Source organism: Dromaius novaehollandiae, chromosome 2 (assembly GCF_036370855.1).
Source record: "Dromaius novaehollandiae isolate bDroNov1 chromosome 2, bDroNov1.hap1, whole genome shotgun sequence".
Classification (NCBI taxonomy): Eukaryota; Metazoa; Chordata; class Aves; order Casuariiformes; family Dromaiidae; genus Dromaius; species Dromaius novaehollandiae.
Genome location: NC_088099.1, coordinates 109,429,632 through 109,573,810, shown reverse-complemented (window position 1 = coordinate 109,573,810; position 144,179 = coordinate 109,429,632). Strand labels below are relative to the sequence as shown.

At 37.5% G+C, this 144,179-nt stretch overlaps 1 protein-coding gene and 1 long non-coding RNA gene across 3 annotated transcripts; both read left to right on the top strand.

Moving 5' to 3' along the window:
* Positions 1 to 19,008: 19,008 nt before the first annotated feature.
* SOCS6 (suppressor of cytokine signaling 6) lies at positions 19,009 to 48,277 on the top strand. Of its 2 annotated transcripts, none has more exons than XM_064507142.1 (2): positions 19,009 to 19,623; positions 42,304 to 48,277. In XM_064507142.1, exon 2 carries the CDS (start codon positions 42,429 to 42,431, stop codon positions 44,031 to 44,033), a length of 1,605 nt encoding a protein of 534 aa, XP_064363212.1. In that variant the 5' UTR covers positions 19,009 to 19,623; positions 42,304 to 42,428; the 3' UTR covers positions 44,034 to 48,277. The 2 variants fall into 2 exon arrangements, with proteins under 2 accessions (XP_064363212.1, XP_064363213.1); XM_064507143.1 differs by lacking the exon at positions 19,009 to 19,623 and adding an exon at positions 19,630 to 19,735.
* A 36,003-nt stretch (positions 48,278 to 84,280) lies between these two features.
* On the top strand, positions 84,281 to 119,047 carry LOC135327343 (uncharacterized). Its single transcript, XR_010387455.1, has 6 exons — positions 84,281 to 84,422; positions 87,825 to 87,894; positions 100,235 to 100,388; positions 101,380 to 101,427; positions 117,847 to 117,896; positions 118,933 to 119,047. It is a non-coding gene; the product is annotated as an uncharacterized LOC135327343 (long non-coding RNA).
* The last annotated feature ends 25,132 nt before the right edge of the window (positions 119,048 to 144,179 follow it).

Here is a 144,179-nt window from a genome sequence, read left to right as displayed (position 1 = left end):
ACTTTATTTGTACTTTATCTGTACATTACTAATACAGAGATTTTCCCATGTCTTTGACTTAGCTTTTCATATTATCCATATTAGAGTAGGTAGGTGTTCCTTTCCAGTATAGATGGCTATACTGAAACAATTGCGTTAGTATATTTTCTGCAGGGAATACAGTTTGGACAAATATAGAGAAAACTGTCATTTCTGTCTAAAATTTGAATCTCTTAAAATGAGAACTCCTTTTTTCCAAGAACCTTTTAAATTTACTTTATATCAATGGAGGATAACAATAGGGAAGTCCTACCCTAGCCTAATGTGCTAAATTTGATTGGCAATCACAAGCCTACTTGATACTGACATAAAATAAATCAGTGTTTGATAATAGAAATAATACTTGGACCGTAGATAATGATTTTCTTGGAGAAAGTTCCTTACAGATGCTAGACCAGTTGGATAATAGTCAACGAAATTACACACAGGATGAATTTGCTGCCATTTCTAATTAAGTTTCACAACAGCCCTGAGAGGTAGGTGAGGGATATGAATTATGTTACGTATGTGGAATGGCAAGCAGGCTGGTTAAAGGCAAAAGCAGATTAAGACTCAGCCTGGAAGAGGAGGATGGCACAGTCTCCTGGCTGCTTCTCCGCGACAAGAAGTGGGCATGCATTCAGCATGGCAGATGGGGACATTAGAGCTACAGCCTCCCTTGTGTTGCTCTTTTGTACCTCTCTAAAAACAACATTTTAAAAAGTACCTTCAAAGAGTATTTGAGTGATAATCCTTGCTTTTCCCCCATCTGATTTTCAGATGTTGAACACCTGTATTTCCTCTTGTCTTCAGCTGACATTGGAAATGCTCAGGGATCTCTCAAGATCAGTTCACAAGTATTTAAATCCAAAGACATTAATACCTAAAGTGAGAGGTCATTTATCAAAGAATATACTTTAGTTACTTGTTTAAGATTATCTGTAAAGTTGACACTAGCAAGCTCGTGATTATCTGTAAAGTTGACACCAGCAAGCTGCATCCGTTGGCTTTCATGCTCAGGTTTTTAGTCACGCCGTTAAACTATTTACCTGGGTGCATTTTCACACACCAAGGATTCCTTTTTGCATTGGGTCCCAGCTTATGCTCAGCTTCCTTCATGTTAATGGACCTGTGATACAGTAAAAGAAGGTTGTGTCAATAGTAGCTCGTTCGATTAACTTCTATTTAAGAATATTTCTTGCATGAGTGCTAGTTATTATTTTGCCATTGTAGGCTTCTGGAAATGCCACAGTGGTTGAATTCTCAGGAAGGTCTTACATAATCAGCTCCCATAGATACATGAATGGATTAGGATTTCCAGGCATAAGGTACCTTCTGCACTGTGTCTTCCAAGGAAATTTACAATTTTTTAGCTGCACGTATTTCTGATTTTTTTTTAGAATTCCATGAAAATCATATTTATTTACAAAATATGAACTTTATTTCAATAACTTGCTACATTCATAATGTTTCAGAGTGTCTTAACATAATCCTAAAATGCCAGCTAAAATAGCATGCAGAGCTCAGCTGGGATTTCAGATATCCAAAAATGCAGAAAACTCTTTTGACTAACTTTCAAACATCAGTGCCATTATCACAAGAACACTTGGATGTAATTATAGGCTTTCTGAATGCGGAGAGTTGCAAATATTCTTTTGTTAAAGACCTATCTTCCATGCACACACGAGCTGAAAAAAAACAATGAAGAGAATCGCTATATTTAGTGAGATTTCGCTTCAGTGTTTATTCTCACCCAATTTAGATAAAGAGAAGCATGGCTGAAGGACATTTAACATATCAGCTTGTGGCAGTAATTTTCAATAAAATGTATGATGATTTGAGTAAAAACATTAAACATTTGGATAGTATCTCTGATAAAGGATAAACATAGATAAATATGGTCAATACCAATCTTTACAAGAAAAAAACATGGTATTATATTCCAAATACAGTTCAGAGCTACAGGATCTCTCCTGATGGCTTTACTGCTCCTCTGTTAGGATTGTTCCAAAACTCTATCCTCAGTTTTTGTCTCAGGCACCTCATCAGTGTGGTAAACAAGAACTTAAGAAAGCTTTTGAAAGCTGAATATCCTGACAGAGATAATTTTTCAAGTGTTTTTCAATGACAGAGGAGAAAAATAGATATCTAAGACTGTCTGAAGCTTCTGGTAACTTTCTGGTAACAATCAGCCACCAAAACCCCCTGACCTGGTGGCCAAACATCAGACTGTACCAGATGACCATTAAATACCCCACCAAATGATACACTTTCACAAGATAAGGCTAGTACAAGATGTGATAGCGTCTCACTCACAACTGGAATTCACCAGAGTGATGACATGTAGTTTCATTTTGCAAGCTCGTAGACACCTATCTTATATTACATTAGGTGATATGACTAGAAGAACGCTACAGTTCGTGCCTTTGAAAATATGGAGGCAAACATTTCCGCCATTCTCTGTATCTTGCAAAAGCTTTTAGATAGCCAAAAGACTTTACTAAGTTCTTTAAATATTGACTGCCAGATAATATGTCAGTTTAACAGAAGAACAATTTTGTCCGGCTATTTGAAGACGCCATGAGAAGTTGTGTTAAGAAAACAAAGTTAAGAAAAGTCCTGCTGATGGGAAGAGACGGCAGCCTGGATAACTGAAAATTTTCAACTCAGGATTTCTTTCCTGTCCTTTGATATTGCCAATTTTATCCAAATGCCTATGAATATCTGAATATTATTTCTAGTGTTCCTCCTGACTCTCCTCTTCACACGGATGTGCTTACTCCAAATGCCACTCCTCACAGTGTTTAATGCAAAGGGATCGTTTCTGAAGTGAAAGGCTCTATGGTGATCATTGCCATGCAATGAGAAAATACTGTAACAAACTCCACAGTGACTGAACCAAGCAACTTGCTCTATAACATTGTGTCATCTAACAGAAAGTGACCTCTGGCAGAAAGCAGGTTGAGGATCTTGGTTTCTCTTCTTATTATGACTACCTTGACAGCAAGTGGAAGAGAGGATATGTATGATTTGAACTACAAACATGATCGTGAACCAAAGGCCTACAGAGATAACAAAGCACTTATTTCCTAATATTAACAGTTTAGCAATGCAATCAGCATGCTTTTCAAAAGCATAGCAAAATTGCACAATTTTGCAAAAAGTTTTCTGCCTACAAAATTTTGCAATAATATTCTTCACGATTTTGCACAATCTGCTTTCTTTTGCTGTACATTTCCCCAGGATGGATGATATAAACTAACTGGGAACACAAAGTAGACCTACTGTGAGCTTTAAGACTTCCTTGCCCCCCAAAAACCCAACTGCTTACTTTCTCTGCCTGAATCAGACCTAACTGCAACTCTTGAAAGAATCTGTTGTGAGGAAGGCAGATTTACCTATTTAGAGACTAAAAAGCTGAGTAGCTTGTATCTATATTTGATTCTGTGCTTCTAGACAGTTATAAAAAATCCAAACCTGATGCTTACGCTGTTAAACTTTTCCCACAGCTTTACAAGAATTGACAAGGTCACAGCCTGAGGTAGTATGGTTGCCAGATGTCACACCGTTAGTTACAGTCTTAGACAGAATAGGATAAGGTGTAAGTAGGGAGAAGCAAGACTTAAAATAACTGTTCATGTAACACTGTTCCTGATAATGTTCTTCTAACAATGTAAATACTGTTTCTTATTTCATAGTAATATTAGGAGGATCTTACTGACACTATTTTTATTTCACAGAAGTTAAATATTTAGCTCAAATTAAAATGAAGTAGAAATAGCTGTAACTATTTCTCCTGTACAAGTTATGCTTTTAATTATCAAGCTTTTCATAGGAAAAATATCCTGGAACACATCAGATCCTATCAGTGACCTGTGATTTCTTTGAACTGAACATTCGTGCAATCAGATATATTTGTTATCCATTTCACTTTAATATATTGTGTTCAACAGAAAGCATTTTTTTTCAAGCAGAGGCAATATTTTTTCAAAACACCTCTCTTAGCTTTGAAAGTCACTTTCTCATTCTGGGATGCACATAAATAAATCATTGCCTCACTTCATTGGCTTTTGATGCTAGTTTTCTGCACTCCATTCTTCACTGAATGAAAGCTATATATCTTCAGTAGCAAGCTTGGTAATGCCAAGCTGATAGTGGTTAGTTGTTCTGAAACTTCCAGACAGAAGCTGGAAAATTGCAAGTCATTTTCTATACTTTTGCTTTTGTCCAGCCTGTCACTCCTGGACTGTGCATTCTTATTTCTCAAATAAGATTTAGTATGGAGAACTATGTTACCTGCTGAAGATTTTCTACAAGTTACTCTTCATCATAACACAAAATTACACTTCTTAAAACCAGTAGATTAGATTTTCTTACTTCTATAAGAAAATTAGTGATTTAGAAAGAATAACTGATTAGCAGTTGTAGAAAAAAAAGAATATACATGGAAAATATATGTGCCTGTACCTGTATTCTGTTTGCAAAAGTGCTTGTCACCATAGCACTGTACAGACCACTGTAGGCACCTTCATAGATGTGTAAAGTGTAAAGGGATAAAATAACATTTAACAATATCCTACCATGCAGCTATGATTTCCCTCCATTTTGCAGCAGGATGGTCGAGGCCACAGCCTGACACATTTCACAACATGGCTAGTGCTGTTATGCCAGTAGGCTCCAGAAGGAATATTCTGTGTGGTATGGATCAGACACAGCTGGGAACGCAAGACTGGAAAGTAAGTCTACATGTCACTGAATCCATTCTCCAAATCCACATCCAAACATACAATAGATGTTTAATCCAAGGAGGGTCTATAAGAATATGTATCCCCCTTCCAATGTGCTCTCCAAATCATACCTAAGCAGGCAAATGAGAAACTTCAAACACAGGGAGCAATAAAAACTGCGGTATTGTTGAACAGTAGATCTGAACTTTGAAATGAGGAACTGAACAAGACTGACTTAGTAATATTTAAACCTATTAAATATTATTGCTCTTTGATGTGTTTAAGTCTGGTAAACTATATATAACAGTATCTTTCACCCTCACACAGAGCACCATCATTAAAAGTTCAGCTCAAAATAATATATAAATTATTCCATTGCAAAAATAAATAAATAAATAAATACATAAAAACATCCTATAAATAGAGTGGCCAATGTAATATCATCAGCATATGTTCATTGGCATGGCAAAAGAAGTGGCTCATGTATGAAAATCTAGTAGATCATTGCATGTGAGTAAATAGTTGTTCTATGGCTGTTTTCATATGGTGTTCATTAGAAACACAAAAGAAGTGCCTCCAGCAGTTTTTCCTTAGAAGCAGACAATGCAGCTTTTGTCTTTTGAATCTGTATGAGAGAGTCACAGACTAAAGTATAACGTCTAAGTTTCCCCTGAGAATTAATGATATCAAAAAATAACATGAGTGAAATATGTTTTGATTATCAGATGAATGTTAAAGTGTAAGTAATGCTCTATTAAATTTCATTCTTAGAGAAAAATGACCCTTCAGAAGCATTGTCTGTTTGCTTAGGGCAATCTTACAAAGACATGTAACAGCAAATTATCATATACAAATTAAGCTTTGATATGAAGGGATCCTTAGAGAGTTGGAGAGAACTACTTGCATATAAATAGTCACAATATGGTGTGATGAATCTAGGGACTTAGAGGGCAGTGATAGGTAAAACAGTATAAATAACTATAAAGAAACAAAGTCACCATAGTGATTATCTTATGTACTAGCAACCTGAAAGTTTTCACTGCAAGGCTCACATTCGCTTTCTACTGTGCCAATGAATGATGGGCTTTATAAAAACAGTCTCGCCAGCAGTGTGCACTAGTATAATTTCACTGAAATAAATCAATTTTCATCAGACAGAGATCACTCCCTTAGCATACATCTGCAAAGCAGACTGGAAAACCTGAAATCACTGAGATTCTCAGAACAGGCCTCCTCTGGCACAAAGTGAGTAGTCAAAGTTATTTGGATGTGTGAGATTCCTTCCCCTAGAACCTTTTTAATAAAACCAGGATTTTTCTATAAATGCTTTTATTTATTTTGATCATCCCATGCTGTATTCCTGAAGTCTTGGCACTTAGAGCTCTTACCTGTTAAGAAAGATAGCTTCATGAACCAGAACCAGTAGCCAGATGAAAAACCAAATACTTGGGAAGGTCTATGCTTGTTGCTGCGGAAGCGCTCTTTAACCCTGGTCAAAACACATCGCTTTCCACACACCCTTTAGCTGTCTTACTATTTGCAGTGTAATGTCTTTAAATCAGGGCTTGTCACTTCCTGTGTGCAAGGCCCAAGAGGGTGAGATCTTAATGGCCGTTAGAGCCTCTAGAAGCTATTAACAGCACAGGAATGACCCGGCGCAGGTACAAGAACAGAAATGCTCTGATCTGGTAGAGTCACTCACTTCAGTCACCCTCCGCAGGCGTGCCGTGCCTATGACTCACTTACTCTGTCCTTACCGTAACAGTATAATCCTCCCGAACTGTTGTCTCGAAAAAGCAGCACTATGCACATGGCTTAGTCCGGTGCTAAATGTAGACAAAATACGGTGAATTTATGGGTTGATCAAAAGTACGTTCCTGTTTTATGAAGAATCTAGTGAAAATAAGGATGTTTAGTTTACGTCAATGTGCTTCATTAAAAGTATATTTTCGCATTTTTGTGGGTGTGCTTCTGGGAAAGGAAATCCCACTTCAAAGACCTGCAGAACAAGTGGGATCTTTTTCCCGATGTATAAAGTGATATTTTATTAAGCGATTTATAAAGTGATTAAAAAGTGCCAACATTTACATATTCTTCTGTAAAAATCATTTAAAATGAAAGAATTCTTTACAAAATTGTTGCTGTCAAAAACCCATTTTTAAGATGTGTTTGACTCGTTCTAGTTTCGATGTCAGAAAAATCCCACAATGGTGCGCCTAGACAAAATGGTGCAGTTCACAGCTCATGACCTGGATTTCATCATTCGAAGCAGCAGCTGCTCTTACCTCTGCCTCTTCTCCACAGCAGATACGAGCAGCAATAGCCCAGCTCTCTGTCTATCATGCCTTGGCTTTGCCAGTCCCCATCCTCTTCTTCTTCCTCTGCAGCTGGAATGTGGCTTTCTGGGACAGACTTGGAAGAATGAATCTGATAATGCTTGCTGGAGTAACCAGGAGAGGACAGGCAGGAAAGACAGACGCTTGTGCATAAATCTGGGATAAGCTGCAGCCCCTGCGAAAGGTGGGGAAGGGCAAAGTAATGGGAAACAGCTCTCCAGGTGGGGAGGACTTTTACTGCTGGAGTGGGAAGGAAGTGGGAGGCAGACTCCTAGAGGGAAGGTGGTAAGGGGAAGTGGCTATTTCCAAGGGACAGCAGGCTCAGAGGTCCCCAAACCCCAGTTCTTATTGTGGTAGAGATAGGACCACCCACAATACATGTAGGACTGTGGTTTAAGGAGCAGCTGCCTCTTCTCTTGCTTGTCCCCCATGCCACTGCCTATGCTGTGAGCAGTACAGCTGCACTGGGAGAAAGTGATCTGGAGGGGAAAGGACTTCTGCACAAAATAGTGTGTGTCTTAATTTCATTTTTTTCACCTAGATCCTGGTTCCTTGTGCAGCCACATAACCCTTGTCCTGGCACAGGTGAGGGGTTGTGCAGAAGTGGGAAGAGCAGCCGGCGGAGGAGGTATGGGGTTGCTAAGGCAGTACAGCCTCACAGTTGTCAACTGTGAAACCACAGCCAAAGGATGCGGTTTCAGGTTACACCTAATCTGGTCTAACTGTGGGCTGCTGATAAAAGGACAATTCTCCTCTTCTCTTTTCCTTCCCCGACCTTGTATCAGATCTAGCAATCACGTAACAACTGGAGTCAGACCAGCTTGTTGATCTGTCAGGAACCCACGACCTTCCCTGGAAGCCCCTGGATTGGGTTCAGGGATTCAGGTGACTCTCACCTGCAGCCGCACAATCTCTAGACTCAATTCAAGGGAAGCATCAGAGACACTTTGCTAGAGGTGGAGAAGAAAATAGGATCTTTTTTTTTTTTTTGAGACGAAATCTGCAGATTAGACCAGCTTAAGTGTAATATGGCATATCAGATCACGCACAGTATTGTAACTGGTTTCAAAATCACCATCCTGCTTATGGATCTCGGTTTTGTATTACACAGAGTTCAGATTGGGCAGGAAGTTAAATTAACCACATCTCCTGAAAGGTGCCATCCTCCCAGGCTCACATGCAGAGGCAAGAGGCAGCTGCACACCCTGCCTCAGAGGTCATACGGGCACAACTAGGCAACAAACTAGTATTCTTGTTAAATACATACATATAGTTTACTTAAATGGATAATCTGAAAAAGATGCCATAATCACTACTAAAACTCTAAAAAACATTCCCTCCTCCCCCCATCAGCCACACACACACATAACTCCCATGTACATGTTAACTGTAATCAGCCACAAAGTATTTCTTGGTGTTCAGGAACGTTGGAGAAATTCTATAGGAATGAGGGAAAAGCTAATAATGTGCTATCCTTTAGAAAAGGAAAAAGGGAAATTTGGGTAACTACAAGCCTATTATGGGTTTCAATGATGCAAGACTTGAAGGAGAGAAATCTAAATAATTGCCAAACATAGTAAGTTTATGAAAAATAGGTCTGATCAAACTAAGCTAAGTTCTTGTGAAAGTAAAGTTTATTTCCTAAAGGAAAGAGTATTAACTGACATTTAACTTGATTTAACTCAATTGAGTAAGAGTTTGATTAAGAAATTAGAAACCCTCAAAATAAAAGCTTGCTAATAGATCTGAAGATATAAAAGCAAATGCAGAACTGCCATGGAATATCTGTGTTTCTAATGGAATTTCACTGGATTCATCTTTGACCCAGTATAACATTTTATTAATGAGCTGAAAAATAACTGTAAATTCTGCGCATGACGTAAAGACCACGGGAGTAGTAAGCAATAAAGAGGACAGGACAGATACAGGGCAATTTGAACCACTAAATAAACCAGGCACAGGAAAGCAATAGATGTTTTAATATAGCTAAAAAACCTTGTGATAATGAGTAGGCTAAATCTCATTGAATTGATACAGATAAGTACAGTTTTTCACTTATGATACAGTTTTTTTTTCCCAGAGCACAGGGAAATGAAAGATTTCTTAGGGATCTGGATGCTCTGGAAAAATGAGCTGAATTGTACAGTATTTATTGATACTGATTCACTAACTAAGAATGAAGAACAGTCCCAGCAATACTTTGGTGTAATAATCAGTAATAATAAAATATATTTCAAAAAAATTTACAGCACTAAGTAGAGCACTACTAGTGCTATTTACAGCACTAAATAGAGCATTTTTACAAGAACAGTGGCCTCTTCTAAAACAATTAAAAAACCCTGTTTCTGTTTACATTAATTCTGCTTTAGATGTTCCATTTAGATAATGTTGATGTTTTTAATAAAAAGGAGTTCAATTTCCTCCAAATATGAAACAGGAAGATTTTAAAATGATGTTCTCTTAGTTTTGCCTTTTGATTATTACTGTAAGTGTTTAATACTCAGAAGTATACATAAGACTGGACACTCCAGTTAATATTTAGGCAATGATGAGGAAATCACAGTCCTCCTGAAGTGAATAGCAATTTTGCCAAGGATTTAAATGGAATAAAGACTTTGTTTGTAACCGCCAACTATAGAATACTACATGCTGATTGATACTTAAACATCTACCTTAAGTATCCAGGTATAAAAATTACTCCTGGAGGTATATATTTATATATTATAAGCTTTTAAAACTTTTCTTCTTTTTATCTAACATGGCTATCATTATGAAAAAAAGTAGCATTTTATTTTTGTTAATGTGTTCCATCACTGCTTAAAAATAGTCTTGTATAATATGCTTCTGAATAATTTTGTTTCATTATCTTTTCATCTCAGATTAGACAGAGATTTTATTCTTTTTGTGCACGATAAAATAACCTCTCTGGTCTAATCATAGTGAGAGTGCATAGCATTTTTTGTAGCTCTTGAATACTATTTAAATCAATTTTCCTCAATTCATTCTGTTCACTTTTGCTAAGTATCCTTCAACTTTACAGCGATGAATGTTTTCCACATTGCTTATCAACATATTTATAAAACCAAGATAATGTTTTATTTACAGGGAAGAGATGATAGAGATGAGTCATAAAAGAAAAGAAATTTCAGTTCAGAAAACCCTAACACAGCAAGGAAGAATATTTTTTCAAAGGCCTGAAGATCCATGCGGTACCTAACTGATGTCTTTGAAAATCTGCCCTGAATGCATGCTACTTAGTAGATTGACATTTCTTCCATCAAAGGAAGCATTTTCTTTTCTGAAATTTTAAATACAGCTAAAGACTGATTTTTTACCCACAAAAAAGACTGTGGTTGTGTACTGACTTTGTGAGCACACTTTGCAAACATATCAACTGCCTTTTTCTGAAAGAATAGCCATCTCTATCAATTTCTGCTGAAAGCCCTCAGTCCTGGAGGTTATATCATCTTTATGTTGCCTTTTCAGACGCAGATGTTAGTGTGTACTGAGAAGCAGATTCAAATCCACTGTATTTACAGTGGGAAGAGGATGCTGCAATGTTATTTTGCATCAGTAATAATTTACAGCTTTGGAACAGCACATTACATCTTCTGTGCTGCCCTTTTCTTTGTCAAAGTTCCTGGATGAGATCAATGGGAGCTGGAACACGATCTTCAGCATGTCCAGGTTGCAGCCATTGAGGCTATTTTTCCTCCAAAAGAGGCCGTCAGTCACTTGCATCTTTCCATACCAGAGCTGAGTAGAATTATTAAAAGGGTTTTGATACCCTATAATCACAGTGAAAAATAATCACTGTTTCATAAATATAAAGCAGAGAAATTTTTTAGAGATCCGCAACTCTTCTGGGAAAGAAGTAGGCTTGTACAAAAGATCATTCATTTATTACTAGAACTCTGTCTTTGGTCATTGAATAGCAGCCAGGGAAGCTGGTAGAATATTTCCTGGCTGTTTTGCATACTAAGAATGACATAATAAACTAGTCATAATCTGAAGATTTTTCACGTTTTTGCTTCTGAAGCTGTAAAACGTCATCTTGCCCTCTTCTGTATTATTTAAAAAAATGAAGATTTTTTTGTGATAATTTTGACAAACAGTATTATTTCTGAAGAACAACCCAAATTTCATTAACTGATTGTATAAAACATCCTCACACATATGAATGTAAATGTGAGTGCCTTGTCTATACTTGCACAGATTTCTTCATAAATGGCATCAGGATGTTTTTGAAAATAATATGCAGAGGCACAGTAGAATATTTTCTAATGAATTTAATGCCATTTAAGGATTTTATGGTGATTTGACTTGAGACCAGGGCTTATAAAAAAGTGTAGTGTGAGCAACAGAGGCTTTTCCACTCTGCCTTACCAGATGGCCTCACCTTTAGTGAAAAATCAACAATATATATGAAAGGACCTGTAATTGAAAGCTACAATTGCAATAAAAAAGGTAGGTTTCAGGTACCACAAAGCTTTTAGTAGTAATATTTTATTACTTGTTGGAACAGCGTTAATAAATGGTGTTTTGGAAAATTGTAGAAGTCTGTGATGTTGACTTTTTTTTGAGAGAGGTTTCATTTTTAAGAGAACCATATTTAGGCATGCATATTAAGAGCACATTTAGACTTTTCTCTGCTGAAAAAACTTCAGTTACAATGGCTTCACTTTCCACTTCAGGAAAGGAGAGCATCAACTCATTTTAAATTGGCTATGTAACAGACGCCAGTTATTGATAGTTTTAATTTGCAGCTAATGAAAACTGTTCAGATTCGTGACTTAAATGAAAAGTTCCACAGTCAACCTCTGTGAGCCACCTAGATTTAAATATTATTTCTTCAATGACAGGGAATTTTATTCCAGAAGTCTGTGAAGCATATTGCGTGACTGATGTAGCCTGAAGTAATTCCAATTAGTTTTTGAATTTGAGCTTTATAAGCATGACAAATATGAGTTAAAGTTATTTATAAACTATGTTCAGTTAAAACTAGCAGCTGCAGGTACATTCTGTAATGATAAGCTCTTGAGAAACAAGAGTATTGGGGCAACTCTTGGTCTAGCTGAAAGTACATTATGTAATGATAAGCCCGTGAGGAAGAAGAATACTGGAGAAACTCTTGATCTAACAGAAGTCAGTGGGAGTTCTGGAATCAAGAGAAATTGCTCGTGGCACTAGAGGCACAGTCCTACACTGTTAAAGCAAATGTGAGTCTTTTCTACGAACTGGAAGAAAAAGGATGATCAAGGTCAACCCAAACCACTCAGCTGCAGATTTACTGCAACAATAAATGCACTTTAGGGGGCAGAAGCTTTTTGTTTGTTTTTAATACACTGTTGCCTATGAATTGAGCATTTTCTATGGTTTGAAGAATTTTTAAAGAGGCATACTTCAGAAGAAGACTAAGAAGAACCCATCTGACCTTCTTTTTCATAGCTAGGGAAATGGTTGCAACACTCAGAGCCAAGAGGGACAGTTAGTTATTACACAGAAAGCAGAACAACATTAATTTCTAAGCACACCTGCTACTACTGTTTTTAGACACTTTTTAATTTAATATAATCCTTTGTAGTGAACATTCTGATTTGATATTTACACTTTACATTGCTCTCTTTTATGCGGTCTAGTGAACTGGGTATGATTTTTGATGTCTAACCAACTTTTATTTTTAGTTAGTTTAATAAAAATATTCTAGCTACAACTGCGTGCTTAGTCCTTACAAAGTCCGAACAGGAGCTGCCTGAAGAAAAAATGCAAAAACAATATTACCTCTTAGGTTTTCAAAAAGATTTTTCCCCATGAAAAAAGGAAGAGTAAATCATTTTTGTAACACCTTTCCACTTTTTTATTCTGTCCTCTATTCCCCCTCAAAGATGAGAAAATAAGCTACTGCTTCTTTTCCTTTTAAGCAACCTGTTTAAGAACAATAAGCTTCTAGGGAAAAAAAAGAATTGTTTATTTTTAAATAACTATTTTCATATTTTAAAAGTTGTAGGCACACATTTTTGATAAGCTCTACCCTGCAGAAACAGTTAGACTGCAACATTTTCTTGATTGGTTTCACCCTCCAGACATGGAAACTTGGAAGCAGAGACATTAAGAAACGCATTCCCTTGTCACAATCTCAGTCAAATCACATAAATTTCTTTTGATCCTCCCAAACCTATGACAACCACATAACCAAAAGTTCAGAACATTTATGCATTATAAGGTGACATCTGGAGTTGTTTTGTTTTGTTTTTGACCCTTGCTTCAAAAATTATTGTCTTGTGGTTAGCTCTATAATCCTCAGGCCAGTTAGTCCACTGTGAATACTTATGCAAAGGCTACAAAGCTAAGCTACATTGTAAAGACGGATAAAGAATTTAAATAGAATGAATTTGGCTACAGGGATAAAAATAATGTTATATGTATTTCTTTAAAGAGGGTCTGACACTAATACCCATAAAAATTCTGCATGAGTATATACTTTCACCTTTTAAAGGAGTAAGCTTTACAAGTTGAAGAGGTTATGAGGTTTCTGCTTTTCTTCTATGGTATAGAAAAATATGCTACAGTAGCCTTCTGTATAGTATTTTGATGGGGAAATGGATGAGACGAGCCTGTAGGTACTGCAGTTCAGTAGCCTTGAGTGTACAGGCTTCACATATACCATCTTTGTTAGCTGCGTCCTGATCCAGGTTAGAACTCACTGCGCCAAGAAATTCGGACAGGTTGTGTCAACAGTGCTTGCACAGATGAGCTGTGAGTGGGGCCACTTCCCCACCCTGCCCACCTTTCTGCATCCATACATCTGCAGGACTCACTGCAGACCTGAGCTAGTCCACAAGCAAAGGTATAGGCAATACAGGCAATCCCAGCATAAGATCCATGGGCTAACCTAACAGTACAGAGCTACTCACAGTGAATTTCCATGTTGCTTATCCGATGGGCTGTAGCAACTGTTCTCATAACTTATTGTGTGTCTTCGAAGAAGAGAAAAGTAACCTATTATTTGCCTGACTTTAAAAGAAACCCCATTTGTGAGGCCCAGTTTTACCCTGAATTTATTCACCTTTTGGTCTATAGACAGAAGCAACTCCTCCCTTTCCCTCTCCTCAACAGAGCGGACTTTAGTCTTCCTGTGCAGTTATCAGAAGTGTCATTGTGCTGCTCTAACTCTGCTGACTGCCATAATAAAATTGTTAGAGAACTTTGATCTTCAAAAATATTGAGCTGTGCTCATGCTAGAAACAAACAACACTATCAATCATCAACAGAAAATTTTGTAATGCATTTAAGCATACTTAATTTCAGAAAAGCTCATCAATCATTTTAAAGTACATTTCCTCTTGAAATGAAATAAAGAGATGAGAGTGGCACTCAAAAATAGGTGAAAATTAGAAACAGGAATCTGTTTTGAAGGAGGTTATTTCTAAATTTTCTGTAAACAATCTTAATGAAAGCTATTTTTCCCAAGTTTCCTTAATTTCCCCTGAGATATTAGGAAATAATTTTTCAAAACAGTCATTTTCTGCAGAATTATTTTACAGAGTATCATCAGACAAACCATTTATTTTTCTCTTTTATTTTATTAACACTTGTTTGCTATTTAATACATTAGCAAATAATTTGGTTTAGATAGATTGATCATTGATGACCCAAACTATATATATATATGTTGCATCAAAAAAATCAATTTTGTTGTTGAGTTTCTATACTCACTGAACAGTACAGTAGAAAAAAATAAGTCTTTGTAATAGATACTGTGAGCAAATTAGAACCTTACTAATGCAATTCTTTAAAAAAATTGCAAGACAATTTTAAATAAACAAGCATTGGGTTTTTTTTTTTGACATACGCGTAACAAATAAAGATATAGAATATCAGAACATAACCAAAGGAGGAAGTAGGAGCAGTAGCACTTCTCTGATTAAAATATGGTGCCTGATTTATACGTATGGTATGGATACTTTATTTTCAGTAGTTATAATGAGATCTTAACTGCATTTATACCTCCAGCTGATTTCAGCAGTGCCAGTAACCACTGCAAATTTAACCCCAATATGAGACAAAAGGGGAAGGAACTTCCTGTATACTTCACATTTGCTCTTTCTTTTTTTACAGTAAGATTAAGCTGGGGTGGCGGGAGGTCCTTCCAAAAGAAGAAAAAATAATACTTTGAAAAAACTTACATACATTAACTGCTGTAATGGAAATGGAATTTATTTACAGAAAATCTACCGGAATAAATGAGAAAATAAAGTAGAACGCTCACCCTACTGTGATACCCAAAAATTATATTCGATGATGTTATATATAAAAGTTCTTAATAAATATTATAATGTAGGAATATACATAAATGATATTATACAGAAATAAAAACAATATGATATATAAAGTATTTATAATAATATAATACAAGAACTAGGAAACCAGAAAATTCAGGCCACAGTTATCAAAATGACCAACAGTCTACAATGATTTTGCATATATCGCTTTCTTTGAAAGGCTATTATTTTCCCAAACTGCTTGAATATTTACCATCTAAAACAACGGGTTCCTGTAAACAGTTACAATAAATTGTAGATTACAATAAGATGATGACAAATGCACTTTCTGAATTATACTTAATGGAAGTGGAAAAGAAGGCAATCAGTACATTGATCATTAAGCAAATGATCTTCCCTATATTTTTAATTTTCCCTTTTTCTTTGAATAAACATCTTAAATTCACATAAAACTAAAGTTATTGTTGAAGTTGTTAGTTTTTAAAATACCTTAAAGATACTGGGTCAAAAACACAACATACAGCCTGTCTGAATGGCAGAAGCATTGCACAACAGCGTGTTCCCTTAGAATGCAATCATATCCAATTACATGCCTGTAAAGAGCAATAAAAAGACACAGGCATTAACCTCCAACTGCCATTCAGGTCAATGAGCTAAAAGAAGAATAGTTGTCAGAAACCATAGTAACCTATGCCACGCAGGTAAATAGCAGTAAGAAGATAAAACATGGATACAGTGGCTATAACTTTGGCTTTATTGTCAATGAACACTCATAATTTGGTCTCTGACCTGTGTCTCTGAGCAACGGGTTTGTATAGACACAAACTGGACTCAAAGTTATGAAATCATGTGCAATCATACTTTTCAGTATAAGAAAAGGGAGACAAATATATCAAAATAAGGAACTCATCAGCAGGCAGACCTTAGTCAAAGTAATTAGAACTAACCAGTGTTCCAGATTTTAGGATTTTATGGGTATGAGGACACATGATTGGAAAGATTTGCATTACTAAAACCAAATTTCTAGTCTTCATCATTTTGAACAAAAGATAGCAGCTGTGATGCAAATCTAGGAAGGTGATATAAGTAGAGAACATTACAAGAAGATGGTCTGAAGATATGAACTGTCCAGCTTATCTCAGTATGTGTTTTTAAGCCAGGAACCAATTTACTTGAGCAATCCTGCTGGTGTCCGCCTGCGCTGCCACCTACATTGCAAGGCCAGTAGCACACCTAAGTGAGTTCAATCTCGGCAATAAATTGTTGCTCTGATTGGGATATAGCTGTTTGCTGACATGCTTGGGTACAAAACAGTCTGCTCCAAGTACGAAGTTGTATGTTATGGCAGAGACAAACTAACAGTGTACTGGTACCATATAGAGAAGACTGCAGTCCCTAATCCTCCTCCCTCTTTCTCTCTACCACTGCTGCAAATGCAGAAACCACCTCTTTTATTTGTGCAGGTTGTGATACCCATCTGATCACATGTTGACTACATCAGCCTATTAATCTAGTTGAAAAGTATTGTTTGCTTTTTGCTCATTTAATTTGGGTGTCTCCCCTGCCTTGAAAGATCCTGATTTTTCATAAACTGCTTAATGCAGATGTCCATCTGAAAATGTTGTTCCTGTAAAATGTTACAGCGACAGATGACAAAATAGTCTCTAAATTACAGGAGTGAAAAGAAAGCACCTATTCTAACTTGAACTAACATGATTTATTGTTAGGACTTCAAGAGGTTTAGCTAACTGAGCTGGCTTAGAGAGGTTTGATGAGCGCTGGAGCCACCATAAAGAAAACAAAAGGGGTGCAGTGGCAAGAGAAAGCAGGGAGATGGGAGACAGAAAGAAAATGAGAAAGGTCACTTTTGGTAGCTATGCTAATTTGAGCCACATTCAGCTTCATCCCTAATGTATGGAGGATGAACTGTGAGAAAGCAGCTACAAAGTTTTTTGGATTACTTTTCTTCAGCACTGTAAGGTTGTCTGTCAGTGCCATTTCTACAAAAAGCTAAGCCTTTAGATTCACATAGGAGCACAAGCGGACAGTTTCAGACATGTGAAACCCTTCTAGTTGACACGCAGACTGGACAACTTTATTACCCAGAATCAACATTTTTAAAATAAGAAGTCTACAACTCTACGTTGAATAGTGTAGGAAGCTGTAAAACAACATTCCTAAGGCCAAATTTTTATTTTCTTTCACATGCAAGATATTCTACTGCAGGTGTTACCTAAGGCAAGATGGCTGAAAGCAGAGAGAACATTTTTAGCCCAACCAGCTTCTTCGGTTATGGCAAGAACTTTGAAGCTATGCTTTCTATTACTGCTGCTATTGGCCTGCAGCTGAAGACATTGGTTATATTAATACTACGTGCAGGTACCAGCTGGATCCTGAAAATAATTACTCATTCGAATGCTTGTATCCAGAAAAAATGGGGGCATGAGCAGAATATAAGAATAGAAAGAAAAAACATTTGAAAATCTGACAGAACTGTATTACAATTAAACTGAATCTTCACTAGTCAAAGCCCTCCTTTCTTGTACGGGTCTCTTCCTCTTTTAATCCCCTTTTGGATTAGTCATCAAACTCCCAACAGTTTATCTAAGAAAGAAGGAGTCTATTACGTTGAAAAAAATAGTCTTTATTATTTATTGTATTTTATTTTTTTCTTTGAATACCAATGCCAACCTAGGAAGTTACTCATATTCAAACTGGCAGTACTGGTTTTACGAACACCAGCTACTTACTCCATAAGCTTTCCCAAATGATTCACTTGGAGCTATTCTTCTTAGTCTAACTCTGTCTTTGAACAAAATACTCAGCTTAATATTGTTTTTAAAATATTTGCTTATCTGTGACCAAAGATTTGAATTATTTGAATACAAGCTCTTAGTTTTGTTTGTTATACTACTGATAACATTTAATCATGATTATAAAGCAGTTGTAATACAAAACATGTAACAAAAAAAATAATTCTAGGCACTTTGTACCTGAAAATAATCAACAAATATCACCTTTAAAAAATCACTTCCTTTTGCAACTCTGTGAGAGTCACAGTTTCCTGAAATGGATTTGGCCTGCTAGCACTGAGCTGGAGTGAAGAACTATACGACCCTTGGATAAAACTCAAGAAAAACCTTTAATTTGAATGGCTGGGTTATAAAAATGTAAACACTATCAGGGCACATTCTGACCTCAAATAATGTGGGCAATTAAACATTTCACAGGACCCATGAATACACTGATTCAGTATTCAGGCAAGAACGTGCTTGAATATTCTCACAGCCCTGTGAGTTTGATTTCTTCTTAACCCTGAAATCAGTTCAGCACGTGCGCAACTGGTCATATGAATAATCTCACTGGCTCTCAGGCGATCGCTTGGGTAACCAAAATTATGTGTATCTTTGCAAAACCGGGTTCTTGATCTGCATCAGCTGTGTACCGCAAGCAGGAAATGCAGGATGCAATCACTTCGGCAGGTAGTATTTTGCCGGCTCAACATCAATCAGCAAACGCGACTTTCGAAAACTTTTAAAACCCCTATTGCCCACAGATTTGAATTTTTCGCCCCCTGCTAGTCACTTCCGTCACTCCTGCACACCCTAAATTAGGAACCGTTCGGTCGCTCTTGATTGAGCGCTTTATTTTGCGAAGCGGGGCGCGGCCAGCCCAGGGACAGCGCGGCCGCATCCGCCCTGCGCGCAGCCCACGCCAGCCGCACTGAGAGCGCCGCTCCCGGGCCCGGCAGGGGGGACGCGGCAGGCAGAGGAGGCGACACCGAGTTGCCGCCCCCTGCCCCGGCGAGCGCTGCGCGGCCGCGGCGTGGCGCGCAGGGGGAGGCCGCGGCTGATCGACCCGCGCCGCCCGCCGCCAGCGGCGGCCGCGGCCGCTGCGGGCCCGCAGCGCCCGTTCGCCGCGGAGGCGGCGTGGAGGGTCTGGCCGCGGGCGGCGAGGCCGCCGGGCGCAGGGGGCGGCGGCGGAGGCAGGCGAGGGAGGAGGGCGGGCGGCCGGGCCCCGCCGCCGCCGGGCTGTACGGGGGCGCCGCGGCGGAGCCGTCCCTGCGGCAGGCGGCGGCCATCGCGGGCTCGCCGCCCCCTTGCGCCCCTCCGAGGACGGCGGGGTGGGGGCAGAGGAGGCGGAGGAAGCGGCGGCGGCGCCAGGAACAGGGAGGCGGCGGCGGCGGCACGGCGAGGGAGGGAGCCGGAGCCGGGCCGGGCCCGCGGGAGCGCCAGCAGCGCCAGCTCCTCCTCCTGCTCGGTGAGTCCCGCTCCGCGGCCCAGCGGCCGCCGCCCGGCCCGCAGGCCGCCGCCGCAGGCCGCTCCGCGCCTCCCGGGGAGAGGCCCGCGCGGGACGCCGCGGCCTCCGCCGGGTGAGCGGCCGCGGAGCGGCCCCGCTCTGTCGCCGGGGGAGGGCTGGCGGGGTCGAGGGGGCGCCGGCGGTGGGGCCGGCGCGGCCGGCGCCTTGCCCGCCCGCCTCCCGGCGGGCCGCGGCCCTGCTCCCGGCCTCGCTCCCTTTGTCTGCGCGGCGCCCCGAGCCAGCGGCGGCGCCAGGCCCTGCGGAGGCACCGCGGCTGCGGCGCGGCCTGCGCCGAGGCGGGGAGAGGCGGCGGGCTGCGCGGCCCGCTCCGTGACAGGAGGGGGCCGGGGCCGCCCTCTGCCGCCCCCGGGCCCCACCCGCGGCGGGGCCCCCGGGCCGCTGCCCAAATTCACCCCGCTGTTGCCAGCCCCGCCGTCGGAGGCGGCTGAAGCAGTCCCCCCCCTCCCCCCCATTTTAGGTACGAGGGGGTGGCGGGTCGCCGCGCAGGCAGCCAGGGGCTGTTGCGCACCGCCGCGGGGCTCCTGCCCCCGGGGAAGGTGAAGAGCTGGACGTGGAGACACTGCTAGGGAGCCTGTGCGCCCCTGCCGTCCCGGGGGTGCTTTCTGTGACAGGGGGCACGCAAAAACTTGCCTTAAAAACAAGAAAAACTTTTAAAAATACTGCTTTTCATTGTCCTCCCAACTGCTCCTTTTAATGTTCTCTTTCCCTAACGGTGCCATTTCCAGCAGAAACCACTGGTTCTGGCCTCTTACTTACAAAAAAAGTCCTTCCAAAACATTTTTAGTTTTAAGTGATGGAGAAAATGCTTCTCGCTGAGATGTTTTGACTTTGTTTTTCATTTATGATTCAGGCTTTTCTCCCCATATTTTCAAAATCATGTTAACTTTGAACACAGTTCTCTGCAGAGCAGGTTACTCTGTCAAAGAGAAGATACTGATGGTAGCATACCCGTCAGTCAGGAAGAGCCTCTTTTCCAGCTAAGTTCTTCTGTGTGCTTTCACAGATATGTCTCAACCCCTCTTTCCTGTTTGCCAAAAATGTTTACACCAAGTCCAATGACTTAAAATACATCTTCAATTTAAAAAAAAAAAAAAAAAAAAGCCTGCTGCAGGCCTCATTTCTTAGAGAGCTGCTGTCTACAGAAGTACTTGAGGGATAATGTTTCTACATTGCTGCTGTGGGTGGAAAAAATAGCACTATTTTTGTTTCATGTTAATAAACCCATTCTCAGATTGTAGAAAATATGGAAGCTTCAGTGTAGTTATGAAATAAATTATTTTGCTTGGCTGGAAGACTTAAACTAGTGGAGAATGTCTAGGCATTTTTGGAGTCTTCTACAGTAAGACAGTAATTGTAGCTCACACTTTTCTGTGTCACTTATCATGGGCAAATTTCAGCTTTTTCAGAATACTTTCATGAAGTGTTCAAGAAATTATCTAATGTATTCCTCATTTCCTATCATGTATTTCATGCAGTTGTGGCATTGCACTGTGCTTGGAACTGAGTTTTTACCTAAAGCAGGTTCACCTGCTATGTATGCTTAATCAAGTACTTCTTCCCTATATACTGAGTTTTCTGAGATCTAAGTAGAGTTTGTTACAGTTAAAATTCAATGGAATTAAACCTCAGTACTTGAAGTATGAGTTGTCACAGCATGGTGGTATATAGAGATAGCTGCATTTGCTAACTTCCTGAGAAGTTTCAAGGCTATGAATGCTAAGGAAGCAGCCCTGTATTGTTTCCAGAGCTTTTGTAAGTGTGTCTTCATGTCACCGCATACATGCAGCATCAGAACTGTTCTCGCAGTTTCAGAAAAATAACGCGTAATCTTCAAACTTTCCTGAAAGTTGTCCTATTAAAATCTGTAGAAGATGTGTATTAATTAAGACCATGTTGTTAATTTCTTTGATCATAGACTATGAACTAAGTCAGGCAAACCGCTTGGATCACTCTTCAAAAGGAACATTTTTGAAGAAAGGATAACTCGGTCCATGTCCTTCTGCAAGTACTTTACACATCCTAATTCTGCTCAGCGCAGTGAAGTGGTGGAATGAGAGTGAACTCATTAAAAGTTCTTTTTGGGGAAGCAAGTTAATTTTGTCTGCCACTTCTTAGGAAAAGCTTTGTAGCCATACAGTAACTTGAACATCAACTTTAGAAAGATTTCTTTTTACCTTGAGCTGACTGCATGTTTGTTGCATTATTGCTGGCAGAACTGAGGCCACAGTTCAGGGTAATTCCTTACTCAAGTGCCTTATTTGCTGTAGCTTTACTTCCTTCCCGGGCCTACACAGCGCTATTTTGGTAGCGTTTGAATAGTACAAAGTGTCGTAGGGAGGTAAGTGATAGCATAAGATAGTTAGAAAGGCAGCCAGTCTTTGCTGGTGTGTGGCTCAGCTTTTTGTTGGTCATGCTTTAATTTATGTTAGCGACAGTGCCAGGGAGAGTATCTCAAGCAGTTGTCATGCTCCAAGGGAGAAGAATAAGAAATAAGTAGTATGAAAGTAAATATAGTCTGACTTGGGACTGTGAATACTAAAATGTGTTAAGGATAAATTGTATAGGATTGGAACTGAAAGACTGAAAAGCTGTGTAGAGATTTCTTTGCCAACTTAAGTATGTATTTATGTAGCGTAAAGTATTAAACTGAAAAGAAATACAGAACTTTGAGTTTCTTCCCCTTTTTTCTTTTTTTTGTTTAAGAGAAATAATATCTTGGTAATGTTCCTTTTCCTTATGTTTGTGCCAAAAACTAATTTCATTCTATTTTAATGTACACTTATTTTTCTGAGAATACATACCAAGCTTCAAAAGACAATAAATGTACTTGACACAAAGCTCCCAAGTTTTATCAGCCTCTGTCCCTGTGCCTCCCAATAAATTTGCAGTACCAATAGGCAAGTAAATATGCCTCAGCAAACCTGTCCTGAAAATTTTCCTTGACAGTTTCAGGTGGCAAGTACACATGACATACGTGCAGCAGTATGCTTTTTAGAAAATAATAAGATTATGAGTGCTTGTAATGGAATATCCATTATTCACGTTTAAAAAGCCGCTTTATACCACTCAAATACATATGCTTCTGATAAAACAGCAGGTAAAGATTATCAATACAAAATACATTCTGTCATTATTTTTGCATTTTCTTCTAGAAATAATTGAATTCTGGACCCTTTACTGTCTAAGTTGGATAAACTTCTGTGCTAATTATTTTAGATTAATTTTGAAACATCCAAAAGCTCATTATGACTCTTAGAGTTTGTTTGTTTTGTTTCCCCCTCTCCTCCTGTAGCTTAGTAACTTTTATATATTAAAATAGAAATGTGTCACCTACTTCAGCATCTCCTGGCAGTTAAAACCAAAACCTCAACAAAAGTTCCTTGCCTTATGGCTCTGGATGAAAATGGAAAACTGACTGCATGTGAAGTGTTGTTTAATGTATCGAATACATAAAGAAGGTTGTACAAACCTTGCCAGAGTTTACATGGACTGATTCTAAAAAGGCAACATGATGCAGAATATGGCTTAGTCTGCTTATCATGAGACATAAAACTTTGAGATCAAAGTGTCAGAAATTAAGACTTCTTAAACTCACCTAAGTAAAAGTTTCTCCATTTTTTTCTTCTGCTTGGTTCTTATGGTCTTCAACTTGTACTTGTCATGTGCGGGCATGCAAACAACAAGCATCTGCAGCTCCAGATAATTTCAGCTAATTTTGAGGTGTATGGCTTTGCAAATCTGACCAGTCGTCTTTAGAGGCTGTAATACATATTTAAAGACATAGATATACAGTTAAAGCTTTTACATATATATATATATTTATATATCTGTATGTTATGAAACTTTATTCTGGAAAATATTAAGATAAAATACTGTGGAAATTATTGGCTCTTTTCCCTATCCTTAATCATTCACATAACACTTTGGACTCTCAGGAACTCAGTTGGCTTCATTTATGACAAGGATGTAAGCCACATGTTACCGAAGAAATTGTTTCTTGGTTGCTGTATTGCAAAGAAAACTATACAAGTTAAACCCCAGTCTATTTGTTTAGCGAGGATGCTGATAGATTAGCTAACTCTGTCTCCCTCTGGCTTCAAAACTGCACTGAACAAATATCTTCTTGCCTGCCGGTCATCCCAACCTAAGGATGCCATATATAGGCATTTCTATCCAGGTGCTTCTCTCCAAGCATTGCTTCCTATTGTGTATACATAGGCTACATAGAGCAGATGCAGCTTCCTGTCTTTTGATGAAATATTCTGTTCTTTTTTAATCTGCCAAATATAGTAGGTTGGCAGTTACAGAAAAAATTAGGTTTGTAAAGTATGTGTTTTTTTTGTTATAAACACCAAATAATTCTGCTGTAAACTGCTGTAAAACAATTTTGGATGAGAACTATTTTCTCTGGCAGTGAAGGTGTAAATAGTAGATGTTACAGTGTTTTTACAGAGCTTGTTAAGTGGTCTCTAGTTTAAAAAAAAGAAAATTAAACAATGAAAATGAATTTACTAAATATATTGTTAGGTAAACCATACTGATCTCTGGTATTTTTCTCTGCTTCCCGAAGCAGTATATAATAAGCAGTTGTATTTGCATTATTTAACTTGCATGCTACAAGATACTGATCTGTAAGAAGACTTGTGTAAGATTTTGATGGTCTTAAGATAACGTGATGAATTTGACTATCAGATAAATTGATTTGAGACCACAACGTTAATACCTTTGTTATAGTACCTCTAGTATATTTTGTACTATTTAAAACAATACATAAGTTGCTACTCTTGATGACATTGTTGGAAATGAGGCTGTAATCAAGCCTGGTTTTACAACACGTGATCTCTGTTTTATTCTTAATTCATCTAGAAGTACTGTGGTAAATGTGTTGGAACAACAGTTTGTTGGTGTCTGAATAGGGGTCCGATCCTCTCAACCCCCCTGCTCTAAAGCAGTCTGCATTCCTCAGATAGGTTGGGAAGAAATAAGTAGGCTATTCCAAGCGTTTCCCTAAGCAAGTTTGTTTGATCCCAAGATCTCTCTGAGGCAGTGGTCAAGCTTGCTGTTTTTTGTTGCTTCTGATTTAGAGAATCCTATCTCACCAGACTTTGTCTTGGTAAGTGCCACAAGACTGGGCAGTTAAAATTTATAATATTAACTGAGTCTCTGGCTTTGGTAGTAGGTTTTAGTATCCTTTAGAATCCCTTATGTACTCTTTTGGTTGGTAATCAGATAGCAGAATAGGAGGTTTAATGAAGTAGAGAAACAGAGACCAGTGGCATCGGGGAGAAGTTTTGAACTACAGAAAGAGGGAAGCTGTCAGTGTGTGCCTTGTAGGATGAGATTTGTGGAAGCCGTACTCCCAGAACAGGGTAGGATTTCTATTAGGGTGAAGCTTTTCTTGCTAGAGCTGGTGAGAACTCGCTGACTGCAGAATTCTCACTGGGTTCGCTGAACAGAAGCTGTTTGTGCAGGCACATTGGTTTTGATGAAACTCGTGCTGGGAAAGTTTTCCAGGTTGGAATTTTGGTCAGCTCAGAGAGATACCGATTCCAGAATAGTTGGTTTGTGCATTCAGACGTGCAAGTCCCTTGGTTACGTGCAAGTTCTTAAGTCTGCGTCTTTGCAAGGTAGGTGTTTGGGTTTTTTGGAGGGTTTTTCTTTTTTTCCTTGCTCTAGTGGAAAACAGAGGCAAAAACCATGCTGATCCATCATTCTGTGAAACTCTTAATTTTTCTCTTCTTCTTGGCTTTTGAAAGGAAGAGAGCTGTTGATTAGCAGTAAGCATGCCTAAGAAAGCACTTTCTCCCCTTACCAGAATTTTGTTGGTTGAAGAAAGGTTACAAGAGTCCATAAACATTCTTCAATAGCATGCTGCAGAGATTGTAAAGAAGATGAATACAGGCTATAGGAGCTTATGTCAGTGCAACTGACATAACTCAAGATTCTGTTTTTAAAACAGATCATTTGAACATATCTTTACTTACTACTTTGACACAGTATCTGTCTGGTTGTAATACTAAAGTTTTTGCAGGTGCTTACTCTGAGCACATACACTGACTGCCTTGGGACTAGTCATAGGCCTTTGGGATGATTTTTTGCAAAAAATCTAGTTACTCGGGGAAAAAACTAAAATTCAAGTGTGTATATCTACTTCTTCAGCCTGTTACTGAAGGGATAGAAAGGGGTCTGTACTGAGCAATGCAGTAGTTCTATTTGCAATCTAATCTGGTGTTGGCCAAAAAAAAAGGGGAGGGGGATGTTACATCAGTACTGACTTAAATATCTTGTCTGTAACAAATATAGGTGCATTTTGAAATCTGCAAGATTTTGAGTGATGTCTAACATGGAAAAGAGGAACAGAAATTCTGTGTATGAGCATTGAAAAGTATGGGTATATTTTCTCTTTTAATTGGGTTAACACAGTTTTTTTCATCTTATTTATAGTGTGTGTGAGTTTAAATGTATGTCAGAACAAGAGAAAAAACAGAATAGTCTGTGTGGATGTATGTGTGTATATAAATTTTTACATGCTGGAACCTTAGAGCTCTGCTAGTTTTCGCAGCAGAGCTTCTATACTGTTGGCTCTGCAGATGTTTGACCTGACTCTGGAGATAGCTCTCCTAAGGGTTTTGAATTTGTGTAAATCTCATACAGTATATTACTTCATTTAGACAGTGAAAACTTTAATCTTTTATCTTGCATATGAGAATTTATACACCAGTGCAAAGTTGCTCAATGTAAGACCCCAATTCTTCATGGGCAAGCTAAACATAACATACATTGAGCAGTCCCATTGATTTAAATGTCTGCTTTATGTTAAATTCATTTTTGCTGGTTGGGACTCAATATTAACAAAAACAGATTGGGCTGTGTGGAAAATGATTTTTTGTGTCTGGGGAGTGTTATTTCAAAAAAAAAAAAAAAAAAAAAAGCTTTCCAGTGTGCATCAGGACAAAATGATGTCTGTCTGAAAACTTTAACTGCAATGTTATTTCTCCAGCCGATGGGCCAGCTGGGGTAGTTGGATGTTTCTGTCTCCAGGTGACTGGAGTGTGGGTATAGGAGAAAAAGTAGAACTGCCTGATCTTAATCATGAATAATTAAGTGTCTCTCTAATTTTGATGCAAAATTAGAAAATTTGCATGTAGCCTAAGCTTTGCCAGAATGGGTATAGTCCTGTAAAAAGGTTTGATTCTGATAAATCAGGATTTAATAAAAAAGATTCCTATGCGGTTTTGCCAATGCAGTCAAGATTCTGTTCCTACTAGTTCCGACTAGTGCAGGTCACTGCACTACTTGTGGAGTATTAATGCATGTGCTTTTTTAAAAGCACCCCCCAGACTTAAAAGGACTGTCAATTTAGAAAACAAATTTAATGTTTCGCCTCCTGTTGTAAGGGAAACAAAATAGTAAAGTAATTTTATGAGATTAGATGGAGATAATAGTTTCTGTGCAGGTATGTTTACCATGTATATTTGACAGTAGTTTGAGCACAGCCATGTCTGCTGTTTGCCATATGTGACTGGGCTCTAAACCATCAGGAAGATAATTAGTTTACTCTTTGTTCTTATTAGGCCTTCTGCCAATGAAAATGGGAAGGAAAATATTTTAAATAAATTGTGTTTTACATTCTCATTTTCAAAATGTAGAGCTTGGGTTAGTATCTGTCATAGAGCACAGTGGTCCTAAAAACTTGGAAAAGGAGTCAGTCCTTAAGCATGAGAGGCCAGCACACACCCGTTAGGTGTGATTTCTGGTTGACAGATACGAGTTTTGCTGGGAGAGCGTGTTCCAAGAGCAGCTGCTCATGAGAGGCACTTGGTGAGGAAGAAGCCTTGTCCTGGTGGGCCCCAAACTGACTGAAGGTCTCTCATCTTTAAACAGAAGGAAGGAAGTGATTTCTTTTTTTCTGGTTCTGTTCTGGTGATTTGCCTTTAAAATAAACTCTGCTCTATAGAGGTCTTTTTAGGGTTTTATTAACTGAATCTGTTTTATTGAGAGCAAGAGACTGATCTTCAGTATCTGACACTGTTGAATGTTCTTTATTATAAAACTGGTTAGATTTCAGGTTGACAGTGATCCTAACAATTTTTCTGTATGTATTTTAATACAGATACTGTTTTTTCTTCTTTTTTAAATGAGGAATATGCACTTAATATAAGAATCATGACAGTTTAGAAGGATCACTTTCAAATGTCTCGTTCTTAAGGATTTTTTCCTCATGCAAAGGTTTAAAAATGTCTTAACTTTGTTTGGCAGTTGACAGCGTAACCTACCAATCACGCACAGTCCAAGACAGGATATAAAATGCTGGAGGTGCTGGAGACATATATTGGGATGAGCCTTACAAATAGTTTTGAATCTTAATAGTGCAAAAGAGAACTGTATTACAAGTGCTCTTCAGTCTTGTTTTTGCATGTTACACCCTAAAAACCTGATAGTACATGAACCTTCCCTAGTTGTCTTGTATGAAACTTACTTCAGTACTGAAGCCTTAAATATTAAGCTTACTTATATTACTTGGGTGTTGGTTCTTCAAAGCACGACATGGAGAAAGCGAATAGCTCTTCAGATATTTTTAATCTCTTGTTGCTTTGAATTTTGGAAGAGTGAGACACTTCTCTCGATTGTGTTATAAGATAAGTATTTATGCTATATAAGTACAAATAATGAAGGAAAAGTCTTTTCATGCAAAAGAAATACATGGATTTATTTTCAGAACAACTGTTGAAAGGTAATTTAACTTTTGTCCTGTTCATCCCCCTGAAGTGATTTTTTTTTCCGCTTGCAAGTATACGAAGTAAGTTCAGCCCAATGGATCACTTTCCATGTATTAGTTTCCCAGAAAAATTGGATTAAAATTAAATTTGTTTTCAACGTTGTGGATTGAGTTGCTTCTCTATCATACTAACTTGTGACTAACACTGTAAGTCAGTTTCAGTGTTTACTTCTTTCTTTGCCCCTTTAAAAAGGAATAGTTTTATTTAATAGTAATGGGAAATGAAAGCTGTGTTGATCTGTATAAGGTATTAAGTCACTTGAACTTCTGGTGACAGTAGATGAGCGCTTTTATTTCAGCAAAAAATATTTGGACTTTGGTTTAAAAAGACTTTAAAAAAGTATCATTGAAACCTCCTTTCATAATATTAACTGGTAATGTTATGTTTTGTATATAATTAGTGAGGTTATGTAAGATCCTTATACAGTGTTGAACATATTGGTTCTCTGAGCCTTAAACTATAGGCGCTTATAGGCATGATGAAGATAGATTTAAGAAACAATTTGATAACTATTACGTATGGATAAGGTCTCACTAACAATACAGCTGAAATCACTTGGAGAGAAGTTATTAATAACATTTTTTTCAGTAATGTTGTTCACTAAAAGTTTTCATCTTGGATTAAGTTGTTTTCCTTTCACTGAGTACAATGAAAGCCTAGACCGAACCAGTATTAATCTCTGCTGAATTGCGTGTCATTGAATAGCATAGGTGTTCCAGAATAAAAAAGATAAAAAATATAACTGTGCATAAGATTGGGTTCTTTACATTTGATGTATTAACTTCTTTGCCTTTAATATGGAATCCCAAGTGTGTGAGTGAAGTATGTTGTTGTTACTGTTCTTTAATGGGGAGCCACATAATAGGCAGACATTGAGCTTAGGGCCCACATGAGAAAATTCATCTGCAATACAATGTAAAACTAAGCATAAAAGTATATAGCTAAAAATTCCCTTTGTGGTTTGCACATGCAGGTTTCACAGGCTGCAAGCACCATCGGCTGCATGTACCGGTGATTTAAAATACATGTTGTGGTAGCCTGGTGGCTAAAGCCCTCATTCAGAACATAAGATAGTCAAGTTCATTCTCTCCTTTGCCTGTCCTGTCTGCAGAGTGCCTGAACACCAGGCTTTTGGCTGCTCTGAAGCAGGGAATGCTTTCTGTTCCTTCCTAAAGCTGTTCTGTTCTGCAGAAGATCAATGGAGTCAAAAAAGAAAGCGCTAGAGATGGTATGTTTTCTCATCCCAGAGGATTAAGCAGCTGCCTTGGAGAGGGAAAACCTGGGACCTTCTCCCTGGCCCAATTCATCTTGCATCTTAAACTATCTCTGCACAGTAGAATATATTAATCAAGAACTGGGAGTTTCCCTTCCACAATGGACTACTGTCCAGGTTGCTCGAATCTGTAGTTTGAATTCCCTCAGGTAGTGCAAGGTCCTTATGTGTTGCAGAGGGGTGCAATGATCATTCATCCATGACTTACGATGTAGTTGCCAATGTATTTTATTCAGCATGGTTCTGTGAAGGGATGATTGACAGGTTCACACTTCATTTTCAGAACATGCTGAAGGAGATAGCTGAAAGCTTAGCCATGAGGTAGGCATTGGTTCAATTCTGTTAAGATTAAATACTTGTGCTTGTATATGCAAAAATAAGGCTAAGGGCTACTGAGGAATTTTTAATTAAAAAAAAAAATCCCTCTGCAGTTGGGTACTTCCTATATTAAGCAGCTCTGTGCATGTGAAGGATAGGGGTTTTGATTATGAGGTCCTTATTTCTGTGGCCCTTTAGGAGCCTGACTCACCTGTGCCCTGACTACTCGTAGTTCCTGTTGATTTTTGGAGGAGTTGCTTGTGCCTAGGCACTGAAAAAAAATCTTAGACAAAAATGAGATGTTTTACCTCAATTTTAGATAAGATTGGTTGTGCTTCTGACCTTTGCAGTTTTTCAGAATGCACTTTGCTTTGAATTGCGTTTTTGGAAAGCAGGCCATTGGCCTCGGATCTGCTGTGTCACTGGCAGAATGTGGTAGGAACTGTGAGAATACACTGTGCTTAGTTGGAGACACCAGCTTAGCAGACTCAGAGTTCGTGTCTCATAAAAGTGGAGAGAAATATTGCTGGCCTATTTGTTAGTCTGAATTTAACTTTCTTTGCATGTTACCTTTTCGCTAACAATTTAAACTAACTTTGAACGTTCTTTGTTTTTTTCCTGTGTCTTCTGTATCTTGTTCTTTGTTTTTCGGTCTTTTTAACTCCTTTAGATAAATGCTGTTGATGGAGTTTCTGCTCGCCTTAAGGTTACTTGGTGCTTCTTTGTGTTATAAGATGGGTGATTAATTTGCTTACTGCTTTGATGATCTTTAAGCAGTTGGGCTGAAAAGCCTTTGTAAAATATCTGCTGAATTTTAAAATTTTAAAGAATGTTGGGAAGTTGGGTCATCACTGAGTAGAGCACAGGTATCATGAAAAGTTATTCATCCACAGAACGATAGGTTCTGTGTTTTCTTATTCCTACATTGTCAGAAAATGCCTGAAAGGGACCACAGGCTTTAACTGATCTCCTGCTAACCATCCACAGTGGGTGGCAATTTGCTGCTACAGTCGTGTACTCCATTAAGTCATGTTCCTTTGGTTCTGTTGCCTTCTTATGCTTCTGTGGAGAGATGGGGAGGTTTCAGTTGTATTTTTAAGCAGGTAATTATTCAAAAGCTCTAGAGGTCAAAATTTCAATCTCAGTATCTCCGTCCTTCCCTCCCTCTCTCTCCCTCTCCCTCCCTCTCTCTCTCTCTCTCTCTCTCTAAATTGTAAAAATTTAGAATTGAGTTTTCCAAGTTAATGGCCTTAATTTGGCCTGATAGCGCACATGTTATTCTAAATTAAAAGACAGTTGGTCTTCAGCTTATAATTCCATTTTAAAAAAAGGTGGAAATTGAGCTCTCGTGTTCTGTCTCATGAAGTGTTGAGCATTGAAAACATATGCATTAACATTTAAGTGTCAGATACAGAGACAGGAAAAACTTCCTTAATGAGGCTAATAATTCTGTCTGTAGGCTCTGGAATTTGGAGTTTAATTAGTATCCTATAAATAAATGACAGGACTATGCATTTTAAATTGTGATGGAGAGTGGAATTAATGTAAACATTTTTGTCCTGTACAGGCAACCCTTCTGTCTTTTCTCAACTTCTGAGTTCTTGATCTTTTAACCTTAATGTAATTATCTAATACTTTTTCTGTATACATGGTTCAGATAAAGGTTATGACTTTCTCAGTATACTGTTGCTTAAAAGGGAAAACAGAAAGGATATTACTGACTTGCTATAGGAGTAGTCTTTGGTTATTTAACTGATTATATTCAAAAATTTTCAGAAAAATAAAATTGCTAGTGAAACTTACTGATCTTTTCAGAAGTAAAAACTCTCAGGAAACTTTGAAATAACATGATATGTAGAGAACACTTTCAATTTTTAATATTTTTGGTAATGATTTCTCATAGTGATATAAAAAGTATTGTATAAGCCTTTTTCTTTCTTTAGAAATGCTGCTACTTGGAAATTACAAAACAAATCACAATAGCAAGTCACTTTTGCTTCTTATGAACATACACAATATATTCATGTTGTAGATAAAAATATTTTTTGTGCGTTACAGTGAAGCAGCTTTGTGAAACGCATGGATCTGTGACGAATGAAACTGTTTAACCCTAGTTTCCTCCCTGGTTTTGGAGATGTACGTGAGCTCCAGAAAAGGCTTTTCCTGTATTTAGAAATGCCCCTGCTTTGGACTCTTTATACACTTGAGAATATATGAATTTTTGCTATGGCTCTTCCCTGAGTTGAGATCCTACCTATCTGCTTATTTGTAAAACTTTGATCGATGGCCCTGAGGGGGGTGGAATGCACACAGACACAGAGAGCCTTGTTTGTTAAGCTTTGTTTCTATAGGAAATAAGGCTACAACAAACTATATTCAGTGAATATGAGTTTAACTCTGAATCTTTGAGAAGTGGCCAGGGAACTAAGTTTCTTGAGTAGTAACCTCTAGTTTATGTGAGTTATAATGGTATATAGAAACGTATTTTATTTGGTTACTATTTCAAGGGTTGGGAAGTCCTTCTTTGACTAAAAGTGATTATTATTTAAATGTAGCCAATGCCTTTCAACTCCAGTTACTCTGTATATTTGTATTTCACTTAAAGTGTATTTAATTTTGAACAGGTGCATATTTTTTCATGTTATACTTCTACTGTATTTATGTTAATGATGTGCAGTTGTAGTAAAGCAATTGGCTATTACTGTGGAAAAATGTCATTGTAATAAATGAATAAATAAAACACATCTGTGTGCATTTCACTAAAGGAGATTCCTTTTACTTTGCACACCAGGGAATGACTAGAGTATCCCTTGTCATTGTTTGTATTCTGTCAGAATTTTCCACTATTAGAAATCATAGATTCCAACTGATTTTTACATGCACAAAAAAAGCAAATCTACAGAAGCAGGATTCTTTATGTGAGTTTAAAATTTCTTAAATCTTTGATTTTTATGGAAACTGAATGACTTGATATATGAGACAAGTATTATGCCATATTGGTCTTAAACTTTTTGTACGGTCTGGAGGAGAACGGTGGGGGGGGCTCTTTGTCGTGTCCTTGTAGCAAGTATGTTGTCTTTCTATCTAATAATTCAATAAAGAAAATCACAAAACAGAGGTTAATTCCTTCCTTTCTGTGAATCTAAGGCATGTTATTAACTCCCTCTTCCTCCTCTGCACACTTGAAGATTTCTTGTCTGTGTGAATGTTGTGCAGATGGGATATGAAAGATCTTTCCACTTTTGTTTCTCTTTATTCGAGGCAGTGTGCTCACTTTCTCCTTAGCCCATAAATGGGTCCACTTAATCTTTCCATTTACTTAGGGTTAACTGGATTAAAATAATAAAGGGTTGCTGCACCTTAGCTTAAATTGAGAGGATAGAGTGATATCTTCTAATGAAAGGAAGCTTTTATTATTATTGAAAGTGAAATGGTAGAGGTGGTGGGGGTGACAGCTAGAAAGAACTGAGAGATCTCACCTGATTACATGGAATTAAAAGGTAATTCAGCTCCTTGTCAGAAACTCACCCAGCTGAGGTTAATTTGAAGCCCCAGTTGCAGCCATAATTAATCACAAGATCCACGGCCATGTGGTAGGTACAGAAGCTGTACAGAATAGTATATTGCCATGCATTCATGCAGGCCTTCTTGAGAAGTCTGAAATAGGAAAATGAATCTTACGTCAAGCGCTGATACTCTAGCTGTAGAATATGAATGTGCTCGGTATGGTGGAAAAGCAGAATCCTTTCTTTTTTCTTTCTTCGTGGTGAATTTTCCTACTAATTACCACTTGCTTTAAAAGCCTGTTTCAGCTTCTTGTGTTTCAACTCTTGCAATGTAAGTATTAGTGAACTCTGTGTGGAATAAATTTCTCTTTTAGATTTTGACAATGTTTCTTTTGTTACTAGTGGGATAGATTTCAGATATCTAAATTTGGGTTATGGCTTGAAGAAGAGCTTGTTCCTTCCCAGTTTGTTTTAATTAAAAAGTTCTTGGTATATTCTTACAAAAGTGACTTTTTTCCCCCTGACACTTTGAAAGTAACTGCACTACTTTGAAGGAGTTTGTGCAGAATTTCGTTTCTCTTTTTGCAAATCTTTGATCCCAGGTGAATGTTATTTGTAGGAGCAAAGGCCAAGTTACTGACATATGTTTCAGGTGAGGGTTTCTTGTCATCTGTCAGATGGGCATAAATGGTGGTGGGAAAGTTAGCAGTTTACAACTTGCTGGTCGGGTACTAGTTTTGCGAGTATGATATGAAGCCACTAGTTGGCTAGAGAGTGTACCTAATGAGGTTTTTAAAATGAAAGTTACTTTTAGCTTTGATTTTATATTTTATTTTTTTAATGGAAATGACTTTAGCTCTGCTGAGATGTTGCTTAGATTTTTTCATCTCTACTCCTCAAGAAGGGAGTATTCCTTATTGCGCTTTAGGAAGGAATAATTATCATCGCTTATACTTTTTGTTTTCTGTTATGTTGTGTAAGTGCTATTTATTCCTCCAATTTTGAAACTGTAACTAATTGTAATTTTCATGTCAAATAAATTAGACGCAAAGCAAACTTTATTACAAATTAGCTTTTAATTTAGGGAGAATGGCAACGTAAAGTTTTTACAATAGCAAGTAATGGAGAGGACTGTCATAAAGTATATGGTGATCCTGTGTAAACCTTTACAGTCTTCAGCAGAGAAATGGCATGAGGCTTCTGTTTCTATTACTTTTCCTGTTCCCCACCACCCCCAGCTGTTGTCTCCTCTTTTCTAGCATTGTTTTCTGAGGTGCAGACTAGCGCGCACATGCATTGACTAGGTGCTGTGTTTCTGTGTTGTCCATTCAGTAGCTGTGAGGTGTGCTGTGGAGTTGATTGGGGGTGGAGACAATCATGTTATTTAGTCAATAATATTAAAAGAATGGTCAGATTAATGCTGACCAGAAAATCGCTTTGAGAAAATATTCTGGTTTATTATTTTTGTCTTTCTGGGGTATGCTTTAAAAATAAATGGACAGCATTTTTAAAATTACTTTTGGAAATGCATGAGGATTCAAAAACAAGCTCCATTTAGAATTAGTTTGTGTTTGCATCCATAGAACTGGGCAGGTCATGTTTTTTTCAACACACATTCCAGGTTTCACGCATTTGTGCCTACTACTCTATAAAAAGAAACACAGAAGTGCAAATTTTTATAGTTTTACTGATTGTCTTTCCCCTTCTTCCTTTCCTTTTCACTGTATACATTTCAAATACTCTGTCATCTGTTCTCAAATAAGTAGGCACAGAATCTGTTCCTTGCCTAAGGCATTTTATTATTGTAGGAAATTGTATACTGGCTTCTGGAGGTAGCTTTATAAAATTTTATAGCAAAATTGTTTTAAAAATTACTCCTTTTTATAGAATGTGATTTTGTTCCTGACTGCTAATGTCGAGAAGCTGTTTTGGAGAGCACTGCAGTCTTGGACTTCTGTAAGCAGTTTCTCTGACTCCTAACATCACTGCATAAAGGTTTAAGAGGATTGCATAACTGTAACATATATATGTATATCTACATAGATATGCACATGTAGGTATATGTATGTTATATATACATATGTGCATACTTTTAAAATATATATATTGTTATCTATGTGTTTTTTGTGTATATATATGTTTTATATATATATATATATATATATATATATATATATGTAGAGAGAGAGAGAGATAAAAATAAAAGCCTTAGATAAGTCTCCCTGTCATCATGCTGAGGGTACTCCCATACCTTACAAAAGAGGAAAAACGTTTTGGTGTATCTGTCTTCTGTCAGGATGGAGAAGTGAGCTAAAGCCTTACCTGGAAAAGGAATTCTCATTCATCATCTCCCAATAAATCTAACCTTTGCTTGTGAAGATAAACTTAATTTTTGCTGGCAGCCAGCCTGCTGCAAGACAGGCTGCTGCAGTCTTGTAAAATAACAAGAAATAAAGACAGAGCCTGATCGAGCATTATTCCCATTCTTAGCCTGCTTCTGCACAGCTGTATGAAAAAGAAAAAAAGATTTGCTTGGATTCTCTAGAAGTGATTTTCTACAGTCAAACACATATATGCATACTACACACATCAGGTTTCTGTGGTGATTTTTCTTATTTGATTCAGTAAACATGTTTCACTTTTTTCTTTTTCAATGACATGGAATAAATTGGTTTGCTGGACTTTTTTTCTTTTTTTTTTTATTCTTATTGTCAGTTCATCAGGGTTTTAGCCAAGATGTATCTTGATTTACCCTGTTTTTTTTTTCTCATGTTTTTGGCCCCTGAAAAGCTGTTAGCAGTGTACATTGTTAACAGACATCTACTTTAAAAAAAAAAAAAAAAAAAAAGGTAGGATGGTACTAGGGTCATTCGTAGTAAATGTGTAAAAAGTAGAATCTACCTCATGCCTTGTTTGCATGTTGATTCCCCATTGATGAGAGATTTAACAGGAGTGACCGAAACAGTGACTGTTCTAGCTGTCCTCCTCACATGGTCCCCAGAGGTTCCTGCTCCAGGAGCGGTAACGCGCTGATGAGATTGTGTTTGTGCTTGAGCTGGTCCAGTTTCAGTCCATTGTGCTTGTCTCAGCCAGCACTGACTTCAGTTTAACATACCAGGTTAACGTGCCCGTGATAGCTCTGGAGCAGATGGGCATCCCAAACAGTCCTCCCTGTGCAAGGGTGATATAACCTCTGGCAAGGACTGTTAATGTTAGTAACTGTTTTTTGCTGTTGTAGTTATGCGATTATTGTAGTCACAAGACTGAATATACACAGATGAACTGTAATACAAAGATGCCATTTAACACTCCTGGGTTACTCCCCAGAGGAAAACTACCAATCAGCTAGAAATAGTCTGTCCTGCAACCAAATATGGGAAAGAAGAACAGGACTTGCTGCAGACAGTCATCGATGAAGTAAAAAAGGTCAGGGCAGTCCAGATGTCAAGGGACATCTTTTTTTAACTGGAGGCCAGAGGCAAGCAATCAAGGTATTCAGACTTTTTAGATGGTTCTGTTATTGGTTTTGCATACAGTTATTTGCACGAATGGTGGCAAAGAAAAACCCTTTGTATATCAAGTTTTCATTTTTATTTTACCATACTATTATTCTTATTATTAAAGGCATACCTTGCTTATTCTGCACTAAAGTTTGTTAATAGTTACTAGGATTACTCTATAAGTTGTTGGAACATTAGTGCCTGTGGACTGTTTTCACTTTAACCTTTGTAAAAAGAAAGAAAAAATAGCAAAACTGATATGACTTACTGTTTTTTTTTTTATTTGTTTGCTTGAAATTTGAATCTGTATAATGCCTACTGAATTATACTGGCCTTTAGAGAAAGGAACAATACTTTCCTTAGCTGTTCAAATCTTAGAAGCTGGAAGTTTAAGTATGGAGTGAATAATATCTGCTTAGTGTTCAGGTTTTTTAACTTAAAAACAGGAGGCTCTAAGTACTCCTGAATGGTGAAAGAATACAAAGTACTATCAGATGGGCTTCTCATCTGCTTTCTTTTTTTTGTTAACCTTGTTCCAGTTTTATATGAAATTATGTGAGCTTCTTTATACTCAGTAGCAAAGAAGCTCTGCGGAAGGGGATAGGATGGGCTTTTATAAAATTTGCACTCTTACTTTAAAACAGTGCTCATCCGTTACCAGACAAGCCACTGCTAAAACCACTAATCTGTTTTGTTGTTTTCGAGGTAGCATGGGCCATCAACATAGGAGTATGCAGTGAAATTTAAATTGCTTTATTTAAAATCTCTCCATATTAAAGAATAACATGATGTAGGAATTTACTTGAAATTCAGGGAAGGGAAAAACCTCATCATTTTCAATATGCTAGTGGTATGTAGTGAGAAAGCTGAAAGCTGCCATGTAGTTTGTATGTTCCATGAGAAACTGCTAGTATTTGAAATAATAGGTATTTAATCTCTTTTTATTTAATGAATATTTTATGTATAACATCTATGCTCATGTGGACTGAAACTGTAAGTAGATGGAAGAAAATGTCTTCAGCCAACATTTTCTGTTGCTAGTTTTGAAGAGGAAAATTTCAGTAATGTAATAACTTTAGTAATAAAGTAAAATCAATGAGAACACATAGCTAGAACAATTTCTTAGCAATTGACATCGATAGATTTAGGAATTCTGGAATAAATTTAGAGATTTCAGATTTTCCAAAATACAGCACTTAATCTGTGTTACCTTAAGATGCTGTTGTTGATACACCTTCCAAATAATGGATAGATATATTTTATTGAGAGTTTAATGGGGAAAAAGCCCCTTTTCTGCGGATAATTACATAAGAAATATGTTCCGAGTATTTTTACTTAGATAGTTGCCAAGCTTTGGGAGTACTGTAACATGGTTCAAAGTCTGTTTATAGTTGCAAATACCTACCAAAAGACTTCCTAGAGGTATCTGTAGTTAGCCTTTTTAAATTCACTGTACAGCAGATGGCACTGGAAGAGCACATCTGTGGGAGACCTCAGTGATATCATAATTCTTACAGAATACTAGTGAAGCTGTTGCAGCGGTGAGAGTTGCGATGAAATTCAGCAGCTAAATTTAATATATTCCAGGAAGGAATGCATGCTTAGCTGTTTTGTTTCAGCTCTTCTAGATGTAGACAGTGAATAATTTTACTTCTGCAAGTGTATGAATAAATCTTGTACTGAGGCTTGTTTATAAAGGGCTTTTAAAATGCATGAATATGTAATGCAGCATTATTGGTGTTTCTTAAAGATGTGTGAAGAAACCTATTTGGGTCAAGTGGGGTATTTGACTTCAGGATATTTGTGCTTTCTCTTGTCTTGGATAACAAAATCCTAAAGGGTATCGCAACGTTGAGTAGTTCTTATATAGAGGGCTTGGTTTCAGTCTTGCTGTAATCTATTGGTGTCTTCAGTTTACTTCAGTGGGCTTTGACCAGGACTGTATTCACGAGATTTTATTGTTTTTTCCTGGATGAATGAACTGGGCTCCTGGGTATATGCAGGTTCTTTCTGTGACAGATGCAGTTTATTTGAACTTCAAGTCTTTATTCTTTATATGAAATATAATAAGAACACAAGTAGTGATTTATGGATTTGGATAGCTTTTTGCTTGATAAAGATATTGGCTACCAAGGTGGGCTGACAGATATATAACACTTGTGCTCAAGCATGCTCAGTGATTGCTCTCAAAGTACAAAATGTCAGCTTTTCTCTGTGCTGCCGTAGAGATTTATCTCTTGAGATTATTTTTAAATACTTGATTTTCAATTGTAAAAACACATTTTGATACAGAAAAGCTAGTATGTGATAAAAATCTGTTCTTTAGAATGATTCGCTTAGTTCTATTAGTTATGGAGAAGCTAAAGAAATGTAGCTCCTTCAGCCAAATTTTAGCTAATTCTAATTCTTGTTAAGCACACCAATTAAAAAAATTAGTGAATCAGACAGTTTGGGGATTTATGCATGCAGTTATATGATTGTGTTCTGTTTTAATTACTCTCTAGTTCATAAGGCACATTTTGCTTTGTTTTGTGCTTGTTTTTATAGGGTTAGGAACTGCAAGCAGTATGATGTACATCTTGTAAGGATGAGGGGAATGTATTTGGTAAGATGGAAATAATATCAGCTCATGGACATTAGTCAAAACCAGTTTGAGAACATTGTGGGTTTCGCAAGTGAGGTTTCACAAGTGAGGCTCCTGGTGTTAAATACACGGGCACAGTTAAGTTTACCAAATGAGCAAATGCTCTGATTTACTCTGGTTAAGAACCACATAAAATGCTGAAGTTACCTTTTTCACTCATTTCATAGGTTCATTTTCTAACATATGATGAAAAGAGGGCTGTCAAGCTGTGAAAATCCAAATGATTTAGGAATGGAATGCCAATGAGGCATTTTGAGTCTACTTCTAATTGACATGTAGCTCTCCCATTTTCTGTATTTGTGGCTTTTTCCTAATTTCTGTACTTTGTCAGTTGTTCCGATACCCCACACCTCAAAGATATAAAACCCTTAAAATGTTTAGTGTATTCTACTCATGGGTTTTTTTCAGCATTTCCATAATTCCTAATTCTTTCAAAACATACAAAGCTCCTATTAAGCATAAGTATTTTAAAAAACGAAATTTGATGGCTCTGCATATATCTGTCTTACCAAACAAATAAAAAAGTAGGGTCTTGGTCTTTGAAAAAACATACGCATGTCTCAGTATTCTCTTCAAATTTTTTAAGGGAAATGAATTTTTCTAAGGTGTCAGACTTGTTAAAACTCAGCAATACCAAAAATAAGCAGAGAACTTCTAATAAAATATTAGGGCTGTTTTTTAAGGTTTTAATACTTGTTTATAGCAAGGGGTTATTCTGAGGTTTTGTTTTGTTTTTTAAGGTAACAAGGTTTTTTGGTCATGTTTGTTTGAAAATGCTGTGAAAGATGCAAAGCTTTTGCTGATGTTGTGAGAATCAGTTTATAGGCAGAGGACAAACCTGTAAGTCTCCCCCACTGAGAGAAAGGAAAGCAGAGACTTAGTGCTATTTAGTTTGTTAATCAAGAAAAGGAAGTGGGAAGAACTGAAGATATTCTAAGGATGGGTTTGGGGAACGTTGGAGGGTATGGCAAAGGCAGAACAGGTCCTCGAGGTATTGTGATGTGGATAGTGTGGGGAATTGGAGAAAAAGAGAGAGAACTAGGAAACAAATCCATAGTAAATGTAGCTTTGGGATTCTGCTGCTTATGAGAATAATAATTCCCCTGCTCCCCAGCAGCAGGGCTTCACTTAAAAATTTTTAAGGTATTTTGAAGTTCAAAATCCTTAGATTTTGAACAGTTCCTTGCACTGTTTTTTAGGTAGCTTTGGATATGATGCTTTAGCCTTTGTGTTCTTGAGGAAGTTCTGCTTAGTGTTTATACCGTGAAAGTAGGGCTGGATCAAAATAATGATCAATGAACTGCTGTTTGAATATAGTAATGATTATCCTTTCATTCTTTTACACTATTTTTGTGCAGATATTTAAGAAAATCATATTGTTTAGTTGATGCAACTAATTTCTGTTCACTGTTTGTTTTTCTCAGTTGCAAGTATTGTGATCTAATGGGAGAAAAGTGGGAAGAGCATGTATAAAGGTTGTTCTGCCTCTCCCACAGTCCTCTAAACTAGAAAGACTTTTCAAAAGGGTGATCTTAGTCTCCTCCAGCTTGCCATATTTGGTGCAAAGCCAGGCTTTCTTTGCAGTTTGTCCTGCTAACACACTATGTAATTGGAAGTATATGGAATAATGGCTACTCCTTGGCAGCAACAAAAATAGGTGAATCTGACTCCTTTTTTCTTCCTATTCTTGTTTATCCCCTTCTCTGCAGAGCTGCCTTGCTTTGGAAGCTTTGACTGACGTCAAAGAAAAACAAGCTGAAAAGTCAGATTTGGGAGGGGAGAACAGGGAACGTGGCTCTGGAGGATGCCAGATGGGAACAGTCAACTGGGACTTGAGTAGATGTATCCAGCAGAAGTGCTGCAGGAAGAAAGGCACTAGCATTAGGCAAGGAGTGCCTGTGATCTGACCTCCTTCATGCCTAAAACAGAGTTTAGAAATCTTTCATCTCTTCTTTCATAGAAGTTTGGGAAGGGATTCCTATGATTTGCTCTAAATAAATGTTATTTTGCATTAACTCACCTGATCTGACTCAACTGAGGACCTGGCTCAACTCAATTTATTGGACTACACTTAATTTCCCTATAATTATGTGATTACTGTTCAATTTTCCTGTGCAAACAAAGCGTGACATTGTAAGACCATCTTGTTAAGACTAATCACAGTTTAACCTGTACGTATGAATCCAGTTGGTTGTAATAGCTTCTGTAGTTTTATCTTCTATAGTTTTTTTGTTTCTTTTACGAGATACCTGCTGAAAAAGAGGCTGTTTGTGTTTGAAAACTTATACACGTGCATTTTGTGTGTGTGTGTGTGTGTGTGTATATATATGTGTGTATGTATACACACATGCACACACATATATGTGATATATATTATGTATAAACTAGGATTGTAAATGCAGACAGAGGCTGTTGAAGAACTTCAAACAGATGAGTAGATTCACCTTTTTTTAAGCTTGAATGGTTTTCAAGTATATTTACTTTTATATGATGCCTGTTATTTAAGTACTACAACTTCTGTTTTGTTTGGGGGGGGGGAGCCTATGGATAACTTTTACTATTTCTTTTGTGAAGTTAATTGTTTTTTATTTGTTTCCAGGAAATGGCTCTTGAAGTTAAATGAGGCTGGATAAAACACATAAATGAAGCAGAAGCTGCTCTGCATGTGTTAGGACTCTATCTCCAGAAGCACTGCTGATCAGCCAGACTTGGTAACTTGTCATAATGAAGAAAATTAGTCTCAAAACAATTCGCAAGTCCTTTAACTTAAATAAAAGCAAAGATGAAAGTGACTTTGTAGTGGTTCAGCAGCCATCATTAAGTGAATTTGGAAAAGATGAATCGTTGTTTGGCAGCTGCTATGGTAAAGATTTGGCTAGCTGTGAAGTCAATAGTGAAGATGAAAAAGGAGGCAAAAATAGATCAAAAAGTGAAAGCTTAATGGGTACGTTAAAAAGGAGGCTTTCAGCAAAACAAAAGCAGAAAGGCAAAGGCAGCACACCGTCTGGAAGCTCTGCAGATGATGACACCTTTTCTTCCTCTTCTGCTCCAATAACCTTCAAAGATGTGCGAGCTCAAAGACCTCTAAGATCCACTTCCCTCCGTAATCACCATTATAGTCCAACTCCGTGGCCCCTTCGACCTACAAATTCAGAAGAGACTTGTATCAAAATGGAAGTGAAAGTCAAGGCCTTGGTCCACTCCTCTAATCCAAGCCCAGCACTGAATGGTGTTCGAAAGGACTTCCATGACTTGCAGTCAGATAACGTGTTCCAGGAACAAAATAATGCATTAAAAAATACAGAATCTCAGAATGGGGACTTACACCTTCATATTGATGAACATGTGCCTGTAGTTATTGGATTAATGCCTCAGGACTACATTCAGTATACTGTGCCTTTAGATGAGGGAATGTATCCTTTAGAAGGATCACGTAGTTACTGTCTGGATAGTTCCTCACCCATGGAAGTTTCAACTGTTTCATCTCAAGTAGGGGGAAATGCTTTCCATGAAGAAGAGAGTCAAGTGGATCAGGATGTAGTCGTTGCACCAGATATCTTTGTGGACCAGGCAGTGAATGGTTTGTTGATTGGTACCACAGGAGTCATGTTGCAAAGCCCAAGAGTTAATCACAGTGATGTCCCTCCACTCTCACCTTTGCTACCTCCAATGCAGAATAATCAAATCCAAAGGAACTTTAATGGATTGAATGGCACAGATGGCCACATGGCTGAAAGTATGCGCTGCCATTTGAATTTTGATCCTAACACTGCCCCTGGAGTTGGAAGAGTTTATGATTCTGTACAGAACAGTGGTCCCATGGTTGTGACAAGTCTCACAGAAGAACTGAAAAAACTTGCAAAACAAGGATGGTACTGGGGCCCCATTACACGTTGGGAGGCAGAGGGAAAATTAGCAAATGTGCCTGATGGCTCGTTTCTTGTTCGAGATAGTTCTGATGATCGTTACCTTTTAAGTTTGAGTTTTCGTTCCCATGGAAAAACGCTTCACACTAGAATTGAACATTCAAATGGTAGGTTTAGCTTTTATGAACAACCAGATGTGGAGGGACATACATCTATAGTTGATTTAATTGAACATTCAATCAGGGACTCTGAAAATGGAGCTTTCTGCTATTCGAGATCCCGATTGCCTGGATCTGCAACTTATCCAGTGAGACTGACAAATCCAGTATCTCGATTTATGCAGGTGCGTTCCTTACAGTACCTGTGTCGTTTTGTAATACGTCAGTATACCAGAATAGACCTGATTCAGAAACTGCCTTTGCCAAACAAAATGAAGGATTATTTACAGGAAAAGCACTACTGAGAGCTTATGGGAATCTTGCATCTTGCACTTTGGGAACAACAACAACAAAAGAGATTGAATTACAGTTTACAGACTTTCATTATTATCAAAATCTTTTGCTGCCATAACAATATTTCATTTTTGTGTGTAAAAGAAAAGTAATGCATTTGGGTTTTTGTTTGTTTGGGGTTTTTTGTGTATTTTTGGGCGCTTTTTTTTTTTTTAAAAGAATGATCTCCAGTTTATTTTTAGAAGTGTGAAATAGCTATCTTTCATCAATGTGCAGATTAATCACAATGTGAATGATCAAATTCTCCTTTAATTTCCCCCAAGTCCTTTGCTGCTATCCACTGTGATTTTTATGCATTGAAAGCACATTTCATGTGTATTCAACCATAAGTAAAAGTCAAATGAAACTTGTTGAATGGATTTTTTTAAAAATAGCCTATTGAAAAAGATGATCGTGAACAAAAACATTGGTATTCTGAATTACAGAATTTACGTATATGTTAAAAATGATTTCCTAGCATCTGAATTATAAATTTCTATAGAAATATGCCGTAATATAGAACTTATAGACAGAGCTGTGTGATAAGAACATGGTTATGCAGCATATCTTTGGAAAAAACCTTTCTCATAAACCTTGTATTGTCTGTACACTATTTTGTGTTTGAGGAAGTTGGTTCGGCTTTCTTCTTGTCTCAGTATTTTGTCCTTCTAAAAATGGCCTTTAAAAAAAAAATCTGAAAGTTGATGTATAGTACCTATATGGAAATTGCAGTATTGAGATCGTGAAAAACATTACGTTTTAAAATCATGGCATCAGTTAAATAAATGAACACTTACCAGGGCCTCTCTTTCCTGTCCCTCCCCTTCCTACCTCCCCCTGAATAAAAAATTACCTGGATTTATAGGATGACTCTAGGAATCCTTATTATGGGAACATAAGTTGACAAGCCATTTTAGAGATGTGGTAAAACTTCTAATTGCTTCCCTTCCTCCAGGATGGTTTCTGCAATATGTATTTAAACTATGTGGAATTTTAACATTTCCCCCTTTTCTGCATTTTCACTTCTGAAATTCAGTAATACACTAATTTCCTTTGAATCTTTCTTTCTTTTTTCTTTTTTTGCTATTCTTTGGGGAAGGAGGAACAGGACAGAAGATAATTTGGATGGAAGATGCTTAAAATTTATCTCTAAAGCTCCATTTTCATGGAGCTCCCCTTTGAAATTACAGGCGAAAAGGAGTTTGCATTTTAATATACATTGACCACAGAAAATGTTTGAGTTAACTGTCACGGGGTATGTTTTGACATGTGAAATACTGAATCAATTAAGTAAATGTTTCTGATATCTGTCAAAGATTCTGGCATTTGAAAAGCTTAAAGTTATTCTGACCTTCTTTAGGGAAAAAATGACTTTCAGTTGGGAGTACAGCTTCCACATTGTAACATTTTCTTCATGCAAGGTTAATCCATGGCATTTTCCTGTTTTGTTTTGTTTTCTCGCATGGTCTATCACTTCTGTGAGTTATTCGTTAAAGGGGTCATGGCTAACTTGGGAGGGAGGTCTACTTTATTCCCCTCTTGGCCCTAAGATTTTCTATTTGAGAATGTTATCTTCCCCATCGTTGGTAGGCGTTGCTGGTCAGTAAAGATCAGCTGAGAAGGCGGCTGTTAATCTTTGATACAGCTTTCTTGTTTAGGTCATTTTCTTCTCCTTGTTTAATATAGCCTTTTGTCCCCTGAAATGAGTCTTTAGTAATGAATACAATATTGCTGCAAGGTGGTGCAGTAGCACTACATCTTGGGTTGCCTGAATTGATAGACTGAATTTCTATTTTTTTAATTTATTTTTTGACCATAATGTTTAACAAAAAAAGAAAAAAAATCAAGGGTAGATAAAGGCTGCCTTTGCTTTTAAGGGAGGGAGAATAAGGATTTCTTCTCTAGTCTGATAAAGTTTTAAACTTAAAAATATAGAGCAATCTATATACCTAATTTGTTGGCTCTGCCATCAAGATATATGTATGCAAGTATGAATTCTGTTTCCTTTTTCCCCTCTACTGACTTTTCCCTCCCCCTCTGAATCAGGATCACTAACTTTATTCAAAAAAAGGCACAATAACCTATTGCATGGTACAGTGTTCTGATTCTGTCTGTGGGGAGTGGGGAAAGAAAATCATTTTTATGAATTTCAGACATACTTTTTAGAAGAAAACCTCTGGCATTTTCTTCACTTTAAAAATTCTTTCCCTGTACAAGCTAGAGGGTCTATGCATTCTACAGAATCTTTGAAAGATTATAGTATGTTAAATATTTTCTATGCCATTTAATACCACTATTGAATGCATTAAACATATGTTTATATTACGCCACATGCATTAATCTAGCAGTCATTGCATTGAAACTTAAATATTTGAAGCTATAATATCCCAGTTTTATTGCTGAATTAAAAAGGTGTAAGAACAGGCGTGCTAAATTTCTTGCCCATGCTTTATAAATGTCAGTTTGCTCACTCATACATGTTGATGCTTTTTGAACTTTGGTTCAGCTATCCCATTTTTGAATTGCCTTCCTCGCTGTGTTCTTGATTTGTGAACTTAAGCAGGTCAAGTTATCATTGTTACTTTTTTCCTGCATGAAGCATCCACAAACAAAACACTTCCAAGTAGTTGAGGCCTAGGATGTGAGAACCATGTAGCACTTTCTTTCTAAATAAAACATGGTGGTGATATTTCTACTAAACTCAAAATACTTTAGATCCACTAGTACGTAAACACAAATACTTACTTTTAAAAATTTCATTATTTAAAACCTGTCTCTTTTTTTTTTTCTTTTTTTTTCCCCTGAGATAACTCTCCTACCAGGAGAAGGAACACAGAGTAATGACTTTGAAAACATTAAGGATACTTACAATTTCTTATAGTAAAGATTAATCAAAAAAAAAAAAAAAAAAAAAAGAGACACAGTAACATTAAGTTATGAGACAATTTAGATGTATTCAGAGTAACCACAAAAATTGTGTTGACTTCTGCTTCATAAAAATTAGAGGAACAAAGTGTCCTTGACAAATAGAAGCAAACTGATTGAGCATATTTTGCATACCTTTAGAGGCAGATACACTAAGACTAAAAGCTAACCGATTGTGATCCTTATAGAGTAGAAAAATGCCTATTTTTTCAGCACAACAGTCTAAGGGTTCAAAAGTTATGCTTTTTATGCAACTGAATTGTGGAAAAATGTTTTGGAATATGAAACTTTGAAATAAAACTGGTAGGGTTGAGCTTATCAGTAACTTCAGTCATTTCATAATATTGGCTGTTTTACCAATTACAAGGCGTTGTTTTACTGTTCTATTTAGATTAAAAAAAAATTGCACAATTTGCTCTCTTTTTTTGTAAACCAGTGTTAAAAACAAGTGAAAGTGATTTGTATTCTTTGATCTATTTGAAGGATATAGCACTTATCCTGCTGTTGACACAGTGAATGCCATCTTTTTATCAGAATCTTTTTCTGTCAGAGGATGAGAAATGAAATTATTAATTAAAACTCTGTTCTCAAATGAGCTGACTTTACATCTTGTTAAAGCTGATTTCTTTCTATGACTATTGACTGCTGGGCTAAGTGAAATATGTGCTGTTTTTCTTGTGATGCATTTCATCTATGTGAATACCAGAATTAAAAATTTAAAACAATATACCAGCAATATATGGGCTATGATTCTAATGAGAAATATTTCTCTGTTACTGAACCTTCAAATTCTGAGATAAGCTATGGATAAAAGTGATTGCCTATTTAATTCCTTTTAATCTTTTTACAACTACAAAGAATAAAAATTACAGGCATTCTTTATATTTAAAAAATGGGCTGGGTGGTAGTTCATAAAATGGGAAATGTGGCATTGCTGTAGCTGGGAAGTGTTCTAAATTCTACACAGAGATGAGGAAAAATTCTTAGAGAATTTTGTATGAATACATGTTGGCTTAAAGAATTTTTATAGTGATGATGGAGTGCCATGAAGTTAATACTTGCAATCCAGATTGCTGTAGTTTACACTTTTCTCTGTTTCAGACCTGGTGTGCACTATTTGTACTAAGCACACCACAGAGTGAATTATCCAAAGTCCATTGATTTTAATGTGTTTTGGTTTGTAAACAAAATTATAGTAATTTCTTGCACATTTTTGAAAAATAATTGTAAAAGGATTTATGTATCTGCTTCTGGATACAGTGTGTAAATAAAAAATTCATTCACAAAAAGATTTGTGGAGTATTCTATTACCTTAATGAAAAAAAAAAGACCCAAAAGACTTTGTAGGATTTGGGCATTTGACTTGTACATTTATATTTTATTGGTTATCATTAGAACTGTGTTATATTTTTTTCCACCAAGCTATTTGTATATACTGATTTTTTTCATTCCTGCTTTTCAAAACAAGATGAAAAATTGCCAAGACAGAATACAATTTTTAGAAGGTCTGCACACATAGTGTAAGTTAACTTTTTGGTAAGTTTCCTTGTATTTTTTGTTTGTTTTTAAAAAGGGGAAATTCATACCAGAACAGTCTCTCTTTCCTCATATACCTCAGTGGTAACATACATTCTCCTGGTCTCCAAGCTATCAAGTAGCTCTTACCTAGTTCCAAAATAAAAAAAAGAATATACAGAGTTGATCTTCATATATTCACTTGATGCTACCCTAGATTCATTTTCAAGAGGAATGACATCTTAAACTCTGGGAATTCATGCAAATAGATGATCAAAGATAAACAGCAAATAGATGAGCAAAGGTAAGCAGTTTGTATGTTACAAAACATGTACACAGTTGTTCACATGTCTTCATCTACTCTCGACTTAGTAGACTGAGCATTCAAATTCCAGAGAATACCACTTGTTCCTTAGCTTTTACTTGTAACCATGTGAAAGAAAATCCACAGTAGTAGCAAGTAATTATTGTCCACAGCTGATATGTACTTTGTTATGTATTTTGTAATTTAAGTCCTAAAACAACAACCAAAAATAATTCATAGGTTTTGGCATTTAAGATAAAACTTTTTTTCTCTTTAATTGTCGGACTGATATTAATTTAAATACATGCCAATGCAATTGTTGAGTCAGCTGCTATTTTCATTCCTACTGTTGGGGCTGGTATTAAAAACTCAGTATGATGTGTGATTGTTACTTCAGTATGTAGCTAAAGCTTGCTGGCATTTTGTGCTGTTAAGTCTGCATTTATGCTCTTCAAGTTCTGTAACTCCTGTAAATCTGGTGCAAAAGAAACCTGTCCCCAAATGTTTCATTGATAGATGGTGAAAGTTGGTAAGAGTTGGTTACAGCTGCCTAGCTCCATCCAAAAGGATTTGAAATGTTTGCAGTCAAGATGCCTATAATCCTAATTATTTCTACCTCACACTTCATCTGCTTCATAGCTGTGAGAGTAGAAGAGTAAAGCTAAGGCACTGTCACATGCTGAAAGCTTGCTGTATATCTGATATGTACCAAGATACAAAAGTAGCAGTTATGGGAGGTCAGGGTGGTGAATTAAGTCATTCCTTCTATGAAGACCTCAGAGCTTGCAAAGCTGTAAGATCTAGTAGAAATTCTTAATGTTTAGGAAATGATGTTCTGTTGCTTCCCTCCAACACATACACTTTCCTTTCAGTCTTTGCCTCAAATGTTTTCCTTTTTTCCTGTGTAAAGACTAAGGTTCAGCCAAGCATCTTAGCATCTCTTGTCATATTAATATGTGCATCTTTGTCTTTTCTGATGAGGAAACTTCTGTTTCCTGTCAAAGCCATGTAAAGCAGGAATAGGATACCGTAGAGAGTGGAAAAATTAAAAAAATTCTTTTGGTTTTGAGGAATGACTTGGAAATAGGAAGTGTTCTGCTCCCTGAGCCTGGGGTCCGTGATTCTCTTAGACAACTTGCCAAGTGTTGTCACTGAACTCTACTGAATCACTTGAAATGCAAGCTTTGAATATAGTGCGGCTTCTGAGGGTTTGAGGTGGGCAGGGCACCAGCCCTTACAGAATTGGCTTTAAAAATGTTTCTTATATAGAATGAGGAGGGAAAAGTAAATGAGACCTGTTTCACTCTCAGTAGGTCAGAATATGAATGAGTTCAGATGCACAGGCAGGACAGATATGTTCTAGCTCTACAGCTCCTGACACTGGCGGTTTGAGTGCCATTTGGGCAACTACGTGTTGTGAAGGCAAGAGTTACCATATAGTGAAAGGAAAAGGAGCCGTAGCAAAGGTAATGCAAGTTTTGTAGAACTTGGGAGCAACTATGTCTGACGCTAAATGTATGTTCAGTCTTCATCGTTTCTACAAAGCAAAATTTTTGTCAAATTCTCCCTAATTTTTATTCACAAAACTCTTTAACTGCAGTTCTTCGTACTTTAATTGTTGCATTTAGTGATGGAGGACTTGCTGAATTTTACATCACGAAAACATGAAAAAGTATGTATGTGACTCTCCATGTTGCTAGAGGTTCTAATTTTCATAGCTCTCTGATACTCTGTAGCATTCTTCTTGGCAGAGTCCTCTGTGATAGGGGCAGTAACCAGCCCCATGTTAAAATAACACATGGGTTGGTGGATGAGGGCGATGAAATTATTTGAGCTAACCAGCACGGTGAGCGTGAATAGGGACTAATTATTCATTGTCTTTCCCAAACAAGATCTAAGGTAAATAAAGGGAAAGCAGGAGGGACAGGTTCAAAACAAACAAGAGGAGATGGTTCTTCATAGAGCACATGGTAAGCTGAGAAACAGCTTTTCACAAAATGTTTTATATGCTAAGGATGTGTGTGAGCAAGAACATGATACATTTGTGTATTAGAAATCCTTTAAGTGCTGCTAAATACATAGATATCCCCTTTTCCTCAGGATGGCTTGGACAGCATTTGAAGGAAATGCCATATATGCTTTTCCTACTCTCGTTCCTAGCATCTAGTTCTAACTGGATGAACAAAATTTTGGGTTATAAGGATCTTTGGTCTGACTCTGTGTTTGTTTCTGTGATTTTAAATTGGATGAGAGATTGTAAATCTTGAAGTCCTTTCCTGTCTAACAGCTATTGCTGCTATATTTCAAGGTTGGTAGGAATTTTAAGGATGAGTGCATTCTTCGTCATCGTGGAAAGTGCTACTTTTTAATTTTCTTTAAAGAAACATTAAACAGAACAGTAAGTAATTTGGCATTTGCAAGGAAAAGGATTGCTCCCAGCTGGAGCATCTAAGAGATTTTTCATGAAGCTCTTCTGTACTTTTTTTATTGCAAAGCCAATGTTAAAATTAATTCAAGATCTGCTTCAGATTCATTCTAACACTGAAAGCTTTGAAGAACATCCTATCTGAGAGAGAGATTTGTATTTGAACCAACATAAAATATTGGTGCAGTATCAATATTTCAGAACATAAGAAGAGCAAGAGCAAATCTGAACTAACGTTCTTTCTCCTGTGCTTGCCAGAACACTACTTCCATGAACATACTTACCTGCAGAGAAAATCATTGAAATCTCTATGTATCAGTTTATGTCAGAAAAAAATCCTGCTTGCTCCTCGTGATTAGAAGCGTACTGGCATACTTATTTCACGTTATATGACAGGTTTTCTTTATGTTGCAGAGGTGATGAAATAGCCAGTGGGAAGGGACGAAAAAATTTATCCTTCTGTTTACTGTATGTATATATGTATATAAAATATATATAAAAAGAAGAAATACCATTAGAATGGTTCAAGACATCTTGGATAAAGATGGATACCAACGCTGTTCCAGTTTTGTTTTTTGCTTCAGTGTGGTTGAATTTGTTTCATGACCATATACTACCATGTAAATAATATTTAAACTTCTTAAGTTTGTCTGTATATCTTTTTGTTCTCTTTGAGGCAGTTTGTAGCTTGCTTCTGGAGGTTTTTCAAAGATTATGTTATTTTCAAAGACCCTGTTCCTATCATAAAACAGCTTTTTTTGATTCTTATCTTTCCCTTAAAGATTGGATTGCTGTTGCAGAAAACTACTGATACCCAATTTTTTCTCTCCTGGATAGTCTTGGAAAAGTTAAAATATGCAGCTAAGGAATAGATTAGTGCTTTTGCTCATTTCTTTATGAATCTTGGATATTTCCCAATGGAAATTTATAAATAGTTTTTGATAACGAACAAAAGCAAGATGTATTCTGGTCCAAAAATACTAATGCTGAAGGACAGGTCAAATACTGAAAGTTTCTCTTTAGGAGAAAAACTAAAAACCACCAAGGAGTTTGACCACAAATTTTTTAAAAATGGTGGGAGGTAATTAAAAGTAGTAAATGCCTAATGAGTCATTTAGAAGGATCTAAGTTTACTATATGCAGCATTGCGAGGTAGAAGAAAGTTTGGGCTTCGTGTAGGTCCTTCAATGCTTGTGCACCTGCCAGTTTCCTCTCATGGATGAAATTGGTTGACAATGTCGGATATTTGGAACTGATCCTGGAGGCAGTATTGTACCAAGAAAACCAGGTATCTTTATATAGTAAATGAAAGTTTTGTTTTGTTTTCTAAATCTCAAATTCTAATTTCAGAAGGAGGATACTGTGAAAATATGGCAATAAACTGAAATTCTTCCCTTCCCTAGGGATCCATTTGAAAAAGATGCCTATTCTTTTGATAGGAAGTTTTAGTCAGTGTTTTATTTTAAACACACAAATTATTTTGGGAGGGTCTGGGTGGAGATAAGGAGGAAAAAATATGAACTCAGATTTTTTTTCTCCTCTGCAGACTCTTTACAAAGTTCAAATCTTAGACATAAAAGCATACATAGTTTAAATAATGCTTTACATAATCTTGATAGAACTGGCATGCAGCTGGAAAGATGAGAAGATCTGAAGATATATTTTGCATATAAAACATATATATGGTTTTATATATATTTTACAATACACAAAATATAAAGGTGATATATTATTATAATATCATATATCTTTAATAGTAAGCTGATATATTATTTTATCTTCATATAATATACATCCTTAGTAATGCATGCTTTATTTTGGTACCATACATTAACAATTTTTGAGCCAAACTTAAGCCTTTCCGTTCTCTTAGTGGTGGATCCTGCTTGCCTTTTTTCAAATGTTTCTATTACTTTTTTCTCTGCACACAATAATTTTAATAAGGACAATATTTTATTGCTTCATCAGATCCTCTGTCTTTTTATTCTGTTTCACATTCTGAATTCTCTTAAATGTAGTTATCTGCAGGCATGAAAATATGAGGCTGTTGTTTAAAAATTGGGACCAAAAATGAAGTAATCCTTTTTCCTTCAAAGGACTAGCATCCTATTTTTCTCTCAGCTTCCAAGATGGAAAACAGCAAGTAATGTCCTTCTTGTCTAGCAGAGGGTTTAATATAGCTACCAGCAGCCTCTTAGGCCTTTCCATTTTTTTTAAATCAAATACAACATTGCTCGCTTGTTCCTTCTGTTCCTCAGGGACGATACAAGAGGAGAAAAGCTGCCATGGACCTTGCTTTTTCTGTGTGAAAAGAGTTGAATGGCACAAAGACCTGCTAGGAGGAAGTAAAAGAGAGAACCTCTTCTTGATAGGAAAGAAATCTCAATGTATCTATAGCATAAAAAAGACCCCAAATGATGAGGTTTTACTTTTCTTTCTTTTTTTTCCTATTTTGTATGCATATATATGTCTGTTCTTAATTCTTGGTGTTAATTTTGGCTGAGCCAAGACTTATTAGGTGACCTTGCACAAATTGTTTAATTTCTTTGAGCCTCAATAAACTTGGCAGAAGAACAGGATAAAACCAGAAGATCACTGAATAAAACAGATGGGAAAGCAAAATGAATTCAAGTGCAAAGCATTATGTTTTGAGGTGAGTAATTTGGTGGGGCAGGCAAGCAAACAATAGACTGGATCAGATTCCAAAATGATAACCTACCATACTCAGGTAGTTAACCTACTTGAAGGAGTAATCCCAAAGAGTTATTTGTCTGAACATATAATGCATCTGTCCATTTCTGTGCATGTATATATGTGCACATACATTTGGCTGGGAGAGGAAGGGCACTGAAGATGTTGAGATAGTTTAGATGAGCGTTTAAAGCCTTAAAATCATTTGTACATTACTATTATGCTATTACAAACATATTTTCTGCTTCATGGTAACATGTATACAAGCATTTACTTAGCATGAAAATTTCTGCAACCATGTATGTGTGCGACTAAATAGCTGAAGCTATGCAGTTTTTGAAAGAACAATATGGAGCAGTAAAATAGAGTGCATGCAGTGATTTCTTCAGTGTGTGTCAACAAAGAGTTGTTTGGGATTAAATGAATGGATTTTGTTCCATTTTTGTTTTGTCTTAAGCTCCAAAGGATCTCTCTTCTGCCAAGTTGGCTCAGCGCAAGAGACAAGTCTGACATATCTTCTGGCAGTTGAATGTGGAAATGGAATCCAGGTGGCTTACTACTGGAGTTAAAGTTTTGGCTGCATGATACAAAATGTTTGTGGCTTAAGACATGAATCCTGGAAGTCAGTGAATGGGTGGAACTTTTTAAATTTTTCCTTGTAAACTAAATTAGCCACTAGTATCTTCTGGGCTTACATTTGGCATTTTGACTTTAATAAAAAATTACACTCATTAATTCATGGTCTGTGACCAAAACATACTCTTAGATTCTTTTACATTATATGAATAATACTGAACTTAATTTGAACCATAAGTATAGACAAGCAGGTCCACTTGACCTGTCTGGCTAAAAAATAAGAAACAATTCACCTCATGACAAATGTTCTCACTAAAAACTACGACATTGCTTTAGCAAGCCAATATGAGATGCCAAATGTTGATGAGGCACGGCACAGTTCAGAGACTGTTGTTAGTCAAGATTATGGAGGCAATTCCACTTCTGTAGATGCTGATAGTAGCTTTTTTGTATATTCTAAACAAGGTAGAACTGTCTTCAGAAGTAGACATCAAAACTGTAATGGAAATGTATATAGCAATGAATCAAGCCAAGTGATTTAGGCAACCAAACAGAAGTGCTAATTTATCAGAGAGGGAAGGTATAAGAAACTACTTGTGTCTGTACTGTGAGGGTTCTTGTTTGTTTTTTTGTTTTTATAGCATTAGTAGCTATTGGCTTGTTTTAGGGAATTAAGATTTGCTAAGAATTACAAGTAGCAAGTAACATTTTTCTTCATATTGCTAGACTTACTTGTCTCTTAGGCTCTGTCAGCTCCGATTTCTCTATGCCTAAATAATTTGGTGATTATTCTACTGGTAATCTGGAAGTGAAAAGAAATGAAATGAACAATGCACTCATAGGTATATTATAAGATGTGAAAATTATGTCAATCCTTTTAGCTTTTCCTGAGTGTTGAACAGAAAAATTAAGTAGTAGCCTAAAACCAAATGAGGCTGAGAGTCGTGTCCCTTACCAGAGGTTTCAAAGTTTGTCACAGTACAGACCATAGATGAGACTATGATTTAGAAACTGTCTGATAAAACAGATTATTTTGTAGTTGAATTGATTACTTAAGAATGTCATAAGTTTTGTGTGTGAAAGAAATATGGAGAGAATTCATCTTGGTGTTCTATTTATGCTTGCACTGAAATCGAAAGAATGTTCCCTTTGGAGGTGCTAGAATAGCACTAAGTATTTTTGCAAATTTCACAATACATTTTATTTATTTTTATTATATAATTTAGCAGCTGGGACAGCTCCTAAAAAAGGACAAAGGATAGTAGCATGTGGACAGGAATTATCAGATCATTATTGATCAGTAGATTTGTTGAATCACTCTTCTAATTTAGAATTGGTCCTATTCAGGTAAAGCTATTGCCTTCCCAAGGATGTCAGTCATTTATGTGGCTGTGGGCTGCTCTAATTAACCTTTTGTAGTGTACCAAGAGAAATCTCTGATCAACCATCTGGTATTTGTTTTCCTATGCAACTTAGGCAAAGACAATGTCAGCTAGACATTGCCTCAAACTAGATGCCAGCTCTGTCTTTCGTTTCTTTATGAGGCAAGTACACAACAGGATAATGATCACTTCAATGTTATCTTTGTGTTAAAAAAGTTAAAGTTTGAAAAATCTCATATTTGTCTAGCATTGATATGCATGCCAGTGGGACTCCCTGGTGAAGGTGGTTGGCAGTTAGCCAAATGCTGACTCCATACCTTAGGAAATTAAAGATAACCTCTTTTAAAAGCAAAACCCAACCTAAAGAGAAGGTAGGCACACATTTAAAATCAAATTTAAAAGTATGTTAATCATTAACAGTTGCCAGCTAAGTAAGAGAAACCAGTCGTCTTATGCTTGTTTCTGGTGTAGCTAATATCCCAAGGATTTCACTCAAACCTCCAAAAGGGATTCCGACAGAAGTAGGCACCAGTGAAGCAAAAGTGTTGTTGTGTGATATCCATCTCCTCCTTTAAACTGTGAAACCATTTGTTGGCCCAAAGCCAACTAGTCACTGGGGCTAGTCACTATAAAAAAGTTCTGATCAGGTGGAGGAATATTTGCATCATCATGGTTTTACTGTGGTAACGAATTTATAGGATAATCATTGGAATTTTAGTAATACTGCTGTAATTGTAACACTTAAAAAAAATCTTGATTTAATAATCTTTTTCAGAAATATTGTAGAGTCTGATTGCAGTGTACAATTACCAGTTAGCAGGAAGAATAAAGTGAGAGTATCCATTTAAATATCTTAAGGAAGAGAGATGTATTTATTAACATTATCAGATTTTGCTGATATAAACACAGTAGATTGCCATATGTTATGTTTCCTTGTGAGAATGTGACAACAATACCTTCCCCATTTGACTTACTCACTTTAGCTTTCAAATGAGCGATGTCAGGCATACTTGCTTCTTTACATTAGCGGAGTCTTGAGTTTTCAGAAGGATTAATGTATACTCCTTCAGCTCTTGTGCCTTTATGCTATCCTGAGACTCATAAAGAAAGAGGGATTGATGGATTCAGCATTTCGCTCATGTAACATGGAGAAATCATTTAGCAGAGTGATTTATGGTGTTGCAGTGGAACAGTTCATAAAGGGGTAATGTTTTTCTACTTAGAATTTGCATGCTATTACATATGAAAGGCTTTGGCATTTGAAGGAAAAGTCAACTGTGGTATCATCAATTTATAACAAGATCTTTGAATGTGCAATAGAGGGAAATACCCCATCAACCATTTTATTTCTGGGAATGCAAGCTTCCCTGCTAGTTAAACTTAATTACTCATGAAGGATGCCGTTCGACAATTAGCCATAAATTTGTGATTATGATGAACGATGGTTGGAAGAGAAAATGAGAGAGACATTAACCTATATTGCATTTCTGTATGTATAGATGAGGTAATTTGTTCAAGGATGAGCTGTTAATTCTCCTGTCTTTGACATATTAAGATGCCTCAAAATGTCAAGGTTGAGACAGGCTTACCTAGTTTATTCTCTCTCCAATATTCAGCAAAGATAATGAGATCAGAATATATTTTCTTGTTATCAGCTGACTTGATACGTTTCAATATACACTAGAATGAAAGCTAGTGGTTCCCAGATATGTGAGTCTACTCCTGTCCCCCTTTTCTCTTCCACATTTTTATTACTGTTTTTTTAATCTTGACTCACCATCAGTTTAAAACCAGCTGAAGCAGAGCCTAACCATTAGTCTGATTGTTCGATGACCTGGGGAGCTACTCTGCCTGTGGCTACTGCTCCCGCCCTGGTGACAGGGAAGCAATCAAGGATCTGCCGACCCATTTATAACACAAACAGCGCTCTCTGGGGAAGAAGAATATTTTCTTTTCTTTTGAAAGTTCACAAATGTATCTTCAGAAAAGTTTGAGGTAAGACCTTGGCATGGACTATGGAATGCAGATGAGTGTGCCACATATCACAGGGCACAAGTCAGCTCAAGTGGCAGCTGAGAAGGATTTCTTAAATTATTAATTTAATATATAAATTCTTCATACCCTGTATGCAGAAGTAGAATAACAAGGCTTAGGGGACCCCTCCTAAAGCTTTGTGAAGGGTAATTAGAACCAGTCCTGGTGTTAAGTGGCTGAAAAAATGATGCCTCACTTGTTAAATTAAGTACAATGAGAAATCTTAACAAAACTTTTTTCATACTAAAGACAAGATTAATTCTGCCTCCTTATTTTTACACATTCTCTGGATGCTGGTTGGATGAACTATGTGACTGGTATTCTGACTATGTATTTGCATCACATGGAAAACATTTGGCAAACCTACAATACAAACTTCTCTTTATTCCTGGACTCTCCCTATAAAGTTTAGGGGAAAATGGAGTTCCTAATGTGATTGTATGCAAATACTAGAAATCTGGTAGAAACAAACGGAAACAAGATAAGTTGACCCTAATCTTCCTGACAAAAGAATATCATTACAGTGTAGTAAATAATACAAAAAATGAGAAATTTCAGTAAGATTCACTGCACTAAGATGAGAAAAATAATGAAATAATTGAATTATGATTTAGACAAATATAAAGACAGTCTATAGGGGACAGAGCTAGATCCACAAAAAAAGCTTGGTTCTGCAATATTAAACACTACAATACCTACTAGCTAGTAGTTAGGGCACTTACTGGTGGTGGATGGTTAGACTCGAATGAATTGTACATATTTACCTGAGTAGGCAAATAGAAGCCATGGTCCCCTTCTTCCAGCCAGATGAATGCCTGAGTTTTAGCTTTCAAGTCATGTCTTGTTTGATGCCTTCATACAAATAATCAGTTTTGTATTACAGCTCAGTTAAAGAACCAAAGGGTGAAAATTTAGTTTTGTGACAACTTGGGGGCTCTGAAGTGTTTGCTCCCATGTTGATCAAATGCAAATAAAATATACTACATGCTTTTAAGGCTGCATGCAAGTGTGTTTTCTCTCCTGACATCTAGAATACTGATTTGATCTGCATGAGATATAGGTTAAAGTCTGTAGGAAGATTTTAATCTTTGATTTTTAACCTCAGGAATGTGGATCCTCATGTCTTAGGCCACTGTCCAATAACTAAGCCCTTTAGAAGTCAGTATCTCTTGTATCTAGAATTTTTACTGAAATAAAAATATATATATTTAAAAGGTGTAGAGTCCTTTTACAACATGGCATCTCTGGGTTTAACAATTTAGTTTTGCTGAAACAACATAATTTGTCAATATTTATATTTCAGACAAAATGTTCTGAAAGCTTTGCTGAGATACTTATTGTTTGGTGAACGCTGACAGCGTTCCCAAGGGTGGATATGGGCCACAGAGCATAATGAGCCATGTATAGAAAAGAAAATATCTGAGAAAGTTATCTACTCATTGTACAAAATAATGACAGCTGTTTTGAGAACTGCAGGAATTGCATAGACAGCCTTTTGGACAGAAGCCTTTTAAGGAAGGGTTTGAAGGTAAGACTTGCAGCTGTTTGGTTTTATATGAAGTTAAAATCAGGAAAGGGGCACAGAAGATTTTGGTAACTACTATGCTTGCACAGCAGAATCACTTCTCACTTCCTTGGGAGAAATGTCTTTTTTTACTGTTTGGATGATTTGTTCCAGGAACTTTTCTAAGTGGGCCTTTAACTCTAAAAGTATATGGATTGCTCTCTCCCTCTGAAGTCTTTAATTAAAACATTAAATGAAATAGGATCTTAACAATGGCTTTCATATTCTGCTGTGTTTGAGTTTATAAAGGCTTCAAATCTAGAGCACTTCATAATGATTCATTATCATTCATAACTTCATCCATCAAAGACTATGTTTCTTGGGGGGTTTATATAGCTCTTATTCACATGGATTACAGAAAGGTAAGAAGACAACTGTGAAACTGGGAACAAAGTACTTGTCTGTGAGATGTTTTAGCTGCTACTTTATACCAAGAGAAAAGAATACATTTCTGGGTTGGAAAAGAGTGTTCTAGTTCTAGCTTTTTCAAATATTGGTTTCACAGCTGCAGCTCTTGGGAGACATCTCTTCTCTTTCTTCCCTTTCCCACTGCTTGCCTGTCGCATCAACCAGTATGGTAAGTGTTATCATATATGACTCCTGTGGCACGAGAAGAAGAGCAAATATTTTGTAGCAAGTCCTGCAATTACAGCAAACTGTTTGATTTGTTTATATTTATTGCTTATCATGTGCTTATTTTTGTTTCTGCTGGCACTGCATTCTGTATAGTGCTGGCATTAGTGGAATGGAGATGATAGCAGAGTCCTTTTGTTTCTCTGATATAGGACTATGCAAGATCTAGTATTTGTAACTGTTGTGGTATTCAGTCCTCTGAAAAGTATCTTATTGCTTTTAGTCACTTCCAAAGTTTCCTCAGTGCCTGGGGTAGCTGGATCTTGGGATCATGTAGTCCTTGCTCGTGCTACCAGGTACACATGGAACCACAACTGTGCATTTGCTTTAATTAGAGATGTGAAATGATTTAAGTGTGCAAGAATTTGCAGCGTTTGAAGCCAGATTTGTGAATCACCTTGGGCTGAAAAGTTTAGGTAAATTGACACTTAGGATCATTTAATTCCCTGGGACATGAGGGTTATAGCACTCTGGGAGGTAAAGTCCATGCTTTACCACTGGTGTGCTTGTAAGCCTGAACAGCAAATCTCCTTTGAGAACCAACTGTTATTAACTCTGTTTTCTGGGTAACGCAGGATTTGGGTACCCAGGAGAAAAGAATGGATAATACAAACCTATGTAAATGAAGTTTAGAAAATACAATGTCTCCACAAAGTCCATGCAGCCCATGGCCATGTGCATGAATTTTTTTACCTTCAGTCCCAGGCTGGTTTATGTTAACTGTAACCTGGAATTGCCCACATCCAAGATATAAATGTGCACTGTTACAGGGCGAGTCTAACAGACAAATTATATTTTTTCAAAAATGTGATATGACAACATTACTGGATGCCAAAAAACTCTGGAGGAATATCCAGAGCCCTCAAATTTCATCTGAACAAAATTTATGGATAGAAAAAGGACACACTTGAGGGATCTCAAATACATAGTATCCTGGTATCTTCTGGAATTAAGCTGAGAATCAATGAAGTTTCTTTGTATTTATGCCCCCCTGGGCATAATCAACCAGATCCTGGTTGAAACCAGGATCTTGCCTGGGGGCTTAACAGAAGTTAAAACATTTGAAAACTCCAGTTCCATGTTTTAGGATGTTCGTGAAACTAAAAGTTGAGAGCAAAACTTTTGTGTGTTAGAATGAAGAAATAAATCCTCAGTAAAATTAAAACAAAATCTGGTTTTTATTCAATAATAATTGATGCTGAACAACGTGGTAAATTCAGGTGCTGTGCTCTCTGAGCAAATAATTTGAGGTGCCTTCTTTTAGATCCTATTGTGTTATGGATTATAGGACTGAGTTTAGATCTAGAATCACAAAATGAATTACTTATTTATTACTTCTGTGAACCATGTTACACAAAACAATTCCAGCCGAAATCATGTAGCCTTGAAATAAGACATACTTATACATCTCATGATTAAACCCTAGAAATAACAGCTTTCAGTAGGGCTCTTTCAATAGTACGACTCTTGAAATCATGAGTAATTGGTAGGAAAAACTGGGATTTATTTTCATGATTTAAACTATATCCAAGATACAAATTCGGTTAATCTTTTGGTGTGAATTTAGTCATTCTAACTAATAATGTCATTCTATCACTCTGTTATTTTTTCCCCTGCATTTGTTCTTTAGAAACTTCACTTTTATGAGGAAATGTACAGCCCGTAACATGATATGCATAACACTTAGTGGAATTTTACACAAATGCATCTGACTGATATTGCTATACCAGGGCTTTTATATATAGATAGATAGATAGATAGCTCAGATCCAACCTAGTTCTTTTAACCTAAATTATGCACTCATTACTAAATCTTCCTCAGAATAGTTTCTCTGCTTTTACTGTTTTCCAGCTTTTGTCTTAAGAACACCATCTTTGCGGACATTTTGCATAATGTTTTTCATGTGGAGAAGAAAATCTTAGAATCACCTAGATCACTTAGAATCATCTACATATACTGTGCCCTTTCTCAGCCATACCTTTTTCTGTAGTGCAATAGAGTAAGTCACTGTCACTAAAAACACAGCAGCGATGGAGTAGTAGTGGATTACTAACTCTCCAGTAGCTTTCATACCATTCAACTGTGTGTAACTAATCAGTGCAGAGAGTAAAGGGTGGAGTAGAGTCTGGCACGTTTTCAGGAAAATGCGTTTCCTTTCTCAAAGTGAAACTTTGGGTAGCTTCACTCTTAGTATTGGTGAGAGGATCCACCTAGTTGATGGGAGCGCTATAAGCACCATCAGGGGAAGAGCTGGGGCGTGGAGGAAATCGGTTTAGAGATTTGTCAATGCCCGAATCTGAATACACTCTGAAAGAAGTGACACAGTAGACTAATAATAAAACTTTGCATTTTCCACTGAATACCTCAAAAACCTTGCAAAGAGCATTAGTTAAACGTACAGTTATTAATAAGAATAAATAGTATTTAATAAATGTGGAACCTGCAGTAAAAGAAGTAGTCCTATTTTCTATTATTAATCTACTCATTGAAATTCTCTGAAAAGTCATGATAGTGTTTTTACATAGATTTTAAAAGAGTACATGGCTCAAAGAGACTTGGTTAAGTTTACATAGGAAGTCTGCTATAAAACTGTGAACAGAACACAGATTTCCTGTTCTGTGGGTCTGCTGTAACAAAACAATCCTCCCTCCTTCACACAATGAATGATTTGGTCCTATAGGTCATTCAGTGTTTCATATTTTAAGCCAGAGTAAGTGTGTTACAAGTACTTTCCTGAAGTAAAGTACAAGACTACCAATAATAAAGAATGCTCATACCTAGGCACCATCTAGGTCCTCATTAGCTGGCCTCTGTCTAGCTCTTGTAAGAAAGACTGTTTTATATAAAATATGGTTGCTTTCACTGTCTATACTCCTAAGAGTTTTATAGTCTTGTATCTCAGTTACTGATGTACCCTTTTTTTCTGCAGTCAGTTTTGCCTCACTGGTACTTGCCCAAAATCCCACTGGAATGACAATGTTTCTAGCATGTTGTTATGGCCAGAAGCAAAGACCCTTTTTACTACCAGGGATGCACTATACAGTATATCTCAGAAATGAGTCTCAGATAGGAGATGATAATGGCTCACAAAAAACTTCACTGCTTCACTGTGGCTAATTTTGTTGAATTAATAGAGTGGTTCCAGGTGAATTACTAGTGTGGACCTCTTGGCGTTCTTGGCTGTTTCCTTTTCTCCCACAGCCAGCGACTTGGATTGCCCAGCAGCTCCTGCCCTGCGACGGCCTGCTGCTGTCAGTGTTACAGACTGTCAATGTGACCATATACTCTCCAAAGTCACAGGCAGTTTGAGGGTCATAATTGTCCAGTTTTGCTTTTGAGCATATTATTCTGGTCTCAAAGGAATTAGTAGTTAAAAGTCCAGCTGGTGGCTGGTTACTAGCGGGGGTCAATTTTGGGGCTGATTCTGTGTAATGTCTTTAATGACCTAGATAATGGGACAGAAATGAGACCTCTGGTGCACTCTCAGCAGATGATAGAGGGCAAGGCTGCTATTGAGAAGGATCTTAGTAGGCTGGAGAAACAGGCTTGCATGTACATCAGGAAGCTGAACAAAGTCAAGTGCAGAGTCCTGCACGTGGGACAGAATAACTCCATACACCAGTCCAGGCTGGGGGCTGATCTGCTGGAAAACAGCTTCCTAGAAAAGGACCTGGGATCCCGGTGAATGAGAAGTTAAATGTGAGCCAGTAGTATACCCTTGCTTCAAAGAAAGCCAACTTCGTTCTGAGCTGTATTAGCATGAATGTGGCCAGCAGGTCAAAGGATGTGATTCTTTCACTCAATTGGGCACTTGTGAGGCCAGATCTGGAGTCCTGCGTCCAGTTTTGGGCTCCCCTCTAAGATGTTCAGATGTACATGATGTACAAGGAGAAGCTGAGAGGACTGGGTTTGTTCGGCTTTGAGAAGAAAATGCTGAAGGGTGATCTTACTGCTTGTCCAGACCTACCTAATGGGAGGGTGTAGAGAAGATGGAGCCAAACCTTTCTTGGAGGTGCATGGTGATAGGATAAGAAGCATAAGTTGGTACATAAAATTTCTTCTAGATAAAAAGTTTTTTTTTTCATCTTGGGAGTGGTCAAACACTGAAACAGGTTGTGCAGAGAGCCTCTGGAACCTCCATCCTTAGAGATATTAAAAACTCAACTAGACAAGGCTGTGAGCAACCAGCTTTAACTAGACCTGCTTTGAGCATCGGTTGAACTACATGGATTCCAGCAGTTCCTTTCTACCTAAATGATTCTGTGATTCCTCCTTGATTTGTTTACTCTGATGTCACAAACAATATCGTACCTTTAAAGCAGTGGAACTGGGGGTTAGAAGCAGTTTATCCTGGAATTTGTTGGTTTGGAACGCCAAAAAATGAGGATAACTGTGGAATTGTGATTACTGAGCATCGCTATAGTCTCTCTAAGCATCTCACCTCTTCTGTGATTGTTTTAAATCACTGCCCATACCAAAAAATAATGAAATACAAATTACTGATTCTGTTGTCAAGCTGATTGACGGTAGCAGGTTTCTGGTCACTCCAGATGACACCAGTTCCCAGTTTGCTTTCTTTCCTCTCTGATGTAATTTGAACAATATCATCTTCCTTATAGGAGCTCCTATTTTTATTTTTTCTTTCATTTACGTCAGTGAATTTTCTTCCTGTATCCACCCATTCATGCTTTTTGCCTCGGTCTTCTAAAAGAATAGCTCTGTGGTACTTACTCCAGGATGCTGGAGCTTCCCAGATTCATCTGACTTTTTTGTTCAGCATGCATAAAGCAGGGGACACTTCAAATCTTCCTCTTAAACAGTTGTACCTGTCACTTCCTAATATTCCAATTATGAATTGCATATATGGAAAATAAATCATTACTTATTTAAGTTTCTTCATTGTTTCAAAAATGTTTGATCTGTGTTATCACAGCAAACACAGCTCTGCCTTTATGAGACAGGAAGCAAGAAACATTAAACAAATAAGAGGGATAAAAGTAGTAGCTCCATTGAGGTAGGATTGCATTTCACAGCTGAAACTGCAAACAAGGTGGGCTAACAGGCGCAGTATATAGACGAAATAGCCAATAGGCTTATGTCTTAAAGAGCACCATTTTTAATCTGTAGCCCAACTCCCCTAAGCATGAGAGAGAAGTGTCTGTGGTAACTACTGCAGTATGTCTACAGATATCTGAATCCAGCCAGAAGATCATCTGTGAAAAAATGTTCTGATTAGCTTGTCTCATGTCAGAGAGAATGAGAGGCCGAAAGCAAGCAGTGGACTCCAATACCCTTGGAGGAAAAGTAAAGTGTGTTGAACGTTTCACATTTTATTTCCCACTTCCTTGTACATGGCAAAATTCAGCTATGTTCAACATTGTCACAGTAAAATAAACCCAGATCAAGCTTTAGTTAGACATTGGACTGTTGCTGTGGGCTTATCTAGGCTGGGAGAATGACGTTTTACAGTATGTTTGTTAACACATGCTATTAAATACCATGTAGTATAAAATCTGTTTAAAAACATGCTAGCTTGGGGGTAGATAATGCTGGGATTGGCTAGAACAAGACAGCACTGAAGCAAGAGTCCTGCTTAAAATGTGGTAGCACATTTTTTTAAACACGACCTACTTTTGCGTCCAATAAGAGGTCAAAATGAAAGTATAAAACCTGAAAATTCATTGAATGTAAAAATGCAGCACTGCCCCAGGACCATGTATAGGATTAGGTGGAGGGTGTGTCCTTTCTTTGTTCTATTATGCAAACCGAACAATACATTCAGTAATTCAATCTAATCAGACTTTCACAATCAGGTGCTGGCGTAGAACTATAGCAAATATTTCCTGAATCCTTAGCCAGCCACATTCATAGCAATTGGGAAAAATATGACATGGTAACCCCTTCATTGCCTGGCAGAAGAAACAGCATTCCTACAGCATTCTTTGTTTAGACATTTTGGTCTGATAGGCCATCATGACTTCCCACGGGAGAAGAAAAATTGCCACCTGTATTTTTACTTCTCTATTAAGAGAAGAGTTGTTCCTCAGGCTCCCAGGAGGAGCTCTCCTCATGCATAAAGCAGGCTACAACTTGGCGAGGTGACCATTGAATGTTCCTTCTTAAGGCTGGTTGATGAAGGATCTTCCCTGAGAACCATATCAATATTTATTAGACATTTGTTGGCACCTGTCCTGTCTTACTGCCAACTGCAATTCAGTCCTATACATCACAAATAAATTAAGCATTTTAGAAAGTATATTTAAAATGGTTTGAGGAGTCTCATGAGGTTTCCAACAACTGCTGGCAATACCAGGCAATTAAGACAACAGCACATCTTTCCAAAGCAGGCTGTTAAAATATCATGGTATGGACAGAGTCAAACTAATTAATTATTCAACATGACTATTTACATTGTGGAAAGTTCTAAGAAATAATGCCAAAATATCTGAAAATTTATACACAAACTTCAAAGGAGTTTAGCATTGATTAGCTCACATTTTTTTGAGCGACTAAACATGACATTCAGAAACACAAAGAAAATTCAGGCTTTAGCGAAAGACAGATTTTACAGTACCTGTATGGGAAATGATCAGAATAGTGAAATGATTCCTGTGCCAGAGTCTCTAAATAGTGGAAGTCAAACAGGCTATGCAATCTTGCAGTTGTGTGCTCACAAAATTGATATCATGCTCACAAAAATTGTTCATGAGCATGATACCAATTTCAGAAATTAAATTATGGATGCAGCTAAGTATGCATGCAAATATAAAGCTGATTCAGCTTACTAGGAAGGCCTTTATTACCCCCAACTCCCTCAGAGATGTAAATATACTAAAATTGCCTAATACTGCTTGTCTCTTCCTGAGAGATTCCCAGTCCCAGCTGCTTCCCTCAACACTTCTTTGATGACAGGAGCCAGTTACAGAGGAGAAACAATATTCATGACCCGCTGCAATTAAAAAGATCTTAGGTTTCAAACATTAAATCTAAAATTCTTGCAGCAAAGTGTGTGTGGGTGTGCAGTCTAGAGATTAAATGAAATAATTCTTGCCAGCTTCTGTTGAGTAAGTTAAAGTAATAAAAACAGTTAATTAAATGAATATATTCAAGAATATTAACTGCTTACAGAAACTGTATTAACAAGAAGGAAGTTAAATTCATCATTGGAAATTCTTCTATGCTTTCTTGTCACTAACTGCGGAAGACTAACAAGCATAAGGACCAAAAAAAGTCTGGGATGATATTTCCCAGGGAACTGGGAAGAATTCCATTAACTCTAAAAGCACTTTCTCAGAAAATAATGTATGACTTTCTTTTCTATTCTCAGTTGTGTTTTTTCTTCATTTTCAATCTCTAAAAAGTTTCTGCGTAGATGAATCTCTAGTTTATTTTCACCATTTTAGCCATGGCACTAAAACTCTGGTAGACTGCTGCTTACATACAGCCTGAACTGGTGGCCAAGGACATTATTACACACTTGAGAATGCTCTTATATAACTGTGTCTGGCTGCCTCTGGCAATGTAGGGCCACAGAGAATAAAGCTATTCACGTAAGGCAAGTGACTTATATCCATTTAAATTTCCAGATGTGATGGTTTAATAAGATACCTGAATTTGGGGTAAATTTAGCAAGCTTGGAGAAGGATGAAAGTTTCATTGGAATAGGTGTAATTTAGGTGCTGTATCCTGAAGCTGTCAGACAATCAAGGTAAGAGGTCTTTGATTCAAAAATCAAAGAAGAGCTCTTCTTACAAGAGCATCATGTGTGAAGAGTATTTCAGGTGAAAGAGACTACCTTCTAGGTACGATGTAGTAATTTTGTTGTGAAATTCCATGTGTTTATACGATCTGGCAGCTGTTACTGATAGAAATTTTCCCACTGATTCATTTTTGCTTCGTTTCTGTTAGGAACTTTAGGTCTCACATGTGTGATCTTCCCATCTTCAATTCTTTTTCATCCTTCATTTTGAATTTCCATCCCTAAAGTGATCCTTAATTGTTTAATTAGGCTCACATTAATAATTGCAAGCTTCTCATGATACATCCTAATTTTCATGTTCTGGCAGACAGTCAGAGATTATACTCCCCACTCCTAAGGAGGCTACAAAAGCTGGTCCTAATCGAAAGGATCTAAAAGTTCTTCTGAGACTGGGGCTACACACAGGCTCCCAACTCCTTGTTTTCACAGGGAAGGAATTCAATTTCAGAGTCTGGAAGGGGCTGTGGTGTGCAGGCGTGACTGGAGAACCACAACTCCAGCATATTGGCCTAAGAGTATGACCTTAAACATGGCCAGATGTTCCTGTATTACATTGTTCACAACTGAGGCCCCAGTCAAGATTATTTCTTGGAATGACTTTTTAATAAATGTTTCTTTTTCAGTCACTTGTCAGGTTTACTGACTTACCTTTTTCAAGGTGATTTCTTCATGATATGTTCCTCTAAGGCATTTATAGATCATTCAAGTGGACTTATCAGGATGATGCTATTGTTTGGAAGTATTTTCAGTGCTCTGGATGCAGCTGTGATGGAGTTTATTGGTGGAGATCAAGCAGCTCATTACTGATCATCCTTTAGTTTAAAATGAATGAGGGAATTAACAAATCTTTCTTCTGAAAACTGCATTGATCCTGCTTTGGAGATTAAACTATGGTTTAACTGTGGCTAAAGTACGGTTTGAACCAACAGGCTGAAGTCAATGTGCTTTTTGTTGTTGTTTAGCATGGCCTGAACTGTGTGTAGTTACTCATTGGGTAAGGAGAATCACCCTTGTTGCTGTGCAACTGCCATATCACTGTTGTGGATACATCCAGCCCTGGAAGAAAAAAATCAGATACCTTCTGCCAGTTATGCGTCCTGGAAACAAACTGAGGTTACTTACCATTTAGTTTAAAACAATGGTACAACAAAATCACTATATATATAGAATAGAAAAGTTCTATTTAATTATGCTTTTGTTTGCGTTACACAAATAATATTATTTATTCTTCTATTTCATCCTATGAGTTAAAAATTTCAAAGAATGAGCAGATTCTTGAGTAAAATGAGATCTACCTGTCTGAGATTCAACTGAGAGGCAAGTAAGTGGAGGAGACTGGTAGGCTAAGGGAAACAGCCTGAAGAGATGGTGAAATAAGTCCTTCCTTTAAGTAGTGTTATGTATTTATTATTTAATAGACAGACCTTTGTTAAAGGGCTCTGTTTGGAATCCCATTAGTTTATGTGATGAAGCAAAAGAATGATGATTATGACCAAGTCTACTGCATATGGATTAAAAGTTTTCTCATTTTGCACTGTCACCTACACCTTTTGAAGAGTGGTACAGAAGCACATAGCGCATAAATTTTATATGTGGAAATGTGTTGGAGTGATAAAAATGATTTGAACCTCTGAATTTCCTTATGTGTGGATATATAAAACCATACTATCATTCTCTGTTGATGCTCAATATGTAGTTTCACTGTTCTTAATGAAGATTATACTAAGGCAATACCAGCATTATTAATGTTAACAGCATCATACAACCCTCTATGCTTTTGCTTCTGTCCAGTGTTCCCTTCTTCCCTCTTCTTCACTACACAGAGCTGATGGAGCAGCAGTGTGAAGGAGAAAGTTTTGGCTGTTGTACCTCTGACCTCCCTCCTCTGTCTCCTCTCTGACCACCATACTCCTATACCTCTCCAAGAAAAACCTGGAGCAGGGCGGAGGAGAACTGCAGCATATGTGGCCACCGGGTACCTGTAAATCCCAGTACAGGAAAGGGCAATGGAGGGATTGTGGTAGGGAAGGTGTCCCAAAATTGAGAGTGGTGATGGTGACTGTAGCTCGTGTAATACTGGTAAGGGTAGGCTGGACGAGGAGACAACAAGTAACTGTTTATTAACTGATAACTTTAGTCAACAGAACAAATCTGATGCAAATCTGACTGCAAATCTTATGTATGACACATACATAAGAATATGATACACAAACATCAGTATGGAATGGTGCCCGTGGAAATATGCGATATCCTGGATCCTGGAACAGCTCTAGGATCTTAAGATCTCTTTCCAGAGAAAATTACGAATATACAGGAATTAATGACTAGCACAATCCAAATTGCATACCTTTCGTACTTAAAAAAACTGTCGGTGAATTCCCAGCAGTCGTTTTCCATCCACAGAACTTACCGAACAGGTCTGTTTCTATGTATAGCAAAATGAAACATATTATTTGGCTAGATATGAGATCCTTGCAAGTGTGTGACTGTACCCCTCAGGATCTGACCTACAGACTATAAACGTCACATCCAAACAGTATTACAACAGGGAAGATAAATGACTTTAATATTTAAAAAGTACTTCGTAGTGATTTCCATGCACTGGTATTAAATCATAATAAGAATGGACAATGTGGCCAAAGTAGTCTGTATCCCCCAAACCAAATAATTCAGGGCATTTGTATTCATATGACCAAATACAAGTTATTAATAAATCCTAGCCCCTCCTTTCCCCAAGAAAATGCCATTTACTGGTGCTTTTTCCCATTCCAGCAGGCAGTTATACTGGGTGACACAGGGGAGACGACACGCCCAGCATGGCAGGATAAAAGAGTGCTCTACTTCCTAAACCAGTTAACCACTGTCTTCACTTGTCTCTGGAAGGGCTTGCATGTAATTTGAATAGGTAAATGCTCTTGTCTTGTTAAGAATTTTGCCTTTGGCTTAGTCTCATCACACCATCAATTCTTGCATGCACTAGCACCAGTCAAAACAGCTGAATCCACAGGTCAGCTATTAACCCTGCTTTCACAGCACTGTACTATGTACAGTTGCTTTAATTGTAATTGTACTATGCTAGTTCAATTTCACTGCATTGTTTGCAGGTTTTTTAGATGAAAGAATTTACAGTTAGCAGTTTACAGTTATTTTCTCTCTTCTTTTTAAAAGCACACAAAAACATGCAATTTGGCCAAATCACAAAGACTTGACAGCTGCAGTTCCAACTCAGTACCTCTCAGGATCTGGCTCCAAATACTATAAACTCCAAGCGCAAACAGTATTGCAGCAAGGAAGATAAATGACTCTAATACTTTAAGATAAATGTGATATAGGTGATCTTTTTAAACTGAAAGAAAAATATCTTAATAGCAAAAACAGAAAAAAGCCTCTCATACTTTCATTCACCAAGGAAGAACTTTATCAAATATATTTCCTTTCCTGAACTGGACACAAATGTGCAAACTATAGGACTACACTGGTGATCAAATAGCTTTAGCTTATTCAGCCTTTTTTAGCTTTTTGATATTGTTCAGTTTACATTTTAATTCTCAGGGATGAGTTTTCATGCTAAGCAAAAAAGCAAAATCTTAACTTCTTGTCCTTCAGTAACATTGATAGTTTCTTTTTTTTGCAGTATGAGAGTGCTTCTGAAACTGAAATCATCAGGTGGAATACTGCTCAATTTTGTATTTTCCCCTAAATCTTTTCTGCATTCTAAACGTTTTCTTCCTCCTCTGTACCTCCCAATCACCAAGATTTTAGAGCTAAAATAAAACTTTGTAATTTCAGATAAACTACTATGTAAATATACATCTGAGTTGATGGGAAACAGCATTAAGTGCCTTTTATTACAATAGAACTGAAGAAACTCCCACTAGGCTGCTATTTACATAACATCTTTGTTCTCATAAATGTGGATGTACAGAATATTTTAATAGTTGTACTTTGGGACTTCACTATACATTGAGAAAATACACCTGGCTTGTTAACTGTTGAGATAAAATTCTAATCTGAAACTGAAGATATAACAGAGCAAATAGTAGGATGAAGATACCAGTAAAATCAGATAAAAAAGTTCTGTTGGTTTACTATCAGCATCCCCTAGCGGTGATATTTATTATTTTCTGATCAGAGTCATATATCCAGGGGAATTACTTTTCCAGATGAGTCTATGTGGATTAGAAGATGAGGAAAGTGGTGAAGCCTTAAAAAGATATAGCCTGTGGAAAAAGATCAGTCTTTGTCTTCATTTGTACAGGTCTTGCTTGTTAAATATTTAAAATAATTTTAGAGGTGTAAAAATTAAAAAAACCCAAACAAATCCCTATTTCTTGTATCATGTATTTGATTTACTTAGTCAATATCAGTACGGAAATTAAAATATAAATATGTGCATTTTAAATCAGCATTCAGTTTGGTTCTCAAACGTGAGTCCCATGCTTTTATTTTTGTCTTTGTAATATTGCAGGAGAAAGTTAAATACAAAAATGATTTAAGCTGCATATCTGTATCAAACATGAACTTTTTCCAAGGTATATTGAGATTGTACTGTTGTCCATTTACCTTCTACTTCATTTAAATTTATGCATAATCTAAACACAGTTTAGACAATGGTGTCTAAACAATTGTTATACTAAGCATAAAAGCACTTAAAAAAACTTCTGAGTCACTCAAAAGCCTAAATTCCATTGTTTTTTACTGATATTTAGGCTTCTCTGCAGTAGCTAGTTCATTTTTAATCAAAATGAATTAGTGTGTTGAAAACAGACACTGCATACTTGAACATTGAATATCTGACTATTTGGTCACACTCTTGAAAAGGGCACTTTTGTATATTTTTCTGAAAAAAATGTAAAAAACCTACAATAAAATACAAGACAGTTTGAAATCAAAGACATTTTACATTAATGTCTATTTCTTTCACATGACCAAGAGAAGATATCAAAAAAGAAAATGAGACTATTAATTGGGAGAACAGAAAATAAAATTACAGTACTTGGTTATCTGTGTTGCTACTATATGCAGCATGTTACAACTTAGCAGGATCTATGCAATAAACTGAATCTCTTTCTCCTCTCTACCAGAAGACCTGTGTCTGTGTGAGCTAGCTTTGGTGGGTACACCAAAGAGTAGCAGTGGGCATTTTGTGTTCTCTGATGCATCTGATTTTCATGTATGTGACTGTTTAGTAGACTGCATGCAGAGAATTTGAGGCCTGTGGTAGACCAACTATTTGTGTGTCCTGCAAAATCTCTGTGTTTTGGGCATAATCTCTGGCTGCGTGTCTACATTTGTCTTCCATATGGTAAAACTTGAAACAGCAGTTCAAAGTCAGCAGGGATGTACCCTGGTGTCTCCCTATATTCTCAAAGGTCTGTATATTGTACCTTGTTCCATACGCTTTCCTCCCTGCTACGTGCAAAGTCTTTTAAACATTACTAAGGTGGTGGGCAGAGGTGAGATGGTGCTGATGTACATAACAGTTTATAGACTAGTGTGGAAGAGACAGAAGTTGCTAAGGCTGCTATGCTGGTTCTCTGTTTGGGGCTCTCTATAGCTCCCGTTTCTTTCCACTTTGCTGACATCTCCTCTGGAGATGAAATCTTCAGCGTTTGCCATGTACAATGTGGGGTAGCACACTTAAGCATTCCCTCACAGTTTGAACAAGTGCTAACCCATCCTACTGGCATCCATTTTTCTTCTCTGAGTTAGGATAGATCAACAACCTTATGGTGTGTTGTTGTCCTTTATCTATCTTTTAAAGCATCCTTTACTTCCCTTTTTAATTAGTAGTAGATCAAAAACTACTAACCTTAAAATAGTCAAGAAGGCATTTCAAGGTACTTATCAGCAGTATTAAAATGGAGACATGCCGCTGGAGAGTTGGTGATCAAAAGGAAAAGGATGGGAATGAGAAATTTGTATTGCAACTTTTGACAAAGGTCTTACTTGTTGGCTGATTAATCTTGTGGGATCTAACTTTCTGTACTTTAAGACCCTAAGGCAAAGATGTAGTACTGGCTATATTTGATGACATTCTTTCACTGTGCACAGCACAAGGGAGACTCACACTCCCTTTTTACTGTCCCAGCATCCACAATTATTGTATAAGGAATATTAAAAGGTACATCCCTACCCTTTCTTTTTAGTATCCACTTTTGGACTCACTGTCCATTAATTTGTCTATCTATTTTGGTGTGTGGTGGTACTCTCTACTTCCACTATTCCTATCTTCCTCTCTTCCATACCCACTGTGTAAGGAAGTAGATTATCTGTTTCTTAAAATGGCAAAATGACAGCTTTTGTCTTGTTCTGAACACCCTTCCTAGCAATGCCCAACATTTTGTTTGCTTTTTCTGGCTACTGCTGCACATCAGGCCAATGATCTCAAAGAACTGCCAATGACAACTCCAAAAACTTTCTCCTGAACTGTAACTGCATTTTTGAGTTCAGCACTGTGCAGGCAAATTTTAGGTTACTGTACCTTACCCTTATCTACATTGAAGGCCATCTGCTACATTTTTGCTCACTTGCTTACTTTGTGAAACCCTTCCAGTGATCCTGGCCACGGACCTGGCATTTGAATACCTGGGAGAGCTTAGAACTGGCTGCAGGTTTGCAGATTTCATGACACAGTGGCTTCTTCAGATCATTGATGAAGAAGTTGAACAAAGCTGGTACTAGCATCAATCCCAGCACCAATCACCGCTAGCTCTTTTTGATCCTGAAAAATGATCATTAAGCCTAGTTCATACTGTTTAATCCAAGAAAAAAAAATTTGTTTTATGAAAGGACCTTTCCTCCAGTCCTGAGACAACTGTTTTCTTCAATAATGTTTAAAACACTTTTGAAATTCCATGTAAAGTATGTCTGCTGTATCTCTTTTACCCACATGCCTATTGAAACACTCAACTCCAGAAGGCTACTGAGTCAGGATTTCCCTGCACAAAAGCCATGCTGGCTTCCCGAGAGACTGTTTATTTATGTGCCTGTCACAGTTAAGACCAAATGACAGTGCTGAGGCTAAAGGGATTTGGATACCAATACACTTCAATCACAGATAAATTCAATTTTGTGAGTTAAACACTTCCCTGGTTTTTGGTAGAGATAGCATAATCTAAGAGGAAAGTTGGGCAGGCCAGGGCAGTGCTCCCAGCCCTATGGTGTGCAGACTACATGTGGGTCTCTCTGTGTCCTTCTGAGGGTTCCCCCCACATACCCCTGCAGTCCACCCCCCTATGTACCCCTGAAGTCCCTCTCAACATGCTCTTGCAGCCTCCTTTCCAAAATGCCCCTTCAGCCCCCTCCCCACATAGCCACACTGCCAGGGTACCTGCATGCCTCCCTCTCCACATACCCTTGCAGTCCCCATGAACCCCTGCAGTCCCTCTCCCCAAATTCCCCTGCAGTCTCCCCGCCAAATACACCTGCAGTCCTGCTCTCCCCATACCCCTCAGTGCCTCTCCCCAGCGTCCCCAGAACTCTGAGCTCCAGGCCAGGGCTGGGACACCCCACCACAACTTGCCTGGCCGAACCCCCTCGGTGCCTGCCGGCTGTGGCTGGTGCCCTTGCTCACCCCAGGCCCTTCGGGGAGTTTCTCCGCTGTCCGTGGTCCCGCAGCCCCCGAGGGGCAGTTTGCACTCGAGATGCCACTCTGGGCTTGTCCCCAGGCTGCTCCCCACCCGGTCGGGCTAACGCAGCCTGCGTGCCAGCACTGCTGTCAGCCGGGCCCAGCCCGGGCTGTGTGCCATGCCACCCGCCCGTGACATGGGTATACACCATCCTGCAACCACTCGTACAGCTCGGTCCCTTGCGTTGCCGGCTATCTGTAACATCCACGTCACTGTCAGTACTGCTGTGTACTGGGGCCAAGAGCTGGGCTGCAGCGGGAGACTCTGCCAGCCACGTAGTGCCTGGCCGGTAGTTCATTGTACATCTGTCGTCGTACTTCCGCCATACTGCGCATCCCCCCTCACAATCATTTTCCAGCAGTTTTGAGGTGCGTCTGATGAGCTACCTGTTACCATACTTCAGCAACCTGGGTGGGTTTCCATCCTGACGTTTCCACCTTTGTTTTTCCTGATTGTTTTATCTGTCCTCACACAGCACTGGGCAGCAAGGATCTCTTGAGGGTGTCTTCTGACCCTTGGCAGCTGAAGCTCCAAAATCCCAGTGGCTGACCTCGGATTTCATCAGTGCTGTTTTGCCACATGCTTCTGGAGATGCCAACATTTCCTGAGGATTATGCAACATATTTTGTACTCCATCACTAGTTTGGACAGGACCCAAGGCTACTGCTCATGCTGCTTCTTGTTTTACTTTTTGGAAGGCCTTTTGCTGTTTCTTGGGTCCCCACTCAAACTGATTTTGCTTAGGGATCACAGCACACAGTGGTTTCACAAGCTGACTATACCCAGAAATGTCTACTGACCATAATCCAGCCTTTCCAAGGAAGTCTTGAGCTTCCTTTTTGTTGGCGGTTTCAGCAAAAGCAGTACTTCTTTCTACTACTTTGTTAGGTGTATGTTGTCTTCTTTCCATTTGCTTTATGCCTAGGAATTGTCTCTCCTTAGACATGTCCTTTGACTTCAGGCTTCTTGATAGCACACACTGCCTCCAGCAGGATTTCAATGACAGCCTGACCTTTTTCAAACACTTCTTTCTTGGTTTGTCTCCAGTGAATGATGTTATCTCTGTATTGCAGGTGTCCTGGGACATTGTCCTTCTCTAAGGTCTCTTGAATCAGTCCATGGCAAATGGTGGGATTACATTTGCACCCCGGGGTGATCAGTTCCAGGTGTGCTGTATTCCTTCCCAGATGAAAGAAAACTGTGGTCCTTCCACTATGGGAATATAAAATAGGTGGTAAGGTGCTATGTCAATGGTGCTGTACCATTTTACTTGTTTTGCTTCCATTTTCTTAGGAATTGAGAATTCTTGACAATCTGGCTTTGACACGTGTTGCTAGGAAAGAGGGGGCTGCAATGGGAAAAGCAGCCCACTAAAACAGAGGGAGGAGGCAGTCTCGGTATGGGTTAGTCATCATTCCTGATGACTTTTGATTGATGCTTGCTAAAATTGCTTGCAACTGCAAGCAAGAACGCAATCTCTGTGTAGGGTGGTGTCTGCTGTGTTTAAGAAAGCAGGCTACTGTAATTTCCTGAGGAGAATAAAAACCCTCAAATGCTGTTGCGTTGAATATCTAACACCAATTTCTCTTTCATACTGAAATTACTTACAAGACTTTTAGTTTTGGCTAGCAGTATAGATTAAAATTAAGTAAAAACTTTTTGAAAATAGCTGTTTCTGACTGAATGCTGTTTTATCAGGATTAAGCATCAGATATTCAGACTGAAGAAGAATAAAAAATCTATCAAAGGTAGAGCAGAAGAGATAAAAAGCAAGTGTAAAGTGTAAAAATTATTGTTTCTGGATTTTTTGCCCTGAACACCTCACCTAGGAAAATGGAAGTGTTGAGGAATTAGGCAAGTGGGATGGTGAAGGGCTACATCTCACTTCTAGGCATTATCTGGTGTTACAGTCCTTGCCATAGCCAAGTAGCAGCTACATTTTTTAGATCATCATTCACAAGCACATGTGTAAAAAAAAAAAAAAAAAAAAAAAAAGGTCTGCATTATTTCCTGTCATGAATACCTTCATTTTCCAGTGCTGTACTGCTTAGCTGGAATAATTCATGTACTGTATTGCAAAGAAGAAATGTAGATACATATGCTGGAACAAAACTGGGATTTTAATTCGGGTTTTGCTTTGATGTAACTGCAGGGAGTTACTGCCACCAGACTGGCCTATGCAAATAACACATTTCTCCATCTGGTTGCTAAACAGGAAACAAGGCAAGCCTCAACATTTAGTTTGGATTGCTTTGGATTGGTTTTATAATTTCTTTATCTTGCTGAAATAACCCTTCCTAACATTTAATTTTATTTCATTCAAAATGTTCCATACAAAGCCAAGTGTTTCATTTTGCTACCTTCATCTCTTAGTTACAGGTTTACTTCAGCATAATCTCAAATACGAAATACAAATACAGAGCTGTAGGACAAATCTTTTTAATAGCTTATTCTTTTGTTTCTGTATTAAAGGCCTTGCTTACATGGCTGCCCAATGTAAGATAAAATTTTAAAGTTTTTCCCTATAAAAAGGTTCCAAAGAAACATCCATACAAACCTTCATCTCTTAATTTTACATTTTCGCATTCCCTGTATTTCTCAAATTAATTCTAAAATTATTAATATATTGGCATGTCTAATCATTTGCTTTGCAAATTATCTATAAGTATGTCAATTCTACATTGGTTGTTTACTATGGTTACCCTATCTTTACAGCTGAACGAGGTGGCTTATGAAAATGTCTGATTTCAAACCATTTCTGATGCTTTGGCTATACATTGGTTTCACACAAGTTACCACATTTCTTGCCCCGTTTCTCAATTAACTAAAGCTTCCTCCTAGTGAAGAAACAATACCCATAATTCAGTGACTTATGCTTTCTAATTAAGTGGGCCTCTCAAGGGTCTGATTTCCTGCAAAGCTAAAAATCCCAACAGTGCGAATACAGTGAAACAAGGTCAACGGCCGGCACTGAGAGCAATTTATTTTGGAGTTCTTCGTAACATGGAAGCCTGTGCTTTTCCCCTAATGTAGCTCAACTTCCTCTAGCAGAGATGAGACTTCAGCTGGGATTCTTCTGTTCCAGGAATGATTTATAGGCTCTATCTTTCAGCCACCAGTTAAAGGAGGAGTTTCACTGACCTTAAATTCAACCCTAAAAAAATGTATTCAACTGAAATAATTTGATAAATTGCCCAGATAACTTTGAGATAACCAAACTTAATTTTTTAACAAGTTTACTTCTTCCCCCCAACCCCAAGCAAAGCACAAGTTGAAGTCATGCTGCTCATGGCTTCAGGCATCAAGAACAATTGTCCTCTCAGTGACACCATTGCAAACCTGCTGCATGAACAACTGGGTCTGTGCACCAAGAACTGATCAGTTTGTTCAGGCAATGTCACGTTAGACGTCCTTAACAAAAAAAAAAAAAAAAAAAAGTAGGACTTGCAATATATACAAAGGACTTTAATGGTGCTATAACTCTCTTCTACTCTCTTCCTGTGACATGATACGGTTTCAGAGCTTTGGGCCTTTAATACTAGAGGTCTGCAGTCTGTGAGAAGGTATCAGTGATATTGTAGCTTGTGGTAAATAGGGGCTGTCAAGCAGCCACATGATTCCCTGACACTGCATGGGAACTAAAGAATTGCCTTGAGTCTTACCTCAGCAAAATCCCAGTATCTTTAAGCCCAAGTTCTCACTGCATAGAACTTTCTAAATCCCTTTTTAGTGTTAAAGAAAGATCACGAGGAACGAGTTTGTATCAGTAATAACATTTCTTTCAACAGAGGAACTCCTCTGTATTGTGATGTACAGAGCCATGTAGAAAATGCTTTTTACCCAGTAATGATTGCTGTTTGTTAATGTCCATGTGGAATATTTTAAAATAATGCTCTTACTTCAGGAAAATAAAAATTAAGAACTCTTTACCTGGAAACATAGGAGATCCAGATGGCAAAACACAGGGCCTTAATTCTGTCATGAAAGAGCCCTATCCTCAAATTTTGAATTTAAATCAATGTAACCTTAACCTGCAGAAATAGAAAACTGTAAAGAACAAGAATTGTACTAACTTTGAAAGTAGTACAGGAACTAAATGTAGAATTCAGCATGAAGTGATGTTCCTTAAGGGTAAAATTGTGGTCATGCTGAGATACATGACTGACAGTGGAAAATAACTTTGGAATACTTGGAGATCATTTTTAATTGGAAGTTAGGTCAGATGTAGGAAAGTAACTTTTGGAAACCAAGAATTTATGTCTGAAACTGAAAATAAAGATCAAAATCACGGGATTCTGTGGCTGGAGGTGACCTTGAAAGGTCCTTTAATCCATCTAACTAGTGTTAGGAAGGAACAACTATAGCTAAGTCATTTCTGATATGTCTAAACTGTTTGCAGGCCTTCAGTGACAGAAAACCCAGTTTGTCATGGCAAGCTTCCAAATCTTATTATTCTGAAGAGCGATTCTTTGCTTTCCATACTTGCAAATGTGTTCATTCATGTTCTGTCCTTCCAAGTGCAGTGAATAGTTCATCCACTTTCTTTTGTAGTATCTTCATTCAGAATTAAAGACTGTTGTCATAAATCTTCTTTTTTTCCCCTCTTCAAACTTGATCAATCTCTGTTTATTCATTTTTTCCTTTTAAGAAATGCTTCTAGACATTTCCATTAGACTGCTTTCAGTTGGTTTGTATTTTTCTTTTAGTATTGTACTTAAACTGAACATAGTCCCTCAAGAGAGGTTTTGTTGTTTCTGAATAGACCAAAGAATTACTTCATCTGTCTTGTAGAGGTTTGTCTGTTTTTCTAAGATCATGATATTGGTCATATTTGGGCTTACTACTTGGGAATATCACTTACTACTCCAGGGTCTTAGCCCCTCATTTTTCCAGATAAGGCCTCTGCTGTAACTTGTTACAGCTCTCATGTGGTTTGTACAGGTAGGTTTTGCTCTATATTTGAATCAGGCAGCATATAGCAACTGGAAATGCTGAGAGAGTCTCTCAGCTGCAGTAACACAAGTAGTTTTATTTTCAGTGCCCACAGTGCCCACATCTTCTTCTAATTTCATTGTCTCAGCACTCTAAAAATCAGGCCATGAGATGAGTCAAAGGTGTATCATTAGCCATAAGCCTCTAGACTGGTCTTTTCAGGATCTGTAAAGTCATTGAGTATAACTCCTATTAAAAGTCCCCTAAAAAATCTTAAAGCTATGATACAAACCTGAGAAGAGTAGCTGATACACCAGATCATTTGCGCTGCCATTCAGAGGGACCTTGACAGGCTGGAGGAATAGGCAGACAGGAACATCATGTTCAACAAATGGAAGTGCAGAGTCCTGGAGAGGAATAACCCCAGGCATCAGGACAGGCTGAGGGCCAACCTGCTGGAAAGCAGCTCTGCAGAGAAGGACTTGGGGGTCCTGGTGCAGTGAAGACCAATGGTATCCTGGCCTGCATTAGGGACAGAGTTGCCAGCGGGTTGAAGGAGGTGATCTTTCCCCTCTATTCAGCCGTGATGAGGCCACATCTGGAGTGCCAGGTCCAGGTCTGGGCTCCACCAGACAAGAGTGACATGGAGCTACCGGATTGAGTCCAGAAAAGGGCAACAAGGGTAGTTAAGGGACTGGAGCATCTCTCATATGATGAGAGGGCACATGAAGAGAGGCTGAGAGAGGTGGGGCTGTTCAGCCTCAAGCAGAGAAGTTTCGAGGGGGGTGCAGGGATCTTAACAACTTGTGTAAGTACCTGATGGGAGGAAACAAAGAAGATGGATCCAGACTCTTCTCATTGGTGCCCCATGACAAGATGAGAGGCAATGGGCACAAATTAAAACAAAAGAAATTTCACTTAAACATAAGAAGAAACTTTTTTTGTGCGAGTAGTTGAATTTTGGAACAGGTTACTCAGAAAGGTTGTGGAGTCTCCATTCTTGGAGATATTCGAACCCCAACTGGACATGCTCCTGGGCAACCTGCTATACTTCACTCTGCTTTGGGTGCAGGAGGGTTGGACCAGACCATCCCCAGAGGTCCCTGCCAACCTCAACTATTCTGTTATTTAGTGATTAGCAATCCCTGCTAGACCAAAACTGAGACTTGACCCCATTTCTTTCCTTTCCATTTAGTGCCAATTTGATTCTTTTGAAATTGAGGGACTCTCAGGTGTCTTGAGTGAATTATAAAAGGACAAGCTGTCCCAGAACTTCTGTGTTTGTGACCACCCCAGCAATCACTTGCCTAGCCCAATCCTGAACTGGTCCTGACTAGAGATCAACTGATGGAGGCCCTTTTTATGACAGTTTGGACAAATACGCATTAGTAAATAGAAGAGATTTATTAAGGAACTAATTTTCAGAAGTTGTTTTGGGCATTATAGAATACGTGAGAGGCTCTGAGTATAGTCTTAGAAAGGTAAAGATCTCAGATTCTAGAGTAAGCACTAGACCACTACTGCTACTGATTTTTTTTTTAATATGTTAGAAATTATGTGAAGAGAGAAACAGGTAATATTCTCTAAAGATTTCTGGAGACCTTGAAAGAAAAATCTTGCTGAGATGCCTGCGAGAGGAACACTTTGTAAACCTGTGCAAAGCACTGTCCTCCTTCAAACTTCTTGTAACAAATTTAAGTTGTACTGATGTCTACAAAAAAATCTGACAACAGATCAGACTCCCAGTGTGCTGTGATTCTTGCCTGTCATGCTGACCAATATTGTCTTATTGTTTTCTTCCCATCTGTCTGTGGCCATCTGCTGTATCTTGTCTTACATTTAGATGCTAGACTCTGTGGGGCAGGAATTGAGCTTTGTACAGTGTCTGTGCTTGGGATAAGGAAGTCCTGTTTCCATGGAAGGCATCTGTAGGTGCTATGGCAATACACATTATAATAAAAATCCTGTTGCCTATTGTCTGTAGTTCTGCTATGTAGTGAATGAAAGTATTGTCAAATTGATCTCAATCAAAAATGCTTTCAGCACAAGGGTTTCATTCAGTTACATTGTATACTAGCATATGATTGATATGATCTTTCATAATAATGTTGTTTGCACCTCCTCTTCCTTTGTTGCAATTGAGTCAAGCAGTTTATTATCAAGACCCTGAGCAATGTAACTATGAATTTGGCCCTGGTTTGAGCTGAGGGTTGGACCAGAAAACCCTAGGAGGACCTTTCCACCCTAAATTAGTCAAAGATTCTACAATATTTTTTAAGTTTTGTTCAGATAAATTTTACTCAGTGAATTGATACGGTTTTCTTTTCTAGGCAAAGATGTGCTGGTGGTGAGAATGGTTGCTTCACTATTTGGTGTCTTTTCTGCTCAAAGGAATGGCAGAGTGGTCTAATCTTATGGTTTCAAAGACACTGGGCTCCTTGGTGCCAGAACCTCAAATTCCTTCAAGGCTGACTCAGCCCTTTACTCTTCAGAGGAAAGTAAGCTTTAGCTTTCCATATGTTTTTTTTAGCTGTCACCTTTAAAATCCAATATCTTAACCATTGGGGCATTACGTCCCTCTTTCCCTCTGTCCTACTACTGTGTGGCTTTCTGCACACAAGTTTTCCAATTAACTGGCAGCACTGGTCCAGCAATGTTTGCTTCTCAAAAAATATAGAAAGAAAAAACTCCTGAATGGATAAATTGGATAGCATGCTTGAGCAAACAGGATAAATAAAAAATGTTAATATCTTATTGAAAGCTTTAAGAAAGATAAGAAACAACAATGACTGACCTTAGAAAAAAATCAGATTCTTTGATAACCATTTACGAGGCAAAATGTCAGAAAAGATTAAAATAAAGAACCCTGATTCTTCTGTGCAGTATTTTTTTAGGCTCTTAAAGCCCTAGCTTACTTAGCTTGTTAGAAGTACAACTAATAAAAGTCTTTCTGAGGACTTTTCCTGTGATCCTCAGGATTATAAAAGATGAATAAAAAATGAATATTCCACATCTAGTAGTGATCTTCAGACATTCCTAAAATGCTTTGGCTCAAGCTGCTCTGCTGCCTTTGCACAGATTTGACTTGGCCAGACTATTAATGATTTGACCTTCATTTCAAATTTACTTTCTGCTGGCTACAGTGATGGGTAATGATGAGGAGTATTACTGGTTGCTAGTGACAATTAGATTGTCCACTAACTGTAGTGCCACTTATAAGAGGGGAATCCTGTCCAAGAGTTAGTAAACTTCATTCAGAACATTCATAGCATTTATGAACTGTAATTCTTGCTCCCTGTGTGATCCTGCCTTTGTTCTCAGCAAACACTTCAAGTGCTCCAAACTGCCCTGGGTCAAAAATCTTGATAGTTTTGAGAAGTCAGTAAATAGCAAATCTCACATCCTCATTGCAAAAACTAACATAAAAATGTACAAAGAATAAGACCCTCTGTACTGCCTGATATAAATCAGTCACATAGTCATTTTATGGCAGTATAATTATCTTTTAGAAGGACAGGCATCTTTCTCTGCATCCCTTGGGACTGGCCACTGTGAAAGAAGAATAAATGAAAAAATAAAAGAAACAAAAATAAATGGACCATTGTTTTAAACTGGAAATTTCTAAGTATCAAAATAGGAAAGAGACCTCATCAAAATACGAAAATTTTACCCTTATTTTCTGCAATCTAGCAGAAAAGACACATGAAGAGGAAGAGTGTCTCAGCTGAGCCACTATAAAAGATTTTGCAGCTCCTTTTTTCATTCTTTTGCACAATTTTGTGTTAAGAAATCTTCCTAGTGCCTGTTTCATGCATCTCATCTGTTTGCTCTGGTAGCAGCAGCATGAATGCAACCAGTTTCTATGAGGAGCACTTATGGGTATTGGAATCTTCTCCTAGTTGAACCCCCTATCTCAGCAGTGACTTTTCAGTCTGTGGTGTTCCTACATGAAGACATTTTGCAGTTTCATTTTCTGGAAGGCACATACTGGTGAGACAGATTTCGTTCTTTTTGTTTTAGATATATATACACATGCACATATCTATATTTATGTCCATATATATATCTATATATCTATATAACTACATCCATATATAGCTGTATATACATATATGTATGTATATACATATATGCATAAATATACATTCAGACATATGCATATATAGATATATATTTAAAGGTTATACAGGTTAATATATTATTTGTTTGTTTGTTTTTTGATTCTGCGGTAAAGAACTATCCGGCTTTGGAAAATTCCTCCATAATATTGCTGTGCTTTGAAAATAACAATGTGTTACGACATTGCAAAGCTTAGAGAAAATAGACTCTGAGATACGAAGTCTGGAGAGACAGATAGAATTTTAATCTGTTCTGTGAGAACATAAGGATGTTTTAGATTAGAAAAATAATTTTGTTTTCCTGTACTGATGCCTTCCTTTGAAACACAGTTTCTTTAATGATGCCTCTCTGCTTTATATAAGCTTGGTCCTTGGTTAAAATTTACAGTTCTTTTACAGTATATAATATATACCTCAGTCCTTTGTGGGGTCTGGAGAACTGTGTGATGGTACTCAAGAGAACTTTCTTTGATCTTCAATCTTCTGCCCTAGAGCTCCCTACTCAGCCTTTCTGGAAGCTGGTTTCAAATAACTTCCTTATAGTGAAGCTGAATATGTTATGTGATTATTCTTTCATTTTGAATCTCTCTCTCTCCTGGCTTTGAATTAATCCTTTTAAATTGATTTCCCTTTTACAGCGAATTAGTGTTTACTTTTCTATTTTTCTTCTGAGAGAGTGAAAGAAGACATAACTACTGAAGTTTATATAACTTTAAAAATACTATCATGTATGTATTGGGAAAGGTCTAATGCAGACATGCCAGTATGCTGCAGTTGGTACTGCAGTTGCTGGTTTACAGTCCAAGAAACCATCCTGTTTGGCTCTTGCCAGGAGGACTCCCATTGATGGACAAGTAGTGGTACTTGGCTCTTGAGATACAGAGGCTATGAAAAGGGAGCGTGCAGTGGGGGACAAGCCATGGCTGGGATCTGAAACATGCCAGATAGGCTTGGCAGTATCATCTTGAGAGATTTTTCTCTTTATTTTAATAAAACTTATCTATGCAAATGGTAAGTTTCTAACGAACCACTCTAGTGAGCCATTTTGTATGACTGAGCGAGAAAACTATGATTCAAAACCCCCCAAAAATCGAAAACAAAAACCAGAAATGGCCCATGCCAAGAGCAAAACCCCAAACCCCTCCCCAGAAGTCCGCACATGTGACAACCCATGTCCCAAAAGGGACAAAAGACAGCTCAGCATTCCGTGGCATACTTATCTGACAGCTGTACATCTCTTGTGTGTTGTCTCCTATTTTCAAACATTTTGGTGGGATCAAATTGTACTATTTGAATCACAAGGCCAGATGAAATGTAGGGGAAGACCAGTACTCTCAGGAGATTTTTGTGGTTTCCCTCAAAATTTTTGCTGTGACCTTGGAGTAGTTTTGAATGCTTCCAAAATGTACATATAATCTATAGCAAATCAACGTATCAGGCAATGCATTCATCAGTAGTGAGGAAAAACCTAAAGTTATGAATTTGTCAGTTACGATGTGAATACATATGCCATTCATTCCACCCCCCCCAACACACACACACAAAATGTGTCTGTCCAAACACGTTGGAAACACATCTTGTTCTAAGACCTTTATATCCACCTAGAGAAGACCAGCCAAAGATGTGACATACTTGCCCATCCCTGACAATGGAACATACCTATAATGTTCATTTCAAATACAGAATAATTTTGATGACAAATGACTTACATACCAATATTTTGTAACAGAATAATTTAGCTAGTGAAAAAATGAAAAATAAAGTATAACTTTTAAAACCAAACTGAGGCCAAATTCTTTGACTTACAAAAACATTTTCTCAATTTCCTTTATTCCTTCTCATTGCTAAACAAATTACAGTCATATCTGTTTTGTTATTGTTGAAGTGAGGGATTTTGTTTTTTAAACAAATAGGAGATTGTAGCAGCTTGATCTGAACTTGTGTGTTTTTAATGATTCAGTGAATTCCAGTATATGGGCACAGAAATTCATCCTAATGAATGTGGATATTTCTATGGAGTGGCATAGAGAACACATTCTAATGAATCAGAAAATCTCAGCTTGCTGCCATTAAATAAAATTTCCTTTAATGAGTAGAAATGTGTCTATCTGCAGTGAATAAACAATAAATAAATATCTTTCTGTATTAGTATAATGTTTAATCATCTTTAAAATATTTAATTTTTAAAAATGGAAAATACTAAGAAAATAAGATTTCTTTCTCATAAACCTAAACTGCTAGATCTCTTAAGATGTAATTAAACTTTACAGATCACTTGATCCCTGATACTTTTCACTGTGACAGTTTTTTTTTGGAATATGAATCCGAGGTGAAAGAGCTAATTTTAGTGAGTTTGTATTTGTAAAAGTCTGTACCAAAAAATCCCCTCCAACTGTCACAGCAGCCATTAATTGGCAGACAGATGCTTTGATAAAGGAGGAAAGAGATCTCTGCTGGTTCAAGACAGGTGGACATCAACTTGAATCCAATTTACAACTTAAAATGCATGATAGAAAAGATTTGCTTTACATTGCCTAGATGAAAGGGAGCTCTTAGTCTGAGCTCCTTTTTTTCCTTCCCCTCTTTTTTTTTTTTTTTTTTTTTTTTTGCCCAAGCACTCAAACTTGCTGTAGCAAAGTTTTAATGAAGATATCTTGTTCAGGTGCTGTTTGAGGCAGCTATTTACTTGACTAAGACTCAAATCTGAACTCATGCTGGGCTAAAAAAGAAAACCCAAACTGATAATTGGACAGACCTGAAATTGGATAGTCTACATTACCCACAGCTTGAATCAAATGAGTATGTCTTCAGTGTCAAATTACTGTTATTCAGTTGCTTGGTTGAGGTCCCTTTCTCCAGGCACTGGAAGCCTTGCAGCTTTTACTGAGGCTTAACGACAGACCTGAGGTGGAGCATTCCTGCTCTGCAGGGCGCAAGAAAACATTCCTGATGGGCATCTTTGGAGTATATAAGTGATTTGTCTCTTGCATGTGATCCTAATGACATGTTTAAATAGCTGATCTATATTTAAACCATTAATTCGTATCCCAAATCTTGCTACATCTTAATGCTTCCTGATTCGAAATCCAACTCTGTAATGACTTCAAGTGAGAGGAAAAGTAGGCCTATTCTTGTTCCAGAACAGGCACTGAGGTAGTTGGGAAGCCTGAATTATCTTTGCCCCGGCGTTCTTTCTTTAGGTTTGAGCCAGGGTTGGTGGAAGCGGAAAGCTTGTTTACAGAAGGTTAGGAAACTTTTATTTTCTTGTTTTCAGGTGCAAATTCCAACCTAATCAGAAGTATGGAGTCAGTGAAGCCTGATCCAAATGTTGTGTGCACCTAAAGGTAGACTCTCTTTGACATTCCACTATTTGTTAAATGCTTGATTCTGAGTTGGAATTACTCTTTTATGTAATCATTCCTTTACAGATAAGGCTTTCAGTCTATTTTAAAACACAAAGCAATAGATGACTGATTCCAATATTATCCACTGTTTTTAAATACAACCTTCCTTCTTACATGATGCATGCAATATCTTATTTTGTAAAGTTCCTTGAAAGCAGCTATGTATGATGTCAGGAAAAATAATCTAATAATGTGCATTAGTGATTGTTTTAACTCTTTCAGATTTTAGAAAACTTGTATATGAGATTGGCATGCACATGAATGTGATCGATGAAATGAATTGAGCTAGTGAGTGCTTTGGGAGAAAAACAGGCCACTGAGGTTTCTGAGTATGCATTTTACAGGCTATTTTTGAGAATCTTTGAAAGCCCTTTGTTTCTCAGATGACAATGTCTTCAATGGAAAATGTCATTAAGTGTATTTTCCTTCATATGTTTGTGTATTGATACAGCCTAAGATATACTCTGCAATTTCTTGTCTTTAACCATTGAAAAGTACTTTCAAATGCTCACATCAAGCAACTGAGTCAGGATAGACTGGCAGGAGTGCCTGGCTCCATCCAGCCTATCCACATGGGTTTCCTTTCAGGGGAAGCTAGAGACTGAAGGCAAAGGTGGATGGCGCATTTTTAAAGTTGTCTAAATGAAGACACAGCAGGTAATCACTCCTGGGGCTTGGAGCATGGTAGCGATTCAAGTGCTCAAGTTTGGCCACAGACAAACAAGTAGACAGTGGTGCAGTCACTGAAGCTGGGTCTAGTGTACCTAGTGTACAGAGTACCCCACACAACTCATGGCCAGGGGGTAGCACAACACCCCTTTTTTCAAGTGCTGAGGGAAACGACCCAGTCAGCATGGGTCTGGAAGTATCTGCCTCTTTTCTCAGTTATAAGACCTTCTTTGTTTGCAGTTCCTGCAATGGACATGCTTTGAGGGTGAGCTCAGAGTACTGACTTCATATCAAATCTTTTACCTCTGAGGACTGGCTTGTGGCTTCTTATCCAGAGGATAATGGTCAAGACACTCTCCAGTACTTGAGCTGCCTTCCATTGCCTAATCTGAACCTCACCTGTGATGCTGAAGGAAGTCAGAGTGGTGAGGACATATTACCTCCATTCTTTCCCAGGGCCCAATCACTTTGCATACCTGAACATCATGTATGGTCTTGTATGGAATTGTATTTGAAAGATTCAGTTACATTTTCCGTATGTTTTTTGCCTGTTTGCACAATTTTGTGAGTGAACATGAGTACTCAAACATTAAAGACTAAGAAAAGCATGATTATGTGACAAAATTATTTTGCATTGTTAATGCTTAACATTTCATTTAGCCCTTAGAATTAACCTCTGAGAATCAGAATAGCAGGTTATGCCTTCATCTGATGGATAGAGATGTGCAGCACTCAGAAAAAAACAAATTGAAGGTATTTTGTTATACCTTATTGTGTTACTGATTGTAATATGTCAACGGGTTGCAGCATCCCCTACTCTGGAATATAATCTCTCATTTCTTTTGGATCCTGAAGTGCAAAAAAACGCTTTACTGCTCTCATTTCCAATGTTATAAGGTTCAAGGCTACAGCCTTGGGAGAGTTTCTATGAAATTTGAATTTTATTGTTTCACAAAATGGGACCTGTTTTCTGACAGTCAATAAAACTGCAGGTGGTACTCCTTTTGTAATAGATGTGAATGGACTATTACTGTTTGCTATGGCCGTTTAACTGCAGGGCAAGCTTATAAGGGATGTCATTGGAAAAACACACAATCTTTTTCTAGCCACAGGACAATTTCTTTATTTTTATCAAGTTCCCTGTTAATATTGGTATATACAGCAGACCTGAGCAGGTTTGAAATGAGCAGAAAGTTCTCTGCTTCTGAATGAACTGAAAATTGAAAATCAGTATTGCTGGGCTAAAACGTAAGTGATTGCAGCACAGTATGAATAGCTAATTCTAAGATTTAAAATATATCATAGCAGATACTATATGACTATTACATAAGTAACAGAAATGTAGAAGTGAATCACATCTAGTACTTCTTTTTAAATCACACAAAAAATTTATACTGCAGAAAACAAATGTATGCTATTTATACTTAAAATCACAGAATAGGTGAGGTTGGAAAGGACCTCTGGAGATTATCTAGTCTAACCCTCCCCTGCCCAAAGCAGGGTCAACTAGAGCAGGTTGCTCAGAGCCATGTCCAGTTGGGTTTTGAATATCTCCAAGTACGGAGACTCCACAACCTCTCTGGGTAACCTACTCCAGGGGTTGATGACTGTCAGAATAATATAGTGTTTCTTGCATTTAAGTGGAATTTCCTGTATTTCAATTTGTGTTTATTGCCTCTCATCCTGTCACTGGATACCATTGCGAAGAATCTGGCCCCATCTTCTTTACACCCTCCCATTAGGTGTCCACAAACATTGATTAGATCCCCCTGTGCCTTCTCTGCTCGAGGCTGAACAGCCCCAGCTTTCTCAGCCTCTTCTCATATGAGAGATGCTCCAGTCCCTTAATGATCTTTGTCGCCCTTCACTGGACTCACTCCAGTATGTCCACATCTGTCTTGCTGGGGAGCCCAGACCTCGACCCAGCACTCCAGGTGTAGCCTCACCAGGGCTGAGGGTAAGGATCACTTCTGTCGGCCTGCTGGCAACTCTCTCCCTAATGCAGCCTAGGATGTTGTTCTTCACTGCCAAGGGTGCATTGCTGGCTCATGGTCAATTGTTGGCCACCAGGACCCCCCAGGTCCTCCACTGCAGAGCTGCTTTCCAGCAGGTGCCTGGGGTTATTCCTCTCCAGGTGCAGGACTCTGCACCTCCCTTTGTTGAACTTTATGATGTTCCTGTCTGTCCATTTCTCCAGCCTGTCAAGGTCCCTCTGAATGGCAGTGCAATGATGTGGTGTATCAGTCATCCTCCAAGTTTTGCATGGTCTGCAAACTTGCTACAGGTTCACTCTGTCACAGCATCCAGAATATTAATGAAGGTGTTACACAGTACCGAACCCTGGGAGATGGACCCAATACTGAACCCTGGGAGGCACCACTAGTGACTGGTCTCCCTCTGGACTTTGTGCCTCTCATCACAAACCTCTGAGCCTGGAAGTTCATCCAGTTTTCAATCCACCTCACCATCCACTTATCTAGTCTGTACTTCCAGTAAGGCTTTCTAGTTCTAACACAAAGTTCAGTGCTTCTTTTTTTTTCTCCTGTGAAAACTATATGTAAGTGTAGTACAGAGGTATACTATGTATAGTATATATATGTACAGTATATAGTACACTATGGTACAGTAGTATACTATGGTATCGTAATTTCTTCATTTGTGGGTAAGCATACAGGTATGACTTTGCCGCATTAACTCTGAAGGAGTTAATCACAAGCATTTCTGAAGGGAGAGTTTTATCAGGATTGGGTTTTTTTGGTGTCTAGGCCCAAGTTATTTTGACAAGTTGATTCCTCCTTGCTCATCCCCTTTTCAAATCACAGTTATACTGTTTTTGACCTCTTTATCTTATTAAGACCATTCTCACTCCAAATGCTCCTCCAGACTTCTATCCAACTGCAATGCCCACAGTAATTGTACGAATGAAGGACAGGCCAAAGATTTAGCAAAAATATGGACCACATGAATGTGGTTTGTTACTCTTTTCCATCATTTATTTAACGTTTTCTGTTGTAAATGAATGGTTCAAGAAAACGTCATACATGTATATCTGTATAATGTCAAGATATATCTCCTGTGTTTTACAGGGAATTAAATGACTGTGATTACAATGGTGACTCTGTCACAATTGTGTGACCTTCAAGTAATAGAAAGTGATCTGCCAGCTGTGAAATCTATCCCCTGAGTGCTTGGAAAAATTTCTGGTGTCTAATTCTGGGGAAGAGCAGGAGTTTAATGCATTAACATACCAGTGGCAAACTAATTCACTGATGTCTTTTAGTTTAAGAGGGTTACAATACAGATGTAGTAAACATTTTTTTTTATTTTGTGGTAGTCTGCAAAGGTCTGAGTCAGCATCTTTATAGAGCATTAGCCCTTTTCCTAGTTCAAGTAAAAGCATTAATGAATAAATTAGCTATAAATGTTCACTTAATGGAGCAGGTATTTCCAATATTCAAAAGGCTTTCCTAGTAATTTTAGTTAATGTTGTCCTATTTCTAATCATATTTTTTGTAAATTTCTTCTGATTGTTAACAGCTTCCCTGTGCATGCCAATTTTTCTTTTTCTAAGTAATTACCTATATACATAGTTTTTATGTGCAGTTTTGTGAGAATGATTGGTTACTGGCTAGAATGGGAATGATTAAAGAGGAGAAATGAGGGGAGAAAAAAATAAGAAAAGATGAAAGACAAGAATGCGTGTGAAAGGGTCAGATTTTGGAGTCTGAGATCAGAAAGCGCAGTAGAGCATGTAAATACCACTAAATGTCAGTTGGCATTGACTTACATTTGTGAATCTCATATGACAATCCCATCACAACAAAGCTTTAACATCTCTCTGGTGGCTTAGTCTTCACCTGCAGCTTTCTGATGTTTTACCTCCTCTATCCTTCCTTTCATTTTTTGCAGACTTTTTGTTTCTCATATGGGATATTGTATCTTACTATGGTGTAATGTGAGGATTCAAGCTTTAAACTGCAACCACAGAACTCCTCTGCCTGCAAGCTACCCTGTTTAGTATCCTCCTGTAGCACATCTTGTCCTCTCTGATAATTATGGAGGACAGGGAACTCTGTAATCCCTCCACCCTTGATGTCTCATTTCTTTATCAAATTCAGTAACTTTCTGTGGTGTTGATTGGGCAATCACCTCTTGAAAATTCTCTTTATTCTTTCTCTGCTGCTAAGTACCTGCCATGTTTTTATATAACAGGCCCTTTGGCTGGGAAAAATTTGCCAGTTAGAACTTGTGAGACCGATCCATTGTTTTATTATTATTTCTTTCAGCAGCTCTTCAGTGTCTTTGATGTTACCCATGCATTTGCATTAAAAGCTGTCAGTGCTTTATTTTAATAAAACCCAATTACCCTTTTTAGTGCCCTGGGAGAAACGAATAGATGTTTCCAGTTTAATTGTGAATATAAGCTTATGCAAGGAAACATACCATTCACAAATGGAGTTATGGCATTAATAGTGCCAGCAGTGGCAATGAGGGTTAACAGACTGTAATGCTGTACAGATTTAACTTCAGTAACTTATGCAGAACTATTTCAGGTCCAAAGAGAAACGCAGATAGGTTTTCAAGTAGCTCGCATGGATAATGCTAATATGTCCTGTTTCTCACACAGTTCAGTATCTCTGCATCGTTCTTTACCGTGCTGTGTAGACGTTTTCTTTTGGGAAGAGAAATGACTTAACGCTACCAGGAGGTGGCTTCTTCCGGTTTGTAGGGTGTTTTGGAGGAATCTGAACTCTTACTGCTCAAGTTTTGCTGTAGTTTTGGAAGCAACAAAAATGGGAACTTCAGTCTCCTGAATTGTTAAATGAGCATGGTGTATTTTTAAAGCAAATTTGCTCTCCTCCAACAAATCTTTGATTTCCACATACTGCTAACAGCAGTATGGATGCTTCAATGGATGCTTTCACTATTATCAGCTTTTCTTTATCTGAAATGTAGGATCAGTTTCTCAGTAGTACTGAAATTTTCCTATTGGTGCAGCCAAAGAGAAGGGAAGGGGCAAGTACCTCTCTGTTGCCTTAAGTGTGGGATGCTGTGGACCTGAGCAATGTTATAAATTATCTGCACCAGTCAACCACCTTCCCAGGATGGCTGTGTCACCTATACGTTAAATTAATCTGATTGCCTTAATGCTAGAAAAGGCTGGTGGTAAGCAGCAGTGAGATAACACCAGTTTTATTTGGGAAGATGTAATAATTGAAAGTTGGGACAGTTCAGTCATATAACTCAGCTGTGAGTTCCATTTGTGTCCTCATTTGAACATAGGAGGGGCAAGCTGAGAGGCTGTCAGGCCTGAAGTCTCATATATACATGTGGCATAAATGTGCTATGTCCCAGTGATACACAGGGACCCCAAAAAACACTTCTGCTGTTGTTGAGTTTCTGTAAAAAGCTTTCAATGGATGTCAGCAATTTTTCATCCAAAAAAACTCCCCCAAACCAATGCACAACCTGATAAATAATTTGTACACAAAAATACTCTATTGTTCTTATTTTAAAATATCAATAAACTCTCAAAACTGAAAAGAATATTTCTTGAAAGCTGCTCAGGAAGGACACTAATAATGGGCCTGAGAATGGCCTACAGCATTACAGGAAAAAGAGGTGTGGGAAAAGAGAGGTGAGTTAAATATTTACAGGGAACCTGACTCACAAGACCCATTTTAATAATTTTAATTGACTAATCTCTAATCTGTTATAATTACCAATTACAAAAGGAAAAAACCCCAAATGCAAGATACTGGAAAGCATCAAGGAAGAGAAAATATTGACTTTGCTTTCATACCTGAGTAAGATAATGCCCTTCTTCTTTATCAAATTTATAATGAGATTGGCCTGATCTATCTCACTGTGTATCGTACAACTTTATATATCTTCACTTATTTAACTGTATTGTTAAAAACCTAAGGATTCTGTTCAAGATCTATCCTGTATTCCTTCAGCTAATTTTGTTTTTAATAACATAAGATTCTCTCTTCCTATCCTTATTTTTGCTCCTTCCTGAGTTCATACAATTCTGTTTGCCTGTGCATTATAACAACTGTAGGAATTTTTAAGTGTTAACTATGGATGATGATATGCAAAATATTATTTTTTTTGGCTCCTTTCTTCCCCATTTTTTAAATTATACAGTGTCCCTTTAAATAATAATCTCTTTCTTATAGAACTTACCCCAGGTGGATAATGTTTAAAATCAGTTCAGTGAAAGGATACTGATAAAAAGATTTCATGCAATGTTAAACATTTCATAAAGTCTGATATCCTTATTAAACGTAGATTGAAAACTGTCAAGAACTTCAATAATGATTTGACTGGTGATACATGTGAAACAAAGCTCATGGGAATATATACTGAATCCAGAGTACAAAAGATTTGAGGTTGCAGAAAGCAACATATCTGATCCATGTTTTTAAGATGCTAGTGTATACCTCTGCTGTCAACCAAAAAAAAGTGTGAGAAATCTTTCTCTGTAAAGTAAAAATATTTGCTAACTAAATGATAAAGTATATATAAGTAGTTTTGTTGATAGTCAGTAGATAGGATCCAAAGCATTTTCTGAAATAATAAAACTTCTTCGGGATCAGTATGACTTCAAAATGTCGTAAAGTCTCAGTAAGAAAATATTTGAAGAAAATACTTTGTTTCTTTTAAAGTGTAATATAGGCCTGCATTATAAACACAAAGAGGACTCTGTGCATCCGACTTGAAAAGTGAGAAGTAAAATATGTGATAGCATATCTTCAAATCATTTTATTTGGGCGATATAACCTACGTAAAAAGATTAGGCATATTACATGGGAAAGCTGCCTAAAGGCAAGACCCACCCTTTCTGGGAGAGAAGGAGTGCTTTGTGGTATGGGAATACATATGAATGAATTTTCAAAATCCTCGAGTTCTATGCACATTTCTAGCTACAGCCTTCCTTTCAGTAACACTGCTGCTTTTGTGGCTTAGGAAAGAGTAGATATGAGGTTCAAGTAGCACATACTTAAGTTGTGGAGGAAAAAAGACATCCATAGATGTTTCTCCCTTGAATAAGAAATGATGATATAGATGATACTATTTGGGACTCTGAGTGGAAAGATATCTATCTATTTTTTTTCTCCTCCATAGTTAAACTTTGTTGTGGAATCATCATTGCAAAATGCTTGTGGTTCTGTTGGTAGCAGCATGGAAAATTTGCACAGATACAGTGCTGGAATAGCCAAGCATTGTGTGCTGATATGAAACTTTATATTACCTCCAGCGTCCCCCCAGTCAGCATAGGAGCCACTGCGCTGAACCCAAGGAGGTTTTATTCTTCTGCAGTCTTGTCTGTAGTAGGCAAAATAAGTTAATAGAGGTTTAAAATTAATTACTATTAGAAAATTGAAAACTTATTTATTGGTAGGGGGGGTATAAGCAGAATTTGGCACAATACACATCAGCTTACAATACAGTACTAAAGACTGGCTATGGTTCAATATTATATTTGTTGTTTAAAGTCATTTATGATTTATATTTTGTTCTATGGCAATGATTGTTCTGAAGGCACACAAACAAAATATATTTCTGAAAGATTTAGATAAAACTGTTAATTTCTAGAACATATACATGAGTAATTTAAACACTAAAATTAAAGGATAGGACTTTGGACAAAAGCATATGATTTATTTTTATCATCAATATGTGCGAAAACATTTATATGAATTAATAAGAGCAACCAGAATTGTAATATATTGCTATATTAAGGTTATGTTCTTGCTAAGTAGGCAGTAAGTATTCTTAAAAGACATTTCAGACTATATTTTTAAGATACCTACAAAGTTAGTACCTGACAGCACAACACCACCTGTGAATGATGGAATGATGAATGTATGATGAATGATATAAATGATGAAAGTATAATCCTTACTACTATAATGAAACAGCAGTAGGATATGGTAAGTATCTAACCAATGCACATATCTTTAAACTTGGGATAAAAGAAAAAGGTTTTCTTAAAGGAGAAGCTGTATATACAAGAAGGAGACTCTGATATGACATCTCTCTTGCTTCTGTTCAGATGGGAGTGGTAAAAGCATTACAGCCATGGTTGCACTTCAGCTATCATGTAACTTGCTTATTGTTAGGAATGTAAACTTTTTATGGTGCCAGCATACAATCTGTCCTATAATAACTTTAAATAGTCACATGAAAGTCATAAACAAACTAATTAAATTAATCAAATTATTTATAGCAAAGCAACTAAAGAAACCACACTTAACTGGTGTATCTTTATGCCAGAGTAAGTAGATTAAAGTAGACGCTGGAGTTGAACAAAATAGAGGTGACCATGCCATGTGTAGTAAAAAATACTAGGTAAGTCTCAGACTTGAGACACATTCAGTTTTAGTTGTTTAGAATAGGGATTGCTACCTTTTTTACATGGATTTCTCCAAAATGTTAATCAGTCATTAGAGATAAAAATTGTTAGTGGAAAATCCCTTGCTCATTGGATCATTAAATTTCAATTAAAGACATTGGTGATATCAGCATTTCACATACTCTTCAGTGATCTAAACATTCTGTTCTGGAAAGGACTTGAATTTCTATGTGGAACAAAATAAAACTGAAATGATTTTTTTGGAAAAAAAAATCCAATCCCTCTGAACTTTGCACACCATCTCCATATCTATTTTTCCCAGGAGAATTTAAAAGCTCACAAGACCTTTTTTTCTATTATTTAACCACTCATTTTTACAAACACTTTACAACCTTGTTTGTGATTGGCTTCATCAGTCATGTCGATGCTACTGCATACAAAATATAACTTTTACTGCTCTGAAAGCTGCTTGGAGTGGGAAGCATCACAGAAGTGGCAAGCTCTTCCACCAGACGATAAGGAAGATGTTGTTTTCATCACATGCTACACTTTCCTTGGTGCGTTATGAAGCTTGACAGGGTTTTGTCTGTGCTAATGGATGTGAAGGAAGGGGAGGAAAGAACAAACTAAGAATGAAGAATTGGGTAAAAATCTTCAGAAAAACACTAAGTGATTTTATTCTCAGATTGAGAAGCATATTTTCATCTGTAAGTAAAAATGTTTTATATTTTCTTGGAGACTGGCATTTGGCCTTCAATGTTTTGAATATAAAACAAAGGAAAAGACTCTTTCTCTGCAATCTAAAATGAAGCAGAAATTTTTCCAAATTATTTGGAAAAGAATTACTGTGTTTAAGAAGGAACAAATGAATATGATTGAAAAGCATCTAGTTTTCCCCCTCTGAAAAATGGTATGAATTTTCATACTCCCTTTAGTAATACAGGCAGAACATTATTGTTTTGGAATAGAACTACTTTGCAGCTTGGACTTACTATGTTATGGTAGTGCTTAAGTAATGATGCCAACCTCAGACCACACGGATGTGGTCTCAGTTGGACTACAGTCCAGATGGACTACATGGAAGTGAAAATCAGTGTCCCTTCCCCCTGTTCTGCAAGACAGGCTGTATGCTGATATGTGTTTCAAATGTTCTTTATCTTTCTTCATGGTGTCATATCTTTGGCATGACATACGTTTGAGATCTCAGAAAATTATTTTCCATTGTAGGTCCTTTAGGTCACCTGATTCTATAGGACTGCATTTTCTTCTTGCCTCACTTCAGTTGTAAATGTTTCTATCTGTGCACAGATGATTTAAATCTTCTGTGAGAGATTTAAAATTTCAAACTCAATGCTAAGTGTGAATATGTTTATTTGCCTCCTCACAGTGTTTCCTCTTAGAGGTAGGTGCTACAATTCCTGAGAAGATAAGGAATCTGTAAATGGTCTTTGGTATTCTTTTAGTGAAGTAAAAATAACATAATGTAAAATGAGTAATTGAAAATAGCAGGAAATAACATGTGGGAGTCATGAAAAACACCTATGACTCAAAACCACAAAGAATTAGCATTTGGAAGACCGAGATCATTAACACTAACACTGTTTCAAGTATTAAAGCCAAATAAGCACCAAGTACCTCAGTGAGTATTTAACTTGTATCATCAGTCTGCCAAAAATAACAAACCAACCCCTCAGAATTAGTAATATAGTGAGTGCTGAACAAATGATTTAAAATAACTGCTGGTGTTATATTCAACGAACAGATAAATGGTGCTAAAATTTGCTCCATATGATCAGCTGGTTCAAACTGGATCACCAGTGGTGATCTAGTGATTGCTTTGGTTGAGGATGCAGGGCTGACATTTGGCTTTTGTGGTTAAAATGAAGTCGACACAACAGTGTCATGTTCTGAAATTTGTGCTGAAATACATTATGACAAATCCCACTAGCTCCAGCGCTTAAAATGACTTTAAAAAACATTACTTCTGTGCTGTTATGTGCTGCTACTAGTGTGACAGGCAGTGACCCACCTTTACATTCTTCCCTGATTGATGTATTTGTAATCCTGTTCTTATGACTGTGTTCGCTTGTGATTTGCTAGCTACTGAGGATGTTCAGATGAATATCTGAATCATCAGCACATGAGATTTAAATTAAATAATAATGGAGGTATGGAACACTGTGCACTGAAAGGAGTCACAGTCATGAGCAACACTTGAACATCACACACACAATACCTAAGCAAGCTGTGAAGTGAAAGGTGTGTTGCATTATTTTCTCCCCAGATTGCTTCTGATGATGCTGAAAGGAGCCACTTCCATCACAGGAAGGAATAACATTTATTTCCTGGAGAGAGAGAGAGAGAAGAAAAAAGAGTATGCAGTGAAGGCATTTAACCACTGCATTCACTTGAAATTGGTTTGGAGATAAAAATGACATTTGAATGAATCAAACTATTACCTGATTCAGAGTCTAACCCAGGGTACTTCCCTTACCTGCAATGATGGAACATTTTTTCTCATTATTATGGGAAAAGGCTTATCAAAATAATTGTCAGAACTCAGAGGTCTTTCTTGGTTTGAACATGTACGTGTGCTGTAATCTAGGTGGTAGAGAAGTAGGCTGTGATGTGCCAGAGTTTCAAGTGATTCTGTATCAGTAATATGGTTTCTGGAGCTTCTGACTGGCATAGCTTTGAGACATAACAGCAGGTAGACTCATAAATCTTTGCTGTGCAGAACTAATTTTGCCTCAGATGATCTGGTCTATTTAATTTTATCTTCTCTCCCACACACTTTTAGCAATTTTAAAAAATATAGTATGGCTCCAACCTGCCTCCTTTCTGGAATCCCAGCAGACTCAACTATACTTACTGGTACATTAGCAATCATGTTGACTTCACAATTGGACCAATAATGTCCCAGAGAAAATGTAATTTTCACAGTTGAAGAAAAAGGAAGCAGAAAGCAAATGATATTATTCGTGATATTTCTGTTTGGAAAGTCACAGATCTCTGGGAATTTATCCAGTACTCTCTACTGATATCAAGTACTAATCACAGTAGATGAGAAAGGTAACTCTTTTACAGAATTAGCTTGGTCAGAAACTTTTCTATGGTTCTCTTTTTCAAAGAGAATTTGTAAAGAAAGTAAGTGGCTGCCTTAAGACGAGTGGTTTTGAACCAACCATAATTCTTTTTTCTCCCTCAGACCATAATTCTCTTTTATCTGTCACTGCCTTTTTTTTCTAGCAGAAAGAAATCCCACTGAACAAAGCTTTCTAAAGAAGCACTCCAAGTACGAAGAGACGGAGGGGAAAGCGCTCGAGCCCTTGCAGTATGGTAAGCTGCTTCACCAAACAGGATGCTGGAATTCAAGCCTGCTGGGATCGTCACTGGGATTCAGGTATAGTCACAGGGCATAATCTGTTAAGTTTATTTTACACTGTCTCTTCTGTTTACATAGTCTAAAGATGTCTGAAGATGCTAATTTCCTGACATATCCATGGTGAAGTGACAACAGATTTGGCTTACTGATAGGAAGCCTTCCAAGCATAAAAGCATATGTATTCTGTCCCTTCCCCCCCACCTTTGGAAAGGACTGTAGTTAAAGCAATGTCATGATTCTAATTCATGTACAACACCTTTACCTTTAGAATCCATATGTGTCAGTGCAGCTCTGATGCAGAAAATAATTACATTTAGTTCTGAATTTTGGACTATCATTTCTCTTCAAACATGCTGATTTTTGGAATCAAAATTTTCCTTGAAATATTTCTGGCTCATTAAGTATTTTGTTGAGATTTTTAAGATCTGAGATTGAATTTCTGGTCAGACATGAGTGATACCTAGTGTAAAATAGCCAGGTATGCCAGAGTTAAGCCAGTAGTGGCAATGACTAATGAGTTAGTAAGGGCAAGACTTTGAATCACATATTATATTACAAATTAATGTCCTTACAGATGTGCAACTGATTATGTCATATTCTCATTTCTTTATTTGCTTCATTTCCCCTAAAATTTTTTCTTAAGAGATTTTGGATTTGTTTGGCATCAGACTGAAAAAAATTTGAATGTGTTCTTCTGCTCTGTTTTGCTGTGACAAAAGGCAGACAAAACCAAAGTTCATTGTCTTATCATCGTAAGAAGACTAGGTAGAAACAGGCTGTGTGCCAGAGCAATCAGCATGCAAGAACTCACTTGCTTCAGCTGATTCTGCAGCAGAGTTGTGAGTTCTGGCAAGGGAGGACTGGCAAGAAACAGGTACCATAACTCCATAAATCTTCTCACCAAGATTCATCAGAGCCCTTCCATACAGTCTCAGAACTCAGCAACTCCTGTACGTTTTAGATGCAGATTGGAAGTTGCAATTAATGGAAGCATCTTGTTTTCTGGCAGCCTTTTGACTAACAGAAGGAAGCAGACCGTTCTTGCCAGGAGATGCAGGTGGGTATCTGATCTTCTTCAGACAGAATTAATCTGCGAGGCCCATGCTGAGGCACGTTCCTCAGCAGGACCTCTTGGGTACGAAGAAATGCCCTTTTACAGTGTCCTCTTTTCTCTGATAGAGCATGTATCACTAAGGGAATGCCAGTTCTGGAGAAGTCAATAAACAGTAATGTGTTTCTTTACAGTCATTGTGAACATTTATATAATACAGATTACATAGACAACATTTTTAGGTGCTAGAGAAATATGGAGATGCCTCTGATGAAAGTTGTTCCTGCTTTCCATTTGTTTTTTGTAACTTATGGGGTTTGTACCTAATCTCTCGATGACTTCCTGGGTCACTGTCAACCCCTTTCTGAGAATGCCCAGTTGTTAAGCAGCTGGTTAAGTATGTAGTTAGCAAGTCTATGTAGCTGATGAAATCCAACTCAGAAGAAAATATTAGCATTGAAATCTTCAGTGCTACAGAAGCAAAGTGGGCATCCACACCTCATGAAAAATTTTGGCAGTTTCCACTGACACTTAAACACTGAAAGTGTACATTTAGGACTACTATTAGAAGCTGAGTAGTCCTTAAGCAGTTTAGTATCTTTGTCATGCTGTGCAATATATGACTTTTTGGTCAGTCTGATGAATAAAATCACCATATCCAGCTGCAGAAATCTTCAGAGGAACCTCCTCTTCAAGCATCTTCCTAGAGAGAAAAAGTAATATAAGGGATAATCACACAGCATTAGAAATACTCACTCAGAATAAATGCAATGGGACTGGATTTACACCAAGCTTACATATGAAAACCTTTAAGCTAAATGTAAAAATATATGAATGAGGAAGAATGGTGCAATGTGCACCAAAAATATGAGTCATATTTAAAGAGCTAGTTTTCTCATCTTTAAATTTAAACCTGAAAATAAGATCTAGAAAGCAAAATGTAGAAAGTGATTTCAGAATGCTTCTTCAGTTTTGGGAATTATGATATGCTGGACTTCTTCACAAGTTTGTTAACTCATCAAATGTATTAATTTTGTTTTCTTAAATATATATCCTACTGATGGAGAAGATTGTAAAATATTGGTAGCATCTAGTGTTTATTTTGTAAAAGTATAAACATATTATCCAAACTGATTGCTTGGATGCATTTTCTAATACAGTGAAGCAATCATAACTGTGACATTTCCGCCTTGTCCCATAACAACAGTTGAAATATTAAGCTTCATAAACGTGTCCTGATTATAATCCTTCATATTTAATCTTACTCTAAATTATGCAGTGCTGGATGCAACTGTATATGGCTTGTGTATTTTGAAGATACAACATTGGTTTACATGCCTAATAAGTGTGACAACAAAGTGAGGAATGATGGAGAAATTTACATTTTCAAACAAGTATTTTATCCTGTTCTATAAAATTTTATTACTGCAGATACGTGATTTTGGTACTACTGGTGTTTCACTCCACACAGCCTCCCAGAGGATTATGGCTGGCCTACCTTATATTTTGTATGAAGCAGCAGTCTTCAAATCCATTTTGAAATGAGAGGTACTGCTGACCTGTCTCAGTGTAGCAATGGGCAGAGCTCAGAAAAGTTCTGCATCACTTGCGTATCAAAACTGATTGTCTTGACTGAGACAAGCAGGTCCCTGAAATCTGCTAGCACTGCTTGATCTCACCGTTACCCTGGAGTGACAAATATTACCTGCAATAATAATTTTTGAAAGAGAGGCTACAGTAGCTCTGAAATGTCCCATTCAGCTCTGCTTCCTTTTTCTCTCCTAAAATGAGTGCCTTTTTAAATATTTCTTTACTGATTTGCACTAGTAAATAATGGCAAAGAGTGTGCAGTAAAAGCAGTGACAGCAGTGTAAATAGGTAGTGTGGACCAGAGAAACATGCAGAAAAAGGGATTCAGTGGTGCTTTCCAGGCAACCGTTTCAGTTTTTAATTCTGAGCACAGTAGCACCCAGCGGAGGATGAATTGAATTTTTCCTTTTCCTGCGGCAGAGAGACATACTCAGGTTTTCAAAGGGAGTCAGATTTTCCATTTGTTTGCTATTTTGCTCACATCGACATCAAGGCAGGCGGTGGTTATTGGAGGTGAATCCCTTCAGAGTTCAACACTGATGTCACCAAACAAAATAGGTCTACATAGAGCTGGACCAGATCTAAGCTCATTGCAGAAGAGTAAAAGAGCACAGGTAGTCTGAGACTCTTGAAACTGGAGTGGTCGATTTTTTGGCTTGATCTTGCTTAGAGAAGTCCCTGACTGCAGCAGACTTCAAGAGGCCCTTCCACAACTGAGGATGTGATATGTTTTGAATACACCCTCTCCTTCCCACTCAGAGAGTCTGCAGCCACCCTCTAAGTAGCGTGTTACCAGGATTTAATTTAAAAGAATATATTAGTTTGAAATAAAGGGTCCTTTTGCATATTTATGCATTTTTAAGCTGTGGGGCTATCTCACCAACCCAGTAATGATCCACAGGTGTGACTGAATCTGTTCTCTATACTGCACAACATAGTAAGACGAACTCATGAAGAACCACAAAACCCAATTAATACCCCCAGGCAGCTGCCTAACTGCCATGACCAGGAACTTTGCTCTTACTTCTTTTACCCCTCCCTAGAAGCACCCTTGTCCTGCTGAACCAGGTCAGTGCATGAGGATTTCCTACTAATATTCCCCGAACATATTATTTCTTAGCAAAAATCCTCTTCTTGTTACAGTAAATATGATAATTCAAGATGTTTCTGTTATCTATTGTTGCTGTTAATAAGATTTACCGCGAGGAATGATTATTAGGAAATAAAACAGCAACATTTTGGCAGGTTTTGGATAATTGTAGACAGTCTGTGTTTTGCACTAGCCTGCATTTAGATAACCTAGAAAGCTGTGGTACTAATAAGCATAAGGTTTTATGTTTTCAGTACTTTCTTGTGTTAATGCTTCTTTAAAGATGATAAAAATGGAAGTTTGACATTATAGGTTAGTGGCTATTGTTACCAGAGTTGTTTTGCCAACATCATTTTCTGGTACACAGTTTAGGCTCCCAAATGTCTTTGTTTTGTCTAATTTACTTTGCGAATGCATGGGAAAAGTTTCAGAAGCTCTGCGTAGAAGGATGTGGTGGCTAAAAATAGAATTGCTGAATCCTGTAAATCACCATTGCCACCATTATCTTTTTTCTTTGCTAAAATATCAAGAAATGTGAGTACAAAAAAGCTGTGCACTATTTTTATGATTTCACTGAGCCGATCAGTAGAGGGCACTGCATACTGACTAACTCCTCACTTGTAAATTTTCAAAGCTACGTGAGCATACAGCCCACTTGAAAATCTGTTCTGATTTAGAACCGGAAACTATTAGCTCTATTTACCCAATCCATAGCAAGATATATTGCATTAGAATAGAAGTAAAAAAAGACCTAAAACTTAAGAAAAGTAATACGAAAAATACATTTTATTATAGCAGTTACTGCAATTATTAGCAAAGCTAAAAATGATTTACTAGAATGCTCTATTGCAAATATACTTCGAGATATATTGCTGTTATTCATGCTATAGCCTAATATGCACCATAACATTGCAACTGTATGCTCCTGTAATGCTCATATGCATTTAAAAGTTTATGCTTTGCTGCTTGCTTGGTCCCATGCCTGCCCCACGAAACCTCCTAATTTGTTTCAAAAATGAAATCTCTTAAAAATTTCTGTGTATCGTCTAAAGTGTTTTGCAGCCTTACCTGAGAGAATATGGTGGAATATGTGTTTTTGCTCACAAAGATTTGCTTGTCGTTTGGAAAGAGAAATCAGAGTTAAAAGGGCTTAGCAGCAGACAGATTACCCAAGGAGTGTAAAAGCGCCACATTTACCAGGAGAAGATTACAGCTAGTACAGAGCAGGAATGAAATATTACTGGGTAGAGTAATTCAGTATTTATCAACTTTTGCCCCTGGGACACCCTCTGAAACTATCCTTATATGCTCAGTCTGCCCTAACTTGTAGAATAAGTTCTCCAAGTGTGAGGAAGACAGGCCATTCAACATAATGGCATTATGTGCCCAGTGCTGTCTTGCGGTTAGAGGACTTCAGGTAGTGTTGCTTTTTTAGTGTCTTACTGAGTTTCGTCAACATGAATAAGTAAATTATATAATTTTAAATTAATACTTCATCTCATCATTCATTACATCTCTTGATATGTAGCACTTTATAGGAATTATTAATGAAGATGTACTGAAAAATGGAGGATATATCTTCCATATTAGCAGGATGCTATAATAATGAATTAGCACCTGCTAAATTAAAAAAATATATATGCCTTCAGAAATGTATGAAATTTTAAATGCAGTTTCAATTAGAAAGTCTAGAACATTTGTAGAGCCTGAATCACTCCACAGAAGGCAATCTTAGTGCTTGTATTTTCTTCCTATTGCTATTCATTCTCCTAAAATTGCAACTTTATTTTGTCTTTGAACTTCATAAAATTTAATTCCCAGTGATGGCTGATGTCTGTTTATTAAGAATATACTGAGAAAATGGATTCTGAATGCTGAAAAATATTTTTACAATATTTGTCAAAATATTGCATTATTCTAGTTACTGGAACTGCTGATTGTCTTAGAGTTTTTGCCCACTGTGACTTAACCAAACTTTTTTTCCCTCTTCTTTATCTTACACACACACACAAGCAAGTGTGTTTAGGTCTGAAGCTTCTATAAAACCCCTCAGGTTTGTTGTATTGAATTGGAAGTCCCATGAAGAACAGCAAGTCCTGGGAGATCTGAAACAGCTGCTGCAACACCAATGTCTCTGCAGCTACTGCTTCTTGATCCAGGGGCTGGTGGCATTAAGTACAAAAGAACTCTTGAAAAAAATAAATAAATAAAATCTTGACACAAGAAAAAGCTCTGCTAAGTTGGAGTCTGGCTGAACTGGGAGAATATCCATTTATTATTTTATTCTCAATTGCCAACTAGAACAAGGTAAATGTCATACAAAGTATTGACATTTCAATTTATATTAGACTAGGAGCTAGTTCAGAGCAAAAAGTAGAAGAAAGCACATTGAATTGTGCCAGAATGCAGTCTCCAGTGGAATCCTTTGTATATATATTTTGAAAATGTCTGTTTTACCAGGACTTTTTAGTATACAGTAAGTAAATTCTAAAGAGTAGCTCATGTGCAGCTATAAACTAAGAATTGCAACTGACTATAGTACTTTCCAGGTTTTACATGATGAAAGCTGTTTCTGCTAACACATTAAATCTGTCACAGATAAGGCTGCAAATATTATGACATGACAATTACAGGTTGCAGCTTACTGTCAATAATTGTGCATAGAAAGGTGAAAGCACAGTATGTTTTTGATACCTACTGTGTATCCAGGTACGCTTTTATGCACCATTGCTCTGTGCTCATCATTATCTTGCAGGTATTGCATTATCTGGACAGACATATTTGTAGCACATGAAACTGAGACTAGCGCTGACACTAGGAGGACTGTACAAAAATACAGTTTTCCAAAACTGAACTGCTTTTTAGGATTATAATTGATATTAAATATCCTATTGCTGCTAATAATTCTTTCTTTCCAGGAAAATAGGTATATATATATGTATTTGTGTATATATAGGTATACTTTTGACTACACAGTCTGCACTCTATTTTTGGGAAGCACACATTGTTATTATTGTTACCCATTATTCTGATATATGTAATTATATCAAGTATGAGGCTAACAAACTCTACTAATAATTAGAAAAATTGAATTATTTAATAATTAAAACCTGTACAAACCATCTGGTTAGATGATGCGTAAGATCACACCTAGCAAGGTATTGAAGTGTGGGTACATTATTGCTACAGATCTCAGTGCGCTTACACAGTGTAAAGAACCCGTGCTATATGCGGTTTTGTCTCGACATTGCCGCTGCCGAGGCGCGCACGGCAATGCCGCGCTGGCGCCCCCGGGCGCCGTCCGCGAGGTAAACAACGTCATGCACCTGCGCAGGGAAAAAAGGCGTGAAAAGGGCAGAGAGAGGCTTCTAGGGGAACAGCGCATCTGACACAAACCGCACGTACACATTTGCCATCTGCGCATGAGCAGGAGACCCCCAGATACCCCAGCCCGTTTCTGGAAGGTTCCGAGAGGGCGGACTGCGCATGACAGCTAATCTGCATGGGAAGTGAGGAAGCACCTCCCAGAGGCGGGGCAGGAACCTATAAAAACTGCAGACTAGGGGAAAGGGGGCTGCGGCTGCGGCTGCCTTGCGCAGACTCAGTGGAGGATTGTTAGACTCAGAGTGGTGGTACTTCGTTTCTTTTCTCCTTTCCCAACTTTTCTTTGTCTTTTCCCCTTATCTTTTTTCTCCTCTCCTTTGCTCTTCCCCACCTTTTTTGTTGACTTTGTGGAAAATAAAGTTAAAAGGTTGCATGATATTTGACTGGTTTTAGGGTCTTAATCTTGTCCTTGGCATTTTAATGAAACCTTCCCGATACTGGATCGGGACACACACCTGTAAGTGAACAGGCATGAACTTAACACAGTGATGATCTAGGACCTTACCCTTTTTCTTTGGTAAGCTGGGACTCAAATCCTATTTTTTCATAATGAGAATGCAGGTGCAGTCCACATCAGCATACTCAGTTTATTTGGGCTGTGAAGTTAGCTAGGATAGTTTTCCCTTTTCTTTGGGGATATATACCTACAAAGGACAATGTAGCTTTTGTTTGAAACAAGAAGCTCTATTGCTTCTCTTTGTGAAAAATAATTTTTAACAGGTAAAGTGTGGTAAAAGCAGTTGCTGGGCCTGAAATTGCTGTAATGTGTCTTGTTCTAATGTTCAGGGGTCAGTGGTGGTCTCTAAGACTGTTCAGAGGCCTTTTGGGATGCTGTCAAACTTTCACAGCATCTGTAGGTTTCTCAATGTTCAAAGGCAGCATTGGTTAACTTCACAGTTACAGGGAGTTTACAATGTCTGGCAAAAAGCCCACAAAAGTCCTTTTGTTTGCTAACAAACTAATTTCTGGACTGGTTTTAATCTGTGCTGCAAACTATTCATGACTTCATACTATCTCTGTGTGTTATATTGATAATTTTACTGTCTTTATTTCTCCCATGGTAAAGTGAGCATAAAAGGCATGTCCTAAACAGGATGCTGAACAATCACTTTCTTGGCAGCCTAAGTGAAGTTATTTGACCTTGTGAGTGGGACAGACTAATAAAACATGAGCAATGTGAGGTTTTGATCTTGTGTTCTTTATGATACAGCAAAACATTTTCAATTCCTTAGACAAAACCAAAAAGACTATTTGGGATCCATTGCACGAGATTAAGTAATACTGTATTGTATAGTATAGATGTACAGATGGCTGACTTGATCAGCTTGCTGTACAAAATCGAATACTTGGGGGTATCTTAAAAATCGTACTGCATTGCAGAATATGAAGGCAGACATTTGAGTAGCTGTGATCAGTTGTATTAGCAAAGATGGTGGGAGTGAAAAACCTTCACTGAGGTTATTCTGAGTCAGACCACATGTCACAAATGTGATTTATTGGAAATGTGATTATTGGATGAGGAAAGGTAGATTAACATAGACATTGAGAGCTTTAGCTTCAGCTTCTTGCTTTAAAAGGCCTAAAATTTAATGTAATGCAACAGATTTCTAAAATGTCTTTTGGAACAAAATTTTGCTTTAGCTTTATTGCTGTGTGCACTTCCACAATTTGTGAGGGGATGTGTGTGTGTTTCCACATGCATCCAGCATTCCATGCCATTACTATAACAGGTATAAATCACATTTTTAGTTTGTGAGTCATTGCACTCAAAGTTGTATTCAGTCTTTTCTGATACACAGTAGTTACTCTTGAATTCTTCTTCAGACTCTTTTTTGTGCTTCCATCCTTCTTTTAACACCGTCGCTTTTAATGCTTTATTGTTTTTACTGGCTTTCTTGTCCTGCATTTCTATTTTTAGTGTATTGTTTTGGACCCTTCTAATGCTTTTCTTTCCAAACTATATCACTCACAGCTTTTAATTTAACATGGAGAACTACTCAAAACTCTGAGGAAATGTTTGCTAATGTTTAGGATGTGGAACACAAATACTTCCAAAGTCCATTTAGTTCTGCAAGACTGTACTTAACAAATTCCCTTTTGTGGATTCTTTTTGAGACATTCAAATGTGTGAAGCTATAGTGGTCATTTGGGACAATGGCCAGGCTAAGGTAACCCAAAATAACACCCTTCATCTTTTCTGGCAAACCAAACAGAAATTGAATAGATCTAGTTTTCCTTCATGCTCTTTGGTTCCTCTCTTTCAAGAATCATACCAAAATTTGAAGCTAGCAAATGGCACCTGATACTTGATTAATCATAAAGTGAAAATCAGAGAGTCATTCTTTCGTAAAGTTTTAGGGCTAAGTTATAGAAACTCGCTCTGTAATGAATATGTTGCAAACATAAAATGGCATCGCAGATAATGTGGATCTTCGAGATTGTTCATCCTTACTAGATGATCTTAAAAATATGTAGCAATCCTAGACTGGTTTTAATGGCATCTAAATTTGCCATGCAACTTCCAAAATACAGAAATTAAGGCAATAGCAACAAAGCCCCTATCTGCATTATATATAGATAATTCAGGTGTGATAAATAAGAAAACAGTGGGAGAACACTTTTGATGACAGAAGATGGATGACGATATTGGCAACCATTTAAGTAGTAAAATGTGCCTATCAAACAGAATTGTTCCAGCCCTGGGACCACTTCACCTGCAGAAGTGGGCGAGTAAATCACATAAGACAGATTCCATTGGCTTTGCAGGAAAAGGAAAGACAAGCCTTTTTTATTGCTATTGATGTTTGCTGTTATTGACCAAGTGTTTGCCACAGGCTCAAGTACCACTAGACACATAAATACGTTGAAAACCTTGTGTGTGTCCTTTATCTGACTGGGGAAAACAATTTGCAATTTACATCGAAGGGATTTGCAGTGCTCTTCCAACACACAGAACAGTGTGAGGAGAGTCTGTTGAAAATTGGTTCAAATAAACCTGTCCTACAAGGTCCTTGCTGAGTTTAAAGACACTGTTTTCTTTTATAGTGCAGAGGAAAACATTCAACACTATCACTCTGATTTCACTGCCTGAATTACCTCTGAACTTTGCTAAGTCCCAGCCTGCCGTATTCGTTAATGTTACATTTTGTGAAGGAGCTGCGGCATGAGGTCACCTTAAAGAAGACTGGTGCAGGAATTCCCTTCCTCCTATCTTTTGGTGGGAAAAACAGCCCTAATAAGACGTATGCAGCAGGAGAAAAAAATGAAAAAACTGTAACAGCCTGAGTGATTAAGAGGAGGAATCGTTCTGAATGATCAAGACATGAGTCAAAAGTCATTAAAGTAATATAATTCTCAGCTGTCATGTCCCTCTCTAGAAGCCACAGGAGGAGACCATGGTTCCAGAGGGGATGAGAGACTTCAGCTTCTACATCTAACAGAGTTGCTCATTTAGCTCAGGGGGTAGAAGAGTGTAATTTGTTGCCAAGGGTTCCCTGTTCAGACCTCTCTGGGGGTTATTACAGTGAGACCGGCTGGGGTTTGACTAATAGCAAAAGAGGAGTTCACGCTTTCAGTCAGAAGAGAGCCACTGTTTTGGGAACCAAAAGTGTCAACTTGAAATTGATGACTAAGTAACCATGATTTTAAGCGGGCCTCAGCTGATTTCAGAAGAGCTTTACAAGTGTACACCTTTCCTGTGCTATCTGTAGTTTATTGGTTATCATATATTATAGGTCCTACAAATATAACATGGAAATACTACAGAACTTCAGCTACAATAGTGAGGTAATAACAGTAATAAAAATGAGTAAATGGTGTCGTCCCCCTCCCCACACACACAAATAGTTTTTATTTGCACCATTGGTGTAATAGGTATTACTATAGCAAGCATGACTAGTCCAGTCAGGTCAAAATCTTTTTAGGATCAGTGGAAAACATGGGATATTGTGAGCAAAAAACCATGCAGTTTTAGAGGTGGGTGAATTAGCTGGGCTCACACAATCTTCTGTTCCCTGGGGACACCTGGCAAGCCTGCCTTTGTGCTTAAAAAGAGAGTGGGTGAATTTCAGAGGGAAAGCGGTTTTGCTGCTGCAAAAATCACATAACAAGCCTTGAAATATGGTTCTAGATCCACACCTCCTGCAAGGTGACAGTCCATTGACTTTAGCTGATACATGCTTTACTGAAGCATAGATTTTAATGCAGACTATGTAATAAAGGAAAAAAACAGCTTTCTGCAAAGCTCAAGATATAATCCTGTTTTGAAAAGATAGAATGAGTCAAAATTCTCTTTCATTCATTCTTTATCTGTTTATTTTTCTCTTTATCTGCAAATGTTTAAATGACACTGGCCTTTGCAGTACTTGCTCGTCTTACAGTTTCAAGTTAAGTGACTATTCTTAAGTCGCTTCAATTTTTGTCAGCCTGTTTGATTGCTTGCGTATTGCTGGTAGGAGAGCTTTCTAATTATGCAATTCCCATCTGAAGAAAATCTATAAAAGGCATAAATAAGAGATGGCTCAAATCACCTTGTAGCTAGTGTTTGTCCCAAATAGGACAGCCCTTGAGGCATTTGTCATTATAAGTAGAAAAGGTTTATGGGCCTAAGAGCAGAGTTCAGAGACTCTGTACTTCTGCATTGCACATAACCATCATTTACAATTGCACTGGAGTCTGAACTGGTACTCAGATTTTGTTGGTTTTGTTTTGTTTGGTCTCCTCTCATTTAATGATGCTTACGTACCAATAGAAAAAGTGCAATGAAACTGTCAGATTTTTTTTTAAGTGAGGAGTCATTCTTCTACAAAGGTGGAATGCCCAATGATTTGCACTTTTCTGCCTTGAAATTAAAAAAGAAAAAAACCAAAAACCCCAAAAGTGAAATAATAAAAATCCCAGGTTGTTAGGCTGAGCTTTTCATGAGCCTCTAGATATATCAAAGTTTCAGACTGGACACACAGTTCCCAAAGAATTACCTGTTAAATGCTCACCTGATACAAGGAAGAGCAGATACTGATTGAGCCAATGAGTTAGACCAGCCTGGGGCTTGAGATTTCAGTGCTAGTGCTCTGTGAGCTGTTTAAACTAATGATGTTTGTGCAGATAATTGTGGGCTTGATTGAGTGTTCACTGAAGACAGCAGAAGCCATTCTATTAATGTTAGTGGCATTTAGCATAGGCTTACAAGAGAGAGGAAAAAGAGCCATTTGGGGAGAAATAGTAAGATCATACCTCAGATAACTTTGTTGCTTACATATGTGTGTTTATGTGTGTAAAAATATGAGAAAGATACGTCCTTTATTGCATGTATGAAATCAGTGACCTGATACCCTAAAGAATATTATATATTATTTTTTCTTGCCTTGCTACAGTTTTCTGGGCTATAGGATTTTCACCAATCATAACAACAGCAGGTATTAACACACTAAAACCAAATACATCCTGGATTTTATTGAAATGATTTCAGCATCATAGCACTGAGGATTTGTGGCTCATTGTGTTTATGTATATACATACTTGATTAATCATAAAGGGGTTGCTTTGATCACTCCATTCTCATGCAGGTTAATAATGAGACCAAACATAAAGAATATATATGTAGAGATTATACTTCTAGAAGGTTATTTTCTCAATCATACAACCACTTTTAGAAGACGTGCAAATGCACAGTACTTAGTGCTCGCTAATTGAAAAATCTGACACAAACACTTGCATTTTAGACCTTAGCCAATACTTGAATTTTACAGCCTTGTTTGTCACACCAGCAGAGCCATGGGCTGGAATTAGCATAACCTTGAATGCGCCAGCTGGGCTTGTAACAGAGATTTACAATTATTATTTCAGCAAGCAGGGTCCCACCGAAATACTTCTAAAAAATACAAAAAGCTTCCCCCCCCCGCCCCCGCCAGTAGCTTGGAAGATGCATGATGAGATGTCCTAACAATTTTCTTGAGCAGTGTGTGGGAAGGAAACACTTTGTATCCTGATCAGGGTTGATACAACCCAAACAAATATACTAGCAGAGAAAACAAGCTAATTGGGAATTTTGCAGCATAAGAGGTACCGTACCTCTCAGACCCTTGTCTGAACTACATGATGCTCAGCCACCTAGATCTTTCCCCTTATTGTGATGCTTTATTTTAATTCAAGAACAGTTAAATCTCATTGTTATGCTACCTGCTCAGCACTGCCCTTGCCTGGAGACTGCTATGGCTTAAACCTCCACTATGTTAAATAAGAAATTGTAAATACTGGCATGAAAACTTGGAAGAACTAGTGGAAATGTGAAAAACATTATCGTTCTAAAGTGAAAACTCTAAATATGAACACAGGGAGCCTCTGGAACAGAAAAATGTGTTGGAGAATAGAAGCCATGGGGCAATTTGTTGCCTCTTAGCAATATCATTAAATCGTTATATATGAAACCCACACAGCAATGTCCAATTAAAAATGTTTGGGAAGCTCTTTATTCCCTAATATCTCATTCTCCCTTTTAGTGAGAAAAAGATTCAGTCAATAAAATTTTTCTGTGTGAGTCAAAAGACCCCTCTGCCCCCCAAACCCACCTCAGAGAATAAATACAGCAAAACCTTTTGGCAAGTCCTGCAAAGCCCTCACAAGCTGTGTATGTGCCTTGACTTTGCAAAGGGGTCAGATCATTATGACTTCCACTGATTTCAGCTCAATTAGTACATGCAGATTTGCTGATGGTCTGTTAAATTTCTTGTCCCTGCAATGGCTTCACAATCAAAAAGATTACACAGAGGACATCTTACAAAAATGTTGTTATAAGCTAACCTGGCATTCCAGCACATCCAGAGCGAGAAGAGATGCCTAAATGTTTATTCATGAGGGATGGCACCAATTTGGTTTCTTCAAAATTACAGAGCTACTTTTGCGTGTTGCAAGTAGCCATTATGTACAAGGTACCTTTAGAATAATCAGACTGTACTTCGTATGCCAGTGCTCTCCTAAGCTCGCGTAGGACCAGTTAATGGAATTTTTATGGAGCAGTACTGTGGCGTACTGCAAGAGCCGTCCTTCACTGACAGGAGAAGGGTCTTTCAGGCAGGCACCCTCCCACTGTGGCTGCTACTTTAGCAAAGGTATGTGACATTGTGCGGTTGAATAAACCAGGCTCGACACTCTCCCGAGTCTTCAGGCTGCTGCAGGAAACACCATCATTGCTTCTCCCAGTGCTGTCTTACTAGTTTATAGCTTGGATTTCAGGAAGAATGAGTTCACAGCACACACAGAAAAGTTAACTTTAGATGGCGCTGTCATAAAATTACCTGCTAAGCTATAGTTTTCTATTGTAACAATGAGGTTCTGGTAATGAGATAAAGCCATTAGGGATAAACTGTGATCTCTTAAATGTAAGGGTCAAGTCAAAATATTCCCATGAATGTAATAAAGATAATAAAATACAGACACATTTCACCAAAAATAGTGCAAACTTAAGAAATGAGCGGTTCTTAGTTTAATATCAATAAACATAAAAGTCATCCTTTGTAATATTGGAAGAATAAATTATCATGTGATGTAAGTGTGAGAGACTCTAATCTAGGTAAATATGACATTAACACGATAGTCAAATAGAAAGGAAAATAAAAATAGTAAATAAATAAAAATTCTTTTCAAAAGAATAACTATGCATCAAGATATAAGGAGTCAGAGGCAGTGATAGAGGAAAAACAACACAGAGCATTTGGCCTCAGTGCTAAATAAGTATGTGCTTGAGAGATTGAACATGGTACTCAGCAATAAAGAGACAGGAAATAAAAAGACCAATATTAATGCATCATGGGAAAAACATGAATAATTAGTGGTCAGAATGAAGCTTGGAAAAGCTTTGAACATGAGGTGAGAAGAGGACTGTTGAGATTAGGCAATAGAACAGTGAAGCAAAGGTGAAGACTGAGGCTAAGAGTTCATATGAGATTAGTAAAACAGTAAGATGTTTTTTAATTATGTGAGATATAAGAAGCCATGAAGAAGACAACAAATATTTAATAGAAGGCCAGTGTTAGTTATCCATACAAAACAGAACCAATAAAAAAGGAAAAAATATTAATTAATTTTTCACTTCAAGGTTCCCAGTGGAGACTGTGGAACAGATGTTACAGGCAAAAAAAAAAAAAAAAAAAAAAAAAAATCCCGCTTACATTGGGATTTTACTTTACCATAGACAATTGTAGTCACAGAAGAGCAGTAATAGAAAAACTTGTGTAAAAGTCACACAGACTCCTGCTCCTGTCTATAAACCAATCTCTAAATCTAACTTTTCCTGCAAACTGTAAAATATTTTAACAATATTTATGTTGTAGTAGACCCATGCACAAACTGCTGGACAAACATGCAAAGTCTTTGTCCAAAGACCTTATTATTTCAGGATTTGGGATATATCTCTGAGCCAGAGATAGAAGGTTTCCTAACCTTTCAGGAATTAATCTCTATTCTGCCTTATCCTCTTCCCTCTTCCTCACGGCGGCTGCTCCTTGATCTCTCCTCAGCTCTTAGCCCCTACCAGCTGCCTCTGGAGTTTGGCTGTTTCATTCTTGCTTTTTCACATCCAGAAGTGAAAACACAGAGAAGTTAAATAAAACTCACAAGTTATTTATTCTAGGCACTGCTCTGCATCATGCTTCACCATCATGCCACTTGAGAGTGCCCCTGATGAACCAATGTTGTGATGTGGACCGGAGGCCTTATTCAACAGGACAGTATCTGTGATGGATTTAAAACGGTAGCCCAACGAAATAATTATAAATAGCTCTAGGACTTTTATTGATCACTGCTTCATCCAGAATTGAAGGTGAATAATAGTTTGGGACAAGGTTTTAGAAGATACGCTTCTGAAAATTAAAAAAGAAAATCTTGTCATTTAAATTATTTCTGGAAGATACCCAGGTGAAAACAGCAGAAGCTGGTGGAGTTATTGGAAATTTAGGATCGAATCCTTTATTGTATATCTTATATAGCACAGGTTTCATCTCTAGGAATTAACTGTTCAAAGTGTAGAAACTGCTCAATATTTAAATCTTCTGGATCCTCTCTCAGTGGATACTACCAACAAAGATGCTAGGTTTTTACTTACAGTGATAGAAAGCTTCCTGATGGATAGGGAGTATTTACATATGAACCACTGACCAAATGTGTTTCAGAAAGGCTTCCCTTGATTTCAGGCAACAATTTGAGGGCCAGTGAAATTTAATCGATAATAAATCAAAATGATGTCTGCCACATGGAAGGTCAGAGGATCAACTACAGCTCAGATAAATAGACATCAGTCACATTTCCAGAGTACCAAATAGAACCCACCTATTTCTAAAATGTACCTTCTCTCCTTCACTTGAATTCTTTCCACTTGTTACCATTCCATAAATGTCATCTATGTCTAAAAATAGTTTGTGATGTTATGCATTCATTAATTGGGTAGACATGATCACTTAGCAATTACACTGGGGAGCAGGGGAAGAGGAAGAATTCTTCATTGGAGAAGTTAGATATTAAACAAAATCTGATTCCAAATGACCAAAGTATCTTTTGTACTATTTTTAACTAAACAATAGCCATGTTCTCTGGAACAATAAATGGTGCATGCACTATACATAATTCACTCCTTGTCACAAACACCAAAGCACACTGATATTAGAAGATTTTTCTGGAGCAATAGGTATGGAAAATTGACAAATTCGCTGCCATTGCTACACAGTTCCATAACACACTTTGCCAAAGAATGAAAGAATAAATAGCACATACTGTGTCATTTGAAAACTAAAACTTCACAAAGAAAGAAGTTCATAAGACAGGGATTTATACAAGCTTGTGAAACTTGTTGAAGTTCCTAATTTAACTGTAGCCTTTCTTCAGCAGTGAAATCAAGTTGAAAGAGGACCTTAGAAACCCAGCTCAATTTTGTTCTCAGCAAAACCTGGGCCAGGTCAAAGCAACACTTTTCTTTAGTGAAATCTTTAAGTAAAAGAACAAGTTGCAGTGTAACGGAAAGATGTTTAACAGGCAAGACTATTAAAACATTGCACTTACCTTAAATGTAATAAAAAGAATAACATTTTAACAAGAACTTGTCATTTTTTGCACCTCTGAGGGGATGGTGGCTGACAGAAGACCAGTTTTGAACACAGTGTAAGTCAAAGAGTTTCAAAGTGACCCAGGTATTTTAGCCTCAATTCTGTCAGAGGGTCCATCAGGCTACATCCATGCCTCTTTTTACAGATCTGTGGGTTCTAGAATTTGATCAAATAGCTCAAAAAAAAAAAACAAAAAAAAAAAAAACAAGGTTTTTGTTATCTTTTCCTCCTTTATTATATTGAATTTTGGGTTTGGTTATCTTTTTTCAGTTACCTCGGATTACCTTCTTCTGATTAGTGACAAGATGACATGTGCACAGGTTGGTCTAACAAACATAAATGTATTTAAAAATTGTTGAACAGCCTCCTTGTTACCTTCTAGCTTTGTTTTTAGTACCACCTTTTTGACATATACTTTTGCCTTATTTACTGAACTATTGTCTTAGCTGACTAAACTGAAATAGTTGGCAAGATACTACTTAGTTTACATGTAAATCATGCTAACTTCTTAAATGTTTCCTTTATTTCTCTTCCAATCTTCAGTTGCCCAACGAAATGATGTTTTGGCTATTTGCTCTTCAAATTTTCTCTCAGCCTTATAATTGCTCTATTACATATCATACAATATAATTTTTATGTGCTTCTACTATCTCCACTAGAATGACTTTCATTTTTGGTAGGATATCTGAACATGAATTAATTTCAAGAAAATCATGAGGTCTACTGTGTTTTGAATGTGGGAATGTTTTTAGTGCTTTGAAGGAAAACAGGCAGCTCCTTTTTTCCTCAAAACTTCTATTGTTACCAGTGGGGTTTAATGAATTAAATTTATCTTATGGAAAATAGCAGTTCTCACTGTTCATATGGGCATAGTGGTTTGAATGAATTCCTATGTAATTATTATTAGGCACGGTGAGACCTGAATAGTGTTGCCGGAACGATACTATCAGAGGTAGTCGACCATTGATGACCAGATGTTAACTTCTAACAGCTGGCAGCTGAAGGAAGAACTAACATGCTGAACGACATGTATAGCTAACTTGAAATAAAGGTCTGATGTGCAAGACAAGATTTTGAAGACTGGCTATTGAGTGGAGTTGAAAAATCTAGAATATAGAAAAACAAATAATACTGCTAACATAGAAGGTTTGTTTTTCCATGGTAAATTATAGCTCTTAAAAGACTGGTTTCTAGCTGAACAGCAATTGCTGGTAAATTCTGAAAAGATGTCCAGTTTTGCTGCAAACATTCATTGATTAGTTTTCTGGGAGGCATATCTCTTTTTAAGTACTGGTTGGTGATAGTTTACTTGCTGGGATGAATCCATTTCTACTTTGTAATGACTCTCTCACACAGCTCTCACCATACGCAGGAGCTCTGCAACCATACTTGTTTCAGAGAAACGGCGATAAAAATAGGACTGGAACTTGGAGGTAAGGCAGCCCTCCCACAAAAATGATACCAAAGTCGTAGTTTCTTGTATCCCTGAGGTCTGCAAAGAATGTCAGGTCTCTAGCAAGGGAAGGTACTTGTACTCATGGATATTTATTTGGAATATCAAGCAAATATTTTGTCCGTGTACAGAAAAGGACGAAAAAGAATTTGTAAAAAAGATCTGTCGTGATTCTGGGATCCACCACGCTTTTGTGGTAAAGAGAGATGGGGCAGGAACTGTTACTAATAACGTCAGGGCCACCAGCTGTGCCCCTGCGCAGGCAGAAGTAATGACTCCAGGGTGCCATGACGTGCTCGCACGTGGCTGCATTATTGGGGCTAGTGAAAAACCCTTTGTAGTCCACCTGGCTGTTGGAGATTACCTGAATTTATGCCGTATTATGTAACGCCAGGATTTCCTGCCAGCAGAGGACTCCGACGTGGTGAATTTTAGAGCGTGGGCTCGTGCTGGGGCAGCTCCAGCAAGTCTGAAGCCTCCTTGTTCGTTCCTGCCCAAGCCCTGGCACGGCTCGACGCTTGGCCGCTCTCGGGGTGCACCAGACAACGCAAGTGTCACCTCTGTGGGCGCGGGCACTTAATAAGGCCCTTCTCCTCCATGGCTTGGTGAAGCAGTCGCTGGGCATGGCAGCACGCCAGAGCTTTCGCGGTCTAAGCAAGCACCTATCTTGCTGCCTGGTGAGACAGAAACCCAGTTGCTGCTCAAGCAAGCACAAGGTCCTTGGTGCTAAACAGTAAAAAACCCAGTGTGCAGTCCACCTTTGTGAGCCCTCCAGAAGCTCTGATGCAGCTAAAAAGCCACCACACCAGCTTCGGATGGCATCTGTAGCCCTCCCGGCACCCAGACCAGCCTCTCTTCCTAACTTTCGTGCCCTCTGTCGGCATGCGCTCGTTGTCGGTGGTGGACACATGCATTTGAGGTGAGAGGGCAGATGAGCAGACGAGCCCGAGCAAAAGGCTCCCCAATCCCGTAAGGCTGATATCCATCCGCAGGACGATCGCTGAAGGGGCTGGATAAATTAAAAATGTCTCCGAGGTGGACTTGACCCAAGGGGCTGTCCATGTGGTCCGGCTCCCGCTATTTATCCTCATCTTTTGCGAGCAGCGGGCAAGGTGGTGAGGCATTTCTCTGCGGAGGGCTGCCGAAAGGCCTCATTCTTTTCAGCGTGGCTCTGTGCTGTTTATTTACGGCGCTGCTGCTGCAGCAGGCGCTGGGGCTCTGCAAAAGTATGCGCTGTGCTGTGAGATAATAAAAGAGCCAGGAGGTTTTCTGGGCGCTCATATCACAAAAGACTCTTCAGAGAGAAACAGTTTTCGCATGTGAAGAATGAAGTGCGATTTCAGCATCTGGAGCAGTGGACTTTTTTAACTCCACTATTGAACGATTCATTCTTTCTTTTTTTTCTCTTTTGTAATAAAAAGAGCAGCATAATATGCCTCCTTGCTTGCTTAGAGACTGTTTAAAATGTTTCATAGTTGAAACAGAAAGATTGCATGGAGCTCATTGCCACAATGACATGAATGCAGAAATACTTTTCTTACTCAGCTGGTGACTGAAAGAGATGTCAGAAAAACTTTCAGAAGGAGTAAAAGTAGAATGAAATGAGGTTTGATAGTTAAGATCTAACTTAAGCATGGGCTGCAGTTTCAGAAATCAGCTTACCATGGAATGGGCCTTATGTCCTCCTTAACTACCTCAGTTTAAAGACCTTCATGTTTTTATTTATAAATCTAAGAAATTAATTTTAAATACTCTTCTTCTTTAAACTAATTCTTCCTGTCCAAAGCTCATTAGAGTTTCTTTTGTAGCAGCCAGCTGAGATTCCTACTTTAAAAGAAAAAGAGATGATGAATATTTCTATTGCAATTTTGCAAAGACTCTTTATTAAGAGAGAAATATTAAGGCATGACTGATATGCTGAATAGACACTAGATAGTAATTTCCTATAGTACAGAAATTATGAATTTTTTGAATTCAACTTTATTTTGATTGAGGTCAAAACATTATCAAAAACTTGTTTTGTGGAACAAAATTGCTTCCTGAAGCTGAACTTAGGAACACTGAATCTTCTCTGAAGCAGTACAACACAGAAGTTGAGAGAATGCTTGGTTTCCATTAAGACATTGCACATCACTTGCAGGCAAAGCTCTTATGCTGAGAGATTCTTGTAAAACACCATGATGTAATGGGAGACTGTTTTTCAAAATTAAATCATTCTACTAATTTTAACTAGTTAATATTAATTATTGCTAATGGTTAATTATTAGTGTCTACTAATTTCTAGTAAAAGGAAGGTTGAATGCTTATCCCACTATTTCCTGACTGTTGAGAAGTTTTCTTTGTAAACCCTGGTCACTGGAACTCACCTGTTCTGCACAGACTCATGCATTACCAATTGCTAAATTGGCTCAAGCAGCAGGTCTTAGAGGAACCCTCTGCTATGGGTTGGTAAATAGGGTGCCAGGTGCTGCTTATCAATGCCCTGTTTTTAAGGCTTGTTGTAGGTTGCAAATGCTTTTGTTTCTGCTTACAAAGAGTTAGCTTTACCAGTGGATGTGATTTAATGCTAAAAAATAAGTTTACATAAAAGCATACATTTTGCTCCAATAGTGGAGGAGAGTTACAAAAATAAATTGAAAAAAAACCCAGGATATTATATTACAGTAACAGTCAAGAATGAAGATTTTTCTTTACCTACTCTTAGCTTGCTTATAAGGTAGGGTAAGTATCCTCTCTGGCTTACCCCATTAATAGGAAACCTTACAGAGGGCAGCTTTTCTGCTTTAGCTGTAGCAGGTGCCTACCAGAGTCACATAGTGTAGATGCCTAGGAGGACTTGCTTTCTCTTGGGATGGATTAATCTCTTCTTTCCTTTCTTTTTCTATTTACCTGACCCAAATTTGTTGTGATTTGATGCTAGGACATCACATGGTTTTGTAAGAGATTGTGTTATTTCTCTCCGTTTGTTCTTTAAATATTAATGTTACTATTTCATATGTTAATGAGTTAATTGCTTGCTTCAGGTTCATCTCTCCTGATTACTGCCTCTTTTGCTTAAAGTGCAGTGGTATAACTTTACAAATTGTATACGAGGAACAATATTAATGTAGTACCTCATTCTAAAATGTGTGATATTTCACTTGATATGTACTTAGCTAGATTATTAGTATTTCTTAGACATTATGTATCTGAGGCATTTTTGGTTTTGCTCTTTTTAAAAGGATTGTTTTAGTCATTTATCAGTTTATACCATTTATGATTAGAATTTCAAAGAGGAAGTGCTGTTTGTGAAGTCAGTGGCCATGTGTTTGATCAGTTTCTTTAATTTATGCATAAAATTGCAGGCTCAGTTTTGGATAAGGTTTTCTGTGAAATTATCACAAAATGCATAAGTCACCTTTATTTTTCCACAGTGAGCCGCTCTTTTAACAAACTTCCTTGTTATAGAACACCATGAGACATTGAATAAGAAAAGAGTAAGAGAAAAAAGGTTTTTCTATGTCAAAACATTATTATTATTCCAACTCACAGATTGGAGGAAAAAAGGCATTTCTTCTTTTTGAATGCAGTGCTAAGGAGAGATACTGTATTGATAATGCAGGTGAATGGAGGCCACAACTACCTGGGTAATGGTTGCGCAAGTCTCTGCAGCTTTCTCACAACTGTGTTTATTTTGCCTCAGGCTGTGAAGTTTTAGCTTTGAATAGATTATTCATTTTGACACCTATTCAGCTCATGGAGTACCTGAGGCAGCCATGAGACAGAACTGGTCAGATTATTTCCAGTGAGTAATACTGGATATGAATTTTCTCAGCTTTGTGGATCAGTCCTGTTTTCCTTATTGGAAAAGGTCTTTAAATTGTAACATAATGTGCCTTTGAATCACCCTATTTCTCTTCTGTTTCTGTTATATATAATGCATACAGGCTTTATATATAAACCATGCAAAAGATTATTGTTTTTTCTTACACGCTACAAAATCCCATTTTACCTCTTCATCACTTTTATTAAACAGAACTTTTCCAGAGGTAAATATTATGCCCTACTGGTACACATTCACCAAAACACCTGGAAAAATAATTTACCAAACAGACCATTTATTGTACAGTTGGTGACCAAAGGTATGTGAAAATGTTTTTGTTCCCCGAAGTGAATGACTAAAACATTTAAACAAGAGAAGTCAGAAGTATAGTGATTCATATATAATCAAGAGAACTAGCAGCATTTAACATAAATATTTTTGAACAGAGTTTTTAGGACTAAAAGTTGTCAGCTATGCAAGTTTTTAGAGGTTTTAGAATATCTTAGATGGACAGAATGGCTATCTTAGTTAAAAAAAAAGAAAAAAAATCTATGAATGCCAGTGAGCTGAGTTCATACCTTATCAAAGTGTTTCTACAGACCATTTTTTTAAATAGTATTTGTTCAGCTTGAAGCTTAAGCAAGGAGAAGGAAGAAGTGATCTACCTCACAGCTGTAGTGGAGAGAAACGTTCCTCCCTGTTCATTTGCAGCATTGAACAGTTTTCTCCATAAATTTAATATTTCTACTTGGACCATTGCTGAACTATTGCAAAAATGCCCAAAATGCCCCATGATGCAAACTCTTTAGTTCTGCTGTGAGTGCTAAGCCGACTGCCTACCAATTGCAAGGAAGGCATTGCCATTTGAAGCTGAAGCACGATGGTTTTCTAATATTGATTTGGGAGTACAGCTATGTGAAGTTATGTTGTGTATCATAAATTGAACTCCATTACCTTCACCTCTCTGAAACATTATGAAATACTGATCAGTTTATTTATGTAGTGTTGTATTTGCAGTCTTTGGGATCGGTTCCCAGACAGGGTAAATTGGTCAGCCAGCAGCATGGCAAAGAATTTAAAGAGACAACTTCAAAACTGTGAAAATGGTAGACTTTTAAGGAAAGTTGTCTTTTTTTTTAGGATAACCAGTAGCACTATAAAATATTTTTCACACAACCATTACCAAAACTGTAGCCATATATAGGAACTCCAGTTTCTCTGAGCAACAAAACTTTTTACCAACGCTCTGAGTAAGGCAACTCTTTACTTTGATTCATGCTCTGAGATACACAAAACTAGACTTTTAAAGTTAGGCTTAAAGAATTCCATGAAGAGATCCATCTGTTAATTTTTAAAAGGTATGAAAAATGCTCTGAATCTTTCCATCTCTGACTTACTGAAACAAGCTATAAAGTGAAGGAAGTATAGGAGCGGAGGTTTCACAGAGAACCCACATTCTCCATTTATAAAACTGACACCAACTGAACAGAATTTAATCCAGCAAGCTAAATCCATTTTTAACACAGACTGACTTCTTCATGTATTTAACTGCTGAAGAAATCAATAGTCCATGGCTGTGAAAGCTAAAGAGAAGCTCTGTTAATTCATTAGCCAGTCTAGGTAACACACTTATAATGTGGTCCGTTGACATTAATGCTCCCTGGCCAGTGGATCAAAAAGAGTATTCTCTGTAGTACATCAGATGGCAGTTGGCAGAGAAAGGGATGCTTTAGTGTGGGCATAGGCATCTTACTCACATCTCTGACAGAGTCAGTGGCTGAAAGGAGGAAGAGCTGAGGGAGTCAAAAGGAGTGCTTCTCCACTCCTTAAAATTCATTTTAGCAGGTATGGCTTTCCTTTCTCTTGACAGTGTAGTAAAAACCATTTCCTCCTTTTTCAATTTACTTTAACGATTCATCAAAACCTAGGGGAACTTCTTCGTATTTTTCCTGTGTTCCCTATATCTTTTCCAAATCTGCAACTGATAATTGCATATCTAATGTATTCATTTCCTGCCACTTTTTGTCAGTATTTTTTTCTATTTAGTAAGTAACTGTACCGAAATATATTTTTTTCCCTGAAGTACCAGCTCTGAGAAATTATAAATTACAATTCAGCTCATAATTCTAGAGTTGGCAGTCAGCATGGAAAATAATTAAAACTCATTATAATGAGAGTTTGTCTGTTTGTTGGTAAGCATACGTAACTTTTCTTCCTACAAGCACATGAGAAGGCAATGGGATCCCTTGTTTCCAGTTTCCTTTCATGGTTTCCAGTTTCCTTTCATGGTTCAAAGTCTCAAAGCTAAAAATATTCTTAAAATCAGTTATGTTTGTTGAAGAGGCATGTCACAAAAATAAAATTGAACAAATTATGTAACACATCGATACATAATTCAGGGACTGTGATTTTAAATGGCTTTAAGCTGCAAAAGTACTAGTTAGAGTACTTCAGGTAACCCTTACACTCTGAAGGGAAAGTCAGATCTCTGATCAAAAGCACTCTCTGGACAGAAATTGTACATCTTTATAGTATGCTGTGAGAACAATCCCATTATTTATTTTCTAAATAACACTCTAGTAAAAGTCAGGTTTCCTAAGGGACACATCGACCTGGCTGCTGTGTTGGATAGGACTGTGGTATTGAAAACTGTAGCACGTTTCTCCCCAGCACTGTCTCTATGCAGCATGTTTGTGTGGGATATGTTCATGTAAAACTCAGAATCAATATTTAACCTACCGTTTCCAGGCCATCAAGGTGAAAAAATTACACAGACTCACATAACTGACTGCAGCAGTATGAAGTATTTTCTGCTTTCTACTGCATTCCTTTTAGATGTGAGAAGATACAGATAAAATAATTTCTTAGATTTTGTGTATATAACCACAAAATCAGAAGTCTGTGGGATTTTGTTTTCATTTTAGATAAAGCCAGGAAAGATGGTTAAGTGTATTTACGTATGTTTGATTACATTTGTTATGAATAGTTTGTAGGCTTTGCTCTTCTTACAACAAAAAACCTAGCAGAGTTTGTTTATGAACTGCTTAGAGGTACATGGCTTTACCACACACTGCTACTCTGAATTTAGAAAAAATCTGATCTAGAACACAATGAATGCCAACACCAGTCTCTCATACTGCCTGGAGGAAAACTCCCTGACTTGTATAAAACACAATTAGATCTACCAGCTACTGTCTTTAGCTTTACTACTTTGTCGTGGATATGTATTGCTTTTGTGTTGGAGAGTACAACAGCCTTCTCGTTTTAAGTTGGGTTATGTTTTAGCTTACTGAGTTCATGACTGGTTGCACAACAGTTGTTTTGGCACTGCTTAGAATGGCACTGCACCAGCAGCAATGGAAATAAATTGTAGCAAGGGAGCTTCTTAAACTGGCAAATGATCGCAACAACAACAACAAAAAAGCAGCATGTATCAGATCACAATCCACCTCATCCATCTTCAATGGTTTGGTGCACTCTTCTTTGGAGAATTTATCATCCATAGCTGGACAACCTACAGGTCTTTCCATTTTTCTAATATTTTAGTCCAACCTTTTTCTTGGAATAACAACTGATTGTTTCATTATCAATTTAGTAATAAAGTACTCAAATGCACTAAATTCTATACCATGCAACTGACTTTGATATAATCTACTAAATGAATCGATATTATTTTAAATATTAACAGAACATTTAAAAATATGGAGATATACTAAAACAAGAGCATAGCTACCATACAATGTATTGTATTTCTCTGGAATAGCTAAAATACAACATACTGTATTTTTCTAGAATGAGGAAATTCTCTGATTACTCAGAGGAAGGTGTTTGTAAAGAAACAGTTCTGTACTTGCTTCTCTAATTTTACTTGCAGTCATGCAGAGACAAATTTATTGAAAAATAGTTTAGAATCATCAAATTTATTTTTATTATGATCACATTTAACTCCAAGCATAATGAATAGATATGCCTGTTTCACCATTAAAGAAATGCCATTTATTCCATGGCAAGTCACATGGAGTAATCCAGGGATTATTAGAATAGTCTGTTATTCTGCATTTTGTTAAAGAGAAGAAATATGTGTATATGAGTCTGTGGCAGCATGTATAAAACTTGAGGCCTGAGAGGGATAATATAAACAGTGCCTTAAAAATAAGTTAATAGTTTGTAAAGATGCACAACTTCTGAACCTCGAGCAGTGTTTAGCAGTCAAAATACAATTCTTCAACAATTAAAACAATTACTTGGCAATAATTTCACAACTAATTGTTGCAAAATTTATATTCAGAAACTTTGATTGTATTTTCAGTTGTCAGTCTTACAGACAATAATTTTAAAACAGATTTAGCCTGAAAAGAAATAATGGCCTAGCAATAAGGAAGAAGCCTCAGGCTCAGAATGTGCATGTCTGTTTGCATACCTACCCTTAATTCCTTGCAGTTACATAGCATTCACAAAAGAAAATATATAGAATGATGGATTTGGTATGTAAAGCTTTCAAATAGGTTAGTATGCAAAGGTTTTCAAAAAGTCTGTTTTAAATTAGTTATTCTACAGCTCCTTTCTTCAAGCACAGTCCTTTGAATTTTTCAGGAAACAATGATGCACGTGGCAAAAGGAAGTGGCTAGAGGTCTGTCTTCCAAAAGCCCCTGATGAAGTTTTCCTGACATGTGCTGTCCCAGTTTTATAAATTAGAAATCTGGTCATTGCAGATTAGTCTCTAAGCAATGCTAGCTGTCTCCCATTCTAACACTTCTAAGATGCTTTGAAGCTTTTTCCGAATTGTGTTGGTGACATTAGTGCAGAAAAATTTGAAGAATATAATAGCTGAGAAAGGTTACGCACATAATTGACAGTGCCAGTATAAAATATTGCCTCCTCTGTTCTGTAACAAAGTAGATATTGCTTTCCTTTAGATTTGAAAAGAAACAAAGTAAAGGTGAAGTACCTTTCCTGCTAACTTTCTAAGTTAAAAGCAGAAAATCTGTATTGTGCTGTGCCTCTTCTACAGTTGTGTACATTTGCCATACCATGCAGCTTAAAATAAAATACCCTCCTATCTTAGGACATCAAGTAGTTTGCAGTTGCTTCCACTAATTATGGAAGGAAAACTGATATTTCAGAGAAAAAAAATAATGCAGATCTGAGAAAAAATGAAACTTTGGGGGGATGTTTGTTTATTCTATACTGATGCTCATATCCTTCAGGCACATTTTCAAAAGCATTCAACTAAATTATTTGCTTAAAGTGAACACTACAATGGGAAATACAGTCACAAAGAGAACCACTAGATGGAGCTGTTTGTTGTGAGTTTTATATTATAGACTCACTTTGGGATATTAGAGACTTGTAGGTATAAACAAGCAAACCTTGAAAAGAAAGAGAGTGAGGTACAAATGATAGAGGAAATATACAGACACTTAAGTTCTTTATTAGAATTCAGAGCCTTATTAGCTAAACTGTTGAATCAAGAGAGCTTGGCTGAAGGGGGGCTTAGGATAAGACAAGGTTTGTGAGAAATCTGCAAATAAAGCTGAGGAGAAATTAAGTAGGAGCAAGAAAAATTACTGCAAATATTTATCCTAATCTTATTGCAATAATATACTCTTCAGCTCTGTAACTGGATATTTCTGTGCTTGAGTGTTTGCATGCCTTTTTTTTTGCCTTGTCTTCCTTCCAGAATATAACACTTGCAAAATACTGAAACAGACACTTTTTATTGACAAACAAACAAACAAAAAAATACTTGTTAGGAACAATAATGAATGATACATTTTGGGAACAACACTAAACCCACATCACTAGGCTTGTCCATGTTTTCTTCTGATGCAAGTTTACTAACTGTTCTCTAAATTGTTTGAAATAAACAGGCAAAATCTGTGCAACACACCAATAAACTATGCTAAAATATGCTAATTTGTACTCAGGGAAGTTCATTTTTTATGAGGCAACTGTTTTCTAAGTTCATGAAGGGAGAACAGACAAGCCTTTTCTTCATTTGTCTCATCTGGCTCAGAGCAGAGTGTGGGAAGGTAACTGCTGTGAAGATGTAAAGGGAAAACCCTAAAAGAACCTCCAGACAAATTCAGTTTATCGAGTGCCTCCTCTAGTTGTTCAAATAAGACAAGAAGTTAATGAAGAATTAAGCAAAATCATTCTTAAAGGAGTATATTAATTCCCACCATAATCATTGCTGCAGCTTTAAAAAAAGAACTTAAACAAGAAAGCTATTAGAGGGGTAGTTCAGAGAGGTGGTAGTGATTAAATGCTCTTCAAACAATTGAGTGCTAGCAAAAATAAACCCTAAAAACAGAGCATTCTGCTGAAAACATCAGAACACTTTTTTGGGGGGGAAACTGAAATAAAAGAAGTCTTGTTCAGGAGTTTGTGTCAAACTAAAAATCCTCAAAAAACATTCTCAAAAATACGCTAGTCATTACCCATATGATTGTTGTACCCTTTGATAAAAGCGGGGAGGTCATAAAGCAGTAGCTGGTAGAAGTGAAAGAGATAAGCTTTGAAAAAGATCCATAAAATATTTATTGAAATCTCTTCTGTGTACTCAAGAAGCACACTGGGCTAGTGACAGTGATTAAATGTTCAGCATCTACATTGAGATATGCTGAGGTTTTAATGTACTGAATATTGATTGTATGATGAATCCCAGCAGTCTGTTTCCTGCAGTTGCTCACAAGAGGAGGGAGAACCAAAAACACTGCAGAAGATTCATGTACACAAAATAGGGTGTTAATGACTTTGCTGAAAGGAGAACCTTCTCTTCAGTCTGTGCATGTCACTAATAATGTCTAAAAGCATTTCAGACTTGATGAACTGGTTTACTCATGAGGGTTAAGAAGCCAGGATAGCTGAATACTTCACTCATGGTTACTTATAGGATGGGGCTTCCAAAAAAATACTGAGATCTGAAGATGACCTTCAAGACCAGTTCTTTTCTTTTGTTTTAAGCCATCTTTCAGCACATGTGAAACAAATATTCTGGATCAGTGAGAATAGTTCAGTACAATTAATCTTTGGCATGGCCCATACAAGTGTGGGAACATAAGAAAAGCATGGATCATCTTTTCAGATAGATATTCCTGATAGTGCAACATCTCTCATATGGCTGAGGGAGCTGGGACCGTTCAGCCCGGAGAGGAGAAGGCTCAGGTGGAGGGGATCTTATGAATGTGTATAAATACCTGATGGGAGGAAGCAAAGAAGATGGAGCTAGACTCTTCTCAGTGGTGCCCAGAGACAGGACAAGAGGCAGTGAGCACAAACTGAAACACAGGAAATTCCACTTGAAGACAAAAAAAACACTTCACTGCGAGAGTGGTCAAACACCGAAAAAAGTTATCCAAAAAGGTTGTGCAGTCTCCATCCTTGGAGATAGTCCAACCCTGACTGGAAATGGCCCTCAACAACCTGCTCTGCAGGGGGTTGGACCAGATGGTCTCCAGAGGTCCCTTCCAGCCCCAACTATTCTGTGGTTCTCTGTACTTCCTCAGAGGTTTACCAGCATAATTCCCCTACCTACATGAAGCTTTCAAACAAAAACCTCCGAAGATCCACAATTGTAACATTTTCTCAAAGTTAAAAATAGAAACAAGGTGAGAGAAGATGGCCAGTCTCTTCAGTTTTAAGAAATATTTGTAACTGATTAATGTATTGAAGAACCTCTTCCAGATACCTGTTGCTCTCAAAAGCTGCAAGTTGAATTTGGCCTGCGTGTATGCCTGAAGCCAGTGCTTTCCACATACTGAGTCTTGTCTGATCTTCCATGAATTGTGGACATTCTGCTAAGTAGGGTTTTATGGTTTGATAGGCATCATGTAGTAGTACTGTAACAGCTAAGAAATAAGGCAGGCAGCCAGTGTGGAGCCAGTAGGTGGTGGAGCTCCCTTGCCCCCCATCCAAGTCATGCCCCGAGTGGAGAAATTTCTGTAGGACAGAGACTTCAGGACAGTAGTGCTACATACTTCTGTACGGGTTGATTTAAAAGACACCAAACCTTAGTCTCTTACACAGCTGAAGGGAGCTATCCTATGAACAAAAATGAGACTTAGAAACTATCCTTTGGCTAACTCACTAAAGTAGATTTGCACATTTGAGAATTTACATAGATTATAAGCAGGTTAACTGAATCTCCACTGTCTGTTGCTTTTATTAGCAAAATCTAAAAACTTTATATCTTCTTCCAAAGTATTTAAATTCCAAATTTAAAAATTCTTCCAAATTTTAGCATGTGTCAATAATTTTATGTGGTGGTCAGTATACAATAGCATGCTTGTAAGTATCAATAGTCCTTCCTGTGTTGGCTTGAACAATGTTTTGGGAGGCAGGAAAGTGATCCCTTCAGTTACACAGCTGTTTCAAAACATCATTTTGAAAAATTGTGCTGTTACCGAAAACTTGTTTTCAACATGAAAATGAACCTAAATTATTTTTTTCTGGTGAAAGAAAATTACATTAAATGATTAAATTTTTTAGTCATCACTGATTCATGCTGAAGCTGTCCAGCTGTTTATTCTCTTTGACCAAAATTAGACCAGAATGCTATAATTCCCATAAGTCCAGATGATTTTTCTGTAGAAAAGTCTTAATCCAGTTCAACAGAGAGTCCAGTGAGGAATAGTCAGAAAGTAGCGAAGAAACACCAAAAAGTACCTTAGAAACTTAATAAGAAAAAGATGTGCATATAGCTGTTGCGATGGACTATTCCCATCTGCTAACCTATCACACTCTGCAGCCTGTACACACAAGCCCTCTTCTGGATGCCACTTGGCAAGCTGAAGAAGTTACAACACACTTATCGTCGTGCTTTTCCCACTGGAGATTTCCATCCAGTCTAGCTTACCAGCTGAGCTGTTCCCTAAACCATTTCAGCCACAGTGAGCTGGGTGAACAGTTTAAATAGTACATCTTTGTCAAACTGGCTTATTTTAACTAAAAGGCTAAGGAGTTATTAAGTAAACAGTTGAGCTTTCAGACTTGCAAAACCAAATTGAATACTGCAGTCAGCAAAAATAGCTTCAATCGCTTTCCTTGGGAGATGCATTCATTTATGCCAGGAACTGAATGGAGTTCTCAGTAAAACAGTAAAGAGGTATGAAGTTACAGGACTTTCTTACTGACTCCATCAGTCACACCTCCACTGAAGTGGCCCACTGCTTATCCCATCCAAAGATCTAAATACCCACTATTACTGTCACTCATTTTGAAGCTGAAATTTTGAAAATTCCTCCTGGCAACCAGTAACATGCCATGTTTATTGATCATTCCTTTATTCCACAGGCTACAATTTACTTCTCTTTAGCAGCAGGAAAACGGCAAAAACAAACAGTAACTAGCTCATGTTGGCTGTTGTAGACCTGAATTGTTGGTGCTTTCTTTACTCTCAGATATACACACTACAAAAAGACAAGACTTGGGTGTTTTATTCAGTTCTCATGTTCAGCTGATCTCTGATGCTCGCTTGTCATTGCAAAAAGAAAGAAAAATGTGAGACTGAGAGATTAAATGAGATTAAAGATGAGATTAAAAAAAAATTCCAGGAGTCAGAAATCATAGGTTTTAATCAGGTATCTGAAGACAAACACAAGGTAGGGAAAGGCAGAAAAAGGGAAATTTCTTTCTGTCTCATTTCATATGAAGTGTCACCTAGATATCTAATGAGTCTAGACTTTTTTATGATTCTTTTTCTGCAGTTTTCTGTGTTATGTGTTAGAGCATTGCTTAAAACATAAAATCTTATCTTTTATTATTTCTTTATAACTCAAGATAGTTCTTTTATAAAGTAGTCTGCTGAATAGCAGACATGATTAGGTCAAAAATATTTTAAGTAATCCACATGATATATATTATTTCTTCATGGACTCAGGATTTTTCAAAAATGTTTATGATCACATATGCCATAAAAACTAAAATACAGGAAAATAAAAGTTAAGAGTCACCTCACATTTGGCAAATAAAATGGATCAAAAATTTTTTTTCTGGCTCCATATGATATAGTTCAGGCATTTCCTGAGCTACAAACCATCCAGCTATATTTGGCAACCTATATTTGCATGGGAGTGTGAACATAATCATAAATGATCTGGAAAAAGGAAGCAAACAAGGATGTGACTAAGGTTGTTAGTGATAGTAAGCTATTCCGTGTAGTAAGAATGGAGGCACATTATGAAGAATTACTGAAGTGTTCTGCACTGGGTGACAGCATGGAAGATAAAAGTCAACATATACCTATACAAGTCAACATATCACCTGTGAAAAGGTAAAATAATACAGGTAGGGGAAAAAAACAGTTTCAGCTTTACATATGCAATGGCAATCTTTCTACTACTATTCCTCCAAAAAAAGATCTAGGTGTTATTACATAGTTTGATGTAAACACTGGCTTAATGATCAAGAATGGTCAAAAAAGGAAAAAGAAGTTAGAGGTGATTAAGAAAGCAACAGGGAACAAAACAGAAAGCCTCTCTGTATAAATACTCAGGAAGGCCGCATCTTGAATACTGGGTGCCATTTGGTTCCCTTTTCTTTAAAGGCATACAGTAGATCTCAGAAAAGTTCATAGAAGTGCACCGACGCAGACCAGTGATATGGAAGAATTAGGACACTTCAGCTTGGAAAAGAAAGCCTGAGGATAACAGGGGAAGGGAATGATCCAAACATCATGCAAAGGGTGAATAGAAAATGCCTGTCTACTGTGTTATCTTACAGAAGAACCACCAGCAACATCATATTAAACTAAAAGGCTCCTTAACATAAAGATACTACCTTTGGTTCAGGAAGTCCCAGAGCTGAAAATCATTAAATTTGGGGATGGTTTATCAGGGAAGGTATACACTTACTCGCTTCTGATAGTCTGTCTTGTTCCTTTGCTATACGGTCTTGTGGAGATGGGATACTGAGATGAACTGCCAGCCTAATCCAGGATGACTGTTCTTGTGCTAGAAAGTCACACATGTACTGTTGCAATCAGTTGTGAAATGAGATATTTCCTTCCCCTAACTCAGCCTTCAGAAAAGGACATCTGGAATTTAAATTTCTGTGAAAAGTGTTACTTATTTAGTAACTGATAGTACTTAGAGAAAGATTTTGTTTTGAAGCTCTAATTTGTTTCTCTTTCACAGAAAGTATGAGAGTATATCCTTCATTTTGCTCAGTCTTAGCTGAAGTCCCTTCCTTTAGCTAGCTAAAAACTAACATGACATTCCTGATATTTTTGAAGTAAAAACAAGCAGAAAAGAGTTAAATAATATTAAGGCAAATACTTCTAGAGATTTTAAACGGAGGTGGAGGATGCAAAATCAATTTAAAGAATATTCTGTCAAATTTTCACTGGTATAAGCAATACCATTCATTTATCATTCAGAAAGGACAGAGTCAAACACCAGAGGTTTCTGGAAATACAAACTGAATCTCTACTCTAAAGAAAAATTAAGCTATCAACCATTACCTTTAGACTGTGTATCCTTACAGAGATAAAGGGCTTCAGCTTTGTTATTAATATAATAAAAAAGAAGAAAACAGTATTAAAAATATGTAATTGTAATTTTTCTGTTTTTTTTCTATAATTCTATTTAAAATTTGTCATCCATTCTGTTCAAGCCTAATGCAGCTAGTTTCTGGCTTTTTAAAGAATATCAGACAAATACCTGAGCTTTATTCTGGAATTTATGTGATTTTCAGTGATCTGCTACTTAAAGTTCCCATGGGAGAGACATTTTGCCTTTTCATTCTTACATATTGAAAAGTCTTTATACACATTTTAATTTAGTTTAGTATTTAAAGGGTGAGTGTTTTCATGTAAAATGTTTTTTTGAAGGGCTTGGGGAAAAACTGGGGATATTATTGCAAAAATACAGGAAAATTCTGCCTTGAATATGAATATATGCTTTCCAGTGATGTGAAAAGACCTGTATACAAATCTAAAGACAGAATTGGTCTCTAGCATTTCAATAAAAGCAAAAAAGCTTCAAATATAGTAGCTATACCAGAAGTATCTAACAACAACATGCTGATATGAGCTAAAATTCAACCTGAGGTTGTTAGAAAAAGTTTTTGCAACATCTACAATTCAAGGACAGAAAGGTGACAGTGAGATTAGATTAAAAACTGTCAGATAATACTGATGTTTTAAAATAAATTTTAACGTATTACAAGGGAAAAAGACAACCGAGAAGTCACAGTCACATTACAACCTCAAAATGAAATAGCAATTAACTATTTGTACTATCCCATTTTTATATTTAGATAGTTATAATCCAGTTAGTTTAATGTTGGTTCACATTTATGTAATTGTTCTGTTTTTGTTATGAAAATAGATTTATTTGTTGTCATCTTTGTTTCTCACATGGAGATAAGGCATTCTTTTTCGCTGATGTTTATACGTGAAAAGATCATTTTGACATCTCTAAATGACGAACAGTAGGTTCACGCAGAGCAGTTCTAATTCGTCAGCTGAAATCATCTAGTCCAGGGCTGTTCCAGCTACCTGGCACTGCTACAAAAGGAACATGCTGCTTCTTTTGTATCTGGACAGCTGCGCGTATTGCTGATGGTGTCCAGTCTGTTTCTTTGTCATTATCATATATTTTTTTAAATGATCACATTTTAATATGTAAGCCTCAAAAATTGCCTCAAATTTCAAAGATTTCTTAATCTGAATAATATGGAGAAGCTATAATTAAACATATTTTCAAGTTGATCAGATTTACTTCACAATGCTACTCTGCCCCATTTTATGTTTTTTGCTTTCATCTGGAGAAGTCTGCACTTTAAAAATTTATAGTAATTTGTATCTCCTGGGTACAGCATGGAGTAGAAAATGCTAGTTTATCTGTCATTTTACGTATTTTATCTTAGTGCTGGTTTATTCATTAGGTAATCCATTGTGTGCATTTCTACAGGATGTCACTATTTGGAGCTAAATGAATGCTTTTTAAGGCTTTAAAAAAATTACCAGAGTATATACTGACTGAACAAGTGAATGCTTGCTATTTTCTGCATACTTTTGTGGGAAGCGAGTTAACAGTGATCTGCACTGTGGCTTGTTACTTCTGAATAGTATGGTTAGTGCTGTTTCTAAACCTCACTTACCGGGGCATCTTCCTGCTAGCAATTTAAAGGACTTTCATGGTGCTGAAATAAAGGTAACTTTCTACCTGTGATAGCTAGATATACACTGTGATTCTAGATTTCCAATACTCTTATGGCATTTTTTTTCTTTTTCTGCAATAAACCTGTCCTAAATATTTTTTTTTCCTGGTTAGTTATCATAAACATTTATTTTTGTAGTGTGTCATAGCCATATTCAGAGTCCATGGGGGTTAGCCTGATTAGTGCCCAGGTGCAGGACTGCAGTGACCTCCAGTATCAAGGGTTTTTCATTTGCAGGGCTAATTGGGAGAAATGGCTATGACAGAGGGCCAGTTACAGATTGTGACAATCAAATATCTGAGCTGTCACAAGGATCTCCTCATGAGGCTAAGTGAAAGAATTCCTGAGAAATTTGCCTTGGAGCAATTAAAATAAAATGTCTGCAGCCTATTACTTGCTCAGTGAAAGCATAGGGTTTCCTGTAATAGAGCTCGACAGATACTTGCTTTAGCCAGTAATGTGATCATGAACCTGCAGCATATGGTCAGACACATTCACTTCACATTCACTTGTGGTAACTGGTGAAAAATTAATTTTGAAATCAAAAGACCTGCAATTGACAGCTTTCTAATGATGGGTGATGTGGTTACACCAATTTGTCAAAAAATACTCCTCTCAGATTCCAGAGATCTTGTATTTTGTATCTTTACTTCCAAAATTATTTTTGTCTCTACTTCAAATTTGCTGAAGTATTGTTGTTTGCAGTGTCATTCTGTATATTGTAGAAATTATTCTGGTCTCAAGGAATGTGGCAATTCACAGAAGCTGTGTTGTTGTGCGTGCAATTAGTATAACCTGTATCATATCCTACTGGAATCCACATGGGGTGACTGAGTACAATGTGTTTTGATTAATGACACTCAGTATTTAAAATCAAAAATATGTGGAGAATTTCTTTGTCTAATTTTACAAGCCAGTTGCTAATGACAAAAGCTATTCAGTTTTCATTATTTCTTGTGATTCTCCAAAAGCCCTTTTAATATTTTCACGTTTCTTATTTTAGTTGCATTTCCTTCTGTAACAGGCCAAGGAACATTATCTTAGGAGATTATTGCAGTGACAATCGTCTTGAAAAGCCAAAATTCATAGTTATTACTGGTACTACTGATGGCCTAGGCAAGACTTGGGAATTTTATTCTTTTGTCATTGACATTTGCTTTGAGTAAGATAGCTTGACATGTTGATTAAAAAAATGAAAGGAAAAAACCCCATGAATACTGTCCGTACTTCAACTGTAATTGTTATCATGCTCTGTTAGTAGAAAATGAAGAATTTTCCCAACATGAATGCACCTACCATGTAAGATTAATATCTTGAATTTTTACATGGAAAAGGCAGGGTACCATGTTAGCATAAGCATCTTCTGTCCCAGGTTCCTGAGGCAGTCATCGAAGAGGTGTGCTATGCTAATCATAAACATTACAGAATGATGCAAGGAAAGGCAACAGCAGATTAGGCAGCTGTTCTCCAGGAAAGGGTAGGGGGATGATAATGGATCGCAAGCTTGGACCTGAGACAATAACATGCTGTTGCAGATAAGGGAAAACACTGGAACGCATAGTCCTCGGCTCTGCTTGACACTGGCAATGTCTGAGCTGGAGGACTTGGTCCTAGTTGGTCAGTGAGAACGATCAGAGGTCTAAGAAATGTGATGCAAAAAGAGAGATCAAATGAATTGGGGTTGTTTAGCTTGGAGAAAGAAGGAAGATATGAATACAGCCTCCTGAAACTAGGGGTCCCCTGAAATCTACTTTTGGCCTAAGTAATTTCCTCACTTTTTTCTGTCTTCTGACGCGTCCTAATAGATGTAAGACATAAGTATCTGTACAGTAGCTTAACAGTAAGCCCCAAAATTTTGTCCTGTGTGCACATATATGTGAATGTAATCATTCCCTTTGAAAAAAAATACTAAACATCAACTCATTGAAAGTTGAGACCATTACATTTTATTTATTCAGAGATCCTTGTCCTCTAATTTCCTGACTGCAAACAATTCCAAATGTAATAGAGTTGTAAGTTGAAGCTACTACTAAAGATTAGAATTGTTAAAAATATTTTCGCTGTGCACTGGAAATGAGACAGTCAGCATTAAGGAGAATGTGGGAAGACAGACAGAAAGAGAGAATATGTGAGGTTCAGCAGTGTTCTGGCAAGAAAGTGATTGTGTAGGTGGACTTCCAAAGACATCTCTGAATAATACTTGTGCAGTGGGCTCCTGACAGGGATGACAGTACTCAGTTGAGTGTCTGACATGAGAGAGGTAAGGCAAAAAATAATGAGAGGAGAAAAAAATAAAACTTGTTTCATTAATCAACTTGTTAAACAAGAGGAACTGTTCTACAATGGGCTGTCTATTAGAGCTAAGGTGAGAAGTGGAAATGAAGTTTTATTAAGGAAGACTGATAGCTTAAAGTGAAACACGGCAGACTGTGAGGACTTTTTAGCTAAGACATAATGGTCAGATTTTGTGGGACCCTGGTAAGAAGAGATTTTTCTTAGTGCTACGGTACTATATAAACCAGTTGTAATACAGAAGATTATTTCAGAAAGCAACTAGTAAAATTAAGCAGTAGGTGATAAAGTATACCTCTGCTCACTATTTAAGTCTACTCTTCATGCTCTTGAGAAGCTAAAGAGACATAAAGGTATATTCTCCATTCCATCTTCTCATTCAAGGCTGTGAATTACTCTGCTGGGATCAGCACACGTATTTAGAGATCAACATTGAAAGTATCCTACGTGTGCTCTGCAAAACTGAAAATATACAGTAATTAAATATATGTATCATGCATATTGACTCAAAATACCATTTTCTCTTTAAAAAATTACCCACAGGGCAAACATTGCATTTCTGGAAGCTGAAAATGTATTGATTTTTCAGTACAAACACTAAGATTTTTTTGATTACTTTTTCTTCTTTACTGTATGACCCAAACTGATCTTTATGAATAAACAGGTAATGATTATGCTGTTTTGGTTCTGTCGTCTGGTGTATAAGCAAATGCCTGTTTCAGTACCTAAATTTCATGAGCAGCACTGGCGGGGGAGGGGAAAAGGATTTTTCAATGCAATTAGTAAATATGGAAGGCACAGCCTTATTTCAGATGCAGTGCAATTACAGATGCCCATAGAAACTGACAGGCTGCATTCTACTTAAGGCAGAAGTAGACTATGTGAACAAATATTGGCACTTCTTACCATCACAGAGAATTTATCTTGTGAGATGCATTCATCTGATCTAGACCGCTTCTTCAGCTTTAAGGAGGGAAGTCCTGTAATGAAATGTTTGTGCCTATGTCTTGCCAGTTAAAGGTCTCTCTTCTATGCCATAGAGGAACAATGCTTTCTGTATTATTTTTATTTGGAAAAAAAAACTGTTCACATACGCAGATAAAGTTATTAACACAAGATTTAACTGTATACACAGAGGAAAAAAGTTACAAAGTTTCAGTAAAACCTGTTGAAACATGCTAGGAACATCTGAAAATGTTCTGTGCCATGAAAAGGAGTTATGAAGGTCAAGTTTGTTTCAGCAGACACAGCCTTTTTCATTATTAAACACCAGAAGCTGCATTAATGGAACTTCTATCCTGCCTGCCTTCCCCAGCCCCGGCTGCATTGCTCTATCAGCTTGTCCTTCTCCTGCCTTGCTTTCCACCGAATTCCACTTGCTACTCAGAAACGTCTGTTCATCTGACCAGTGTCAGTGTCAGCTTGGCTGGTTAAATTTTATGGCAAAAAGTCATTGAGCATATGGAACCAGGTCTCACAAGAAATATCAGTTAACATCACAGTAAGAGACACCATCACTGCTTAAAACAAAACAAAACTTAGAGAATTCAAGGGTTCTGGTTTTGTGTGAAAAAGATGATGCAATTGTTCTACAAATTCTGTTTTATGAGAGTGCCTCTATAAGACAAACTTCAAACTTCACCTACCTTTTGACTGAAATCAGCCTACTGGGTAAAGACAGGTAGTACGTCAATGACAGTACACTCTGTGAACTAGAAACTGGTCTCCATTGTTTTATGTGACCTTTGACAGGACAGCTTTAATAATGCTTTCAATTCAAAAAACTATGAGCTTAACAAAAATCATGATTTTTTTCCTGATTTCATGTGAATTACAATTGATGGGCAGACATTAGACTATGGTATGTAATTTGTTTGGCAGAATGTTATTATTGCATAATTTGGAATATAATTATTATTGTTAGCACAATTCCTTTCAGTTATGCATATAAACAGAAACAGAATAGGAAGAATGCTAAGTGTCTCTAACAGAGATGGAAATCGTATCATGTTCTAAGAGGCTATTTGGGTTCAAGTGCTTCATCGTTTCTTGTTTGATTTCTCTTCACATTTATTTATATGCACAAAAATATTACAATATTCCAAAGAAAACCTTGGCATCTCTTTTCTCATAAATATAAAAATGAGGACATCAGCAGCTGAATGTAATAGTTAATGCTCCCACCTTGGTAAACATTAGTACTTGAAATAATTACCATATGCCTGATGCAGATTTTTAACGTCAATTTAAATAAAGTTTCAGAACTGGATCTCTCCTCTGTTCCTAAATATAGATGGATTTTTCAGGAATACTGACTCCTATAAAATTCCGTCCAAGAGAAGGAGAATCAAAGGGCTTTTACACTTGCGGCAATATGGCTTCTTTCTGTAAGTAAGTGAAATGAATGAATTTAAGAACCTAATTTTAAGCTGAATATTTTTTCCCTTTTTTAAATTGTGGTCCTTCTTTTGCATATCCATTTGTTTCATTGTAAATTTCAGCCATCACGGATCACAGGATTTGTCCCTAAAGTGCTGTGAAGTGGGAGTAGCTGAAAAGGTCAAGCATACTAAGATCAGCTGTTTATAGAGTGACACCCCATAGGAAAAAAAAAGTCATTAGATGAGCCATTTTAAATCAATCGTTTTTGTTTAAAAAAGAAAATCAATCACTTAAGCATGCAAACAAAAGCAGCCTGATTATACAGCTTGAATTGTAAAATCTAATTCTGGTGTTCTAATTGCTTAAATCACCACATTAACATAATCTGGTCATAACAGATTTGATGATATGATGCTTTGACCAAAGCAGCAGCCATTTTTTGTCTGTTGGTGTATTTTTAAGTCAAATAAACTGTTCTTTACTCAGCACTAACTCTGGACTATGTAGCAAGGATGTATGACTCTCTCCCTTTAAATTTAGTTTGTTCTTTTTGTTGTTAACAGTTTTACACAGGCAGAACAGGGATGTTCTACCTAATTCTGATATTTATGAATTTTTCAGTTTTTCCTTTATCTCACAAATAAATGCTACCATCTACCTGTGTAATATGAAAATCAATATGAGCATTCAGAAAGCATGAACTTTCTTTTGTGCTTGAAATATTCTACACATTTCTCCAAGTTGTATCCTTATGCTGTTGTGTCCAAGCTTACAAACCTCCTGTAGACTTGAGCTAGTTCAATGCATTCGCCTTGGAACACCAAGAAAAAGAATTCAAGGACATCAGGCTGCATTGACACAGTGAGTTAACTCATGTTTTTTTAGAGCATATTTGTTTTTATTCAGCTTTAGCCTTGTCAGGCTTGAGCTGCTTGGTCACTGTACTGCTCTTCCCAGTGCTGCAGATTCGCAAGGGCATTTTTGGCACAGAGCATTGTGGAAGTAGAGAGACAGCACAGGCCTGAACGTGGACCACTAGGCCTTCACGTCACTGTGAACCCTGGGGAGCATGGGAAAAAAGTTGGAAAGAGGGATGGCATGGAGTCAGTCTCAATAAGTAGAGCTTACTGGTAATCAGCTTAGTGCCAGGGTCTCTGAAATACACTGGCTGAAAATCATGTTGTTTTCTGTGTATTGCACATCACAGTACCTGGATTTCCAGGTGCTTTCATTGTCCTAATCCCCTTTTACCCTAGCTGAGAGAGTAGCAGTCAATGGAGAGTTGACTGTTGGGCAATTCTGATGTGTTTTAAACCATTAATGAATTCTACGACCTGTAGTTGTTTTACTGCTCTGCCAGCCAGACGGTAGGATGCTGCTGCTGGGGTAAACCTTATTGTACATCTGTGTCTCAGTATGATAGCCTTTCTTGAAAGAGGAAAATCTTTCTTGCAAACGAGAGACTTCCTCAACGTGAACTTTTACTGTTCTTCAACAATACAAACCAGAACAAACTCTGATGACAAAGGGATGCCACATCTGGTGACCCTGTGCTGCAGCATTACATTAGGGTGACACCACGCTGCTTTCATACTGGCATAGTTTAATGCCCACATGTGAAACTGCTTCCTAAAAACAAAGGAGGGTTTTCTTGTACAAAACTATCCCCCACGTCTTAGAGAATGTACATGCAAATCCACGCTTTGATTTGTTACATCCACTCTCCTTGCACTCAAGGAGGTTTGACAATGCTCTCCTTCCACATAGGGTTTCTGACCATCTCAGCTGTGCTGGGAGAGGCAATGCACAAGAAGCAATTGTGGAGACCTCTTACACCAGCAAGACTCCAGATCGTATATGCAGAATTCGCAAGAACTGCCTTGTCAGTTGAAAAAAATTTCCTCAGTTCCTTCAAAATGCCAAATGGTGCTTAGCTTGGGTAACCAGAAGTTCTCATTAGGTCAGTCTATTGAGAAGATTACTTGTTGCATGGTGTACAATGACAAGTTAGGTATAGGGCAATCACCCCTCCCTCCCATCCTCAAACTTGATTTGCAATAAAAACTTGCCATTTGGACTGTAAGAAACTTGAAAAATAACTTTTTTGTATTTTTTTCTCAGTTTATTTTTTACTCTTCCAAGGAAGTCATGTATTTCAATTTTTTTCTAATATCTTGACAGGTGAAGGCACCAGATAAAAACTTTGCCGAGTATTAGTAAAACCAGATCTTATTTATATTGAAACTGAAACACACTTTTTTTGTTCAGTTTTGGCTGGGATGTGGTTTACTTCTGTAGAATAGAACATTGTCGTGACACATGTAGGAAAGCCATCCAACTGTTCTACTTATATAAGAAAAAGGAAGATGGAGTTCAGCACATGTTGATATAAATTATACTAATTCATCCTTGAGTGTGATAATTTATGTGACCATGTTTTCAAAACTTGAGTTGATGTAGCATCCAGAAATGCATAAATATACTATTATATACTGCAGATGTCCCCTGTGTCTGACAGTGGTGTAAAAACTGAAAAATAGTAATTATCTAAGCAGATGTGTTTTATGAATACAGCGTAGCCTCTCAATTTTGAAACCATAATGAAATCCTTAGCAGTTTTCACAATGTTTTCCTAATCTTCTTCTTTTAACAGCAATATGGTAGGAAATGCTAAATTTTATACTACATTTACTAATTACACATTAGAAGCATAGTAGTACACATATTTTAGGCATTGCTTTGCAGTGTACACCTGTTGGGGAACATAGGCTAAACTATAAAAATCTTAATACCCATTGAGATTGGGACAGTGGTTTCAAAGATAACCTCCACTGATATAAGATATTGTACAATGTTCAGAAACCACTATTAAAAATTCCTTTTAAGGCTTAAGGTCATACAGGAAACAAAGATAAAACTTTACTGGAAAAGAAGCAGGACTGAATAGATAGTGAAATGTGTTATTCCCTTTTTACTGATGCACTTTGCTAATTTACCCCCTTGAGTTTAGATTCTTAATTGACATATAAAAATATAGCTATAATCAGTAAAATATCAATACACATATTTAACATTAAGTATGAGCTCTTAGATTTGAAACAACTTTAGTGTAGCTGTCTCCAATAAGCATCTAATTTAGACTTAGGAAGACAGCTTCTCTACTAATTAGATACCGATAGATTGTTAAAAGTGTAGCTACCGAACATTAATATAGCACTTAAAAATGACAAGCTCAACTGTCATGTAATTAGTGCAAAGTTACATAAGCGGTAAATGTAAGAGATCATGTCCTCAGGGATTTAGTCAATTTCTGTTTTTACGTACTTAAGTTTTCCATGACAACTGCAAAGCTCAAGGCCCCTATACTAAACACCAAAAAGACGCAGAAAGTGGGGCCTTGCCTTTTCTTCATTAGGCCTATCGGCATGTTGGAAAAGGAAGTGCAATCTATGACCACTACTGAATGCACAGTAAATACTCATGAGTACCTCAGTGTCTCACTCAGCGCC

Excerpts from the sequence above, each read along its gene's own strand:
- SOCS6 (XM_064507142.1), top strand. The coding sequence starts at position 42,429 with ATGAAGAAAATTAGTCTCAAAACAATTCGCAAGTCCTTTAACTTAAAT.